This window comes from Pongo abelii, chromosome 8 (genome assembly GCF_028885655.2).
Source record: "Pongo abelii isolate AG06213 chromosome 8, NHGRI_mPonAbe1-v2.0_pri, whole genome shotgun sequence".
NCBI lineage: Eukaryota > Metazoa > Chordata > Mammalia > Primates > Hominidae > Pongo > Pongo abelii.
The window spans coordinates 52,121,705-52,265,883 of record NC_071993.2 but is presented as its reverse complement, the minus strand read 5'-3'; the positions used below and the strand labels follow the sequence as shown (position 1 = coordinate 52,265,883).

The 144,179-nt window shown below is 43.6% G+C and overlaps 2 protein-coding genes, 1 long non-coding RNA gene and 3 pseudogenes across 22 annotated transcripts; 2 read left to right on the top strand and 4 right to left on the bottom strand.

Annotated features, from left to right (window-relative positions):
• Window positions 1-8,778: 8,778 nt before the first annotated feature.
• LOC103891629 (sodium/hydrogen exchanger 3-like) lies at window positions 8,779-13,764 on the bottom strand (annotated as a pseudogene).
• Window positions 13,765-36,796: 23,032 nt separating this feature from the next.
• LOC100462019 (WASH complex subunit 2A-like) lies at window positions 36,797-51,838 on the bottom strand (annotated as a pseudogene).
• Window positions 51,839-55,073: 3,235 nt separating this feature from the next.
• On the bottom strand, window positions 55,074-55,538 carry LOC103891630 (RNA guanine-N7 methyltransferase-activating subunit-like protein). Its single transcript, XM_054522206.1, is given in 1 exon segment — window positions 55,074-55,538. A coding segment is annotated over 1 exon segment (345 nt). The 5' UTR covers window positions 55,434-55,538; the 3' UTR covers window positions 55,074-55,088.
• A 1,019-nt stretch (window positions 55,539-56,557) lies between these two features.
• WASHC2 (WASH complex subunit 2C) lies at window positions 56,558-120,501 on the top strand. Of its 20 annotated transcripts, none has more exons than XM_054521437.2 (31): window positions 56,558-56,685; window positions 56,782-56,904; window positions 58,241-58,405; window positions 66,225-66,287; window positions 68,301-68,474; window positions 71,636-71,729; window positions 73,088-73,149; window positions 74,413-74,460; window positions 77,868-77,978; window positions 78,517-78,604; window positions 79,232-79,303; window positions 80,338-80,456; window positions 80,930-80,987; window positions 82,219-82,278; window positions 82,670-82,849; window positions 84,712-84,839; window positions 87,024-87,110; window positions 91,083-91,184; window positions 93,377-93,508; window positions 97,171-97,313; window positions 100,908-101,010; window positions 104,908-105,060; window positions 106,592-106,774; window positions 112,127-112,255; window positions 112,383-112,463; window positions 113,068-113,190; window positions 114,171-114,233; window positions 114,594-114,806; window positions 116,434-117,054; window positions 117,921-118,098; window positions 119,801-120,501. In XM_054521437.2, the coding sequence occupies exons 2-31, from the start codon at window positions 56,782-56,784 to the stop codon at window positions 119,938-119,940; spliced, it is 3,996 nt and encodes a 1,331-aa protein (XP_054377412.2). In that variant the 5' UTR covers window positions 56,558-56,685; the 3' UTR covers window positions 119,941-120,501.
• LOC129048223 (uncharacterized) lies at window positions 107,304-118,917 on the bottom strand. The gene is made up of 3 exons (XR_008510395.2): window positions 118,139-118,917; window positions 111,540-111,696; window positions 107,304-107,619 (listed from the first exon to the last, which is right to left on the bottom strand). It is a non-coding gene; the product is annotated as an uncharacterized LOC129048223 (long non-coding RNA).
• A 4,902-nt stretch (window positions 120,502-125,403) lies between the features above and the next one.
• LOC100462384 (sodium/hydrogen exchanger 3-like) lies at window positions 125,404-139,716 on the top strand (annotated as a pseudogene).
• The last annotated feature ends 4,463 nt before the right edge of the window (window positions 139,717-144,179 follow it).

Genomic DNA, 144,179 nt, shown 5'->3' with positions numbered 1-144,179 from the left:
GCAGAAATGAGAAGAAAAGGTGTTTTGCTTAAAAAATACGTGAGTTGCTCACCCTTTTTCTGGATATCATCTAGAATTGGCCTCACAGTTTGTGAATAGCCCAGGAATAGCCAATGTCTTAGCTTTGGAACGTTTGCCACTTTCCAGCTACAGCTGAACCTTATATCCTGATTTGGTTCCTGATGACTTTCAAATTCTGATCCAAACGCAAGCTCAGAAATACGAGCACATTGTTGGTGGCAGTACAGACTGAAACGCCCTCTTTGGATGGCAGTTCCCCTCACAGGACTTTATTCTCCAGGTATGCACAGGCACACACAGGTGCCCAAAGGATAAACACACACATCTATCGTAGCATATTTGTATTACTGAGAGATTAGAAACATCCTAAAATGTTAACCAAATCACTTGGATGAAAAGTTTTGCTTTGCTTATTAGGTTTGGCATACAATATGGAGCTGACATCTATTACTTCCAGTGTATTATAGGTACTTTAGCTCGAAAAATGAGCCCTGTACCTAGATGGGCACCAAAAGGGAATGGTTAACAAATATTGCTTATACAGGGGTGTGTGGCGGCTCCAGGGCCGGGATGATGGCGGCCGCAGTTGCGGCGGCTCCAGGACGAGTGGGTGGATCCCGAGAAGCGCTGTGAAATGGACTGGCTCCCGAGCCAGCCGGGAGGACGCTTACTACAGCTGCTCAGAAGCACCACTGGAAGCTCAGATGTGGGCACCCCAGCCAGAAGCAGTGAGGGGTACAGGGAAGCTACCGAGAAGCCCCGCCTGATGCCCCAGGGAGCAAGCCGACTACTTCCAGGCTCCAGGAACACCACAAAGCAATATGAAACCTGTTGATGAGAGGAGTCAGGAATGCCTTCCACCAAAAAAACGAGACCTCCCCACGACCAGCTGCTCCACTAACCATACACCCTCCAGTGATGCCTCTGAATGGTCCCTAGGGGTTGTGGTGGCCGGGCAGAGCCAGGCAGGAGCCAGAGTCAGCCTGGGGGGTGATGGAGCTGTGGCCATCACCGGTCTGACAGTGGACCAGTATGGCATGCTGTATAAGGTGGCTATGCCGCCTGCCACCTTCTCACCAACTGGCCTCCCATCTGTGTGAATATGAGCCCCTTGCCCCTGGAAAACAAATGCATATACAGTTGATTAAATGGAATGCTCCATGGCTATTAGGAATGATGAAAATGGGCCGGGCGCAGTGGCTCATGCCTGTAATCCCAGCACTTTGTTAGGCCGAGATGGGCAGATCAGCTGAGGTTGGGAGTGTGAGACCAGCCTGACCAACATGGAGAAACCCCGTGTCCTCTAAAAATACAAAACTAGCTGGGTGTGGTGGCTCATGCCTGTAAACCCAGCTACTCAGGAGGCTGAGGCAGGAGAGTCACTTGAACCTGGGAGGCGGATATTGCAGTGAGCCGGGATCATGACATTGCACTTCAGCCTCAGCAACAAGAGCAAAACTCCATCTCAAAAAAAAAAGAATGATGAAAATGTCTGGGCATGGTGGCTCACACCTGTAATCCCAGCACTTTGAGAACCGAGATGGGAGGATTGCTTGAGTCCAGGAGTTCAAAACCAGCCTGGGCAACATAGTGAGACCTGTCTCTCCAAAAAAAATGAAAGAAAAAAATTATTTATTTATTTATTTATTTTTGAGACAGGGTCTTGCTCTGTCACCCAGGCTGGAGTGCAGTGGTGTGATCTTGACTCAATGCACCCTCCACCTCCTGGGCTCAAGCGATTCTCCTGCCTCAGCCTCTCAAGTAACTGGGATTACAGGCACCTGCCACCACACCTAGCTAATTTTTGGATTTTTAGTAGAGACGGGGTTTCACCATGTTGGCCAGGGTGGTCTCGAACTCCTGACCCCAAGTGATCTGCCCGCCTCGGCCTTCCAAAGTGCTGAGATTACAGGCGTGAGCCGCCGCACCTGGCCTGGTAACACATTTTTCTTTATGGCTGCTGCCTGCCTTTTTCCTGGCTCACTTCTTCATGCCCCACCCAGTGTTCCCTGTGCCTCCAAATAAAGGAACTGTCGCCAAATCCTTGTCTCAGGGCAACTCCTAGGGGAACCCAAACTAGGACATTTTATGCCATTTTTATAAAGCACAAAAATAGGTGAAATTATTCTATGCTATTAGAAGTCTGGGTGATGATTGTCCTCGGGTGAGAGGAAGGTAGAGACTGGATGGGGACAGATGGGGGTTTCAGGCGTGCTGGTAATGTTCTTGTTCCTGATCTCAGTACTGGTTAAAGGACTGTGTTTTTTATTTGTGAAAATTCAGTGAGACATACAGTTATAATAGGTACAATTTTTGGTTGGATTATTATAACTCAATAAAATACTTTTAAAATTATTCAGTTAGTTTTGGCAGAATGCAGGAGTTTTTTGTTTGGTGTTTTGTTGTTTGTTTTTCGAGTAAGGATCTTGCTCTGTCACCCAGGCTGGAGTGCAGTGGTGCAATCATAGCTCACTGCAACCTCAACCCCTCCTGGGCTTAAGCAATCCTCCCGCTTTGGCTTCCGAAATAGCTGGGATTGCAGGCAGCAGCTATCACACCTGGCCTCAGTTTTATTTATTTATTATTTTTATTTTATTTTTTATTTTTGAGACAGAGTGTCACTCTGTCACCCAGGCTGGAGTGCAGTGGCACAATCTCTGCTTACTGCAAGCTCCGCCTCCTAGGTTCACGCCATTCTCCTGCCTCAGCCTCTTGAGTAGCTGGGACAACAGGCACCCGCCACCATGCCCCGCTAATTTTTTTTTTTTTTTTTGTATTTTTAGTAGAGACAGGGCTTCACTGTGTTAGCCAGGATGGTCTCAATCTCCTGAACTCATGATCCGCCCACCTCGGCCACCCCAAGTGCTGGGATTACAGGCATAAGCCACCGCGTCCAGCCCTCAGTTTTATTTTTTACAGTGAAGGAATGGTAAAAATTCTTACCCATTGGCTTTTGCAATGAAAACAGAAATCATTCATTTGTAATAAGTAAAACAACAAATCATTTTTATAATTATTTTTCTGATCCACATATGGCCAGAAAATAGGAAGAGACAAAGGCCAGAGGGATGAAAAGTTGGTTCCAGGTAACAAAGGAGAGGACAAAAAAGAGAAGAGATAGGCCGGGTGCGGTGGCTCACGTCTGTAATCCCAGCACTTTGGGAGGCTGAGGCAGGCCGATCACGAGGTCAAGAGATCAAGACCATCCTGGCCAACCTGGCGAAACCCTGTCTTTACTAAAAATACAGAAATTAGCCAGGTGTAGTGGTGCATGCCTGTAGTCCCAGCTACTTCGGAGGCTGAGGCAGGAGAATTGCTTGAACCCGGGAGGCGGAGGTTGCAGTGAGCCGAGACCATGTCATAGCACTCCAGCCTGGTGACAGAGTGAGACTCCGTCTCAAAAAAAAAAAAAAAAAAAAAAAGAAAGAGAAGACATAGAGAGGATATGGTACACACAGACCAAGAAGGGAGAAAAGAAAGCAAGTGACAACAAAACATGAATATAGAAAGACAGACTTTTTTTTTTTTTATATTCTTAAATATGGTTTAATACTCTTCTCCATTTCTGTACATCACAACACCAAGATTTTGCTGCTTAGGATCTCTCTGCAGAGGCTATAGAGACTTTTTATCTCCATGCTGTCAGAATGGATGTAAGGATTCCTCTCCAAAGCTGAAATGCATAGGCATTCATGTAATGCCCTCTTTATTCTACATTCAACAAAGAAAAATTTCTAAAACCTTGTTTTACATTGAATAGACAATTTCTTTTGAGAGAGCAGCAGGGTCAATCCCCGTTTACAAAGGGTAGTGCATCTCTTTTCACGGCATCACGTTTCCATCTGGTGGCCTTTTAGGATATCATGGACAAGGACTCAAGATTTACAGCTAAGGCAGGGCGGATATTTCCTGCAGCATATGTCTTGTTTGAGCATTAAATCCAGGCCTCAGATTTGGGGGGGGGGGGGGGTTCTGCACTCCTATGGCAGATTGTAAAGAGAGGCGTGGAAGAAGACATCGAAACCAACCCTGTGAATTTCATTTTAGGGTGGACTGAGGAACAACATTCACGTCAAAAACAAGCATATTATCATGAGATTTATTAACCTTTGTCAGCCACTCCTACTAGGTCTTCCTATAGATATTAATGATTTAAAAAAAAAAAAAACACTAACACCCAAAGTAAATTTTTCTGGGAGATTCCAGATTGGCCTATTATGAAGTTGAATTGTTCACTGCACCGACACTGAAACATTTATTGCAATACATTACAGAACAGGTTTAAACTGCATAGGCTCCCATACACACATACACCTGCCTACTCCAAACTCATGTCTGAGTACTCTATTCTTCCTAAATAAAAAACAAAAGCTTTGGTGGTATTTTTTTAAGTGTAATTTAGGGATTTAAGATGGGGCAAGAAAAATAACTGAAAAGCCCTCCCCTCCATGCTGTGTCCTTATAAACGGTAGAACAGATAGAGAAATTAAATTACTGGCTATACAATTGGGCTTGAAGTCATAAAGGGGAGTGCTTGGGATCACAGAAACAAACAAGGAAGTTCTTAAGAAGCCATGGGAGAAGCCAAGGCCCAGGTAACCTGAGTCTGCACCCACCTGGGAATGCTGCAGAATCCTGAGACTCAGGTGAAGAATTGGAAACCAGAAAACTAGTGTGCATTGAAGAAGTGCCAGATGTCTGAGGAAGTGCACTGCTGTGAAAGAGAAATAACAAATAGAGCAAATGAAAAATCTTCTCTACAACCAAAGGTCAATTAAAGCAAGTACATTTAATACCTTCAGCAAAACAGGGGAAAATAAAACCAAGCAATTATGAAAAAGAACCAATTAGAGATCTCAAAAATTAAAGCCCAAGTTATTGAAAGAAAAATCTCAAAAGATAGGCTGAGTAACAGCAGAGACACACTGAAGTGTCCATTAGCAAGATGGAGCAGTCAGTTGAGGGAGTCTTGCAGGTTAAAGCACAAAGAAAAAATGGTGAAAAGGTTAAGGGCCAGAAAGTCTGGGTGACCGCATTCAAGCTTTCGTCTAGTAGGAATTCCAAAGGCAGAGAGAGAATGGGAGAAAGTAGTATTTAATTAATAGCTAAAAATTCCCCAGAAGTGAAGAAAGCTATGAAAATAGAGAAAAGAATGTTAAAAGCTACCAAAGCAAAAAAAAAAAAAAAAAAAAGTTTAAATTCAAAGAAATAAGGATCAGATTTTCCTCATTAATTTCATTAGCAACACTGGATACAGGCCAATGAAGCAATGTCTTCAATGAGCTTTGGAAAACAACAATCACTTAAGGGCATAGTGAAACAAAGCCATTTTTTTTCTTTTTTGAGACAGGGTATTGCTCTGTTGCCCAGGCTGGAGTGCAGTGGCATGATCAAGGCTCACTGCAGCCTTGACCTCCCTGGCTCAAGCGATCCTTCCATCTCAGTCCCCCAAGTAGCTGGGACTACAAGAACCTACCACCACGCCTGGCTAATGTATTTTGTTTTTGCGTAGAGACGGGGTTTTCCCATGTTGCCCAGGCTGGTCTTAAACTTCTGGGCTCAAGTGATCTGACAACCTTGGCCTACCAAAGTGCTGGAATTATAGGCGTGAGCCACCGCACCTGGCCCAAAGGCATTTTTGAACATTCAAGATTTAAGAAAGTTTACCACCAACAGATTCTGTTGAAAACAATTACTTAAGAAGTCCTCCTGCAAGAAATGACATGAATCCAGAGGAAGAAGCAGTGTGAAAAAAGTAACACTTCCCTAAGTAATCAGCCAATGCTATTATTTAAGACTAAAGTATTGATTGCCATGGATGCTTAAAATAACAATTTAGAATTAGAATTCTGGATTATATCAACAGTAGACTTGGGAAAAAGGAAAACAGTGGGAGGAAGTGAACATTCCTTATCTTGTTTGGGAAGAGTCTATATGTACTGTTTACCTTTAGATTTTGTTAGGCAACATTCTATATGGATATAAAAAATTAAGAGTAACCATTAGAAACATAGCAATGAAATGTATAAATTTAAGACCAGTAGTGGAAATAAGATGGAACAAAGAAATTTCAATCAACCCAACAGAAAACAAGAATGGGGACAAAAAGAGAAACAGAGCATAATCAGTAAAAAACACAAAGATAGGCCAGGTGTGGTGGCTCATGCCTGTAATCCCAGCACTTTGGGAGGCCGAGGAGGGTGGATCACTTGAGGTCAGGAGTTCAAGACCAGCCTGGCCAACATGGTGAAACAATGTCTCTATTAAAAGTATAAAAATTAGCCGGGCTTCATGGTGGGCACCTGTAATCCCAGCTACTTTGGAGGCTGAGGCAGGAGAATCACTTGAACTCGGGAGTCGGAGGTTGCAGTGAGCCAAGATCATGCCATTGTACTCTAGCGTGGGTGACAGGGCGAGGCTCTGTCTCAAAAAAAAAAAAAAAAGACACAAAGATAATAAAGTCCAAACAAATGAGTGTTCATAATAAATGAGCAACAAGAAAAAAAATCAAATGAATAGCAAATAGGCAATTCATATGAAAATACTATTCAAGGAAATTAAAATTGCTAAGAAAGAAAAAATGCTCGATCTCACCATTTATCAAGGAAATACAAATAAAAGGGCATTGAGATGCTATTTTTACTGATTAGATTGGCAAGTATTTTTAACTTTGATAACAAACGTTAGCCAGAGTTGGGCAAACGGGTACCCTCATGTCCCACCAGAGGGAGTGCATATTAGTGCAGTCAATTTGGAGGGCATCTGACATATCTATTAAAACCAAAACATTTGCATGTTTGTGCAAGAAAGTATAGTCAAGATTATCTTAACAGCATTGCTGGTAGCCATGAGATATTGGCAATTATCTAAAGGTCCATCATTGGGAGAATAACTACATGAACTATAGTATGTTCCTACCACAGAATACTCTGCAGCAGTTAAAAACAGTAACTTAGAATCATTTCTTTCTTTCTTCATTTTCTTCTTTCTTTCTTTCTTTTTTTTCTCTCTCTCTCTCTCTCTTTCTTTCTTTGAGACAGACTCTTGCTCTGTCTCCCAGGCTGGAGTGCAGTGGTACAATCTCGGTTCATGGCAATCTCTGCCTGGCAGGTTCAAGCAATTCTCCTGCCTCTGCTTTCCAAGTAGCTGGGATTTCAGGTGCCCACCACCATGCCTGGCTACTTGTTGTATTTTTAGTAGAGACGGGATTTTACCATGTTGGCCAGGCCGGTCTCGAACTTCTGACCTCAGGTGATCCACCTGCCTTGGCCTCCCAAAGTGCTGGGATTACAAGTGTGAGCCCTTGTGCCCTGCCAGATTCATTTCTTATAGTACTAGTAGACTTACTGTGACTATTTAAAAATTTTCAGAAGGAAAGGAACAGAAATATATTTTATATGTGTAAAACCACATAAGACAATACTACCGTCTTTTCACAAAGCCCTTTCCCCTTCCTGCTTGCCCTCTTCTTTCCTCTATTCTGCTTGCCACCCTCTTTTTGCCCTCCATCTACCCCAAAACTATTTTCACCATCGTCTTTTTCCCAGTCCTCTTTCCTTCCTCCCTCTTGCCACCCTCTTTTCTCCTCCCACTTGCCACCTTCTTTTCCCCCCCTTCATCCACCCAAAAGCTTTTTACCCACTGTTTTTCTTTCTGCACCGTCTTTCTTTTCTGCCCTCTGTCTTTTCGCAAAACCTTTTCTCCCTCCCGCTCGCCACCCTCTTTTTCATTCTCCCACTTGTCACCCTCTTTTCCCCCTCCAACTACCCAAAAACATTTTCCCCCACGGTCTTTTCGGAAAACCTTGTCTCCCTTACTCACCACTCTCTTTTGACCCCTGCTGCTCACTACCCTCTTTTCCCTCTCCATCTACCCAAAAACATTTTTTCCTCACTGTCTTTCCCCCCCACCATCTTTTCACAAAGCCTTCTCCCTGCTCCTGCTCACCATCCTCTTTTTCCCCACTCCCACGCCTCTCCCACATGCCACCTTTTTTTCACCCTCCATCTACCCCAAAACTATTTTTCCATCGTTGTTTTCCTAACCCTCCTTCCCACCTCCTGCTTATCACCTTTTCTCCCTCCATCTACCCAAATCCTTTTCCCCCACTCTTTTCCCCACCGTCTTTTATGCCTCCTGCTCGCCACCCTCTTTTCCCGCTCCATCTACCCAAAAACTTTTCTCCCCACTGTCTTTTCACAAAACCTTCTCTCCCTCTTGCTCGCCCCCTGTTTTCTCCCCCCTTTACCACTCTCTCTTTACTCCTCCCACTTGCCACCCTCCAGGGTCAGGCCCTGAGTCCTGGAACTCTGGACTCACCCCACCGTCAGCAGGGAGAGGCGCAGGGCTGGGAGGGGCCTGGAGTCTTGCCTAGGGCTCACTTTTGTAAATTTATTTTGTGCGGGCCTCGGTTTCCCTGGCAGCGATTCCAATGGAAGCCAGCTTCAAGCCTTGGAACACCAGCATTTCCCGGCCTAGTGTCACAGCAGCGTCTCTCCCGCCCCCAGGACGTGCGCAGTGCTTGGCACAAGGGCGGCAGCAATGCCAGCTTCAGCAGCGCAGTATGGCCACTCAGGCCCAGGCCCTGGCCCGGGTTCGCGGGTTCGCGTTAGTGCAGCTCTGCTGGAGTAGGCGCAGAACTTTGGGAGTTCTGAACCCCTAGGCGCGGGTCGGGTGGGGGCGCCCAGGAGCTTCTCGGAGGCCGCAGTGGGCGGCCCATGGGGACAAGCGTCCGGTCAGGAGCATGTCAGAGCCGGTGTCACATGGCGTGCACTAGGGGAAGGCAGCCTGGGGTCGCTCCTTGGGGCCATCTGCCTGCAGGAATAGGTCCACCGACTTGTAGCTGAGCTGCAAGGGCGTCAGGCAGCGGAAAGTGCCAGGAGAGTGGGGGATCTGCACGCAGGCCCTCTGTGAGGGCACCACCATCTCCCCAGGAGACAGCCAGGGTGGCACTCTGGCGATGAGGCTGGGGTCCCAGTACTCGCCCGGACACCACCCCCTCCCTTGTCTCCTCAGCATCATAGTTGGGGGCCTCCTCCGTGTCTGAAATTTGCAAGTCTTTCTCCTGAATGGTGAAATTGTGCACGGGGCTCTACCTGGGCAGCTTCCTATTGGGGATGCTGCTGTTTTACCGCTTCTGGGCGCTCTTTGGCTTGTACAGCTTGGCTGCCTTCTTGTTCTGGTTGATCCCGAGCTTGCTCAACGTGAAGGACTCCAGGTGCTTCCTCATGGACCTGTGGAAGATTTCCCGGTCCTGCTTCTTGTCCTCAGTTGGTGTGGCTGTAGCGATGCCTGTACTCCTTCTCGGGCTTGCACAGGTACTGCTGCAGCATGTGATGCGTGACGGGGTCCTCCCTGTACGGAATGCTCTGCCACGCTGCTCCAGGAACTGAACGTCCAGACAGACGGCACTGGTGTTCTCCCTCAGAAGGTAAGAGACAGAGGCCACTGTGGTGGACGATCATGGCGTGAAGTCCATGTTGACGACGTCATCAGTACTTGGGGAGCTGATGAAGGCCACGGACCTTAGGCACTCTCCCTTGGTGGCTTAACTGATGGCATCCTTCAGGTTCAGCTCATGGAAGACATTGAGGATCCCATATGGAGACTTCTGGGCCAGCATTCTCATGAGGACTCCACTGAGGAACTTCCTGTCAAAGTGGGACCACGTCTCTCTGAGATAGTTGTTCCTGATATGCCTGGATATGTCCTTGATGGCCAAGAGGATGTGGTTGAAAACATGGTGGTGCAGCTTCTCATGGAGCTTGGGCTCCTGGTGCTCACTCCTCTTCACCTTCAGCCACTGCACCAGGGGCTTGATGGTCAGGCCCCGGAAAATGACCGTGAAGAAGATGATGAAGAAGACTGTGAAGAAGAGCCTGTATAGGTGGTGCCGACAAACAGGTTCTTCTCCTTGACCTTGTTTCTGTCCAGAAGCATGACCAGGATGAAGGCCATGGCCCCATGCAGGCCTCTATAGGACATGACCACCTGGTCTATGATCTCCAGCTGCATCAACTCGTAGCAATACAGGAGCCAGGACTGGATGACACCATGGCTCAGTACATGAAGGTGAAGGCCAGTGCAGGAGGATGAAGGCCATAGTCCACGTCCAGATGAGCAGGTTCATGGCCAAGATGCTCAGGGATATGAAGATGGTATAGGTGCCACTGGCCAGCATCTTCACGGTGTAGTGCATGGTGGTGGCCGACTGCTCTGAGATGTTGGCCTTCATGTACTTATGACAGCAGATGCCACAGAAGATGATGGCCAGGATGGCCGACAGCAACAGCTTCTCAGACGTCCTACGGACTGGTAGGAGATGACTAATGCAAAACCAGACTGGATGATGTGCACATGCTTGGTGAAGTGGGTCACCAGTGACAGCAGGAAGGCAAAGACCACCCCACAGTCATGCCCCCCAGGCTCACCACAAAGGACACTACACCTTTGGCATGGTCCACGCTGGTCACGTTGTCATCACCCAGTGTCATAAAAGATTGAAACACATTGTACAGAGTCATTCAGTAGCAACTCCCTGAAGATGATGATGAACAGGACCTCATTGACATGAACCTCCTCAAACCCAACCAGGATGGCTGCTGGGTCCACAGTGGTGATCAGGCTGCCGAACAGGAGGAAGTCCAGCAGCCCTATCTGCAGGTTGCCCATGAGCCGGCTAAGGAAGATGCCATAGAGGGACAGGATGGTGGTGGCTGCATTGCACATGGTGCTGATGACCTGGTACAGCAGGATGGTGCCCAGGTTGCCAAAGAAGAGCTGGTTGGGCATGAAGTAGCCGGCATCTAGCTTGATGGGGGACGTCAGCATGAAGTCGCTATGTGGTCGGCCACCCATATGATGCTGCCCAGCACCAGGCCCAGGATGATGAGCAAGGGTGCTCTCAGGGACCACGGTGGTGCCTTGTGGGACAGGTAGAACCAAACTTGGCCAGGCTGACCACAAGGATGCAGATTGCAATCATGTACTGGTCCTGGACATTGGCCCATTCAAAGGCGGCCACGTGGGAGCCCTGGCTCACATCATGTACACTACTGTGCTCCTCCTCGACACTCCCTCACCCGTAGCAGCCACCCAGCACCAGCGCCACTGCCATCAGCAGCCCCTGGCAGCAACATCAGTGCTGCGTCTCCATGCCAGCCTGGGACACACATGTTGTGAGGAGTCCCAGCTGTGCTCAACTGATGCACCGTGCTGGGGCTGCTGAATACACAACCCAGCAAGGAGCCCAGCGGCCTTTGGGGCCGTTGCTGATGGCACTCCCCTTGTTTTGTTTTTTAATCATACATCACTTTTTTTAAGTACACATGCATAAAATATCATTGAAATAAGATATTCTTAGAACTTTTTTTAGTTCAAAGTTCATTTTCTGTAACACTTTTGACTTAAAATCATCAGTGCCCTCATTTTTCCACACATTGTTTTCTGTTCCATCAAAAGAAAGGGACAACAAACTATCACCCATGAGCCAAATGTGGTCCTTCCCTTGCTTTTGCAAATAAAGTTTTGTTGGAACACAGTTACAATCCTATGACTGCTTTCAGGCCCTGATGACAGAGTTAAGTGGTTGCAGCTGAGCCTGTATAGCTTACAAACCAAAAATATTCCCTACCTGGCCCTTTGCACAAAACATTTGGTGGCCCCTGATTGAGGAGCACAGGAAGTGAAGCATTTCTTGCAAGCGTGTCCACTCATCCTGGGGATGTTTTGTTTTGTTTTTTTGAGATGGGGTCTCATTGTTGCTCAAGCTGGAATGCAATGGCACAATCCTAGCTTTCTTCAGCCTGGAACCCCTAGACTCAAACGATCCTCCCACCTCAGCGTCCTGGGTAGCTGGGACTACAGACACAGGTAACCATGTCCAGGTAATTTTCAAGTTTTTTTTTTTTTTTTTTGTAGAGATGGTGGTCTCACCATGTTGTCCAGGCTGGTATCGAACTCCTGGGCTTCAGTAATCCTCCTGCCTTGGCCTCCAAAAGCTGTGGGATTACAGTTGTGAGCCACTGGGTCCAGCCTGGGATGGTTTTTAAGTCCCGTTTTTAAGTCCTGTTTTAAGTTTTTAAGTACTTGGTTGTTGCTTTGCAAGAAAACCTGGATTGTGGACCTCCCTGCAGGGATGAATATGTGTCTGTCTCGCCAGCATCACACAGGCATTCTGCTGCTTTGTTCCCAGCCTTCTTGCATGCACACTAGCTTTTCAATTCAAAGCTGAATTGAATTGAATCTTTCTGAAGACATTTAAAATAGCACCTATACTGCACATGTGAAATCACCATGCCCAAATCTTAATTGATGTCACAATGCTATGAACCGCTGTGGCTGAGTCTGTATGAGACCAGGCAGGACAGCCATGTCACAGTTGTGATTAGAAGACCCACCTAAATTTCAGGTACATGAAAATGTGAAAAATCAAGATGTGTGTATTTATATTGATGAAATACTGCAATGTTCCTCCCTTAGGTGATAAGCATGTGTGGTTAAATCAAGACAGTGCATGTGAACACTGAGCCATGTTCAGGACACACTTGGCACTCAGTAAATGTTGTTGAGATGAATTTAGTGGAGGGATGGTGACATTACCCTCCTGACAAATCCACTTGAGATAAAGCAGGAGAGAAGTCTTGTAGGCAAATCCCATGGAGAAAAGGCCCGGCTGCTGGAAGGCAGGTGTGTAGGAGTTGTGGGGAGGAGGTTTCTGGGTATTGTCTGTGGGATGGGCCCTAGAGTTCAGCTGTCATCTCTTCATTTTGTTTGTTTGTTTGTTTGTTTGTTTGTTTTTTGATGGAGTTTCACTCTTTGTTGCCTTGGCTAGAGGGCAGTGGTGCGATCTCGGCTCACTGCAACCTCCGCCTCCTAGGTTCAAGGAATTCTCCTGTCTCAGCCTCCCAAGTAGCTGGGATTACAGGTGACTGACACCATGCCCAGCTGATTTTTGTATTTTTAGTGCAGACAGGGTTTCACCGTGTTGGCCAGGCTGGTCTCGAACTCCTGACCTCAGGTGATCTGCCCGTCTCGGCCTCCCACAGTGTTGGGATTACAGGCTTTTTGTCTTTTAAGCTTTGCCAAGATAAATGCCTTCTGTTTGAAAAGGATGATTTTCAAGAGGGCCAGAACCTCCTTCCCGGTTCTAAAGGAAGCTTGGGCCAGGGCCCCTTGAGCTTAGGGGAAGGCATGAGTGTGAAAGTGATGGGAGCAGGTGGTTTTCATAGCTGGATGATGTAGAACGCATCTGGAAGGGTGGCTGCAAGTGGGTTTGCTTAGCATGGCCACCTGGAAGGAGGCTTAGGGTCTTCCAAGTGGCCAGGGCCTTGAGGGGATTAACCCAGCCTCTTGGTTCCAGTTATGTATGTGTTCTTGAGTCAAATGGGCCAGGGTCTATATCCATGGTGACTGCAGCATCATGGCCAAGCCTGAGTCCTCTGTCTGCAGAGGGATGACATAGAGGCCATGCCAGGGATTTCTGTCCCCGCATCACACAGCTGATGTCATGACCTTGAAGTGAACAGTAAGCCCGCTGATGAAGGGGTCTGTGGGGAACCTGGACAATGAAAAGAGGTAGGGCACTGGGTCGGCCACGCATCCCCGGGTCCCTTCATTCCCCTTGGCACAGGGAAGTTCCTCTCCTGGGGAGGAGAGGCTTGCACCCTGCCCCTGCTTCTGCCCGCTACTCTGCCTGGTTGTTATGGCCACTTGGCTCAGCCTCCCTTGCAGCTGTGGCCTCATGGGAAACTCAAAGTCTCAGGAGGATCCAGAAACCAAGACTCTTGGGACATGGAATTTGGCAATGCCCTGGTCAAAACCATCCAGAGGGAGAAATCTTTACAAAGATCTCCTAAGATTGCAAATGGCAAAATGTTTCCCAGTCTCCAGCATCCCTTTCTCAGCACTCAAGGGAAGACGAGAGGTGTTAGTGAGTATCTGATCCAGGGCTGCATCTCCTGTGAAATCTTGTGATTTATAAGATCCAGCAAAGGCTTTAGTCACGCTAGAAAGAAACTCTGGAATACGGGATTCCCTGCTGCAATGCCTGTATTCCAGCACAATTAGGAAAGACTTCAGGAAGAAAAAATGAAGCCATGGTGCAAAGGTGTGGCTGACCCAAATATTTCAGCTTGAGTCCTGGCTGCTGTTGGGAATGAGAAGCAATGGTGTTGGCTGCTCCAACTCCACATGTAATCTATATATATATATATATATATATATATATATATATTTACATTTTTTGCTTTTTTAAAGAAACTTTTTTTTTTTTTTTTTGGAGACATAATCTCACTCTGTCGCCCAGGCTGGAGTGCAGTGGCGTGATTTTGGCTCACTGCAAGCACCACCTCCCAGATTCACACCATTCTCCTGCCTCAGCCTCCCAAGTAGCTAGGAATACAGGCTCCCGCCACCACACCTGGGTAATTTTTTGTATTTTTGGTAGAGACGGGGTTTCACCGTGTTAGCCAGGATGGCCTCGATCTGACCTCGTGATCCACCCGCCTCTGCCTCCCAAAGTGCTCGGATTACAGGCGTGAGTCACCGCGCCTGGCTGAAACAAATTTTAACCTAAAGATACACAGAACTCAGGTACTGTCAGCATGCTCTAATGACCATCAGCCTAACCCTTCTCCCCTGCAATATTATGCTGAAGCAACATGCAGACATTATATGATTTCATCTGTAAATATTTTAATGTGTATCTCTAAAAAAAGGGACTCTTTTCAAGAAACATAACCAGAACACTGTTATTGTGTTCTGTTTAATATGAAGCCTCAGGGTGGTTAACATCAGGCCTTGGAATGATGAATAGTGTTCTCTAAGCTGGTCACTTCCTTTGCAGGGTTTACCCTCTGTGCTCAGTGCTGGTCAGTGGGTGGGATAGTCGGTCCTAGGCTGAGCACAATAATTCAGCTCCAGTCAGATCCTGCTGTTTATCTCAATCTCTCTCTCACTTTTGAGACAGGGTCTTGCTCTATCACCCAGACTGGAGTGCAACGGTGTGATTCCTGCTCACTGCAACCTCTGCCTCCCAGGCTCAAGCGATTCTCCCACCTCAGCCACACCACCACACACAGGTAATTTTTTTATGTTTTGTAGAGACGGGGTTGCACCATGTTACTTAGGCTGGTGTCTGTGTCTCTCTCTCTCCCTAACATTTTATTTTTATTTATTTTTAATTTTTATTTTTTACAGAGATGAGGTCTTGCCTTGTTGCCGAGGCTGGTCTTGAACTCCTGGCTTCCAGTGATCCTCCCACCTTGACCTCCTAGTCTCAAGAGTTTCTAATCAGGAGACACTCATGGAAGAACAGGGTAGGCCTCCTGGGGATGCTCTGGGACTGGAGCCTTGCCTCAGCCTCTTTATTTTAAACCTTGGTCTAAAGTCTTCTGTGACCTCCCGGCTGAGTTCAGATTACACAAGCCTCAAATCCCTTTGTAGCATTTAGAAAACTGTAGTCACAGAATTCTGTGCCTAGCTGTATACCTACCGTCTTGCCCTTGAGAACTAAGTGCCTTGAAGACAAGGGTCCTGTCTTGCTCAAATCTTATCCCCAATACCTGCCATAGCTTGTAGCACATAGTAGGTGCTCAGATCAGCTTTGTAAAATGAAGCAGAGAAGTCAGGGCACCTGGGTTCATTCTCCAGATTTTTTTTTTTTTTTTTTTGAGACTGAGTCTCGCTCTGTCACCCAGGCTGGAGTGCAGTGACGTGATCTCTGCTCACTGCAAGCTCCACCTCCTGGGTTCACGCCATTCTCCTGCCTCAGCCTCCTGAGTAGCTGAGACTACAGGCACCCGCCACCACTCCCAGCTAATTTTTTTTTGTATTTTTAGTAGAGATGGGGTTTCACTGTGTTAGCCAGGGTGGTCTCAATCTCCTTACCTCGTGATCCACCTATCTTGGCCTCCCAAAGTGCTGGGATTAAAGGCATGAGCCACCGCGCCTGGCCCATTCACCAGATATTTACTGAGCACCCACCCTGTGCCAGCCACTGTGCTAGAATCAAGGAAGACAGCAGTGGTAGAAAAGGAGAGGAAAATCCTTATCTTCTCAGAGCTTACATTCTGCTGGAAGACAACGGATGGGCAAGGAGAGGGATGAATATATGCTATGGGACCAAGCCTTTGCTCCACCCTCACCTTGCTGGATGACCTGGGGTATTTCACTCCACCTCAGTGAGCCACAGTTTTCCATTTCTGTCAAATAAGGAAGTAGGGCAAGATGGTCTCCTTAGAATTCAAGACATTCCCAGAGGGTCTGCAGGGATTTCTCAAACATTGAATTGTCTTCAATCCAGTGTCAATGCTTTAAGCATACTGAGGCCCCTGTTTGTTCCTTGGACTTAATTAAGCCCAAGGTTGTGTGGGCAGGAAACTCAATGCTCATGTTTCAGGAAAACCACTGGATCCAATGATTGCCAAGTCCCACCCCAGCTCAGATCAGCTAATCGGGGACCCCATGCTTCTGCATTATCTTTTTTCTATTTGTAAAACAGGCATATCCTAGGTGCTTCAATATTGAGTTCCAGCTGAATCAGCCCTTCCAAGGTCACTGCCCAGGATATGTATGGGGCATCCCTAGCCCTGGGCTGTGAACCCCTGTCTATCCTTGTTACTCTCACCAGAACCTAAGGCTCAATGGAAGATAAATGGCAGGGGTCAGAAATGTGAGGTTTGCATGTGGGGAAGAGAGATGCCCAGGAGCTCCAGCATCACTTGGAGGACAAGAAATTGATGGAGATAAGTGGGGGGTCTTTGGGCTTGTGCAGGAGCACTTCTTGTTTTCACAGACAGCCCTCATTCCTGCACAGCCATGATCCTCATTCCTTAGCTGAGTATCCCAATGTTAGAAAGAAAAGATCACCAACGAGTTGGGTATCAGGGTTCTGGGGTCAGGCTGGACTTGCCTCCAATCTCAGCCCTACTGTGTGGAGCAGTGGAACCCTCATATGCTGCTGGTGGGCAACCAATTTACAGAGACAAGTTTGGCAGTTTCTTGTGTAACTTACCCTTATCATGTGACCCAGCAACTCCACTCCTAGGGATCTACCCAAGAGAAATGAAAACATATTCTCACACAAAAACTTATACACACATTTTCATAACAACATTATTCATAATAGCTCAAGACGAAACAACTCAAATGTGCACCAGCTGAAGAATGGGTATGTAGATGTTTGTGGTCCATCCATGCAACAGAACTTTATTTGTCAATAGACAGGGATGAAGCAACAATGGACATTACAACATGGATGAACCTCAGAAGCATTACATCATGTGAAAGAAGCCAACCATAAAAGGCCACAGAGTATATGATTTCACTTAGAGGGAATGTGCAGAAAAAGGCACATCTGTAGAGTCAGAAAGCAGATTGGTGGTTGCCTAGCACTGGGGGTGGGAATGGAAAATTGACTGCAAACAGGCAAGAAAAATGTTTTCAGGGTGATAGAAATGTTCTAAAACTGGCTTGTGATGATGATTCCCCAAATCTTTAGATTTACTGATCTAACTGTACATTTATTGTGAGTAAATTTTATGGTGTGTAAACTATACCTCAGTAAAGCTGCTGAGATATGCAAAATAAAACCCAAAACTCACCCCTTGATTCTTCCTAGCTGTGCAGGCTGGGACAATCAACTCCAGTTCCCTGAGCCTCAGTTTATTTATGTGTAAGATGGGCGTGTAGTAATGGAACCTCGCGATGAGCATGCCAGGAGGATTCATCTAACGGAAAATACATGGAAAGACTTTTGCTGGGAACCCGGCACCTGCACAGGGCCCTCATTATGTGGGTTGTTGGTGTCATTTCCATGGAACCAAAGAGACTATAGCCACAGATCTCCTCCTTGCTGACATCTGGTGGGGCTGGTGTTGGCTTTGTTCACTGAGCATTTCCAGCGCTCGGCATTCACTGTGCACTTTAAACATTCTCTAAGCATCATGGACAAGTGAACAAAACAGAGCCCCTCTACAGGTGTCCAGCACCCTTTGGGGAATCAGAGAAGAAAACTGGTGTTTGCAACCCTGTGTGATGGGCACATGGGGCTGTAGGAGCCCAGGGAGAAACAAGCTGGCTAAAATGGGCATGTGAGGGGCTCCTCAGAGGCGGCTATGCTTGTGTCCTCGCATGAACCCTGCTGAGCCCGATTCTGGAACAGATCAGGACAGGAAGAGCTTTCAAAGAGTTTCTGTTTCAATATTATTTTCATTGCTAGGAAACTGAGGCTGAGAAAGGGGTAGGAACTGGCTCAGGGTCTGTGGTGGGAGTGGGATTTGAATGCTGTCTGACCTTGAAACCTGTGTTAGTATGAATCCTCCCAGAAGCAGGCACCAAGTTAGGATGAGATCAGCAGAGATTTATTGGGGGATGCACCTATGCAGGTTAAGGGAGGGGCCAGGAGTGATCAGGGAGAACCTTCAGACTGCCATGTGAGAGGAGGAAGGAAGGAAGGTAGGGCAAGAGCAGTCTGAGACACAACACAGCTCTAGGAACGTTTGACCAGATCAGTTGGGAGTCTCTGGTGGACTCTTGACTGTTAGAGGATTCCCTTGTCCTGCAGGAACAGGTGGCACTAGTACCCTGGCATGATCAGTTCTAGCTGGGAGCAGCCTGTAGGAAGTGTGGCCTCGGTGCCCAGGCTGGAGTGCAGTGGTGCAATCATGGCTTACCGCAGCCTTGACCTCCTGGGCTCAATTGATCCTTCCACCTCAGCATCCCATGTAGCTGGGACCACAGGCATGTGTAACCATGCCCAGCTAATTTTTTTATTTCTTATAGAAGGTCTTGTTGTGTTACCAAGGCTGGACTCAAACTCCTGGGCTCAAGCAATCCACCCATCTCAGCATCCGAAAGTTCTGGGATTACAGATGTGAGCCACCAGACCTGACCGGTTGGTTGTATTTCTATTGGATAGTGCTGGTCTAACACAGGTTTTCTCAGCCTCAGCACTGTTGACATTTGGGGCTGAATCATTCTTTGTGTTGAGGGTGGTCTTGTGTATTCTACAGTGTTCAGAAGCCTCCCTGGCCTCCAGCTACTAGATGTCAGTAGCACCTAGTTAATCCTCAAGGCATGGCAACCCTAAGTTTCCCCAGACATCGACAGAATCACCCCACTTGAGAACAGAGCACATGTTGTGTAGCCACAAGAGCCTATGGCTTACCACATGCCAAGCACTGGTATTAAGGACAGGGTGTTAGGGATACAAACAGGGAACGAAAAGTCCTGCCTATGTGGGACTTACTTTAGTGGCAAGTAGAGACAGTGAATAAGTAAATATACATTGTCCCTGGCAACACATGCTGTGGTAAACAGTGAAACAGGAAAGGGGACCAGGAGCACAGGGTGATATGTGCTAGCAGGCCTCCTGTTGTGTGTATTTCATCAGGGAGGCCTCACAGAGAATTGAAGAGGGAGGAAACAAGCTGGATTCTGAGACCAGTGTTCGAAAAAGTGGCAGGGGCCAGTGCAAAGACTCAGTGGTGCACATCACTGAAAACAAGGAAGGAGATCTCTATGTAGTGACATGAAAAGACTATTAATCAGTGAAAAATTTGTAAATGGGGGCCTTGAACTTAAACTAGGACAATGATACACATCTTTCTGGTGAGGTGGGTAAACCTTTTTAAAAATAGCTTTATTGAGGGCCAGGCGAAGTGGCTCACATCTGTAATCCCAGCACTTTGGGAAGCTGAGGTATTTGAATCACCTGAGGTCAGGAGTTAGAGACTAGCCTGGCCAACATGGCAAAACCCTGTCTCTACCAAAAAATATGAAAATTATTTGGGCACGGTGATGCGTGCCTGTAGTCCCAGCTACTTGGAAGGCTGAGGCAGGAGAATCGCTTGAGTCCAGAAGGCAGAGCTTGCAATGAGCTGACATCACGCCACTGCACTCCAACCTGGGTGACAGAGCAAGACTCCATCTCAAAAAAAGAAAGAAAAAAGCTTTATTGAAATAAATTCACGTGCCATAAAAGTCACTCATTTAAAGTCTAAAATTCAATGGTTTTTATTACGTACATGGAGTTGTGCAAGCATTACCACATTTGCTTTAGAAAATTTTCATCACCTCTAAAAGGAACCCCATACCCTGTAACCATCACTCCCAAATTCCCCCAGTCCCCCACTCAACCCTAGGCAACCACTAATCTACTTTCTATCTTCAAATTGGTCTATGAGATTTCACATAAATAGACTCATATATGACTTTTTGTGACTGGCTTCTTTCACTTAGCATAATGTTTTCAAAGTTCATCATGTTCTAGGATATATCAGTACTTCATTCCTTTTTATTGCTGAATAATAGTCCCTTGTAGCAATATACCTCATGTTGTTTATCCATCCATCAGTTGATGAGCATCTGAGTTGTTTCCAATTTTGGGCTGTTATGTATAATGCTAAGAATAACATTCAACTGCAAGTTTTTGTGTAAACATATGTTTTCCTTTCTCTTTGAAGTAGCTTTGCTGGGTTATGTGGTAACTCTTATGTTTAGCAAATTGTGGCACTACCAAACTTTTCTAAATGGTATGGGTCATTTTACAGTCCCATCAACAATGAATGAGGGTGCCAATTTCTCCACACCCTTGCCAATACTTCTTTCTGTCTTTTTGATTAAAACTATCCTAGTGGGTGTGAAGTAGTATCTCACTGTGGTTGTGATTTCCATTTCTTTAAAAACTAATGATATCGTGCATCTTTTTAATGTGATCATTGGCCATTTGCATACATTCTCTGAAGAAATGCCTATTCACATATTTTGTCTATTTTTAATTGGATTTGTTTTGAGTTGTATGAGTTTTTTATTACATATTCTAGATAAAAACACTAACGGATATATAAATGGCAAATATTTTCTCTCAGTTTGTAGGTTGTCTTTTAACTTTCTTGATGGTATCTTTTGAGACACAAAAGTTTTTACTTTTAGTAAAGTCTAATTTGGCCATTTTTCTTTTGTCGTACTTCAAAAGCTTGGCCTAACCCACAGTAGTAAAGGTTGACTTATATATTTTTTCTAAGAATTGTGCACATGTACCCTAAAACTTAAAGTATAATAATAATAAATTAAAAAAATAAAATAAATAAATAAAAGATATAATTATTGCAAAAAAAAAGAATTGTATAGTTTTAGCTCTTATATTTAGGTGTGTTGTCCAATTTCAATTTAGTTTTGTGTATGGTGAGAGGTAGGGTCTAACTTTATTCTTTTGAATGTGGATAAACAGTTGTTCCAGTATCATTTGTCAGAAAAACCATTCTTTCCCAATTGAATTGTCTTGGATCCTTGTTAAAAATCCATTTTTTGTAAATGTGAAGGTTTATTTCCAGACTCTTCATGCTAGTGATCTACCTATGCCAGCACCACACTATCTTAATTACTGCAGCTTTGTAGTAAGTTCTGAAATTAGGAAGTGTGAGTCCTCCAATTTGTTCTTCTCTTTTTAGATTGTTGGCTATTCTGAGCTCCTTGAATTGCCATATGAATTTTAAGTATGCCCATTTTGCAAAAATGTTAGCTGGGATTTTGACAGGGATTGTATTAAGTCCATAGATTTGGAGAGTATTGCAATCTCAATACTAAGACTTCTAATCCATAAATATGTACTATTTTTCATTTTATATCTAATTTATTTCAACAATGTTTTACAGTTTTTAGAGTACAAGTTTTGTTCTCTTTTGTTAAATTTATTCCTAAATATTTTATTCCTTTAAATGCTATTATAAACGGAATCATTGTATTAATTAATTTCATATTGCTCATTACTAGTGTATAGAAACACAACTGATTTTAATATATTGATCTTGTGCACTGCAACTGTGCTGAACTGTTTACTTAGTTCATTTAGTTATTTAGTTCTTCTTAAAGATCTTCTATATGAAAGCATTATATACAAGATCATGTCATTTACAAACAGAGCTTTACTTCTCCCTTTCTAATCTCTATGCTCTTTTATTCCCCCTCCCTTTTTTTTTGAGAGAGAGTCTCGTGCCAGTCTTGCCCAGGCTCGTGTACAATGGAGCAATCTCAGCTCACTGCAACCTCTGCCTACTGGGTTCAAGCGATTCTCCTGCCTCAGCCTCCCAAGTGGCTGGGATTACAGGCACCCACCACCATGCCAGGCAAATTTGTATATTTTTAGTAGAGATGGGGTTTCACCAGGTTGGCCAGGCTGGTCTAGAACTCCTGACCTCAGGTGATCCACCTGCTTTGGCCTCCCAAGTGCTGAGATTACAGGCGTGAGCCACCATGACCTTCTTATTTCCCTTTCTTGCCTAATTGCCCTGCTCTAGAACCTTCAGTACAAGATTGAATAAAAGCGGTGAGACTGGACATCCTTGTCTTATTCCTGACTATAGAAGGAAACCATTAGGTGTAATGTTAACCGTGGGGTTTTTATAGATAACCATTTTCAGGTTGAGGAGCTTCCCTTCTATTCCTACTTTAGGTGGGGTTTCTTTTTAATCATGAAGGGGTGTGAATTTTGTCAAATGCTTTTTTCAGTGTCTATTGAAATAATCATGTGGGTTTCTTTCCTCTTTTATTCATATATTACATTAATTTTTGTGTGTCAAATCAATCTTGCATTACTGGGATAAATCCTATTTGTACATGGTATGTAATCCTTTACATATGTTGATGGATTTGGTCTGGAAGTATTTCCTCAGGATCTCTGTGTCTATAATCATAAGAGATGACCTGTAGTTTTCTTTATGTCTGTTGGATTTGGTGTCAGGGTAATATTGGCCTTACAGGATGAGTTGGGAAGTGTTTCTGACTTGGGTAAATTTTTAAATGTATTTCAGGATAGGTAAAGCCTCAGAGTGGGAGAAGGATATCAGTAAGTAAACCTAGGTGAACAGAAAGTGAACACTATGAAAGTGCAAGAGTCAGAGAAATGTGCCATACATAAATTTTTTACAATTTTTTCTACCAAAGGATATAAGATATCACTGAACTCACTACAATATAAGCATGTTTAAAGAAGCAGTTATTTTTAAAGATTGTGGTTTTGTTAGTAATCTCCACTCCATGAGCATGATATTCCAGAGGCATCTGAAATCCAATGTACTCAAAACTTATAATTTTTCCCACAAATCTCCTGCTTTCCTGTAGTCCCCATCTTGGTAAAGAGATGCCTTTCATGCCATCACTCAAAATGATCTGTCAATCATTTTGGATTTTCCCCCAACCCCATGACACCTAGAAATAACCAATTCTAGACAATATGACTTCTTAATATTGTTTTTTGTTTGTTTGTTTGTTTTTGAAACACAGTCTCGCTTTGTCACCCAGGCTGGAGTGCAGTGGTGTGATCTCGGCTCACTGCAACCTCCACCTCCCGGGTTCAAGAGATTTTCCTGCCTCAGCTTCCTGAGTAGCTGGGACTAAAGGCACGCACCACCACGCCTGGCGAATTTTTGTATTTTTAGTACAGACGAGGTTTCACCATAATGGCCAGGCTGGTCTCGAACTCCTGACCTTGTGATCTACCTGTCTCGGCCTCCCAAAGTGCTGGGATTACAGGTGTGAGCCACTGTGCCCGGCCTCTTAATATTGTTTAAATCTGTCACCCACTCCATCTACAATGATTAGGACTTAATTTAGGGCTTCATTAGCTCTCAACTGAGCAATTTTCATGGCCTAGTTTTGATCCTCGATTCTTGCCTTTCACTCTTTCAACCCATCTATCCATGAAGCCAGTTTTTTTAAATTTCAATTTTGAAAAAATGTTTATGAAAACTAGTTTAGGGTATCATATTTTTACATTATTCCACAATGATGTTTAAGCAAGCGGAGAAGTCACACAAAGTTCTAAAATAATTTTATGTTTGACTTTAGAATGCATTGCAATGAAGCCTCACCAATGAAGGAACTAAATGAGGGAAATGAACTAAGTTAGTCTAAACAGGAAAAATTTCCTTTTTGAATAGATTTCATTTTTTGAGCAGCAGAACTGAGCAGAAATTACAGAGTTCCTATATGCCCTTCATTCCCACAGCCTTCTCCTATCAAAACCTGCACCAGAGTGGTACATTTGTTACAACTGATGAACCCCACAGTGATACATCATTTTCATACATAAATTGAAGTTTGTAATTTACATTAGGGTTCACTCTTTTTTTTATTATTATTATTATACTCCTGTATTGGGTGCATATATATTTAGGATAGTTAGCTCTTCTTGTTGAATCGATCCCTTTACCATTATGTAATGGCCTTCTTTGTCTCTTTTGATCTTTGTTTGTTTAAAGTCTGCTTTATCAGAGACTAGGATTGCAACCCCTGCCTTTTTCTGTTTTCCATTTGCTTGGTAGATCTTCCTCCATCCTTTTACTTTGAGCCTATGTGTGTCTCTGCATGTGAGATGGGTTTCCTGAATACAGCACACTGATGGATCTTGACTCTTTATCCAATTTGCCAGTCTGTGTCTTTTAATTGGAGCATTTAGTCCATTTACATTTAAAGTTAATATTGTTATGTGTGAATTTGATCCTGTCATTATGATGTTAGCTGGTTGTTTTGCTCGTTAGTTGATGCAGTCTCTTCCTAGTCTCGATGGTCTTTACATTTTGGCATGATTTTGCAGCGGCTGGTACTGGTTGTGCCTTTCCATGTCTAGTGCTTCCTTCAGGAGCTCTTTTAGGGCAGGCCTGGTGGTGACAAAATCTCTCAGCATTTGCTTGTCTGTAAAGGATTTTATTTCTCCTTCACTTATGAAGCTTAGTTTGGCTGGATATGAAATTCTGGGTTGAAAATTGTTTTCTTTAAGAATGTTGAATATTGGCCCCCACTCTCTTCTGGCTTGTAGAGTTTCTGCTGAGAGATCCGCTGTTAGTCTGATGGGCTTCCCTTTGTGGGTAACCCGACCTTTCTCTCTGGCTGTCCTTAACATTTTTTCCTTCATTTCAACTTTGGTGAATCTGACAATTATGTGTCTTGGAGTTGCTCTTCTCGAAGAGTATCTTTGTGGCATTCTCTGTATTTCCTGAATCTGAATGTTGGCCTGCCTTGCTAGATTGGGGAAGTTCTCCTGGATAATATCCTGCAGAGTGTTTTCCAACTTGGTTCCATTCTCCCTGTCACTTTCAGGTACACCAATCAGATGCAGATTTGGTCTTTTCACATAGTCCCATATTTCTTGGAGGCTTTCTTCATTTCTTTTTATTTTTTTCTCTAAACTTCCCTTCTCACTTCATTTCATTCATTTCATCTTCCATCACTGATACCCTTTCTTCCAGTTGATCGCATCGGCTCCTGAGGCTTCTGCATTCTTCACGTAGTTCTCCAGCCTTGGCTTTCAGCTCCATCAGCTCCTTTAAGCACTTCTCTGTATTGGTCATTCTAGTTATACATTCATCTAAATTTTTTTCAAAGTTTTCAACTTCTTTGCCTTTGGTTTGAATTTCCTCCTGTAGGTCGGATTAGTTTGATCATCTGAAGCCTTCTTCTCTCAACTCGTCAAAATCATTCTCCATCCAGCTTTGTTCCATTGCTGGTGAGGAACTGCATTCCTTTGGAGGAGGAGAGGCGCTCTGCTTTTTAGAGTTTCCAGTTTTTCTGCTCTGTTTTTTCCCCATCTTTGTGGTTTTATCTACTTTTGGTCTTTGATGATGGTGATGTACAGATGGGTCTTTGGTGTGGATGTCCTTTCTGTGTGTTAGTTTTCCTTCTAACAGACAGGACCCTCAGCTGCAGGTCTGTTGGAGTTTGCTAGAGGTCCACTCCAGACCCTGTTTGCCTGGGTATTAGCAGCGGTGTCTGCAGAACTGCGGATTTTCGTGATCTGCGAATGCTGCTGTCTGATCGTTCCTCTGGAAGTTTTGTCTCAGAGGAGTACCTGGCCATGTGAGGTGTCAGTCTGCCCCTACTGGGGGGGCCTCCCAGTTAGGCTGCTCAGGGGTCAGGGGTCAGGGACCCACTTGAGGAGGCAGTCTGCCCGTTCTCAGATCTCCAGCTTCATGCTGGGAGAACCACTGCTCTCCTCAAAGCTGTCAGACAGGGACATTTAAGTCTGCAGAGGTTACTGCTGTCTTTTTGTTTGTCTGTGCCCTGCCGCCAGAGGTGGAGCCTACAGAGGCAGGCAGGCAGGCCTCCTTGAGCTGTGGTGGGCTCCACCCAGTTCGAGCTTCCCGGCTGCTTTGTTTACCTAAGCCAGCCTGGGCAATGGCGGGCGCCCCTCCCCCAGCCTCGCTGCCGCCTTGCAGTTTGATCTCAGACTGCTGTGCTAGCAATCAGCCAGAGTCCGTGGGCGTAGGACCCTCCGAGCCAGGTGCAGGCTATAATCTCCTGGTGCGCCGTTTCCTAAGCCCGTCGGAGAAGCGGAGTATTCGGGTGGGAGTGGCCCGATTTTCCAGGTGCCCTCTGTCACCCCTTTCGTTGACCAGAAAAGGGAACTCCCTGATCCCTTGTGCTTCCCAAGTGAGGCAATGCCTTGCCCTGCTTCAGCTGGCGCACAGTGTGCTGCACCTACTGAACTATGCCCACTGTCTGGCACTCCCTAGTGAGATGAACCCGGTACCTCAGATGGAAATGCAGAAATCATCCGTCTACTGCGTCGCTCACGCTGGGAGCTGTAGATGGGAGCTGTTCCTATTCGGCCATCTTGGCTCCTCCCTAGGGTTCAGTCTTGATGGATTTTAACTAATGCATAATGATGTGTATTCACCATTACAGTACCACACAGAATACATATACTGTGCTACAAATCCTCTGTGCTTTGCTTATTCATTCCTCTCTCCCCTCAGATCCTGGAAAACACTACACTTTTTACTGTCTCCATAGTTTTGCCTTTTCCAGAACATAATTGAGGATTTTATAGTATACGGCCTTTTCAGATTGGCTTCTTTCACTTAGTAACACACATTTAAGGTTCTTCCTTGTCTTTTCATGGGTTGATATAGCTCATTTCTTTTTGGTGCTGAATAACAGTCCATTGGCTGGGTATAGTAGAGTTTATTTATACATTCATCTACTGAAGGACATCTTGGTTGCTTCCAAGTTTTGGCAATTATGAAAAAAGCTTCCATACACATCTGTATGCAGGTTTTTGTGTGAACATGTTTTCAACTCACTTGGGCAAATTCCAAGGAGCATAATTGCTGGATCATACAGTAAGAATATGTAAGAAGTTGCCAAACAATCTTCCAAAGTACCATTTTGTATTCCCACTGGCAGTGAATGAGAGTTCCTCTTGCTCCCCGTCTTCCCCAGCTTTGGTGTTGTCAGTGTTTTGGATTTCAGCCATTGTTAACAGTCATGTAATAGTATGTCACTGTTGTTTTAATTTGCATTTCCCTAATGACACATAATGTGGAGCACAGTTATCTTTTGAAAACGTAGAGCTGATCATGTTATTTCTTGCCTCAAGGTCCTATAATGACTTCTCCCTGTCTATAGAATAAAATTCAGACTCCTTAGAAATGCTCCCAAGATTATGCATCTCACATTCTGGCCCCATTTTACTCATCTACAACCTCACATCATCTTGCAACATCTCTGGTACTTCTATCCTCTAATCATCTGCATCTGCAGCTTCAGAACACATCAGCTTCTATATTGTTGCTCCTGCTCTGCTCTACTTACTGTCATGTGCACACATGGTTACCTGACAAGCACCTAATCACCTTTCAACATTCAGCTCCAATATCAACTATTCCACAAAGCTTTTATACCTACCCACTTTACACTATTACGTACATCATATATTGCACACATAACAGTTTCTTTATTTTATTTTATTTTATTATTTATTTATTTATTGAGACGGAGTCTCGCTCTGTCGCCCAGGCTGGAATGCAGTGGCACGATCTCGACTCACTGCAAGCTCCGCCTCCCGGGTTCATGCCATTCTCCTGCCTCGGCCTCCCGAGTAGCTGGGACTACAGGCGCCTGCCACTACGCGTGGCTAATTTTTTATATTTTTAGTAGAGACGGGGTTTCACCGTGTTAGCCAGAATAGTATCGCTTTCCTGACCTCGTGATCCGCCCACCTCGGCCTCCCAAAGTGCTGGGATTACAGGTATGAGCCACTGTGCCCGGCCCCTAACAATTTCATTTTTAACTAAACTGAACGGAGCACATCTGATCTCTACCACCTAGCACAGTGTTTTGCACATATTGGTACTCATTAAAGCTTTGTTCAAGGAAAGAACAAATATTTTAGTCTTTCAGTTGATCCTCAGAACAAACCTGTGCTATAGGTAAGGTATTCTCCAAGTTTTAGACATTAATAAATATTTGGTTATCCTCTGTGTTAGCCTGTTCATATTGCTATAAAGGAATACCTGAGACTGGGCAATTTATAAAGAAACAAGGTTTATTTTGGCTCACGGTTCTGTAGACTGCACAAGGAATATAATGCTGGTATCTGCTTCTGGTGAGGGCCTCAGGAAGTTTACAATCATGGCAGGAGGAGAGGAGCCAGCATGTTACATGGTGAGAGAACAAGAGAGAGAGAGGAAAGAGGTGCCAGGTTATTTTGTTTGTTTGTTTGTTTGTTTGTTTGAGACAGAGTCTTGCTCTGTCACCCAGGCTGGAGTGCAGTGATGCGATCTCAGCTCACTGCAACATCCGTCTCCTGAGTTCAAGCGATTCTCCTGCCTCAGCCTCCTGAGTAGCTAGGACTACAGATATGTGCCACCACACCTGGCTAATTTTGGTATTTTTAGTAAAGATGGGGTTTCAAGATGTTGGCCAGGATGGTCTCCATCTCTTGACATTGTGATTTGCCAGCCTCCGCCTCCCAAAGTGCTGAGATTACAGGCGTGAGCCACCATACCTGGCCCCCAGGTTCTTTTAATCCAGATCTCATGTGAACTCAAAGTGAGAACTCATTCATTACCACAAGGACAGCACCAAGACATTCATGAGGATCCACCCCCATGATCCAAACACCTCCCACTAGGCCCACCTCCAACACTGGGGGTCACATTTTAACATGAGATTTGGAGGGGACAAAACATGCAAGCCATATCATGCTCCAAAAGTTTGTTTAGAGGGATGTTGGCTTCTCACGGGAATCCCATTCTGATTCACTCCAAATGAAGTCCACCAATGTTTATCCAACTCATAACATACATGCACATACAGGAATCTGCTATGAGTTTTTATAACACTAATAGGAAAGATAATTAATTTGAGAATCTGAATTGCATTGTACAGACTTCTAGTGATCCTAAAGGGAGGGCATTACAGAAAGGAAAGTTGTTTCTTGTAGCATAGCTCTTTTGAGTGTTGTTGCACCATATTTCAAAATGATGGGTATTAGAGTAATACAAGGTACCAGGCTAATAATACTGCTGGTGATAGTGGTAAAGGGTCATTGCTCTTAAATAAAAGCTAAATTTAAAAGCTGCATTGCTTATATATGACTTTGTATGGAGCTCTCTAACCTTAACCCCCTTTCTTTCACTCATTCAAACAACTGCTTTTATAATTCTGGATAACATGAATTCTCAAAAACATATTTATGCTATATCAAATAAGAGTGTCCTATAGGGTCACCAGTGTGTGTATCCCCAAAGCCAACAGTACTCCTACCTACATAGTTGCAGCTCTAGCAACAGAAGTCAGGTGTCAGGACTGTAAAATGAACATGACAGAAATAAAGACATGAGTGACTATGCCTGCCCAAGGAATTCGGAGTGTTTCCTTCACCACAGTGTTCTTCCATAGTGAGACCCTGAAAATAATAGGCTAGGGGAGGGTAGAAGATAACAAACAGATTTGCGAGTCCACCTATAATGAGAATGGATAATTCAACTATATGCCAGAAGAAAAAGCACAACCCCATTCAGCATTAATTGTGCTGGAACTTCCACCTTAAGTCTGGGTCCAGTCATTGGGGTAATTTCCAATATCCCAAAAGAACCAAGGTTGATAACCAAAAGTGAAAATGTTTCCCTCTAGAAGACAGTTATGCTTCTCCTCAGGAGTAGAAATCACTGTAGCAGAGGACAAAATGAGGCCATGAAATCTGGTTAAGCCAGACTGGATGCCTAGAGGATAGCTGAGGAGCAAATGGAAGCTGCAGCAGGACAAAGACCCAGCCAGTACTAAAAGCTGGGTCCATGAACAGCTTCTTGAAATGGTGTGTGGTCATGCTTAGCTGAGCATACTGTGGGACTCATGATGTTGGAAAATGAGGGGGCAATGAAGACTTAAAGATGGGATGGAAAAACAGCTAAAAAAACAAAACAGAAGGGGAACAAGAAACAAAACAGAAAAAAAGCTGGCCACGGTGGCTCATGCCTGTAATCCCAGCAATTCAGGAGGCCAAGGTGGGAGAATCACTTGAAGTAAGAAGGTTGAGACCAGCCTGGGCAACATAGCAAGATCCTTGTCTCTACAAAATTAAAAAAAAAAAATAGCTGGGAATGATGGCACACACCTGTAGTCCCAGCCATTCAGGAGGCTAAGGTGGGAGGATCACCGGAGCCCTGGAGTTCAAAGGCGCAGCAAGCTATGATTATGCCACCGCACCCCAGCCTGGGCAACACAACCAGACCTTGTCTTAAAAAAAAAAAAAATGGGGGCAGGTAGAGAAAAAAGTATTTCCAGAATTTTTTACAATTAAAAAATGTATCTAGCTATTAAAAGTAATGACACCAAAAAGATTTCCAAATCAATTCCCAAAGCATTTCTCTCATCTCTTCTGAAAATGTTCTGAAAAGACAACTATAAAGATGAAATAGAAGTTAAAGCTAAACAAGGTAATAGTGCTGAATATGTAATTTCAGTAACTCAGAATTTGCTCCATCCTCTGCTCTAAAAAAGCTTAGCTACAGAAGAGCAGTTACCTTTGAAACTTTTTCCCCAACATAAAGATATCCAGAATGTGAAGCTGCCATTAAAAATGTTGCCATAGGCTGGGCGCAGTATCTCACGCCTGTAAACCCAGCACTTTGGGAGGCCGAGGCATGTGGATCACAAGGTCAGGAGATCGAGACCATCCTGGCTAATACGGTGAAACCCCATCTCTACTAAAAATACAAAAAAATTAGCCAGGCGTGGTGGCAGGCACCTGTAGTGCTAGCTATTTGGGAAGCTGAGGCAGGAGAATGGAGTGAACCCAGCAGGTGGAGCGTGCAGTGAACGGAGATCACGCCACTGCACTCCAGCCTAGGGGACAGAGCGAGACTCTGTCTCAAAAAAAAAAAAAAAAAAGGCCAATGGCAATTTAGATTATAAAACATGGGGAGTAAAATAAAACTTATATTTGTTAAACTAAACTAAGTTGTATTTAAACTAAGTATTAAACTTAGTGCATCAGTCTTGAAGAAAGTTCATGCCTAAGACTTTTCTTTGAACTAAAATCTAGACAGCTGGGTTCTCTGACCTCACAGAGCTTCTCAGGATTTCCTCCTCCAACACCTGCCACGATTTCTCTTCCCACTGTGGTTCTACACTGTGTTACGACAAGCGACTTGTTTATTTTAAGGGATCAACATTAATTACAGAGGCTATAAGAAGGAAGCCAAATGTAAAAATACTGAGAACTCAAAAACTTCCAACTCCAGAGAATAATGATATTTTAATTCTAAAAATCCTAAAGCAGATTGAAAAAAAGTGTAAAAACTCATGCAACACACACGTGAACAAGAAACAATGAAAAACTGCTAGTAATCCTTTTACCACAAGTCTGAATGTGGCCTTTAGAAAGCATTTAAGGAAATTCTACTCGACTATGCTCACACCCCTTCAAATCAAAGAACTCCCAAGCACTTGCATAAGTGCTCTATCTCTGGAGTCTAGAGTCTTGCAAATCAAAGTGGAGTCCACAAGCCAGCAGCAGATTATGCAGAATTTCAGGCCCCGCCCCTACTTTCTGAATCACAACCTGCATTTCACAGGGTTCCCAGGTGATTTCCTAAACATTAAGGTTTGAGAAGTGCTCCTCAATGTTTAGCAGTGACTAAACGCTGAAATCCACTAGACAGCATCACAAAACTCCAATGACGAGGCTGTACCCCAACCCAATTAATTCAGAATCTCTGGAGCTGGGATCTGCTGTCAGCACTCGCTAGGTCTTTTCTCTCTCTTTTTTTTTTATTCCTCTTTTGAGACAGAGTCTCACTCTGTGGCCTGGGCTGGAGTGCAGTGGCGCGGTCTCGGCTCACTGCAACCTCTGCCTCCCAGGTTGCAGTGGTTCTCCTGCTTCAGCCTCCTGAGTAGCTGGGATTACAGGCACGCACCATCACGCCCAGATAATTTCTGTATTTTTTAGTAGAGACGGAATTTCGCCATGTTGGCCAGGCTGTTCTCAAACTCCTAATCTCAGGTGATCCGCCCACCTCGGCCTCCCAGAGTGCTGGGATTACAGGCGTGAGCCACTGTGCCCGGCCTGTCAGCACTCTTTTAAGTTCCCCATGGATCCCAGTGAGCGGCCGAAGTTGACAGTCTTTGTTCTAGGACGAGCTTGTCCAACCCGTGGCCCATGGGCCACACACAGCCCAGTATGGCTTTGAATGTGACCCACCACAAATCTGTAAACTTTCTTAAAACATTATGGGATTTTTGCATGAATCTTTTTTTTTTTTTTTTTTTTTTCAGTTCGTCAGCTATTGTTAGTGTTAGTGCATTTTATGTGTGACCCAAGACAATTCTTCTTCTTCCAGTGTGGGCCAGGGAAGCCAAAAGACTGGATGCCCCTGTTCTAGAACCTTGGCTATCTTTCTTCTTCGTGTCTTTTTGCTCCAAGCTTTAGCTAATGTTTTTATTTTCCCTGAACCACTATAATAATACTCTAGTAGGAGCAACTACACTGATGTCTGGCTGTTGCTACAGGGGGAACAACCACTGACAATGTTTAAAAGAAAAAAACTGGATAATCCATCATAAATTCATACATTTGAGTAGAAAATACAAATTATATATGCTTGGGAGTTCCTTGATGTGGAAACGTGAGCACAGCTGGGTGGGAATTCCTTAAATGCTTTCTAAAGGCCAGACTCAGACTTTTGTAGTAAAAGGATTACTAGCAGTTTTTCATTGTGTCTTGTTCACATGTGTGGTGCATAAGCTTTTCTTTTTTTTTTTTTGAGACGGAGTTTCACTCGTTGCCCAGGCTGGAGTGCAATGGCGCGATCTCGACTCACAACAACCTCCATCTCCTGGGTTCAGTGATTCTCCTGCCTCAGCCTCCTGAGTAGTTGGGATTATAGGCATGCGCCACCACAACCGGCTAATTTTTTGTATTTTTAATAGAGACGGGGTTTCTCCACGTAAGGCTGGTTTCGAACTCCCAACCTCAAGTGATCTGCCCGCCTCAGACTCTCAAAGTGCTGGGATTACAGACGTGAGCCACCATGCCTGGCTGCATAAGCTTTTAATACATTTTTTTTGCAATCTGCTTTGGAATTTTTAAATTGCTTTCAATAAGAACATGAACATATCTATGACTTATATCCACTTCACCCCCTCCTAACTTGCCTATAATGTTAAAAAAAAGAGGAATTATTATAACACAGGAAGATGTTTAATACTCAGGATTTTTTATATCATCATATTTAAAGTCTTTTTCTGCACAGCTAAATCTGATTCCTTGCTACTAAATCTGATTGAGTTAGCAACTAAACTAACTGATTTGGTAATATCTATCCAGATCACAAACAGAAATATTGCTAAGACTCCCTCAAAAAGGAGTTTAACCTCAATAGGTAACTCCTCCTAACTATAGTTCTAAATTAATGAAACACAGTAGTCATTTAACAAGATACTAGTTTATATGGCCATTGGGGAATACGGGAAATGCTACCTCAAAATATGACACCTTGGCATTTGAGAAAACAGAAGCAGAAAGGTCTCTCTGACCTTTCCCTGGCCCTTCTCCTCTGAAGCAGGACATAGAAGAATCCTCTAACCCTCTCTGGAGTAGGTCATAAGACCTTCATTCCAGTCCTCCCTATTCCCAGAGGAAAGGAGCCTCCTTATTTGTAAAGATGCAGAGAATGATCTGACCACGCAGGCCTTGCTGAGCTCCCCCAGCTTATTCCCATCAGGTCACACCCCTTTCATCTAATCGTGCTTCTCCAAAACTGTCTGCTTCTTCATCAGACAGCATAAAATCGACACAGGATTTCCTGTTTCTCTGAGTCTTCCTTTCTGAAGGCTCCTGTGTCTGGTAAAACTTATCTTAAGTAAACTTGCACACTTTTCTCTGGTTAATCTGTCATTTGTTCTAGGGGACTTGACCATGAACCTAGCGATGGGTGAGAAATCATTTCTCCCCTAGCCGGCCTAACTCATTTGAAGGAGCATACACTATCGTGTGGGAGTCATACTTATTCCTAACCATTTTGAAGAGATTCATATTTAAATTAATGTATTACATTAAATGTCTTCCTTCAGAAAAGACAATCTTGTGAACATCGCCTTTGGTGACTGAATGTCACGAGATATAAAACAGGTAGAAAAAGAAAATACTTGGGATGGCTTTAACTCTTAAATCCCATGAAATAATCCCCTCTTCTTTAGGAGAAACCTCAGCTCACCTCCTCATCACTGCTGAACAACAGGGCAGATGCTTTCTTTTTGGAGAGCTCGGAGGCTTTTGCTTTCTCTTGTCTCTGAGCTTGCAGAGATAATGTCTGCTTCTTAGCAGCTGTACCCCCAAAAAGATTATCCTAGAAAAGCAAATGGCAGAAAGGTAAGACAACTTTATAATCAGAAAACATAGGATGTCCTCCTGTAGGAGGTAAGTCTCCAGTCAGGTATGCAAATAACAACTCTGGCAGGGAAAAACCGCAAAATGCTAGTAAATCTCAAACTACAGCCTTTTCTCACTGCACCCACAGAAGGGAAAGAGATTACCATAGAACTCGAAGGCAGAACAGCTGGGAAGAAGCAGGAAAACAATATGCGAATGAGATCACGAAGTACAAGGAGAAACTGAGCCCCATCCAGTTGCCCTGTGGGCAAGTGCCTCTCTGCTCACTTCAGGGGGTTACAGCCTGCAACAGGCATGGGAGCCCCCGCGGCAGCCAGAAACTCACACTGTCCTCTCCACGAATGAGAAACCAGAACAATGGCTCAAAGGAGAGAACTGGGGGTCTGTCTCCACTCCTTTACAAGTCAGAAAGACATACACCTGGGATGGAGGGAAGGCATGACTTGTGTTTCTCATTAGTTTCAAAGAGATTCTACAAAGTGGAGAAATATTTACTAAATAAAATTCCTGATGTACTAAGTTTAATGGGATTTGTAAATTCTTCTGTGGTCAAGCACTCCCCAAGAGTTTTATTTATTAAGGTGCTTTTATTCAGATAAGGGGAACAAAAGCATCAGAGGGCCTGAGTCTGAGTTAGGATGGACAAACTCTTAACAGCAGGTGAACAGCCCTGGAATGTGAAGATGGATGAAGGGAGTGTCTTCCTGGATGAAGTCTCCTTTAAGGAGAGTGCGGTAGTGTAGGACAGGCCAGGAGAATAATGAGCTGATGTCCATCGGGGATGCTAATGGCAGAGCTCACATTCACTATGCACTTACTATGTGCCGGCACTCTGCAAGAGCTTCACACTAGTAGTTACAGCTGCCACAATGACCCTACTCACTGTTAAGCCACATGAGCTTAAGGAAGGTTAAGTTACTTGCCCCAGGTCCCTGGTTTGCAAGTGGTGGAGCTGGGATATGAACCCAGGGGTCTGATGGCAAAGCCTATGAGCTCACCACTGCCCAGTACTGCATAAGAGTTAAGGTTTGGGTTGTCTTCTCTCTTATTTCTCTTCCCCACTGTGCTCTCTCCAGCCAGGATGGGACAGAAAGGCAATGGACAGGACATGGCTGCCTTCTCCTTTGTATCTCCACTTGATCCAAAACATTCTTGTAGGTCATTGGGTATAACATTGATCCATCCTCTAGACTAAAGTACAGCTGACCCTGAATGACACAGATTTGAACTGCACAGGTCCACTTCTACACAAATGTTTTCTCAGTAATATGTTGAAAATTTTTTTGGACATTTGCAACAATTTGAAAAATCTTGCAGACAAACCACATAGCCTAGAAATATTAAAAAAAAAATAAGGAAATGCTAGATATGTCAGGAACACAAAAATACAGAAATAGATACTATACTATTTATATGTTGATCAACTGTTTATGTTATCCATGAGGCTTCTGGTTAACAGTAAGGTATCAGTAGATAAGTTTTTGGAAAGTAAGATGTTATATATGGATTTTTCACTGCAATGTGGAAGTCAAAATAACCTCCACACCGTTAAAGGGTCAATTGTATTTCTCAAAGGCAGATTTCTAAAAATAAAACCTGTAGGTTTCACTCCATAAGAACTGTGTCAAAAGGCCGGGCACGGTGGTTCATACCTGTAATCCTAGCACTTAGGGACGCCGAGGCAGGCAGATCACCTGAGATCAGGAGTTCAAGACTAGCCTGGCCAACATGGTGAAACCCTGTCTCTACTAACAATACAAAAATTAGCCAGGAGTGGTGGTACGCACCTGTAGTCCCAGCTACTTGGGAGGTTGAGGTAGAAGAATCGCTTGAACTCGGTTGCAGTGGGCCGAGATTGCACCACTGCACTCCAGACTGAGTGACAGAGAAAGACTCCAACTCAAAAAAAAAAAAAAAAAAGAACTGCGTCAAGAATCTAATGTCTTCTCCATTGCACAGCTAGGAAAATATAAGGAAGAAGTCACTGAAATAAAAACAGAAATATTTTTGTGATATAAACTTCAGGTAGCCTGACTGCTTCCCTACCACCTTTTGCTAGCATACGAGCCTCTGGGTAGAAAGTTACATCAACAACCGTTTTCTCCTAATCTAAATTATCTAGTGTTGCAATAACAATGTTTACCTCTTCATCTTCATCATCAAACAGGGAAACCAACGTGGGGAGCTTGCCAGGCAGCAGAGATACACCTTTTAACTTACTCGCACTTTGAGAAGAAAACAAATCCTGTTGGATTGAAATTAAAGTTGCTGGTTAACAGGAATATCAGTTTTTAAAATATCAGGTCAGTATAAAACACAAGTGACTCAGACATGACAGCTGCCATGTGTCTAGGCTTCTTTCCTTAGAGGGAAGGTGGCTCAGACAGAGTCCTTAAAGGGATAGACCTCAGGGTCTGCGTAGGGTGTGTGCAGTGGTGCTAAGGAGGAGGAGAGCTACAGGATCTGGTGGCCTCGCAGAGCCCAGGGGCTTCTGTATTCCCACCTTAATGTCAGAAGGCAGGAAAAAGTTTTTGAATCAATTTCCTATACCATGCTAAAAAAATAAATATATAAGCATGGCTTCCCATTACTGTTTAAAGAATCAGAGATTAGGGTCAATAAAGAAACGGGCTAGATTCCCAAATTAACGGAGCTACAACTATTTTATTTAGTAATACCCTTCTCTCCTAAGATTATGACTTACTTCTTTTTCTTTTTTTTTCTTTTTTGAGATGGAATCTTGCTCTGTCGCCCAGGCTGGAGTGCAATGGCGCCATGTTGGCTCACTGCAAGCTCCGCCTCCTGCGTTCACGCCATTCTCCTGCCTCAGCCTCCCAAGTAGCTGGGACTACAGGCACCCGCCACCACGCCCAGCTAATTTTTTTGTATTTTTAGTAGAGACAGGGTTTCCCCGTGTTAGCCAGGATGGTCTCGATCTCCTGACCTCGTGATCCACCCGCCTCTGCCTCCCAAAGTGCTGGGATTACAGGCATGAGCCACCACGCTCGTCCCACTTATTTCTTTTAAATAAATACAAATTAAATTTTTATTTTTAAATGTTTGGTAGTCTACTTAGTTTAACTACAAGTATATGACATTGCAAACCAGGATAAGACCTGCTAGATTCTGAATAAACTTTCAGCCTGGCACCGTGGCTCATACCTATAATCCCAGCATTTTGGGAGGCTGGGGCAGGTGGATCACCTGAGGTCAGGAGTTCGAGACCAGCCTGGGCAACATGACAAAACCCTGTCTCTACTAAAAATACAAAATTAGCCAGGCGTGGCAGTGGGTGCCTGTAATCCCAGCTACTCAGGAGGCTGAGGCAGGAGAATTGCTTGAACCTGGAAGGCGGAGGTTGCAGTGAGCCGAGATCCCACCATTGCACTCCAGCCTGAGCAAAAAGAGTAAAATTTTGTCTCAAAAAAGTAAAAAATATAAAAGTAAAGAAATTTTCAAAATGTTATAAAACATCAGCTTATCCTGCAAAGAAAGGCCTGCAAATTGAGCAACATCAAGTAGAAACATAAAATGGGACATCTAATCCCTTGGGAAGAGAAACATTAATACACAAGAGCCGAACAATTAAATAGGACAAGAACATATTTTCTAAGACCTCTTCTGACAGTTTTTTTTTTTTTTAATCATGGGGTTGATGTCTACTCCTAAATATAGACCTAATGAGTTCACTAAGTGAGTTCTCCTCCACACAGTGGTTTTCCCCTGTGCTCCCCGGAGTCCCATGGGTTTATTTAGATAGAAGAGGCCACGTGGGGGATTCCAGGCATCCCGTGACCCTCCTGCATGTTACACAATGGCAAGAGAAAGGGTTTTGCTGTTCTAAGAAAATGAAAGTAAACCAAAGCAAAGAATAAAAACAAATGTCAACATCACAGTTTTGGACCCTTAACTAATACTTTTATTGGTACTGCAAAAAAAGACACTTCCATTACCTCAAATATGTTCCCCCAAAATGACTTCACAGGGCAAGCTTCAGCCTCACACTTGAAATATAGAGAAAGGAGTCAGGACGCATTCCTTCGGGTCCAAAGCTTTAACTGTTAGACTGCCTTAGTTTTACTTCTCCTTGCCTCAGAATCCCAACAATATCCAATAAAAACATTCACTCTATGATGACACACATGGGGCAAAGCCTTTGGTAGGGTTTTCACACAAGTCCGAGAGTTCATTTACACTCCCACCATCAAGAAGGGGAGCCTACAGCCCCTCCCCATGAACCTGGATGGGCCATTGTGACCATCTTGAGTAACAGATGAAGCAAAAGGAACACCGTTGACTTCCAAGGCTGGAACACAGAAGGCGACATGGCCTCCATCGGGCTCTCTCTGAGGACTCTCCCCTACAGCCCTGAGCCAGCATGTAAGAGGCCCGGCTTCCCTGACTACATGCTGGGAGCCACACAGGGCTAGTGAGAGGTGTCCCAGGGGCCCCAGTGCCCAGGCACCAGACATATGAATAAGGTGATCCTCAGCCCAGCCACCTTCAGACACAAGAGACCCTCAGTGACAACGGCCTAGCTAAGCCCAGTGAACCTCTCGAACTGTAAGACAACAAAACTATGGGTGTTATAAACCACTAGGTTTTGGAGTTACTCGTTTCATAGCAACAAATAACCAGAACACCTCGTAAGTCACTGAAATTGCTCACATTTGGTTTTTTTGTCTAGTCAACAATTACTGGATGGGTTACCACATGCCAAGCACTGGTATGAAGGAGAGGGTGTTAGGGATACAAACAGGGAATAAAAAGTCCTGCCCTCATGGCACTTACTTTAGTGGGAAGTAGAGACAATGAATAAGTAAATATACATTGTTCCTGGCAACACGTGCTGTGGTAAACAGTGAAATAGGAAAGAGGACCAGGAGCACAGGGTGGTATGTGCTAGCAGGTTTCCTCCTGTGTGTATTTGGTCAGGGAGGCCTCACAGAGAAGTCAAAGAGTGAGGAAGCAAGCTGGATTCTGGGAACAGCATTCCTCAGAGTGGCAGGGGCTGGTGCAAAGACCCCGAGGTGCAGGTATGGGTGACACATGGGATCCATGAGCATAAGATGGTGGAGGCCCCATCATGCTGTTTCTCAGGGGTCAGGGTTGTGACTTGACTGGACTTTGGTTAATTCTCATGTTTTGTACACTCGCCTTCAATGAAATAATAGCCACAAAGGTATACTTTACTTCCAAAGGGTTCCATGTTCATCCTTGCTGTGAGTGCAAAGCCCAACCATGAGAGCCTAACCTAGAGCCCACAGCTTCTTGAAATACATGTAAGTTTCTGCCATGTCCACATATTTTTCTGTAAAAGGGGCTTATTATTTCCCATTACATTTCTCATACAGGTCTCTGATCTCCTAAAAGGCCAACTTAAAATTAGATCTAAGACGACCTAGGCCTGAGAGACTCAGGAAAAGCAGTGAAATTTTGAGGGGTGGTTCTAAGGTGCCTGGAGGGACCAAAGCAACCTGTGAACCAGGGTCCCACAGGCTGTTATTGGTCTCAGTCTCAACAAGACAGATGGCTATGCCAGAACCCATCTGCTAACTGTCTAGTTAGTGCTCACGGTCTAGTTAGTGAGAATGTGAATAAAGGAAGTAGCATGGTGACCTCCACTCTGGTGCAAGCTCCTCATCACATCATGAGCCTATGAACAGTTTAAAATCTGAGCATCCTAAAAAGAGAATATTTTCATCCCAGGAAATGTAAATACAGTCCAACCCAAAAGTGAAAAGTATTGTAAACATATTGCTTTCTAAAGACCCTATGCTCTCAAGAGATTATTTTTTATTCATTTATTTATTCTGAGATGAAGTCTCACTCTGTCGCCCAGGCTGGAGTGCAATGGTGTGATCTCGGTTCATTGCAACTTCTGCCTCCCGGGTTCAAGTGAATCTCCTATCTCAGCCTCCTGAGTAACTGGGATTACAGGCTCGCACCACCATGCCCAACTAATTTTTGTCTTTTTAATAGAGACAGGGTTTCATCATGTTGGCCAGCCTGGTCTCGAACTCCTGACCTCAGGTGTCCACCTGCCTTGGCCTCCCAAAGTGCTGGGATTACAGGCGTGAACCACCGCTCCTGGCCTCTAGAGATAATTTTTAAAGAACTGGAGTACTTAACAAAAAGTCTTATAACTCTGCTGAGAAAAACCTGATTCAGAAATAGTTTCTATGTCATATCCATAGACTAATACCCACAACTAAAGAAAAGAATACCATACCTCAGAGTCCTCCTGATCCTAAAATAAGCCTTTTTGAGTGTTTGTTTCTGACAAGGGCTTGAGATTTTTGCTGGAAGGTAAGGTAACCTTTGTTGGGGGGAAAAAAAAGAAAAAGAAAAATTAAGCATTAACAAATAAGATACCCAGAAAAGAGAGTTTACTCAATCAACCATTTAGAAAATGCACAGAGTCTCTGCTGTGATAGGCAGCAAGCCGAGGGGGCTGCTAAGAGAACAGCAAGACAAACAGAGGACACATCTGGTGTATCAGGGAGCAGGACACACTGCCTGGGTCAATGGGTGCAAAGATGGGACATATGCAAGGAGAGACAGCCTGGAAAGGCAGGCTGCCTGACAGGCCTACCAGGTTCTGAATGCTGGGCCTTAGGTGGTCGGCAGGAGAAAGTCAGGGTTTCACAGCCAGGACATGACATGATGAGACAAACTGTAGAAAGAGGAGGGACCAGCTGTGCAGGACAGCAGTGAAAGGCCAAGCAGTCAGAATGGCTTAAAAACTGCTGGGGACACACGCACTGGCCAAATGCAGGTCAATATCAGCATCAAAAACAATGGTGGTCTGGCCAATATGGTCAAACCCAGTCTCTACAAAAAAATACAAAAATTAGGCAGGCATGGTGGCGTGCACATATAGTCCCAGCTACTTGGTAGGCTGAGGCTGGAGAATCGCTTGAACCCAGGAGGTTGAGGCTGCAGTGAGCTGTGATTGCACCACTACACTCCAGCCTGGGCAATAGAGCAAGACCCTGTCTCAGAAAAAAAGGAAGAAGAGGAATGATGGTAATGGATTACCATCTACACTGAAGAAGGAATTCATGATCCCAAAGCAACACTAAAAACTAGGGAAGCAGAGGAAGAGGAAACTCTTTATTCAGAAGATGCCAACTAATAAGAAATATAGAATTAAAAAAGCAGTGGTTTATGACCACTAACAGGTTAACTGATTCAGGAAAAGATCATCAGTGGATTTACACTGAGTAAAAGGCTGGGAGAGAACAGATATTTACAGTGTGTTCAACTATCACTTTAGAGATCAACTTAGCAATGGCAAAAGAGAACAGGGTACCTTTCCAATGAAGCAGTGTGGTGGGCACCCTAACAACTAAGTGACAAACATGTCTGAATGAGGCAGACGGTGGACGTGATGTGTCTTGGGAGGTGATCCGATGGGAAGTGCACAACCCTGCTTGCTTGTATTCTTCCCAAAAATGCTGACCCTGAATCTATTCATAGGAAAATAATCAAGCAAATTCACGAGACACATTCTACAAGACAAGTGGCTGGACATTAAAAAGAAAAAAAAAAAAGATGTGTGAGGTGTTGCACTAGATTAAGGAGACCAAAGAGACAGGACAACCAAATGCAAGGCAGACACACTGCCTGAATCCTGGGTTTCTTAAAACAAAACAAAAAAAATCAAAATACACAAAGATACTATAAAGCAGGGGTCCCCAACCCTGGGCTGCAGACCAGTCCATGGCCTGTTAGGAGCTGGGCCGCACAGCAGGAGGTGAGGTGAGCAGCAAGCATTAACTGCCTGAGCTCTTCCTCCTGTCAGATCAGCGGCAGCATCAGATTCTCATAGGAGGGCAAACAAACCCTATAGTGAACTGTACATGCGAGGGATCTAGGTTGCAAGTTGCACTCTCCTTACGTCCCTAATGCCAAAAAGGTTGGGCATCACTGCTGTAAATGGCATTTTGGGGACAAGAGAGGAAATTACAATATAAACTATATGCGAGATAATTTTAAATCTGTATTCTATTTGTTGGGGTGATTTTACAAAGACATTCTGGGGCAACTGGAGCAATTCTAACACAGACTAGATATTAGATTCTACTATAGAATTACTGTTGGTCTCACAGCTGTTGATAATGGCATTGTGCTTATACGGAAGTCTTTTCAAGAGAGGCTTAATGAAATATTTAGGGGTAGAATGTCACAATGACTACATGGAAACAGTTCCATGCAGCAAACAGTTCAAACAACTTACATGCAAATAGTTCAGGAAAAAAATAGGTATGTAACAAGGTTTACATCCATAAAGTGTTTGCCAAAACCCTAAGAACTGATCAATCTGGGTGGTAGTTATTTGGGTGTTCACTGCAATGTTCTTTCCACTTTCTGTTTGAAGTTCTTCAATATGAACGTGAAAGGGAACAATACTTCCCTCTGTGTTCCGGATGAATTATTAAAATGCTGCAGATAAATGCTCCTGTGTTAAGTCTTTCCTCCTGCTCACCTTTTTTTCTGCTCTTGCTTTATTTTCATCTATATGACTCACAGTGGCTTCTGGCAATGCTACGGCTTTTTCTTTGAACAGATCTCCTTCTTCGTCACCAAAGATATCGGCAGTGGATTGGACTTTGCCTTTAAATACCAAGGCATAACGCCGCATATCTACAACTATCTGATCTTTGACAAACCTGAGAAAAACAAGCAATGGGGAAAAGATTCCCTATTTAGTAAATGGTGCTGGGAAAACTGGCTAGCCATATGTAGAAAGCTGAAACTGAATCCCTTCCTTACACTTTATACAAAAATTAATTCAAGATGGATTAAAGACTTAAACGTTAGACCTAAAACTATAAAAACCCTAGAAGAAAACCTAGGCATTACCATTCAGGACGTAGGCATGGGCAAGGACTTCATGTTTAAAACACCAAAAGCAATGGCAACAAAAGCCAAAATTGACAAATGGGATCTAATTAAACTAAAGAGCTTCTGCACAGCAAAAGAAACTACCATCAGAGTGAACAGGCAACCTACAAAATGGGAGAAAATTTTCGCAACCTACTCATCTGACAAAGGGCTAATATCCAGAATCTACAAAGAACTCAAACAAATTTACAAGAAAAAAACAAAAAACCCATCAAAAAGTGGGCAAAGGACATGAACAGACACTTCTCAAAAGAAGACATTTATGCAGCCAAAAGACACATGAAAAAATGCTCACCATCACTGGCCATCAGAGAAATGCAAATCAAAACCACAACGAGATACCATCTCACACCAGTTAGAATGGCAATCATTAAAAAGTCAGGAAACAACAGGTGCTGGAGAGGATGTGGAGAAATAGGAACACTTTTACACTGTTGGTGGGACTGTAAACTAGTTCAACCATTGTGGAAGTCAGTGTGGCGATTCCTCAGGGATCTAGAACTAGAAATACCATTTGACCCAGCCATCCCATTACTGGGTACATACCCAAAGGACTATAAATCATGCTGCTATAAAGACACATGCATACATATGTTTATTGCGGCACTATTCATAATAGCAAAGACTTGGAACCAACCCAAATGTCCAACAATGATAGACTGGATTAAGAAAATGTGGCACATATACACCATGGAATACTATGCAGCCATAAAAAATGATGAGTTCATGTCCTTTGTAGGGACATGGATGAAATTGGAAATCATCATTCTCAGTAAACTATCACAAGGACAAAAAACCAAACACTGCATGTTCTCACTCATAGGTGGGAATTGAACAATGAGAACACATGGACACAGGAAGGGGAACATCACACTCTGGGGACTGTTGTGGGGTGGGGGGAGGGGGAAGGGATAGCATTAGGAGATATACCTAATGCTAAATGACGAGTTGGTGGTTGCAGCACACCAGCATGGCACATGTATACATATGTAACTAACCTGCACATTGTGCACATGTACCCTAAAACTTAAAGTATAATAATAATAAAATAAAATAAAAAAAAGAAAGAAAAAAAAAAAACCAAGGCATAAAATTACAATAAGGCCAGAAATCCTACCACAAAAAATCCTACCACAAAATTCATAGATTAAAAAATTCTTCCCTCCCGAAGATTAATATGAAAGTTATGTTGTTTCTTGGTTACTTATAAAGAAATAGTAAGTGGAACTATACTCTTCCCTTGGAATTTTTCAAAGAGTGTATCGACAGCTCAGTTGAAAGACAGAACAAATAGTTTAACCATGCAGCTGACATGCTTATCCAAGCAGCAGTCTCCTGCTGTGGTTAGAGAAGCTTGGACTAACTTAAAAGGTGAAGAGAGATCGAGAGGAAGAAAGATCACTTAAGAGGAACACCAAGTCAATCATCTAAGGAATCTGAGAAATGAAGGCTCGGCTCCTGCTTTAAAAAAAATCAAACTGGGCCGGGCACAGTGGCTCACGCCTGTAATCCCAGCACTTTGGGAGGCCAAGGCGGGTGGATCACCTGAGGTCAGGAGTATGAGACCACACTAGCCAACGTGGTGAAACCCCATCTCTACTAAAAATGCAAAAATTAGCTGGGCGTGGTGGCGGGTGCCTGTAATCCCAGCTACTCGGGAGGCTGAGGCAGGAGAATTGGTTGAACCCAGGAGATGGAGGTTGCAGTGAGCCAAGATCCGCCACTGCACTCCACCCTGGGTGACAGAGCAAGACTCCATCTCAAAAAAAAAAAAAAAAAAAAAAAAAAAAAAAATCAAACTGTACAAAAGCAGATAAAAGCAAATAATGAAATTCCCTCATAATTCCACCTGCCTACTCGAACAACATGGACATTGGAAACAGTTCAGCATACATGCTTCCAATTCCCCCAAAGGATGTACTAATGAATTAACACCAGTTATTTACAAATAAGGCTATAAATAAGAAGGTAATTTGAACAATGTGTCTTACCATTTGTGTTTTCCACTTAATGTACCTATAAAACCTTCCCAAGTCAACAAGCGTAGACCCCATTGGTTTTAATAGTCGCACAATATTCCACTGAATAGAAGGGCCATAGCTTACTCTACTGATGAATATTTTTACCACAGTAAGCACTGCTGTACCGAATGGGGCATGTGTTGCTGAAATGAGGTCACTGACTCAAGAATGTCCGAAGAGACTAGGAGTTGTCAAAGAAAGCAGCATCAATTTACTAGTGATTCTAAATCAGTTCTCAAAGATATCCACTAAGTGAGAGCCCTGTGGAGCTACAAAAAGCACTACTACCTTCATTCACTGTCATCTTCACCCAGACCTGCGTGCATTCTGCATCCATTTGCACTCTTTCTAGATTAACTAGGCTACCGTTTTCCCTCGCACTTCGGCTTCCATCCTTACTTTCTACACCTAACACTGGAAAAGGACAGTAAGTCCAGAGAGCCTGCTTCTAAATGCATTCTGATTCCATCTATTCCTATATCTTCCTTTTTTATTTTTTCAAGTTGCTGAAAATCATGTGCAACTTAGGGATCTAGGGATCTACCTTTCTTTTCTAGAAGAGCAGTCAATGGATCTAAGTCTTGCTATTCCAAGTGTGAACTACAGACCATGAAGCTTGCTGGAAATGTAAATTCTCAGGCCCCACCCTGAACCTACTGAATCGGAATCTTCATTTTGACAAAAGCCTCTGGGAGATTCATCTGCGCATTTAGAAACAAATGATTTACAGGAATGACTTCAGGAACACAGAACTTACATTTAAGAGGAAAAGAAAGGAGAACGCCAAAAAGAAAGGGGTGGCCAAGCGGATGAAAACCCCAACATGTGAAGAAAGACCAAGGCCACCTGAGCTTTTTGGCAGAGAGAAGAGAAGCTGGGAAATAAACGGCCAGCACACAAAATGCTGCTCATGTAATTGACTAAGGTCAGCTGGAAGAAAGTATGATTAAAACTTTATAATTCCAAAGGTCAGAACTACAAATTAAGCAAAAATTATAGGGAAAAAGACTTCAGCTCTCTATAAGGAAAATAATCATAGTAATTAGCTTACAGAGCAGAAAGGATTGGGTCATAAAACAGACCTCCCAGGCACCACACCTATGTAAGTACAGACAAAACAGCTCAATGACAGGAATGCTGGAGAAGGGATTCTGGTACTATAAGAGATACAGAACTAGGTGAGCTTATCTTCTTTTCAGGCAACATTCTTTTTCTGGCTGAAGTCCTAGAAACAGAGGCAGGAACACATACCTGTTTTGGAAGGTTTGCTGTGGGGTGTTGAGAAAAAGTCATCATCATCATCACCATCATCATCACCAAAGAGGCCAGTGGGAGGGGGAAAGTAGGGGCTTTTCCTTGGAGTGGGCTGCTCAGGCTTCTGTGGCTCCTTCAGTGATGGAACGGAGGCAGCACCAAACACATCCGTGTCTCCTGTGGGTGGAGGGACAAGACAGCCACAGCTGTGAGCCAGTGTGGGCCTGTTGAATTTACAGAAAAAAATTATCACCCACCAAAAACTTTTCATTTCAGTTAATCCACAAAATGCATTAACAGAGCCCAATAGCCTCCATCCATTACTGCTACAGAACATCTCACAATGGAGAATCACCAGGTCGCTCAAACACAAAAAAGTCCAAGGCCACTGAGCTCTAGGAGAATAAGAGCTAATATCAGTAAATGAACTCTTTCTATAAGCTGCTCAAAGCCGTTTGAAGCTCGCAGGTACTTCCTCGTCTCCAGCCAGGCTTTAGAAGATGATAATTTTGAAATGGAAAAAGCAGTATTTGTGTAGTTTTTAGAAAACAAACCTAAGTTATGTTACCTAAAAATACAGAAACAGCTCCTGCTGGGATTTTCTTGCCAGGTTTGGATGATGAAGACTCTAGAATGAGAAAGCAAGGGGTAACCATTTTACAAGGGAAATAACTTTCCTTGCTATTTTCTTCCTGAAATATGTGCAATGTAACACGTAGCTAGTACCAGACCTTTTGAAACCACTTTTTCCTGAACAAGCCATTTTAAAATTCTTTAGTATTTTCTTCTCTACCGATGTCAGGACTTTTTTTTGGGATTGACACAATCTGAGCTGTGACTCCAATGGAAGAGCATGCTGACTGTCATCAAGCCACAGCAGTGGGTCAGCTGGGGGACACCAAGGGTGGTGGTGAGCACAGCTGGCAGAGGCAGGGACAGCATGACCAGGGCTCCCCCAAACAGTTCCAGCTCTACCCATTCCAGTTGGATGAGAATGAACAAGTGAAAAAGAACCGCAAAAACGTGAGTCATCAGTAAAAAAATAAAGACATAAGAGCAAAGGGGGAAACCAAGCAAGTCACTGATGCCAAAACATGGACAGCAGAAAGCAGAGGAGGGCCAGGCTAACAGCCCGCACAGCACGCACAAGGAGCGGCTTCCAAGGCCCAGCTCTGATGCATGTGCCCGGGAGACTCGGCGCTTAGAATCACTAATTCCCAAGTCCCGAGAACTACCACAAACCTATTGAGTAACATTTGTAGGTTAAAAAATATATTTATATTTGTGCTTTTAAAAAACTGCACCAATGGGACAGGTGCAGTGGCTCATGCCTGTATTCCCAGCATTTTGCGAGGCCAAGGTGGATGATCACTTGAAGATAGGAGTTTAAGACCAGCCTGGCCAACTGTCCAACACGGTGAAACCCTGTCTCTACTAAAAATACACACACAAAAAAAAACTGCATAGATGATTTTAATGCACATTGGGTTGGGGAATTACTGGTCTCCAACTTATATACAGAATGTTAAAAATGTTTCTTTAAATTAAACTTCATTCAATGGAAACCACCCTCAACATTGCTCTAGGGTACTTTTCTTGTCTGACTTTTTATGAGTTCTCTCCTAACAAAGAGGCAAGACTGTGGTATGGGTTTACAGATGGTATTGTTTTTTCCAAGACATGAATTAGTGAAGATGAATTACTTTCAACTGGACCACAGTAAAAACAACAGCTTCCTGCTTAACACAGAAACAAGGCTTGGGAACAACCTCAGGGTTCCATCTCCTAGTGAGAAAGACAGTTTTGGAACTCTGCATACGGAGACGCAGCTGACCAGCCCCAGCTTACCCTCCTTAACAGAGGCTCCAGCTTGCTGATCCTGTGGGGCTTCCGTGAAGAGGTCATTCTGGTTGTAAAAAGGTATATGACAAAGAATTCAAAAAACCAGGAGAAAGCATAGCTGCATTTGAGGATTTCTAAGGAAAAATAACCTACAAGATTTAAAGCTACATATTTACTACTCTGCCAGAAAATCAGTTGCAAAGTGATAACTATGGCAAAATCAGACCCTAAAATAATTTAGGCCTGTCCAGGAATTAAAAACAAACATGGAAGACAACAGATAAGGCAAGAAACAATCACCTAGTAAATTATTCACATTAACACGTGCACATCTTCTCCTCACCTAACAAAGGATAGAAGGATACGGCATTTCTCACTCTGTGATTCTTAGTTCAAAACGTCCCAAAATATGAAAATAGAAGCAACTTCCAACTGAGAAGCTGTTTTTCCCCCACTAAACAAGCAAAGCCTATTTCTTCCCTGTGGACCCCTGACACAGCTAGCTGCAGGGAGTGTTGCTGGGTGCCATGGACTCACCTCCTCGTCCTCATCATCAAAGAGCCCCTTGCCCCCACTGAACAGGCCACCTCCAGAGCCAAATGGTGAGAAGTCCTCGTCGGTCAGCTTGGGGGGTGTGAATAAGTTATCCTCTTCATCTAGCAAACAGAAAGCAATGTTTTGCAGGGAGTATTAAAGATGGGTCCGGAACTCAAATTCCCGGGTTGGCATCTGCTGCATCTCCAAACTGGCATGGAGTTTATCTGACACTATTTATCAAAGTATGAGGCAGTCTGATGAATTTCACACTAAACCCCTGGCACAGTCCACTGACGCCCTCAGAAGGCTCTCTGGACCTCCACTCTCAAGTCTGTCAATGTCTGCGGCAGACAGCATTCATTCTCTAGGCCAGCACCCTGGATCTGGATTTACTCTGAAGCAAGCATTCGGATCAGATGCCACATTCAAGACCCATTCCCCAACCAATCTGGGGGAAGGAAGGGCAGAATAAACAAAGGGATCTGCAGACTGACACAGGGACAAGTGGAATGTAATGGACATGGCTGTTTAATAGGAAAAGGCCTGGTTTATCCTTTATTGAAAACAAATGCTAGAGATCCCTAAGTTTCTGTATTTCTAAAGAATTCTAGAAAGACAAGAAATGATTGCTGTAAAATCTAATAAATCAAATCTCTATAGGAATTTTTACTCCACACCCACATCTCCTCCCAGCACCCCAAAACATGCCTTCCGAGGCTTTTGTTTGTTTGTTTTTGAGTCGGAGTCTGGCACCGTCACCCAAGCTGGAATGCAGTGGCGTGATCAAGGCTCACTGCAACCTCTGCCTCCCGGGTTCAAGTGATTCTCCTGCCTCAGCCTCCCAAGTAGCTGGGACTACAGACACCCGCCACCATGCCAAGCTAATTTTTTGTATTTTTAGTAGAAATGGGGTTTCACTATGTTGGCCAGGCTGGTCTTAAACTCCTGACCTTATGGTCCACCCACCTCGGCCTCCCAAAGCGCTGGGATTACAGGTGTGAGCCACCGTGCCCAGCCCAGAGGCTTTAGAAAAGTAAATAGAGACAGACCCTTTTGTCAGAGGGAAAACAGCATGTAAAGCAGTACTTCATGAATTATGTAAGCAACATTCCCTAGTCAAAGGCTCCTAAAATAACAGAATTGAGGGAAAAGGCCCACCGTCTAAAGGACTTTTCCTTTCCTTCTTCTCTTTGAGTGTCTTCTGAGGTTTTGCTTCTCCTGAGGATAAGGCTTGAACAACAGTTCACAGTTTTAATAGTACTAAGTCCTCCCTCAGTATACACATCCTGGTTCTTTCCACGTCTGTCATCCTCATAACTCACAGCTAAGAGCAAGACATCTGCCTTTCATCTCAGCTGCACCAGAGCACTGGACCCCCGACCCTGCCCACAGTAAGCACTCAAGAGTCTCTTTGTAAGGCAGAAGGCTTCTGCTTTTGTACCAGGCTCATGTGCATAACAGGATTGTATTTGTTGAAAGAATTATTATGTTGTCTTTCTACCCTGTTATAACTAGAATACGCTATACAGCACATTCTTATGTGTTCAAAATATAGGAGTAAATATTCAGCCAGGAATTCTTAAGCTGTTGCCCATGGTTCTCTGGAGTTTCCATTAATCCCCTGAAATTGCATGTAAAGTGTTATCTACACGTGTACATGTATGTTTTTCTTGTGGGTCCACAGTGTTCAGTTATCTAAAGGAGCCCGTTAACCAAAAAAGGAATAAGCACTACAATTAAGCCTCTTCTGCTGTAGTAATTACTAATGAAAAGGGAAATCCACCTTTGGTGAAGCCAGCAGAGGGCCCCGCACTATCCCTCCCCTACTCCCCGTCAGTGAGGCTGGGGCTCACTTGTCGGCTCCTTGTCCACTCGGCCCACGGCATCCCCCTTGATGCGGGCAGCCAGCTCACCTGCAAACGAAGTAGGTCTGCTTTTCTAAAGCAAGAGAAATCAAAAGAATCTCTTTTTTGTATCAAACTAGTACACTTCACTTTGGACACCTAACAACATTATGTATACAAGAGCAAAGAAATTGAACTGAGGAGAAAACAGAGTTTAATTAAATGAACTTAAACATATGTACCCTATACAGCTCACCCGCGGAATAGTACTCATAAAATGTTCCTTCAAAGGGAGATGCTCTTTATTTCCTTATTTTTTTTTAATACTTGACTTTAATACTTAAAAATCTAAATAAGAAAATAAGAAAAAGTGCATGGGTGGAGAGACAGGAGCAGTACGGCCTTCAAACTCTGGAACCAGACATATTCTGAATGATCTGACTCATAAAATCATAACATCTGGACAAGAAAGTGGTACTTGTGAGGCAATTTGAGATGCTTGCCATTATTTTCCAAAGTGTAAATGAAATGACAAATATGCAAAAATGAGAGATGTACAAAGTAAGTCACAATAAAAAAAAAAACAAATCATTGGTTCTAAAACCCTGCCAAGTGATAGCAACTACAGCCTTCCTTACAGGTCTAATATTTTCTTCAATGTCCTCCATATCTTTCTCCTTCTCAGAGTCAGCAAAAAGGTCACAGCCATCATCATCCTCTTCCTCATCACTCATTTGTGTGGTGTGCTAAGAGTATAAAATAGCAAATTAGAACTACTAGTTATTAAGCTAAAGAAGAGATACTGCCACTTAGCCATTACGCTCCTCCTTCAAAAAGGTTAACAGCTGTTTAAAATAATAATCATAATCATGATGCAGTAAGTTATAAAGCAAAAGATGTGCTGGAACAAATAATACACAAGATTTACTTCGAATCTAAACAAAAATGCATTCTTTAATAAGAATGTAACCACAAGAATATAAAAAGCAAAATATTAAAATATCAAAATTGTCTGTTACTAGAGAAATATTTTTATTTATTTATTTACTTTTTTTATTTTTGAGGAGTTTCGTTCTTGTTGCCCAGGCTGCAGCACAATGGGGTGATCTTGCCTCACTGTAACCTCCGCCTTCTGGGTTCTAGCAATTCTCCTGCCTCAGCCTCCTGAGTAGCTGGGATTACAGGCACCCGCCATCATGCCTGGCTAATTTTTATATTTGGTAGAGATTGGATTTCACCATGTTGGCCAGGCTGGTCTCAAACTCTTTACCTCAGGTGATCAACCTGCCTTGGCTTCCCAAAGTGCTGGGATTATAGGCATGAGCCACCGCGCCTGGCCTATTACTATAGAAATATAAACAAAATCAGTATAGTCTTACCTTAGTAAGAATATTGAGTAATAGTTAAAAGGTAAAAACTGTAACAATTAGAGAGCCATCCAAGGTAGGTCAAGCAAAAAAGTGCCAATAACAAATCCAGCACGATACCGCACCCCCTCTACATACAAGCATTTCTATGGAAACAGATGTGTTTATAAAAGCAAAGAAAAAGACTTGGAAAGACATGCTCCCAGAGCATGATCCCAGTTACCTCTGAAGAGTATGCAGAGAAGGAAAGTACTGGAAGGCTCAAACTTAGCCTTATCTGTTAAGTTCTAATTTTTCCAAAGGTACACAGTAGTATGTATAACTAAAAAAAAAATTTTGTTCAATGTTTGAATCAACGAACTGTGCCAGGCATGTTACTAAAAGCACTTTATTATCTAATTTAATCCTTACAACTTTGAGGTTAGCTGCAGCACAAAAACCAACCTGTTGCATAAGCTAGTGCTTTTACTCACTATACTGTACTGTTTTGTAAAACAGTTTGTGGCCAGGCATTGTGGCTCACACCTGTAATCGGAGAACTTTGGGAGGCTGAGGCAGGTGGATCACCTGAAGTCCGGAGTTTAAGACCAGCCTGGCCAATATGGCAAAACCTTGTCTCCACTAAAAATACAAAAACTAGCTGGGCATGGTGGCACACGCCTGTAATCCTAGCTACTTGGGAGGCTGAGGCACGAGAGTCACTTGAACTCAGGAGGTGGAGGTTGCAGTGAGCCAAGATCGTGCCTGGGCGTCACAGTAAGACTCTGTCTCAAAACAAACAAGTAAATAAATAAATAGGCTACTCTATTCAGGAGAAGTTCAGATTTTGAAGTCACAATGTTTCAGTGATAAATTCCAGGGTGTGGGACATAGATTAAGGGTGTTAAGTACGTGGCTACTGAAGTTACCCATGAGGGTGTTAGATAAAATGCAAGTTTGGTAATTGGCTTGCCTCAATTTTACCAACCAAGTTCCAAGTTCTGAAGTGTGTATGTGTGTGTGTGTGTGAGCGCGCGCGCGTGTGTGTGTGTTTTAATGAATGTGGGGGAAGTGGAAGAGGTTGGTAGATGGTGACTTAAAAATGAAGTCCCCTTAAGACACTAAGACTGTTTTTGCAGACAGCAGTCTTAGTCTTCTTCTAGGCTGGAGTGCAGTGGTGCAATCTCGGCTGACTGCAACCTTGGTCTCAGGGGCTCAAGCGATCATTCCACCTCATTCTCCTGAGTAGCTCGAACTACAGATCTATGCCACCATGTCCAGCTAATTTTTTTTTTTTTTTGTAGATATGGGGTTTCACCATGTTTCCCAGGCTGGTCTCGAACCACCTTGGCCTCCCACAGTGCTGGGATTACAGGTGTGAGCCACTATGCCAGCCCAGCCTTACTTAGTGTTAACACTGTTATAGGTTACTGTAACATTGGCTCACAGTGTGTGTTCTCGGGTCTGCCTCTTTCCTGGTTACCTAATCACAAGTAAGTTACTTCTCCTTTCTGTACCTCAGTTTCCTCAACTATAATTTGGAAATAATATTCCCTCCCTCATAGTCATTGTGTGAATTAAATGAACAATGTATAAAGTGGTAAATACTGAACACTTTATAAATGTTAGCTATTATTAAAGGAGAGACTGATATTTAAATGATTACAATACAATGTAATACCTTAGGATAAATACATCAAAAACAACTTTTTTTCCTTCCTTATTTTACAGCTTTATTACTGATTTCCCTCTAAAAAGAGACCCAAATAAATATGGAGCGACTCATTATCTATAGAGTAAGGAATCACAAAGTACCATAGTCACGTAACAAAAGCGAAAAAAAAAGCAACTGTTTTACCTTTCAACTGCTGATGTTATGTACAATCTATCACAAGAAGCATAGCTGGGCATTCATGAGCTGATTGTATTAACCTCTAGAATTTTAGAAACGAGCACATCTAAGCACATGGATACTCTCTTACCTTACAAAGTAAAAGCAAGCATTTTCTATTTTAAAATTTTTATATCTGTGTAAAACGAAGAATTCCTAGAGGTCAAATAAGAAAAATATACCAAACTCAAAGCACTATTAAGTCATGAAACAAAGAAGACTCTGAGGTAGAAGTCAAGCAATATAATCCACAATTTCAGGTATTCCCAGCAACCATCGCATCTCGCAAGTAAGATCTATTTTTTTTTTTTAAAGTCTCAACTTACAAAAAATCAATAATCCATTCTGTAAAATCAGATGTAAAACTATGACCAAGCCGGACGCAGTGGCTCACGCCTGTAATCCCAGAACTTTGGGAAGCTGAGGCGGGCGGATCACGAGGTCAGGAGATCGAGACCATCCTGGCTAACACGGTGAAACCCCGTCTCTATTAAAAATACAAAAAATTAGCCGGGCGTGGTGGCGGGCTCCTGTAGTCCCAGCTACTCGGGAGGCTGAGGCAGGAGAATGGGGTGAACCCGGGAGGCGGAGCTTGCAGTGAGCCGAGATCGCGCCACTGCACTCCAGCCTGTGCGACAGAGAGAGACTCCGTCTCAAAAACAAACAAGCAAACAACAACCAAAAAAAAAACTATGACCGACAGAAGACACCCAAACTTTTGTCGTGATAACAGAGTAAATGTTTTTACTAAAAGCTGCCAACATTTCTATCGTAAGGGGGTGGCTGGTTGTAACCGTAATGTCCATATTGGTCGGGATAGTAAGGTTCTTGTCTGTGTTGTCCACGCCACTAATTGGATCGATTGTCACTTGGCCACCCCCATCTGCCGTCCCTGCCTCTGAACTGTCTGCTATCTTGCAACCGATTGCCTCTATTTCTTTGGTTCCCACCAGCTCTGCTATTCCATTCCTCAACAATTGGAGAGGACTCAGGAGGGCGTTTCAAGTATTCCTGATACTCCTTGTCATCTTCTGTGAATCTACTAGCAAACATCTCTTCAAAATTTGGAACAGCTTTGGCAGTGTCAGTCATTCTGAAATTCCCAAAGATTTGAGGCAGCTGTATTGTTTAATGTTTAGGTTGTTTAAATCCGCCAAGGGCTGTGTCTATCTAGCTCGGGCCGAACCCCGCCGGCGAGACACTAAGAGGCCGCAGGAGAGGTGGCCTCTGGCCCACCACATCATGGAACTCCAGACCACCCCAGCTCTCCAATGTAGCGGAGACCCTTCCGCTAGCCATCGAAAATAACTTAAGTCACTTAAGCTGTACTTGGGATAATCAGGTTATTTAATGAGGTGATAACTGAGGTGACTACAAAAGAAAAGTCCGGGATTGGATGTGTGAGCAAGGTGCATGGGGACAGTGGTATGTTCTAGGTTGAAGGCTCACCCTAGGCCAAGGTGATGATTACAATATCATCACTTTAATATCAAATCCTTGCAAGATATGTAGCTTCGTTTTACTGAGGATAGCTCAGAAAAGTTAAATGACTCGCCCTTGGGCACACATGACTGGAAAGAAATTGGGATTTTTATTTTAGTAAGTAAGTTGGTCTGGCACAAGGGCGACTCAGCAGAGGGAACTTCAAGGAAGTGTGAGACAACAGCTGGAGCCCTGAGCTGGGAGAGTGGAGTTTTATGCCTGCCATAATGAGAAGCTTGTCCTTGAACTTGAGGGCAATGCTGAGAGAGCAAAGGAGTTTAAGCAGGCCCTACACAGTGGCAGCCAAGCAGGTCATAAAGAGCAAGATGACGCCCCGGCAGATCAGGGATTCTCTATCTACAGAGCCCCCGCCTAGCAGCGCCTTCACAGCAGCGGATTTTGCTGCAAAAGAAGAGGCAGCAGGCCAGGCCTTTTCCTTCGCCCTCCTACGTCGAAGGCTCCCAGGCTGGTTGCTCCACTGGCTGCTTGAGGTCCCCTCTCTCCAGACCCGCCGAACTGGCGGCCGGTGCTGTGGCCGATCCCGCGCCGCTGCCTCGGGCCTTGGGCCGCAGCGCCACCCGGCCAACCCTCCTCTGCAGCGTTCCCTGGCGTCAGCCCCTCTCCTCCAGCTTCCTCCGCCCCAACCTAGCGTAGAACCCCAAACTCCAGTCCGAGTCCACTTCCGCAGCTTCCTCCCCTCAGCATCGCAGGTGGGATCACGTGCGGGCCCCGTCACGTGACATCAGGTCACGTGAGGCCGGTCACGCCCCGGGCACCTTGGCTGGGGCTAGGCTTCCGGGGCTCTGCCGTCCTCGGCGTGTGCTGGCAGCCTCGGAGCCCACCAAGCCGGGCGGCTGGGACGGTGAGGGCGGCGGGCCGGAGAGGGGCCAGCCTGGGCTGGGGCCGCCGTCCTTGCTGCCCTCAGGCTCAGCCTCTCTTCTCTTTTTTTTCGCTGCAGATGAACCGGACGACCCCCGACCAGGAGCTGGCGCCGGCGTCGGAGCCCGTGTGGGAGCGGCCGTGGTCGGTGGAGGAGATCCGCAGGAGCAGCCAGAGCTGGTCGCTGGCGGCCGACGCGGGCGTGAGAGGCGGGCCCCGGGGACGCGAGAGCGGCAGGGGTGACGCTTGGCCTGCGCGCGGGAGGACCGGGCCGCGACTGGCCCTGCACCTGGCACGTCCCGTTGCCTGCCCACTTAGGAACACACGCCCCGTTTAGCCCCCGAGAATGCCACCCTGGCAGTCCCCGGCCACCAGGGAGAGGGGCAGACCCTGACCGTGGCCCAGACGCGACGTTCCCTTCATGGGGTTTCTGGCAGTGCGCTCAGCTCCATCCGGAGGGGAGATCCGTTTCCGCCGCACTGAGGGATTGCTTGGGCACTAGGGAGGCGATTCCTTTTGGGACCTGGACTAAATGGGGTGGGAGACAAGCCAGTATGTGGATATCCTTTAATGGGATTCTTCAAATCGGGGGCCCAAAAAGCTCAGAACTGTTCGCGTCCCAAATGAATAGGATTTTTTGAATAAGAGTGGTGGTTGATTAGCTCACCCTTGGTCTGTGATCTCTGTAGATTGACAACCAAAGAGGACTTTTAAAAGGAGACAGGGTTTTGCCCTGCCGCCCAGGCTGGAGTGCAAGTGGCTCGATCTTGGCTCACAGAATCCTCTGGGGTTCAGATGATCCTCTCACCTCAGCCTCCTGAGTAGCTGGGACTATAGGCGTCCACCACACCTGTCTGATTTGTTTATTTATTTAATTTTAGTAGAGATGGGGGTCTTGCTATGTTGCCCAGACTGGTCTGCAACTCCTGGACTCTAGCGATAACCCCGCCTCAGCCTCACAAAGTGCTGGGATTACAAGCGTGAGCCACCACACCCAGTGCCAAAAAGGGATTTTAAATTTTTCCAGAAACGAGATAGGTGTCCATTAGCTCACTGCCACTCTTTTGATGAGCTTTCTTAGTGTTTTCCAATGTCACTTGGTTTTAGCACTTGTCAAAACCAGCATTCCGGCCGGGCACGGTGGCTCACACCTGTAATCCTAGCACTTTGGGAGGCCGAGGTGGGCGAATCACGAGGTCAGGAGTTTGAGACCAGCCTGGCCAATATGGTGAAATCCTGTCTCTACTAAAAATACACAAAGTTAGTTGGGCGTTGTGGCGGGCGCCTGTAATTCCAGTTACTCTGGAGGCTGAGGCAGGAGAATCGCTTGAACGCGAGAGGTGCAGTGAGCCGAGATGGCGCTACTGTACTCCGGCCCAGGCAACAGAGTGAAACTCCGTCTCGAAAAAAAAAAAAAAAAAGCATTTCTTTCACATTCTAACACTCAAAGGTGAAAGGAAATGGGTTCTTTTTTGATGTGACATGCAGAATAGATACATGTAACATTGATACTACTGTATGTTTATTTTTTAAAATAGCTACTACAGTTTCTACAGGAATTCTCACAGCAAACTATCTCTAGGACCCATGAAATCAAGAAACAAGTGGACGGACTAATTCGGGAAACCAAAGCCACAGATTGTCGCCTGCATAATGTCTTCAATGACTTCCTTATGCTCTCTAATACCCAGTTCATTGAGAATGTGAGTTATTTAGTTATATTATAATTCCTTTTTTGGGAGTAGGAGATATTGTAATTTTAAATAACTTACTGTTAGGTTCCCTCCTAAATTTTGGTGGAAGTGTGGTTCTTGGTAATTGTAGCTTTTTTCTCTGGGATTAACGTCTCTTTTTTATTTGTAAAGTTTTAAGTCCTTTTTTCCAAACCTCTAAAAAAGTCTAATGATAAAATTTTCTTATACTTCGGTGCTTCCATCTTTTGTCAGTTTTGAGAGTAGTCAGCAATTGTGCTGAATTGTGTGGCACTCACACTACCTTTGTTGTGGCGTGATCTGTAAGGACAGCTGTTTACCTGGTTAGACCCTCTGGACACCAGCATATGGTTTCAGTTGTTGATTGGGGTCATTATGTTCTGATAAATTATATTCAGGGGATATATATGTCTGCTTGCAATATTCTCAACTAAAGTTTATGATGGCTGAACTTACAATATGGAATCAACTGTAAACAGATTACTGAGCTTAAACCTATGTGTGATTTTTGTCTATTTACTGTTCCTTCTAGATGGTAGGAATACATAGGTAAATTAGATAGAGCCTCTCCCTTGGCAAATAGTATAATTCCAGCATACAAAGGAGGTAAGTGTGGCTGGAGCAGAGTGGAGACTTAAGAGATGAGGATGGAGAGGAAGTTTAGGTAACAGACCTGTGTTTCTCATAGGGTGTCCCAACTTTCTGAATATCAGCATTCATTTGTGGAAAAAGGATTATTAAAGTAAGCTGTCTCCTGAGATTGTTAGATATAAAGTAATAAAATTTTCAGAATCACAAAATTATAAAAAAAGCCCAAGATTTAGGATAGTTAAGAGAATGCCACGTAGTCAACTTGTGCAGCATGTTTGTGCATTTTTTAGTAGCTCGAGTTAAATGCCACTTCCTGTGTTTTTTTGGAGAGCTATGTGTAAAATAAAGATATTAATAAAGGTGTTAGAGATCTCTTTGCCAGTTATTTCCTTTAACAGCAAAGGAGTACTTATGAGTTTGAAAAATAACAAGTATTCGGCCGGGCGTGGTGGCTCACGCCTGTAATCCCAGCACTTTGGAAGGCCGAGGCGGGTGGATCACCTGAGGTTGGAAGTTGGAGACCAGCCTGACCAACATGGAGAAACCCTGTCTCTACTAAAAAAATACAAAATTAGCCGGGCATGGTGGCGCATGCCTGTAATTCCAGCTACTTGGGAAGGCTGAGGCAGGAGAATCGCATGAACCTGGGAGGCGGAGGTTGCGGTGAGCCGAGATCCTGCCGTTGTACTCCAGCCTGGGCAACAAGAGCGAAACTCCGTCTCAAAAAAAAAAAAAAAAAAGCATTCAAGTAAAATCAGTAGTTTTCTGATTGTTTACACAGAATGTCCATGCTTGGTCCTGACTATCTCACTGGAAAAGTCAGGGACTCTAGACTCAACTTCTCTGGTGTGCACAGCCCCATAATGTTTTCATCAAGATTAATTTGGTGTCCTTTTAAGCACTCCTGTTCTTTTCATTCTGTACTTTTCTTGCTGGATCAGGTAGTCAGCACTTCTTTGCAGTCAGTGCTGCAGCACCAGAGTCCCAAAGGATTTGGGAAGTTTCTTTTTTTTTTTGAGATGGAGTCTCGCTCTGTCACCTAGGCTGGAGTGCAGTGGCGCGATCTCCGCTCACTGCAAGCTCCGCCTCCCGCGTTCACACCATTCTCCTGCCTCAGCCTTCCAAGTAACTGGGACTACAGGCGCGTGCCACCACGCCTGGCTAATTTTTTGTATTTTTAGAAGAGATGGGGTTTCACCGAGTTAGCCAGGATGATCTCGATCTCCTGACCTCGTGATCCACCCGCCTTGGCCTCCCAAAGTGCTGGGATTACAGGTGTGAGCCACCATACCCGGCGATCTGGCTTTTTAATGTTTTATTTTCAAACCCTGACATCAGTACTTAGGTATTACAATTCCAGCTTGAATTATGGTGCCATTTGGTTTCATGGTAATTTATCAGAAACATTCAAAGTCAGATAGGTTTCTGGGTTTTATTAATCAGCCTCAGAGGCAGCCACAAAGTTGCAAACTATATTATAAAGTTAGTGAAACAATCCGGACTTTCTAGGGCGAGAACAGTCAGGACTTTCTAGGGCAAGAGAAATTAGTACCATTAGTAAAGGCTCAAGAGGGGACTCGGAGGGAGAAGAAATACTAATTAACATTGGCCAGTGTTCTAGTGTCTAATTAGAAGGCAACACAATTCTAAAGGCTTAATTATCTGTTAATTTAGGAATTGGATCCTGAAATACCAAGTGCCATAGTTAATGACTTTAGTTTGTTAAATGAACTGGTGAGGGAGGATTTTTTCTTTTTAAAGTCAATTGTTTCAAAATCTTAGCTTTGTAAAATTAAAAAAAAAATTCCACAATGAAACAAATTAACCTGTTTATGCCCAAGGTTAGAATTTTTTTTTGTGAAAAGCCAGACCTTGGCAATGACCTTGAGCAGTAGGCTATACATAACTCCCACAAATTTAGTGTTCCAATAATGGGACAGTAGGCATAAATGGGTTAATTTTCCAGATCATCTTCCTGTTGATTTATAAAAGCTGAATTTCGGTCATTTTTCCCTCCTTTTCTACTTTTCTATTGAAGAAACAGATGGAGTTGCTGAAACTGTCAAGTACTCAGCAATTAGAGAGAGGGAGGTAAAGCCCAAAAGCCTTATTGACATATGATTTCCTGCACAGGTTTTTCCCTCACCCCCAGACCTGCTTTATTTTACATAATGCCCCTTGCTTTTGATACTCCAGCCTTCTCATTCCTTGGAGATGCCATATGCTCTGCTGCTACGGGGCCTTTGCTTACATTGCTTCCTATGCCTCTACCCTGTGATTGACATCTGTCTGTCTTCTAGGTCTCTGCTCAATTATATTACTTCCTCTTGGACCCTCTGCACTAGGCAGACCCCCTGGATAAAAGCACTTGAAGCATCACATTCTTTAGTAGACTTCTTATAATTGTAATTTTACAATTATTAATGGGATTCGATGAGTTGGACCCTCCCGCTAAATCAAGCCCCATATTTTTAACAACAAATATATTTGAGGGGTCCAGCACAAGCCTGATATTTAGGGACCCAGTGAATATTTGAATGAATGAGAGTACGCATAAATGAAAGGGGACCAGGGCTGTGTATAATCTGTTACTCTGCAGCCCTGGTCCCTTTTTCCCCAGTTCCCCACTTTCCCCTTTTACCCTGTCTCCCCAGATGAGGAGCAATACCAAAGATATTTAACAGTCCTGGGTATAGCTATCTGACTGTAAATTGATCACAAAACACATGAAGCTGTGAGTTTAGCAGGTGAGGATGAAAGAAGTTAGCATTGGTTATCTGCTGGATATGAAGTACTTGAGGATGCATAGTCCTGCTCACCCTGAAAAGATCCCATGGGCTTTAGGTCCCATGGGTTTAGGTTTCTTAGATGTCATGTTTGGCTTTCTAGCTGCAGGCTGCTGATAGGTAACCATGGTAGCTGCCAGGTCTTAAAGTCTCACTTTTGAGATTTACTTAACCTTTTTGGGGTCCTGACTTTGAAAATTACCAGAGTAATCCCTCATCTTTATAGAGCAATTAGGAAAAGTAAGAAAAAGAAAAATTGTGTGAAATTTCCTCAGCTTGAGGGGAGCCTCTCAACGTTTAGCACATATATTCTAAGTCCATTTCCCATGTAGACGTCAGGCTTAAAAGAATTGAACCTACAGTAGGCCGGGTGTGGTGGCTCACGCCTGTAGCACTTTGGGAGGCCGAGGTGGGCGGATCATGAGGTCAGGAGATTGAGACCATCCTGGCTAACACGGTGAAGCTCTGTCTTTACTAAAAAATACAAAAAAATTAGGCAGGCATGGTGGCAGGTGCCTGTAATCCCAGCTACTTGGGAGGCTGAGGCAGGAGAAGGGCGTGAACCCGGGAGGTGGAGCTTGCAGTGAGCTGAGATTCCGCCACTGCACTTCAGCCAGGGTGACAGAGAGAGACTCTGTCTCAAAAAAAAAAAAAAAAAAAAAAAAAAAAAATAAATAAATAAATAAATAATTGAACCTACAAAAAATCAGCTACCCCAAATTAACCAACCATTGAACTTTTCAGTGTATTTTTTTCTTCTTGTTTTTTAACTTTAACCTTTTCTAGATGACTCTGTGTGTGTGTGTGTGTGTGTGTGTGTGTGTGTGTGTGTGTGTATTTACATTTGCAGCCTACTTTTTTTCTTAATGTGAACTTATTTAACCCATCTTTGAGACTTTTGTGAATTTAATTTTTTTGTTCTTAAACCGTATCATAATTTATTTAATAATCTTCCAATATTAAATGTTATTTATGAAATGTTTCATAAATTTCATAAATGTTTCATAAATAAATAGAAAAGTTCAGAGAGAAACCACAAGTGTTAAGAAAATGTAGCACCTAGCATCAGTGGTTTCATATTTTGCCACATTTGCTTCAAAGGTGCCTACCTCCCATATTTGTCCTTAACTCTAATCATTTTGGGTGGGGATTCCTTGGTATCTCTGCCTTTTTATTCTTTTTTTGTTTTTGAGACAGGATCTCCCTCTGTTGCCCAGGCTGGAGTTCAGTGGTGCAAACAGCTCACTGCAGCCTCAGACTCCTGGGCTCAAGCCATCCTCCCACCTCAGCCTCCCGAATAGCTGGCTGGGACCACAGGTGTTTGCCACCATGCCTGGTCAACTTTTTATTCTTTTTACCTAGAGAGGGATTTCATTTTTATCCCTTATAGATAAGCTTTATTGTGTAGTTGTTCTTTTCTTCATTGACTATTATATATGAATGTTTGTGTGTGTTTATGTGAAAATAAAATCAGGACTCCATGGAATTGTGGGTCTGTTTCTGCCCTCTGCTGTTTGTTTTGTTTCTCTGCTGTCTGCCAGTATCATAATCTTAAATACTGCAGATTTCTAATGTCTTATTAGGGCAAGTCCCCATAATCTCTTTTTATTCAGAATTGTCATGGTTATCAATCTTTGGCTTTTTACTTTTCTGTGTCAATTTGAGGATTATCTTTACTTATTTATTTATTTTTTTTGAGATAGAGTTTCAGTCTTGTTGCCCAGGCTGGAGTGCAATTGTGCAATCTCGGCTCACTGCAACCTCTGCCTCCCAAGTTTAAGCGATTCTCCTGCCTCAGCCTCCTGAGTAGCTGGGATTACAGGCACCGGCCACCACATCAAGCTAATTTTTATATTTCTAGTAAAGATGGGGTTTTGCCATGTGGGCCAGGCTGGTCTCAAACTCCTGACCGCAGGTGATCCCAAAGTGCTGGGGTTACAGGCATGAGCCTCCCAAAGTGCTGGGATTATCAGGCATGAGCCTCCTAAAGTGCTGGGATTACAGGCGTGAGCCACTGCCCCCAGCAGGATTATCTTACTGTATTGTGCCACAGAATATTTTATTAGCGTTTGATTGGAATTGCATAGAATTATAAATTTGGTATTTGTGACTTTCTGCTGGAAATCATGATACCGTGAATATTCTGATGTTTGCATTTATGATAATTTTCATTGGAGCTAAATTTCAAGAAGTAGAATTTTGGGTCAGAGGATATGATCGTTTAAAAACAACATTGTTTGATCAGATTGGCAGATACTTAAAGATGGGTGGACAGGAGCCATTGCTGGCAGAGGTTTGGGTAAGGGGCACTTGAGTACGCTGCTAGTGACAGGGAATTTACACATTTGTGCATAGAATCTGGGAATGACTAAGATTTATTTATTGCCTCTTTAGGTAAAATCCCTCTCTAGTTATATAAATAAATAAAAATAATAAATAAATAATCGGTTTCAGCTGGGCACAATGGCTCACACCTGTAATCCCAGCACTTTGGGAGGCCAAGGCCGACGGATCACTTGAGGTCAAGGAGTTTGAGACCAGCCTGGCCAACATGGTGAAACCCCATCTCTACTAAAAAAAAATGCAGGCCTGGCACAGTGGCTCACATCTGTAATCCCAGCACTTTGGGAGGCCGAGGTGGGTGGAGCACGAGGTCAGATCGAGACCATCCTGGTTAATATGGTGAAACCCCATCTCTACTAAAAATACAAAAATAATTAGCCGGGCATGGTGGCAGGCACCTGTAGTCCCAGCTACTTGGGAGGCTGAGGCAGGAGAATGGCATGAACCCAGGAGGCAGAGCTTGCAGTGAGCTGAGATCGCACCACTGCACTCCAGCCTTGGCAACAGAGTGAGACTCCATCTCAAAAAAAAAAAAAAAAAAAGGGCAAAAACAAATTAGCTGGGCGTGGTGGTGCACGCCTGTAATCCCAACTACTCGGGAGGCTGAGGCAAGAGAATCATTTGAGCCTGGGAGGTGGAGGTTGCAGTGAGCCAAGATCCTGCCACTGCACTCCAGCCTGGGTGACAGAGCTAGACTCTGTCTCTAAATAAATAAATAAATAAGCAGGAAGGATAGGAGAGCTCTAAATATATGCACGTGTTTGCTTATATTTGTGTTCAGAGCCTCAGGAAACGAGCATACACACCAGGCTTAAATTGGGTATTCCAAGGATCAGGTTAGGGATAGGGAGGGAACTATTTTAAAATACATCTCTTTTACATGTGCCTTTATATTGACTTAAAATTTTAAAAATTGAGATAGAATTCACATACCATAAAATTCACTCCTTTAAAAAGTATAGAGTTTGGTGGTTTTTAGCGTACTCAAAGTTTTATAATCACGGCCACTGTCTAATGCCAGAAGATTTTCATCAGTTCATTTATATTGACTTCTTATTTCTTTCTTTTTAAACAATTTTAATTTCATTTCATTTTATTTTTGAGATAGGGTCTCACTTTGTCACCCAAGCTGGAGTGCAGTGGTGTGATCAGGGCTCACTGCAGCCTTTACCTCCCAAGCTCAAGAGTTCCTCCTGACTCAGCCCCACAAGTAGCTGGAATTACAGGTGCACACCACCATACCTGGCTAATTTTTGTATTTTTTGTAGAGATGAGGTCTCACTATGATACCCAGGCTGGTCTTGAACTCCTGAGCTCAAGTGATCCCCTTGCCTCGGTCTCAGAGAGTGCTGGGCTGACAGGCGTGAGCCACTGCACCTGGCCTTTATTGACTTTTTATAACAAGCATGTTGTACTTTGGTCGTTTTTAAAACATAAAAATGATTTTAAAAACCAAGAATCACAGTGATTTGGCAGAGCAGTGGGTCTTTTCTGGAAAAGAGAGTCTTGCCTACCCATGCTGTCAGGGTCAGTCAAGTGCCCAGCCTTTCTGGCAAGTCAGTGGTAGATTTTTCTCTCTGCTTTCATACAAATGGGATAACATAAATTTATCAGCCATTTTAAGCAACTGAATGAAAATAAGTTTTGCCTTTACCATTTTCCTTTTTCAAAATCCTGAAGTTCTAGTTTCCTAGTTAATAAATTACACCAGTTGACACTCTCCATAACCTGGGGTGAGAATACTGTATCATTGCCCATCAACCTTATTAGGGTAAATGAAAAGGTGTGAAAACTGATATCTTACTGTTTTTGCAACTCTTGGTTTACAACAAGGTTAAAGTTTCATCATGTTTCCTAGTCATTTGTATTTAAAATTTTTTTTTTTTTTTTTTTTTGTGAATGGACTATTCTTTGCTATTTGTCCATGACCCACTGTCACGGACACCCACTGGTAGTGGTCTCAGCCCTTTGCTGAATAACCATTTCCTTCCCCATCTTTGTCCTTAGTTACTGTGTGTTTAATTCTTATATTGTGATTTATTTCCAATGACGTGTTGACCTTTTAACACTGAGTTTGCTTCCATATTTAGCGTGTATACGATGAAGAAGTGGAGGAGCCAGTACTTAAGGCTGAGGCAGAAAAAACAGAGCAGGTACTTGTATGAAATCACTCTTCAGCTGAGTTTCTGACTTTGAGAAGTGTGATGGAGATCGATGTGTTATGTGGGAGCTGGGGGGTGGTGGGCGGGGGTGGGAAAGGGAGGGACTGCTCCTGACAGCAGCCCAAGAGGGTATTCTTTCCTTTGTTTCTGAAATGTAGTGTATTAACTAATACAGAGATCAAATCCTTGAATTCTGGTATAAGAATAGAGTAGAAGTCAGCAAACTTCTTTTGTAAAGGGCCAGATAGTACATATTACAGATTTGGAGGGTCCCAGAGGCCATTTTTTTCCTGTGGCTTCCTGAGTTACAGATGGACCAGCCTTCTTCCTGAGATCTCACACCAGAGCCCAAAACATAGCTAAGAGGTTCTGGGTCACACTGACTTCTTAGCACTCCAGCAGAGATTTCTTTTTCTTCCACTCGGGAAGGCACATGGACTGTGAATAAGTTTATTATTGGAGTAGCTTTGAATTTGTTCTCATTTATTCAGAAAATATGGATCACCTGTAAAGGTTGGCGCTTTGTCAGCAATTATTACTTGTAACAGATGAAGCTGTTAGACTAGGAAAAGGGTATTTGAAACCAGCTATAGTTCTGCCTGTTGCCAGCATTTAAAAAAAGAAGTTATTTTATTTTTTACTTAAAAAAATTTTTTTATTTTGAGACAGAGTCTCACTCTGTCGCCCAGGCTGGAGTGCAGTGGCACGATATCGGCTCACTGCAACCTCTGCCTCCTGGGTGCAAGTGATTCTCCTGGCTCAGCTTCCCGAGTAGCTGGGACTACAGGCATGTGCCACCATGCCTGGCTAATTTTTTTGTATTTATTGTAGAGACGGGGTTTCGCCATGTTGGCCAGGCTCGTCTCAAACTCCTGACCTCAAGTGATCCGCCAGCCTTGGCCTCCCAAAGTGCTAGGATTACAGGTGTGAGCTACTGTGCCCAGCAAGTTATTTTATTTTTAATAGAACGCAAGGATTTGCTAGCCATTTAAGTGCAGTAGTATCTGGTTATACCAATTCAGGGTTTAATTTGAAGGTGATAGATATTTAGTGTACTATTTTAAAAAACCGCTATATATTTCATACACATTTTCACAAACTCAGTACAATATTAGCTATTTAACTCAGAATCAAGCATATCCAAATAGAAAAATACACAACCAAGACAAAAAAGTTCAGTTAGAAAGACTTCAGTACTTGAGATAAAAGACTAAAATATTCATATGGTTTTTTTTGCCTTTGGCCCTCAGAACAACACTGTGTGGTTTGGTTCCTTCTAGAATATTTGTGAGAGAGGGAAATGACACTAAATATTTTTTGGTATGTCTCACAATGGCCCACTTGTGTCTGCGGGGACTGCCATTGAGAGCTGCTGTCGCAGGAAGAAGACACCTGAGGGAGATTCTCAGCCTGTTGGTGATACGAACAAACCTTTTTTCTTGAGTGCGGCATTGTTGTAGGGTATACACAGAATAGACCAAGATGAAAATGACCCCTTTTGATGTAGAACAGATTTATAAAATAATTGTAATTGTCCAGTATTTTTTTTTTTGTCTCTTTAAACTGTAATTGAAAAATGAGACCTCTGTGACCTTCCGTGTAAGTCTTAACACCTAAAATTACCCAAGGGATAACCAGGGCTCGTGGGATAGTCATAGTGAGTCTGAGAGTCTAGGCCCTCCAGCAGTGGGGAAACGGCGTGCATTCATTGTTGGGATACTTCTCCACACAGTAGTTGTACCTCTGCTTTTGTAGACGATGACCCTTGAGCTCTGGAACCTTAGGTAGTTTGATGCATGTCCAGAAAGGGGCAAACTTGGGATTTAAAACTTGCAGTCTTACTCCAAAGTCTGTGTCAAGGCATTCAGCAGAATTTGACTTTGTTAACATTTTTAAATAAATTTTTTTGGAGCTTGAGGCTAGGCTTTAGAGAACATTCACAGTATTCTCTTGGGGCAGTATCGATATATTGGAGACCCATACTGCGTGGTATTTATTTTGTAGGAGAAGACTCGAGAGCAGAAAGAAGTAGATCTCATTCCTAAAGTCCAGGAGGCTGTGAACTATGGCTTACAAGTATTGGACAGTGCCTTTGAGCAACTTGATATCAAAGCAGGAAACTCAGACTCTGAGGAAGATGATGCTAATGGGCGGGTGGAACTGATCCTTGAACCAAAGGTGAAGACATTCAACTTAAATATTTATTGCACAACTATTATGTTTGGGCTACTTTAATTGGGCACACGATTAGTAAGTCATGGACTTAACCTCTGGGAAGTGAGTATGTCACTTAGTAGTCTAACATTGACTCCACCAGAAAGACTCGCTTTACCTGAGCACTGATGGAGTACTTGTGAGGTGCAAGGCAACATGTCAAGTTGGGGGTGCAAAGATGCAGAGCATGGCCTCTACTCTCGAGGTGTGTGTTGCAGTCTGGTGGAAGAGAGGAGACATTCATACGAGTAACCATTGTAAATGCCCTGAGAGAGAATTGACTTCCAGCTGGAACTTTGGGGCAAAGATGATATTTGAATTGGGGTTTGAAGGGTGGGGAGGCTCAAAAGAAACAGAGAGTGTTGGGAACCTGAAATTATGTAGCTTGGGCTAAGGAAGACTGCAGAAGAACTGAAAGGCATTTGGATTGTTTCCGGTTTGGGCAATTATTAAATACAAATGAAGCTGCTGTGAGCATTCATGTCCAGGCTTCCTCATAGCCTAGTGAGTGTTGGTTGCTTGACAGTTTTCTCCCACATTGTTCAAAGAGACAACTGGGGTGACACAGAGTCTCTCGGTAGTGAACACAGAAAGTTACCACAGTGATTTATAGAAAGAGGCCTTGTGACACACAAGGCCTTCCGAATTAAAACATGCCACAGAACCAAACTCTTTTTTTTTGTTTTTTTGAGACGGAGTTTCACTCTGTCCTCCAGGCTGGAGTGCGTGGCGTGATCTTGGCTCACTGCAACCTCTGCCTCCCGGGTTCAAGTGATTCTCCTGCCCCAGCCTCCTGAGTAGCTGGGATTACAGGCGCCCACCACCACACCCAGCTAATTTTTGTGTTTTTAGTATAGACAGGGTGTCACCATGTTGGCCAGGCTGGTCTCGAACTCCCGACCTCAGGAGATCCGCCTGCCTTGGCCTCCCAAAGTGCTTGGATTACAGACATGAGCCACCGCACCCAGCCTGAACCAAACTCTTCTAGTCATTCTGTAGCTGCAGATTTCTCTTCCAGTTTGAGCTTTGCTGAGTCACACCAAATTGAGGCAGATCATTTGGCACTGACTGGTATACTTGCTGCTTGGATTTTCACTGTATGCCTTTAAAAGTCAGCAGTGGCCTCTGGGAAATGTATTGCCTGGACCACACTTGATACTTCCAAGACACACAGCACTTTCTTTTTTTTTCCCCTTGCAGAGAAAGTTGTGGAGGTACACTTTTCTTTTGTAGGAGGATTTGGGGATGTCTTCTGAGTCAGTGAGAATTAGTCCAAATTCACCTGTCTTTGCCTTATGCTCCATTGGTTGCTGTGATCTCGTTGAACCTTTACATTAACCTTCCCAATCTTTCTGTTGTTGTGTGAAACATCACAATTATTCTCCCCTGCCCCAGAGTCCTTTGACAAGGAAGAGATATCATTGCCAAAGGGCAATGCCTCACAGGGGACAGGGCAGCATTTCCTTCAGCAGTGGAAGTAGGAGGCTGTGCGAGGGTGGAGCACTTTCTTGACCCTATTTTTTTTTTTTTTTTGAGACAGAGTTTCACTCTTGTTGCCCAGGCTGGAGTGGCGCAATCTCGGCTCACTGCAGCTTCTGTCTCCTGGGTTCAAGCGATTCTCCTGCCTCAGCCTTCCAAGTAGCTGGGATTACAGGCATGTAACATGACACCCGGCTAATTTTTGTGTTTTTTAGTAGGGACGGGGTTTCACCATGGGGAGTAGGCTGGTCTTGAACTCCTGACCTCAAGAGATCCACCCGCCTCGGCCTCCCAAAAGTGCTGGGATTACAGGTGGGAGCCAATGCAACCAACCGACCCTAAATTTTTAATGTGTGTGTGTGGTGTGGGACTGACAGGAGTAGACGGCTGACATGGGCAGATCTCCAGCATGTGCTGTTGGGGCCACAGTCTCCTGCACCTCACTCTGTTTTCTCATCTGGTCTTATTTTACCAACTTCACTTTTCGAAATTCGACAGTGTGGAACCACTAGGGGGTATTGTTCTTCTGTTTATTGAGTTATAATCTTTTTTTTAAAATTTATTTATTTATCTTTTTTGAGACGGAGTTTCGCTCTTGTTGCCCAGGCTGGAGTGCAGTGATGTGATGTTGGGCTCACTGCAACCTCCGCCTCCTGGGTTCAAGAGATTCTCCTGTCTTAGTCTCCTGAGTAAATGGGATTACAGGTATGCGCCACCACACCCGGCTAATTTTTTGTATTTTCGGTAGATACTGGGTTTCACCACGTTGGCCAGGCTGGTCTCAAACTCCTGACCTCAAGTAATCCACCTGCCTCAGCCTCCCAAAGTGTTGGGATTACAGGCATGAGCCACTGTGCCCGGCCTAATCTATTTTTATATTAAAAAATATATATATATTATGTCTCATTAGTACTGCTTTTTAGAGGACAGCTCACCAGAATGTTCAGTTTCTTTCCTTGGTCCTCTTCTTCTTGGACCTTATACTAGGAGGTTGTACCCTTTTCCCTGTTTGCTTGCTGCTGATAAACTTTTGGTAGGCTTTTGCCATTTTTGTTAAATTTTGTTAATTAGGCCCTTGGGGAGGGAGATTCTGTGTGATACAGCTTTACTTTGGCACCTTTTTTTTTTTTTTTTTTTTTTTTTTTTTGAGATGGAGTTTCGCTCTTATTGCCCAGGCTGGAGTGCAGTAGTGCAATCTCAGCTCACTGCAACCCTGTTTCCTGGGTTCAAGTGATTCTCCTGCCTCAGCCTCCCGAGTAGCTAGGATGACAGTTGCCCGCCACCATGTCCCGCTAATTTTTTTGTACTTTTAGTAGAGACGGGGTTTCACCATGTTGGTCAGGCTGGTCTCAAACTCCTGACCTCAAGTGATCCACCCGCCTTGGCTTCCCAAAGTGCTAGGATTACAGGCATGACCCATAGTGCTCGGCCTTACCTTGACATCTTTACCTAGGATTTGACTTTTAAAAAAATCAGTGAAAAAAAGAATTTTTTTTTTTTAACTTTTAGTCCTGCTGTGTTTCTTATTCTCCACCTTCGTTATGTAGCTTGTTTGGGATAGTCAGATGGAACAGGCCATCAGGTGGCCCATGTAAGTTTGTTTTCAACTGAAATGTTTGACAGCTTATTCCTTTCGTGATGTACAGGATCTATACATTGATCGTCCTTTACCATATCTCATTGGGTCAAAGCTGTTCATGGAACAAGAAGATGTAGGTCTTGGAGAGCTGTCCAGTGAAGGTACTTTTCTTCACCAAATAATTTTGTTCCTTAACATTTCTTTTTTATTTTAAAATAATTTCAAATTTTACATTAAAGTTTCAAGAATAGTTCAAAGAACTCTCATATACCCTTCTCCTGGGTTTACCAGTTAACATTTCACCACATTTGTTTTATTGTTCTCTACATATACATAATATTTTGTCTTGAACCTATTTGGGAGACATCATGCTCATGCCCTGTTACTTCTAAATGTTTCTCTGTGTGTTTTCTTTTTTTCTTTTCTTTTTCTTTTTCTTTTTTTGAGACAGAGTCTCGCTCTGTTGCCCAGGCTGGAGTGCAGTGGTGCGATCTTAGCTCACTGCAAGCTCCGCCTCCTGGATTTAAGCGATTTTTCTGCCTCAGCCTCCTGAGTAGCTGGGACCACAGGCGTGCACCACCACGCCTGGCCAATTTTTGTATTTTTAGTAGAGACAGGCTTTCACCATATTGTCCAGGCTGGTCTCGAATTCCTGACCTCATGATCCGCCCGCCTCGGCCTCCCAAAGTGCTGGGATTACAAGCATGAGCCACTGTGCCCGGCTCTTTTTCTTTCTTTCTTTTTTTTTTATTTTTTTGAGCCAGAGTTTCTCTCTGGTCACCCAGGCTGGAATGCAATGACGCGATCTCGGCTCACTGCAACCTCCGCCTCCTGGGTTCATGCAACCTCCGCCTCCTGGGTTCAAGCAATTCTCCTACCTCAGCCTCTTGAGTAGCTGGGATTACAGGTGCCCACCGCCACGCCTGGCTAATTTTTGTATTTTTAGTAGAGATGGTGTTTTACCATGTGGGGCAGGTTGGTCTCGAACGCCTGACCTCAGGTGTGTGTGTTTTCTAAGAACAAGGATATCTCTTGTATAATCACAGTAGAATTACAAAGCCAGGATATTTTCCTGGACATAAGGGTGTTATCCAATCTGCTGCTATGTTCACATTTTGCCGTTTGTCCCAGTGACACCCTTTACAGTCTCTCTCTTTTGTTCTCTGGTCCAGGACTCAATCCAGGACCAGCCACCACATTTGGTTGTCAAATCTTCAGTTATCTTTTAATCTGATGCCATTTCTCAGCCTTTCTTTGCTTTTTATGACCTTGACATCTTTAAAGAGTACAAGCAAGTTTTTTTTTTTATTTGTAATGAATAATTTTTGGCGGGAGAGATACTTCAAGACTATATAAATATGTAATTCCTCACCATAATGACACTTTCAATTCCAGTAAGTGGGTATAGATGGTTTTATCAAGATCTCTGTGATGCTGTTGTATGGTGGTTTGTGATTTTGAGCTAAGGACATTTTCTTGTGAATATTGGTGTGGTGACCCTTATCTCTCTTCTCAACAGAAGGCTCTGTAGGCAGTGATCGTGGCAGTATTGTGGACACTGAGGAAGAGAAAGAAGAGGAGGTAAGGGCTGTTTGGTATGACCAGGTCACGGTGGGCAGCAAGCTTAAGATGGGCCTAGCAGGCTAAGTAAATAGCATAACTGTGAATTCGTAATCTGCTTCCATAAAGCTTTTGACAGTGATAGAAGCCACATTCTGAGTTTTTTTTTTTCCCAAGGGTTAGATTTCCTTTTTGCCTTATGTACAATGATAGGGAAAGCTGTTTTAATCTCTTTCACTATTATCCTCTCTCCCATCTTGCCACCAAATGTCTCTTTCACCCAATATATTTTTGAGAAGGGCAGCTTAGATGTTTTGGTGGAATCTCTGCCTGGGATATAGTCTTTGGGTATATTCTGTCTTTGAATAATTCTAAGGAAAAAAATCTACATTTAGAACTTTTGTAAACTATAAAACCTAGAGCAGGATATACTGAAAGCCACCACTTAACATTCTATTTTGCTGCTGCCGCTAGCGCCTTCATATCCACAGAGCATAATTTCATTCCCTTGTCTAGAGTTTGAGTCTGTGGGCCTTGACTACAGTTGAATCTGTAGTTGTTCTTTAGATGGGATATTCGTTATTGCAAAGGACACAGCCATGTTGCAGGAGAGTCCTCGAGTATGAGATTTCCGAAAGGAGACAGTGTTGTGTGTGTGCTTTTCTCTTCTGGTTGGTCCCCCTTTCTGCACTCTCCCTCCCCTGCCTTTCTTCCAGTCCTCCAAAGAAAAACCTGACAGCAGGAAATGAGCTTTTCTTAAGTAACTTTCCTATAACAAAAGCGGTGCTCATTAGCGGAATCCCTTGCTTTTAGCCACCGATGTGGCACTTCATCAATAGTTGCTCATAGCAACTATTGATGTTCCCTTCTTGGGCCTAATGAAGTAGTTATCCTAATGAGAGGAAATAGAGACAGTATAGTCCAAAATGTAAAATAACACAAACTGACTTTCAGTGATTTAGTTAGTTAAATGTGCAACTCTTACTTTAAATCCAAAGGCAAGAGTTGAAAGTGCGGGTGATGTGAACAAATTGTAAGAGGCATTTAAGTGAACCACAGAAATTACATGTTAACTGGAGCAACCCTTCACAATACTGCCAGCTACCCAGCTTATCTGCACCTTGATACTTAAGGTGACCAGTAGTCAGTACAAAGAGACTGAGTGTCAGAGCTTTTTCTCCACTTGACATAGATTCAGCCTGCCCCAGAGACTTAGACGTGCAATCATTTCTGTGCTTCTCAGTAAAGCCCATTTAACAACAAAGCCTTTTCTTCCCCATAAAGGAGTCAGACGAAGATTTTGCCCATCACAGTGACAATGATCAAAACCGGGTAAGGCTCATGTATTGAAATGACTTTGTTTTTACCTTTTAATTGAAGCGTAGTATATATACTAAAATTACTTTGGAATGATTTATGACAAAGTGAGGATTTTTTCATGTATACAATTTATTTTCCTTTAAGCATTTCATGTATTTAGGCTAACTACCTCCTTCGTATATATTTTTTCCAATTTTGATTTACAGTTTATTTTTCTTAGAAAGCAAAGAAGTTTCAAAGAAGTGAAAAACAGTTGGAAAATAGAACCTCTAAAAGAAGACTCAGTTATCTAAACTGAACTACTTTGCATGAGTCCCTCTTCTGTTTTAAAATTGGAGACAATCTAGCAGTAACATTAATGAGTATTCACAAGATGAAAACTTCTTACCCTACTGTCTTAGCACAGTTATCTTAATTTTTGAATATCTAAAGGCATATTCTTTTCATAGTGTGCATCGTTCATTTTCTGCCATTTTATGTTAACATTTTATAAATGTGTCCTTATTTATTATTATTATTTTTTTGAGATGGAGTTTTGCTCTTGTTGTCCAGGCTGGAGTGCAGTGGCATGATCTCAGCTCACTGCAACCTCCGCCTCCTGGGTTCAAAGAATTCTTCTGCCTCAGCCTCCCGAGTAGCTAGCATTACAGGTGCCCACCACCATGCTCAGGTAATTTTTTTGTATTTTTAGTAGAGGTGGGGTTTCACCATGTTGGCCAGGCTGGTCTCGAACTCCTGACCTCAGGTAATCCACCCACCTTGGCCTCCCAAAGTGCTGGGATTACAGGCGTGAGCCACCATGCCTGGCCTCCTTATTTTAAATAGCCTTTGCAGTTTGCATTGTAAACTTCTATACTTTTAAACATACTGAGTATGATACTGTCATAGTCTCTAAATGTATAAGGGAAAGAGTTTATTTCTAGAGTTGTATTTTTGATGTAATAATGTATTCAATATTTTCTGTTCTTTTTTTTGAGACAGAGTCTCGCTCTGTTGCCTAGGCTGGAGTGCAGTGGTTTGATCTCAGTTCAATGTAATCTCCGCCTACGGGGTTCAAACGATTTTCATGCCTCAGCCTCCCTGAGTAGCTGGGACTATGGGTGTGTGGCACCATGCCCGGCTAATTTTTTGTATTTTTAGTGGAGTCAGGGTCTTCCCATGTTTCCCAGGCTGGTCTTGAGCTCAGGCAATCCGCCCACCTCGCCCTCCCAGAGTACTGGGATTACAGGTATGAGCCACCACGCCCAGCCAATATTTTCATATATAGAAATCCTTTGCTTCTGTGAACTGTTTCTTCAGAATGAGGTGGTATAGAGTTATGTTAATAACTCTTAATGTCTGGTGGACATTCTAAATTAAGTATTATGCATGTAGATTTTCCTACAATCTCATCACTGGGGTGATTATTTTAAATTTCTTTTAGTTAAAAATTTGCATTTAAATTTCTTAACTGGGAAATATTTTTTTCACAAAAATGTTTAACTGTCAAATGAAGGATTTTACACTTTCTGGTTGGTGCTGTATTTTCCTGGTTGTATTCATAAATGTGGTTGATCTTTATAATTTTAATGATCAGTCTTTCTTCATAGGATATTTGTTTCTATGGAATTTCCTATTAAGATCTGTAAATGCAAACAGGTTTTCTTTCCTTTTTTTTTTTTGAAAACGGAGTCTCTCTCTGTTACCCAGGCTAGAGTGCAGTGGCACGATCTTGGTTCACTACAATCTCCACCTCCTGGGTTCAAGTGATTCTCATGCCTCAGCCTCCCAAGTAGCTGGGATTACAGGCATGCACCACCATGCCCAGCTAGTTTTTGTATTTTTAGTGGAGATGGGGTATTGCCATGTTGGCCAGGCTGGTCTTGAACTCCTGACCTCAGGTGATCCGCCTGCCTCAGCTTCCCAAAGTGTTGAGATTACAGGCGTGAGCCACCACGCCCGGCCACAAACAGTTTTTCAAAAACAGTACAGTATAGTGAGTAAAAGCACTAGCTTATGCAACAGGTTGGTTTTGTGTGTTGCAGCTAAACTCAAAGTTGTAAGGATTAAATTAGATAATAAAGTGCTTTTAGTAACATGCCTGGCACAGTTCGTTGATTCAAACATTGAAAAACAATTTTTTTTAATTATACATAGTAGTGTGTACCTTTGGAAAAATTAGAACTTAACAGTTAAGCCTAAGTTTGAGCCTTCCAGTCCTTTCCTTCTCTGCATACTCTTCAGAGTTAACTGGGATCATGCTCTGGGAGCATGTCATTCCAAGTCTGTTTCTTTGCTTTTATAAACCCATCTGTTTCCATAGAAATGCTGTAGTGTTTGCAGAGGGGGCGTGGTATCATCCTGGATTTGTTATTCTGCGCTTTTTTGCTTGACCTACCTGGGATGGCTCTCTAGCTGTTACAGCTTTTACCTTTTAACTATTACTCAGTATTTTTACTAAGGTAGTACTATGCTGATGATGTTTATATTTCTCTAGTAAAAGGCTGGGCACGGTGGCTTACGCCTGTAATCCCAGTGCTTTGGGAATGTAATCCCAGCGCTTTGGGAAGCCGAGGTGGTTGGATCACCTGAGGTCAGGAGTTCGAGACCAGCCTGGCCAACATGGTGAAACTCCGTCTCTACCAAAAATATAAAAATTATCCGGGCGTGGTGGCGGGTGCCTGTAATCCCAGCTACTCACAGGGCTGAGGCAGGAGAATGGCTTGAACCTAGGAGGCAGAGGTTGCAGCGAGCCGAGATCACCCCATTGCACTTCAGCCTGGGCAAAAAGAGCGAAACTTCTTCTCAAAAATAAATAAATAAATAAAAATATTTCTCTAGTAATAGTCATTTTTGGTATTTTAATATTCTGCTTTTTATATTCTTGTTGTTACATTCTTATAAAGGATACATTTTTAGGCCGGGCTTGGTGGCTCACGCCTGTAATCCTAGCAGTTTGGGAGGCTGAGGTGGGTGGATCACCTGAGGTCAGGAGTTCAAGACCAGCCTGGACAACATGGTGAACCCCATGTCTACTAAAAATACAAAAAATTAGCCGGGTGTGGTGGTGCATGTGTGTAATCCCAGCTACTCGGGAGGCTGAGGTGGGAGAATAGCATGAACTGGGCAAGCAGAGGTTGCAGTGAGCCGAGATCGTGCTGATGCACTCCAGCCTGGGCCACAGAGCAAGACTCCATCTCAAAAAAAAAAAAAAACCAAACATATATATATATATATATATATATATATTTTAAGATTCGAAGTAAATTTTGTGTATTATTTGTTCCAGCACATCTTTTGCTTCATAACTTACTGCATCATGATTATGATTATTATTTTAAAAAGCTGTTAACCTTTTTGAAGGAGGAGCCTAAAGGCTGACAGTATCTCTTCTTTAGCTTAATAACTAGTAGTTCTAATTTGCTATTTTATACTCTTAGAACACCACACAAATGAGTGATGAGGAAGAAGATGATGATGGCTGTGACCTTTTCGCTGACTCTGAGAAGGAGGAGGAAGATATTGAGGACATTGAAGAAATTACTAGACCTGTAAGGAAGGCTGTAGTTGCTATCACTTGGCAGAGTTTTAGAACCAATGACTTGTTTTTTTTTTATTGTGACTTACTTTGTACCTCACTCATTTTTGCATATTTGTCATTTCATTTACACTTTGGAAAATAATGGCAAGCATCTCAAATTGCCTCACAAGTACCACTTTCTTGTCCAGATGTTATGATTTTATGAGTCAGATCATTCAGAATATGTCTGGTTCCAGAGTTTGAAGACCATAGTGCTCCTGTCTCTCCACCCATGCACCTTTTTCTTATTTTCTTATTTAGATTTTTAAGTATTAAAGTCAAATATTAAAAAATATAAGGAAATGGCATCTCCCTTTGAAGGAACATTTTATGAGTCCTGTTCCTGGGTGAGCTGTGTAGGGTACATATGTTTAAATTCATTTAATTAAACTCTGTTTTCTCCTCAGTTCAATTTCTTTGCTTTTGTGTACATAATGTCATTAGGTGTCCAAAGTGAAGTGTACTAGTTTGTTACAAAAAAGAGATTCTTTTGATTTCTCCTGCTGTAGAAAAGAAACAGACCTACATCGTTTGCAGATGAGCTGGCTGCCCGCATCAAGGGGGATGCCGTGGGCCGAGTGGACGAGGAGCCGACAAGTGAGCCCCAGCCACATTGACGGGGAGTAGGGGAGGGATAGTGCGGGGCCCTCTGCTGGCTTCACCAAAGGTGGATTTCCCTTTTTTATTAGTAATTACTACAGCAGAAGAGGCTTAATTGTAGTGCTTATTCCTTTTTTGGTTAACGGGCTCCTTTAGATAACTGAAGACTGTGGACCCACAAGAAAAACGTACATGTACACGTGTAGATAACACTTTACATATAATTTCAGGGGATTAATGGAAACTCCAGAGAACCATGGGCAACAGCTTAAGAATTCCTGGCTGAATATTTACTCCTATATTTTGAACACATAAGAATGTGCTGTATAGCGTATTCTAGTTATAACAGGGTAGAAAGACAACATAATAATTCTTTCAACAAATACAATCCTGTTATGCACATGAGCCTGGTACAAAAGCAGAAGCCTTCTGCCTTACAAAAAGACTCTTGAGTGCCCACTGTGGGCAGGGCTGGGGGTTCAGTGCTCTGGTGCAGCTGAGATGATGAAAGGCAGATGTCTTGCTCTTAGCTGTGAGTTATGAGGATGACAGACGTGGAAAGAACCAGGATGTGTATACTGAGGGAGGACTTAGTACTATTAAAACTGTGAACTGTTGTTCAAGCCTTATCCTCAGGAGAAGCAAAACCTCGGAAGACACTCAAAGAGAAGAAGGAAAGGAGAACTCCTTCAGACGGTGGGCCTTTTCCCTCAATTCTGTTATTTTAGGAGCCTGTTGACTCAGGAATGTTGCTTACATAATTCATGAAGTACTGCTTTACATGCTGTTTTCCCTCTGACAAATGGGTCTGTCTCCATTTACTTTTCTAAAGCCTCTGGGCTGGGTGTGGGGGTTCACACCTGTAATCCCAACGCTTTGGGAGCCCGAGGCGGGCGGATCACAAGGTCAGGAGTTTAAGACTAGCCTGGCCAACGTAGTGAAACCCCATTTCTACTAAAAATACAAAAAATTAGATTGGCGTGGTGGAGGGTGCCTGTAGTCCCAGCTACTTGGGAGGCTGAGGCAGGAGAATCACTTGAACCCGGGAGGCAGAGGTTGCAGTGAGCCTTGATCACGCCACTGCATTCCAGCCCGGGTGATGGTGCGAGACTCCGTCTCAAAAACAAACAAAAGCCTCAGAAGGCATGTTTTGGGGTGCTGGGAGGAGATGTGGGTGTGGAGTAAAAATTCCTATAGAGATTTGATTTATTAGATTTTACAGCAATCATTTCTTGTCTTTCTAGAATTCTTAGACGTATAGAAACTTAGGAATCTCTAGCATTTGTTTTCAATAAAGGATACACCAGGCCTTTTCCTGTAAACAGCCACGACCACTACATTAGACTTGTCCCTGTGTCAGTTTGCAGGTCCCTTTGTTTATTCTGCCCTTCCTTCCCCCAGATTGGTTGGGGAATGGGTCTTGAATGTGGTGTCTGACCAGAATGCTTGCTTCAGAGTAAATCCAGATCCAGGGTGCTGGCCTAGAGAATGAATGCTGTCTACCGCAGACATTGACAGACTTAAGAGTGGAGGTCCAGAGAGCCTTTTGAGGGCGTCAGTGGACTGTGCCAGGGGTTTAGTGTGAAATTCATCAGACTGCCTCACACTTTGTTAAATAGTGTCAGATAAACTCCATGCCAGTTTGGAGATGCAGCAGATGCTAACCCGGGAATTTGAGTTCCGGACCCATCTTTAATACTCCCTGCAAAACATTGCTTTCTGTTTGCTAGATGAAGAGGATAACTTATTTGCACCCCCCAAGCTGACCGACGAGGACTTCTCACCATTTGGCTCTGGAGGTGGCCTGTTCAGTGGGGGCAAGGGGCTCTTTGATGATGAGGACGAGGAGGTGAGTCCATGGCACCCAGCAACACTCCCTGCAGCTAGCTGTGTCAGGGATCCACAGGGAAGAAATAGGCTTTGCTTGTTTAGTGGGGGAAAAACAGCTTCTCAGTTGGAAGTTGCTTCTATTTTCATATTTTGGGACGTTTTGAACTAAGAATCACAGAGTGAGAAATGCCGTATCCTTCTATCCTTTGTTAGGTGAGGAGAAGATGTGCACGTGTTAATGTGAATAATTTACTAGGTGATTGTTTCTTGCCTTATCTGTTGTCTTCCATGTTTGTTTTTAATTCCTGGACAGGCCTAAATTATTTTAGGGTCTGATTTTGCCATAGTTATCACTTTGCAACTGATTTTCTGGCAGAGTAGTAAATATGTAGCTTTAAATCTTGTAGGTTATTTTTCCTTAGAAATCCTCAAATGCAGCTATGCTTTCTCCTGGTTTTTTGAATTCTTTGTCATATACCTTATTACAACCAGAGTGACCTCTTCACGGAAGCTCCCCAGGATCGGCAAGCTGGAGCCTCTGTTAAGGAGGGTAAGCTGGGGCTGGTCAGCTGTGTCTCCGTATGCAGAGTTCCAAAACTGTCTTTCTCACTAGGAGATGGAACCCTGAGGTTGTTCCCAAGCCTTGTTTCTGTGTTAAGTAGGAAGCTGTTGTTTTTACTGTGGTCCAGTTGAAAGTAATTCATCTTCACTAATTCATGTCTTGGAAAAAACAATACCATCTGTAAACCCATACCACAATCTTGCCTCTTTGTTAGGAGAGAACTCATAAAAAGTCAGACAAGAAAAGTACCCTAGAGCAATGTTGAGGATGGTTTCCATTGAATGAAGTTTAATTTAAAGAAATATTTTTAACATTCTGTATATAAGTTGGAGACCAGTAATTCCCCAACCCAGTGTGCATTAAAATCATCTATGCATTTTTTTTTTTTTTTTTTTTTTTTTGTATTTTTAGTAGAGACAGGGTTTCACCGTGTTGGACAGTTGGCCAGGCTGGTCTTAAACTCCTATCTTCAAGTGATCATCCACCTTGGCCTCGCAAAATGCTGGGAATACAGGCATGAGCCACTGCACCTGTCCCATTGGTGCAGTTTTTTAAAAGCACAAATATAAATATGTTTTTTAACCTACAAATGTTACTCAATAGGTTTGTGGTAGTTCTCGGGACTTGGGAATTAGTGATTCTGAGCGCCGAGTCTCCCGGGCACGTGCATCAGAGCTGGGCCTTGGAGGCCGCTCCTTGTGCGTGCTGTGCGGGCTGTTAGCCTGGCTCTCCTCTACTTTCTGTTGTCCACGTTTTAGCATCAGTGACTTGCTTGGTTTCCCCCTTTGCTCTTATGTCTTTATTTTTTTATTGATGACTCACGTGTTTTTGCGGTTCTTTTTTTCTTGTTCATTCTCATCCAACTGGAATGGGTAGAGCTGGAACTGTTTGGGGGAGCCCTGGTCATGCTGTCCCTGCCTCTGCCAGCTGTGCTCACCACCTCCCTTGGTGTCCCCCAGCTGACCCACTGCTGTGGCTTGATGACAGTCAGCATGCTCTTCCATTGGAGTCACAGCTCAGATTGTGTCAATCCCAAAAAAAAGTCTTGACATCGGTAGAGAAGAAAATACTAAAGAATTTTAAAATGGCTTGTTCAGGAAAAAGTGGTTTCAAATGGTCTGGTACTAGCTGTGTTATACAGTGCAAGTATTTCAGGAAGAAAATAGCAAGGAAAGTTATTTCCCTTGTAAAATGGTTACCCCTTGCTTTCTCATTCTAGAGTCTTCATCATCCAAACCTGGCAAGAAAATCCCAGCAGGAGCTGTTTCTGTATTTTTAGGTAACATAACTTAGGTTTGTTTTCTAAAAACTACACAAATACTGTTTTTTCCATTTCAAAATTATCATCTTCTAAAGCCTGGCTGGAGACGAGGAAATACCTGCGAGCTTCAAAGGGCTTTGAGCAGCTTATAGAAAGAGTTCATTTACTGATATTAGCTCTTATTCTCCTAGAGCTCAGTGGCCTTGGACTTTTTTGTGTTTGAGCAACCTGGTGATTCTCCATTGTGAGATGTTCTGTAGCAGTAATGGATGGAGGCTATTGGGCCCTGTTAATGCATTTTGTTGATTAACTGAAATGAAGAGTTTTTGGTGGGTGATAATTTTTTTCTGTAAATTCAACAGGCCCACACTGGCTCACAGCTGTGGCTGTCTTGTCCTTCCACCTACAGGAGACACGGATGTGTTTGGTGCTGCCTCCGTTCCATCACTGAAGGAGCCACAGAAGCCTGAGCAGCCCACTCCAAGGAAAAGCCCCTACTTTCCCCCTCCCACTGGCCTCTTTGATGATGATGATGGTGATGATGATGATGACTTTTTCTCGACACCCCACAGCAAACCTTCCAAAACAGGTATGTATTCCTGCCTCCGTTTCTAGGACTTCAGCCAGAAAAAGAATGTTACCTAAAAAGAACATAAGCTCACCTAGTTCTGTATGTCTTACAGTACCAGAATCCCTTCTCCAGCATTCCTGTCATTGAGTTGTTGTGTCTGTACGTACATAGGTGTGGTGCCTGGGAGGTCTGTTTTATGACCCAATCTTTTCTGCTCTGTAAGCTAATTACTATGATTATTTTCCTTATAGAGAGCTGAAATCCTTTTCCCTATAATTTTTGCTTGCAATTTCCAGTTCTGACCTTTGGTATTGTAAAGTTTTAATCATCCTTTCTTCCAGCCGACCTTAGTCAATTACATGAGCAGCATGTTATGTGCTGGCCGTTTATTTCCCAGCTTCTCGTTTCTCTGCCAAAAAGCTCAGGTGGCCTTGGTCTTTCCTCAGGTGATGGAGTTTTCATACCCTTGGCCACTTTGGCATTCTCCTCTCTTTTCCTCTTAGATGTAAGTCCTATGTCCTGAAGTCATTCCTGTAAATCATTTGTTTTTAAATGTGCAGATGAATCTCCCAGGGGCTTTTGTCAAAATGAAGATTCCGATTCAGTAGGTCCAGGGTGGAGCCTGAGAATTTACATTTCCAGCAAGCTTCATGGTCTGTAGATCACACTTGGAATAGCAAGACTTAGATCCATTGACTGCTCTTCCAGAAAAGAAAGGTAGATCCCTAAGGTGCACATGATTTTCAGCAACTTGAAAAAATAAAAAAAGATGGCATAGGAATGGGTGAAACCAGAATGCATTTAGAAGCCGGCTGTCTGGACTCACTCTCCTTTTCCAGTGTTAGGTGTAGGAAGTAAGGATGGAAGCCGAAGTGTGAGGGAAAACGATAGCCTAGTTAATCTAGAAAGAGTGCAAACGGATGTAGAATGCACGCAGGTCTCGGTGAAGATGACAGTGAATGAAGGTAGTAGTGCTTTTTGTAGCTCCACAGGGCTCTCACTTAGTGGATATCTTTGAGAACTGATTTAGAATCACTAGTAAATTGATGCTGCTTTCTTTGACAACTCCTAGTCTCTTCGGACATTCATGAGTCAGTGACCTCATTTCAGCAACACATGCCCCATTCGGTACAGCAGTGCTTATCGTGATGAAAGGTTGGAAACCACCCAAATACTTATCAGTAGAGTAAGCTATGGCCCTTCTATTCAGTGGAATATTCTGTGACTGTTAAAAAGAAAGGGGTCTACGCTTATTGACTTGGGAAGATTTTATAGGTACATTGAGTGGAAAACACAAATGGTAAGACGTATTGTTCAAATTATCTTCTTATTTATAGCCTTATTTGTAAATAACTAGTGTTAATTCATTAGTACATCCTTTGGGGGAATTAGAAGCATGTATGCTGAACTGTTCCCAGTGTTCATCTTGTTTGAGTAGACTGGTGGAATTATGAGGGGATTTCATTATTTGCTTTTATCTGCTTTTGTACAGTTTGATTTTTTTTAAAGCAGGAGCCAAGCCTTCATTTCTCAGATTCCTTAGATGATTGACTTGGTGGCCCTCTTAAATGATCTTTCTTCCTCTAGATCTCTCTTCACCTTGTAAGCCAGTCCAAGCTACTCTAAGCACAGGAGTTGGCTGCTTGGATAAGCATGTCAGCCACGTGGATAAACTATCTGTTCTGTCTTTCAACTGAACTGCTACTATGCTCTTTGAAAAATTGCAAGGGAAGAGTATAGTTCCACTTATTATTTCTTTAATCAAGAAACAACATAACTTTTTATGTTTATTCTTCGGGAGGGAAGAATTTTTTAATCTGTGAATTTTGTGATAGGATGTTTGACGTTAGTGTCATTTTATGCCTTGGTATTTTTTAAAGGCAAAGTCCAATCCACTGCCGATATCTTTGGTGACGATGAAGGAGATCTGTTCAAAGAAAAAGCTGTAACATTGCCAGAAGCCACTGTGAGTCAGACAGATGAAAATAAAGCAAGAGCAGAAAAAAAGGTGAGCAGGAGGGAAGACAACGCAGGAGCATTGATCTGCAGCATTTTAATAATTCATCCGGAACCCAGAGGGAAGTATTGATCCCTTTCACGTTCATATTGAAGAACTTCAAACAGAAAGTGGAAAGAACATTGCAGTGAACACCCAAATAACTACCACCCAGATTGATCAGTTCTTAGGGTTTTGGCAAACACTTTATGGATGTAAACCTTGTTACATACCTATTTTTTTCCTGAACTATTTGCATGTAAGTTGTTTGAACTGTTTGCTGCATGGAACTGTTTCCATGTAGTCATTGTGACATTCTACCCCTAAATATTTCATTAAGCCTCTCTTGAAAAGACTTCCGTATAAGCACAATGCCATTATCAACAGCTGTGAGACCAACAGTAATTCTATAGTAGAATCTAATATCTAGTCTGTGTTAGAATTGCTCCAGTTGCCCCAGAATGTCTTTGTAAAATCACCCCAACAAATAGAATACAGATTTAAAATTATCTCGCATATAGTTTATATTGTAATTTCCTCTCTTGTCCCCAAAATGCCATTTACAGCAGTGATGCCCAACCTTTTTGGCATTAGGGACGTAAGGAGAGTGCAACTTGCAACCTAGATCCCTCGCATGTACAGTTCACAATAGGGTTTGTTTGCCCTCCTATGAGAATCTGATGCTGCCGCTGATCTGACAGGAGGAGGGGCTCAGGCAGTAATGCTTGCTGCTCACCTCACCTCCTGCTGTGCGGCCCGGCTCCTAACAGGCCATGGACTGGTCTGCAGCCCAGGGTTGGGGACCCCTGCTTTATAGTATCTTTGTGTATTTTGATTTTTTTTTGTTCTAAGAAATCCAGGATTCGGGCAGTGTGTCTGCATTGCATTTGGTTGTCCTGTCTCTTTGGTCTCCTTAATCTAGAGCAACACCTCACACATCTTTTTTTTTTTTTTTTTTTTAATGTCCAGCCACTTGTCTTATAGAATGTGTCTCGTGCATTTGCTTGATTATTTTCCTATGAATAGATTCAGAGTCAGCACTTTTGGCAAGAATAGAAGCAGGCAGGGTTGTGCACTTCTCATCGGATCACCTCCCAAGACACATCACGTCCACCGTCTGCCTCATTCAGACACGTTTGTCACTTGGTTGTTAGGGTGCCCACCACACTGCTTCATTGGAAAGGTACCCTGTTCTCTTTTGCCATTGCTAAGTTGATCTCTAAAGTGATAGTTGAACACAGTGTGAATACCTGTTCTCTCCCAGCCTTTTACTTGGTGTTTTGAAAATCCACTGATGATCTTTTCTTGACTCAGTTAATCTGTTAATGGGCATAAACCACTATTTTTTTAATTCTGTATTTCTTATTATTTGGCATTCTTCTGAATGAAGTTCTTTCTCTCCCTCTCCTTCCCCGATTTTTAGTATTGCTTTGGGATCATGGATTCATTCTTCAGTGTAGATGATAATCCATTACCATCATTCTTCTGCCTTTTTTTTTTTTTTTTTTTGTGAGACAGGGTCTTGCTCTATTGCCCAGGCTGGAGTGTAGTGGTGCAATCACAGCTCACTGCAGCCTCAACCTCCTGGGTTCAAGTGATTCTCCAGCCTCAGCCTACCAAGTAGCTGGGACTATATGCGTGCGCCACCATGCCCTGCTAATTTTTGTATTTTTTGTGGAGACGGGGTTTCCCCATGTTGGCCAGACCATCATTCTTTTTGATGCTCAGATTGACCTGCATTTGGCCAGTGCGTGTGTCCCCCGCAGTCTTTAAGCCCTTCTGACTGCTTGACCTTTCACTGCTGTCCTGCACAGCTGGTCCCTCCTCTTTCTACAGTTTGTCTCATCATGTCATGTCCTGGCTGTGAAACCCTGACTTTCTCCTGCCGACCACCTAAGGCCCAGCATTCAGAACCTGTCAGGCCCGTCAGGCAGCCTGTCTTTCCATGCTGTCTCTCCTTGCATATGTCCCATCTGTGCACCCATTGACCCAGGCAGTGTGTCCTGCTCCCTGATACACCAGAAGTGTCCTCTGTTTGTCTTGCTGTTCTCTTAACAGCCCCCTTAGTTTGTTGCCTATCACAGCAGAGACTCCGTGCGTTTTCTAAATGGTTGATTGAGTAAAACCCTCTTTTCTGGGTATCTTATGTGTTAATGCTTAATTTTTCTTTTTCTTTTTTTCTGCCCTCCCACAAAGGTTAGCTTACCTTCCAGCAAAAATCTCAAGCCCTCGTCAGAAACAAAGACTCAAAAAGGCTTATTTTCAGATGAGGAGGACTCTGAGGTATGGAATTCTTTTGCTTAGTTGTGGGTATTGGTCTATGGATATGACATAGAAACTATTTCTGAATCAGGTTTTTCTCAATAGAGTTATAAGACTTTTTGTTAAGTACTCCAGTTCTTTAAAAATTGTCTCTAGAGGCCAGGAGCGGTGGTTCATGCCTGTAATCCCAGCACTTTGGTAGGCCAAGGCAGGCGGATACCTGAGGTCAGGAGTTCGAGACCAGGCTGGCCAACATGATGAAACCCTGTCTCTATTAAAAATACAAAAATTAGCTGGGCATGGTGGTGCGAGCCTGTAATCCCAGTTACTCAGGAGGCTGAGATAGGAGATTCACTTGAACCCGGGAGGCAGAAGTTGCAATGAACCGAGATCACACCATTGCACTCCAGCCTGGGTGACAGAGTGAGACTTCGTCTCAGAATAAATAAATGAATAAAAAATAATCTCTTGAGAGCACAGGGTCTTTAGAAAGCAATATGTTTACAATACTTTTCACTTTTGGGTTGGACTGTATTTACATTTCCTGGGATGAAAATACTCTCTCTTTAGGATGCTCAGATTTTAAACTCTTAATGGGCTCATGATGTGATGAGGAGCTTGCACCAGAGTGGAGGTCACCATGCTACTTCCTTTATTCACATTCTCACTAACTAGACCGTGGCTTAATACTGTAGCAGATGGGTTCTGGCATAGCCATCTGTCTTGTCAAGACTGAGACCACTAACAGCCTGTGGGACCCTGGTTCATAGGTTGCTTTGGTCCCTCCAGACACCTTAGAACCACCCCTCAGAATTTCACTGCTTTTCCTGAGTCTCTCAGGCCTAGGTTGTCTTAGATCCAATTTTAAGTTGGCCTTTTAGGAGATCACAGAACTGTGTGAGAATGTAATGGGAAATAATAAGCCCCTTTTACAGAAAAATATGTGGACATGGCAGAAACTTACATGTATTTCAAGAAGCTGTGGGCTCTAGGTCAGGCTCTCATGGTTGGGCTTTGCACTCACAGCAAGGATGAACATGGAACCCTTTGGAAGTAAGAGTTGATTGCCCTTGACGTAAAGAATACCTTTGAGGCTATTATTTCACTGAAGGCGAGTGTACAAAACATGGGAATTAACCACAGTCCAGTCAAGTCACAACCCTGACCCCTGAGAAACAGCATGATGGGGTCTCTACCATCTTATCCTCATGTCATGGATCCCGTGTGTCACCCACAGCTGCACTTTGGGGTCTTTGCACCGGACCCTGCCACTTTGAGAAATGCTGTTCCCAGAATCCAGCTTGCTTCCTCACTCTTCAATTTCTCTGTGAGGCCTCCCTGATGAAATACACACAACAGGAAGCCTGCTAGCACATACCACCCTGTGCTCCTGGTTCTCTTTCCTATTTCACTGTTTACCACAGCACGTGTTGCCAGGGACAATGTATTTATTCATTGTCTCTACTTCCCACTAAAGTACATGCCACGAGGACAGGACTTTTTATTCCCTGTTTGTATCCCTAACACCCTGTCCTTAATACCAGTGCTTGGCATGTTGTAAGCCATCCAGTAATTGTTGACTAGAAAGAAAACCAAATGTAAGCAATTTCAGTGACTTACGAGGTGTTCTGGTTATTTGTTGCTATGAAACAAGTAACTCCAAAACCTAGTGGTTTATAACACCCATAGTTTTGTTGTCTTACAGTTCGAGAGGTTCACTGGGCTTAGCTAGGCCGTTGTCACTGAGGGTCTCTTGTGTCTGAAGGTGGCTGGGCTGAGGATCACCTTATTCATATGTCTGGTGCCTGGGCACTGGGGCCCCTGGGACACCTCTCACTAGCCCTGTGTGGCTCCCAGCATGTAGTCAGGGAAGCCGGGCCTCTTACATGCTGGCTCAGGGCTGTAGGGGAGAGTCCTCAGAGAGAGCCCGATGGAGGCCATGTCGCCTTCTGTGTTCCAGCCTTGGAAGTCAACGGTGTTCCTTTTGCTTCATCTGTTACTCAAGATGGTCACAATGGCCCATCCAGGTTCATGGGGAGGGGCTGTAGGCTCCCCTTCTTGATGGTGGGAGTGTAAATGAACTCTCGGACTTGTGTGAAAACCCTACCAAAGGCTTTGCCCCATGTGTGTCATCATAGAGTGAATGTTTTTATTGGATATTGTTGGGATTCTGAGGCAAGGAGAAGTAAAACTAAGGCAGTCTAACAGTTAAAGCTTTGGACCCGAAGGAATGCGTCCTGACTCCTTTCTCTATATTTCAAGTGTGAGGCTGAAGCTTGCCCTGTGAAGTCATTTTGGGGGAACATATTTGAGGTAATGGAGTGTATTTTCTTGCACTAATAAGAAAGGTATTAGTTAAGGGTCCAAAACTATGATGTTGACATTTGTTTTTGTTCTTTTCTTTGGTTTACTTTCATTTTCTTAGAACAGCAGAACCCTTTCTCTTGCCATTGTGTAACATGCAGGAGGGTCACGGGATGCCTGGAATACCCCACGTGGCCTCTTCTGTCTAAATAAACCCATGGGACTCCGGGGAGCACAGGGGAAAACCACTGTGTGGAGGAGATCTCGCTTAGTGAACTCATTAGGTCTATATTTAGGAGTAGAAGCGACCCCATAATTTAAAAAAAAAACTGTCCAAAGAGGTCTTAGAAAATATGTTCTTGTCCTGTTTAATTGTTCGGTTCTTGTGTAGTGAAGTTTATCTTCCCAAGGGAATAGATGTCTCATTTTATGTTTCTACTTCATGTAGCTCAACTTGCAGGTCTTTCTTTGCAGGATAAGCTGAAGTTTTATAACATTTTGAAAGTTTCTTGATTTTTATATTTTTTAGCTTTTTTGAGATGAAATTTTACTCTTTTTGCCCAGGCTGGAGTGCAGTGGTGGGATCTCGGCTCACTGCAACGTCCGCCTTCCGGGTTCAAGCAATTCTCCTGCCTCAGCCTCCTGAGTAGCTGAGATTACAGGCACCCACCACCACGCCTGGCTAATTTTGTATTTTTACAAAATTAATACAGGCTGGTCTTGAACTCCTGACCTCAGGTGATCTGCCTGCCCAAGCCTCCCAAAATGTTGGGATTATAGACATGAGCCACAGCGCCGGGCTGAAAGTTTCTTTAGAATCTACTGGGTCTTATCCTCGTTGGCAACATCGTATACCTATAGTTAAGCTAAGTAGACTAGCAGACATTTAAAAATACAAGTTTAATTTGTATTTATTTAAAACAAATAAGTCGACTGGGTGTGGTGGCTCAAGCCTGTAATCCCAGCACTTGGCGAAGCCGAGGCGGGCAGATCACAAGGTCAAGAGATCGAGACCATCCTGGCTAATATGGTGAAACCCTGTCTCTACTAAAAATACAAAAAAATTAGCCAGGCTGGGTGGCAGGTGCCTGTAGTCTCAGCTACTCAGGAGGCTGAGGCAGGAGAATGGCGTGAATCCGGGAGGCGGAGCTTTCAGTGAGCCGAGATTGCACCACTGCACTGCAGCCTGGGCAACAGAGCAAGACTCCGTCTCAAAAGAAAGAAAAAGAAGTAAGTCATAATCTCAGGAGAGAAGGGTGTTACTAAATAAAATAGTTGTAGCTCCATTAATTTGGGAATCTAGCCCGTTTCTTTATTGACCCTAATCTCTGATTCTTCAAACAGTAATGGGAAGCCATGCTTATATATTTATTTTTTTAGCATGGTATAGGAAATTGATTCAAAAACTTCTTCCTGCCTTCTGACATTAAGGTGGGAATACAGAAGCCCCTGGGCTCTGCGAGGCCACCAGATCCTGTAGCTCTCCTCCTCCTTAGTGCCACTGCACACACCCTACGCAGACCCTGAGGCCTATCCCATTAAGGACTCTGTCTGAGCCACCTTCCCTCTAAGGAAAGAAGCCTAGACACATGGCAGCTGTCATGTCTGAGTCACTTGTGTTTTATACTGACCTGATATTTTAAAAACTGATATTCCTGTTAACCAGCAACTTTAATTTCAATCCAACAGGATTTGTTTTCTTCTCAAAGTACGAGTAAGTTAAAAGGTGTGCCTCTGCTGCCTGGCAAGCTCCCCACGTCGGTTTCCCTGTTTGAAGATGAAGATGAAGAGGTAAACATTGTTATTGTAACACTAGATAATTTAGATTAGGAGAAAACGGTTGTTGATGTAACTTTCTACCCAGAGGCTCATATACTAGCAAAAGGTGGTAGAGAAGCAGTCAGGCTACCTGAAGTTTATATCACAAAAATATTTCTGTTTTTATTTCAGTGACTTCTTCCTTATATTTTCCTAGCTGTGCAATGGAGAAGATGTTAGATTCTTGACGCAGGATTTTTTTTTTTGAGTTGGAGACTTTCTCTGTCACCCAGGCTGGAGTGCAGTGGTACGATCTTGGCTCACTGCAACCAGGTTCAGGTGATTCTCCTGCCTCGACCTCCCAAGTAGCTGGGACTACAGGTACACACCACCATGCCCGGTGAATTTTTGTATTGTTAGTAGAGACAGGGTTTCACCATGTTGGCCAGGCTAGTCTCGAACTCCTGATCTCAGGTGATCTGCTTGCCTCGGCCTCCCTAAGTGCTAGGATTACAGGTATGAGCCGCCGTGCCCGGCCTCTAGACACAGTTCTTATGGAGTGAAACCTACAGGTTTTATTTTTAGAAATCTGCCTTTGAGAAATACAATTGACCCTTTAACAGTGTGGAGGTTATTTTGACTTCCACATTGCAGTGAAAAATCCATATATAATTTCTTAACTTCCCAAAAACTTACCTACTAACAGCTTACTGTTAACCAGAAGCCTCATGGATAACATAAACAGGTGATTAACATATAAATAGTATAGTGTCTATTTATGTATTTTTGTATTCCTGACATATCTAGCATTTCCTTATTTTTTTTATGATATTTCTAGGCTACATGGTTTGTCTGCAAGATTTTTCAAATTGTTGCAAATGTCCAAAAAAATTTTCAACATATTACTGAGAAAACATTTGTGTAGAAGTGGACCTGTGCAGCTCAAACCTGTGTCATTCAGGGTCAGCTGTACTTTAGTCTAGAGGATGGATCAACGTATACCCAATGACCTACAAGAATGTTTTGGATCAAGTGGAGATACAAAGGAGAAGACAGCCATGTCCTGTCCATTGCCTTTCTTTCCCATTCTGGCTGGAGAGAGCACAGTGGGGAAGAGAAATAAGAGAGAAGACAACCCAAACCTTAACTCTTATGCAGTACTGGGCAGTGGGGAGCTCATAGGCTTCGCCATCAGACCCCTGGGTTCATATCCCAGCTCTACCACTTGGAAACCAGGGACCTGGGGCAAGCAACTTAACCTTCCTTAAGCTCATGTGGCTTAACAGTGAGTAGGGTCATTGTGGCAGCTGTAACTACTAGTGTGAAGCTCTTGCAGAGTGCCGGCACATAGTAAGTGCATAGTGAATGTGAGCTCTGTCATTAGCATCCCCAATGGACACCAGCTCATTATTCTCCTGGCCTGTCCTACACTACCGCACTCTCCTTAAAGGAGACTTCATCCAGGAAGACACTCCCTTCATCCATCTTCACATTCCAGGGCTGTTCACCTGCTGTTAAGAGTTTGTCCATCCTAACTCAGACTCAGGCCCTCTGATGCTTTTGTTCCCCTTATCTGAATAAAAGCACCTTAATAAATAAAACTCTTGGGGAGTGCTTGACCACAGAAGAATTTACAAATGCCATTAAATTTAGTACACCAGCAATTTTATTTAGTAAACTATTTCTTCACTTTGTAGAATCTCTTTGAAACTAATGAGAAACACAAGTCATGCCTTCCCTCCATCCCAGGTGTATGTCTTTCTGACCTGTAAAGGAGTGGAGACAGACCCCCAGTTCTCTCCTTTGAGCCATTGTTCTGGTTTCTCATTCGTGGACAGGACAGTGTGAGTTTCTGGCTGCCGCGGGGGCTCCCATGCCTGTTGCAGGCTGTAACCCCCTGAAATGAGCAGAGAGGCACTTGCCCACAGGGCAACTGGATGGGGCTCGGTTTCTCCTTGTACTTCGTGATCTCATTCACATGTTGTTCTCCTGCTTCTTCCCAGCTGTTCTGCCTTCGAGTTCTATGGTAATCTCTTTCCCTTCTGTGGGTGCAGTGAGAAAAGGCTGTAGTTTGGAATTTACTAGCATTTTGTGGTTTTTCTCCGCCAGAGGTGTTACTTGTATACCTGACTGGAGACTTAACTTCCTAACAGTTTGATATAGGAGGACATCCTATGTTTTCTGATTATAAAGTTGTCTTGCCTTTCTGCCATTTGCTTTTCTAGGATAATCTTTTTGGGGGTACAGCTGGTAAGAAGCAGACATTATCTCTGCAAGCTCAGAGACAAGAGAAAGCAAAAGCCTCCGAGCTCTCCAAAAAGAAAGCATCTGCCCTGTTGTTCAGCAGTGATGAGGAGGTGAGCTGAGGTTTCTCCTAAAGAAGAGGGGATTATTTCATGGGATTTAAGAGTTAAAGCCATCCCAAGTCTTTTTCTACCTGTTTTATGTCTCGTGATGTTCAGTCACCAAAGGCGATGTTCACAAGATTGTCTTTTCTGAAGGAAGACATTTAATGTAATATATTAATTTAAAGATGAATCTCTTCAAAATGGTTAGGAATAAGTATGAGTCCCACACGATAATGTATGCTCCTTCAAATGAGTTAGGCTGGCTAGGGGAGAAATGATTTCTCACCCATCGCTAGGTTCATGGTCAAGTCCCCTAGAACAAATGACAGATTAACCAGAGAAAAGTGTGCAAGTTTACTTAAGATAAGTTTTACCAGACACAGGAGCCTTCAGAAAGGAAGACTCAGAGAAACAGGAAATCCTGTGTCGATTTTATGCTGTCTGATGAAGAAGCAGACAGTTTTGGAGAAGCACGATTAGATGAAAGGGGTGTGACCTGATGGGAATAAGCTGGGGGAGCTCAGCAAGGCCTGCGTGGTCAGATCATTCTCTGCATCTTTACAAATAAGGAGGCTCCTTTCCTCTGGGAATAGGGAGGACTGGAATGAAGGTCTTATGACCTACTCCAGAGAGGGTTAGAGGATTCTTCTATGTCCTGCTTCAGAGGAGAAGGGCCAGGGAAAGGTCAGAGAGACCTTTCTGCTTCTGTTTTCTCAAATGCCAAGGTGTCATATTTTGAGGTAGCATTTCCCGTATACCCCAATGGCCATATATACTAGTATCTTGTTAAATGACTACTGTGTTTCATTAATTTAGAACTATAGTTAGGAGGAGTTACCTATTGAGGTTAAACTCCTTTTTGAGGGAGTCTTAGCAATATTTCTGTTTGTGATCTGGATAGATATTACCAAATCAGTTAGTTTAGTTGCTAACTCAATCAGATTTAGTAGCAGGGAATCAGATTTAGCTGTGCAGAAAAAGACTTTAAATATGATGATATAAAAAATCCTGAGTATTAAACATCTTCCTGTGTTATAATAATTCCTCTTTTTTTTTAACATTGTAGGCAAGTTAGGAGGGGGTGAAGTGGATATAAGTCATAGATATGTTCATGTTCTTATTGAAAGCAATTTAAAAATTCCAAAGCAGATTGCAAAAAAAATGTATTAAAAGCTTATGCAGCCAGGCATGGTGGCTCACGTCTGTAATCCCAGCACTTTGAGAGTCTGAGGCGGGCAGATCACTTGAGGTTGGGAGTTCGAGACCAGCCTAACCAACATGGAGAAACCTTGTTTCTATTAAAAATACAAAAAAATTAGCCGGTTGTGGTGGTGCATGCCTGTAATCCCAATTACTCAGGAGGCTGAAGCAGGAGAATCACTTGAACCCAGGAGATGGAGGTTGTTGTGAACCAAGATCACGCCATTGCACTCCAGCCTGGGCAACGAGTGAAACTCCGTCTCAAAAAAAAAGCTTATGCAACACACATGTGAACAAGACACAATGAAAAACTGCTAGTAATCCTTTTACTACAAAAGTCTGAGTCTGACCTTTAGAAAGTGTTTAAGGAATTCCCACCCAGCTGTGCTCATGCCTTCACATCAAGGAACTCCCAAGCATATATAATTTGTGTTTTCTACTCAAATGTATGAATTTATGATGGATTATCCAGTTTTTTTCTTTTAAACATTGTCAGTGGTTGTTCCCCCTGTAGCAACAGCCAGACATCAGTGTAGTTGCTCCTACTAGAGTATTATAGTGGTTCAGGGAAAATAAAAACATTAGCTAAAGCTTGGAGCAAAAAGACACGAAGAGGAAAGATAGCCAAGGTTCTAGAACAGGGGCATCCAGTCTTTTGGCTTCCCTGGCCCACACTGGAAGAAGAAGAATTGTCTTGGGTCACACATAAAATGCACTAACACTAACACTAACACTAACAATAGCTGACGAACTAAAAAAAAAAAAGGTTCATGCATAAATCCCATAATGTTTTAAGAAAGTTTACAGATTTGTGGTGGGCCGCATTCAAAGCCACACTGGGCTGTGTGTGGCCTGTGGGCCACAGGTTGGACAAGCTTGTCCTAGAACAAAGACTGTCAACTTCGGCCGCTCACTGGGATCCATGGGGAACTTAAAAGAGTGCTGACAGGCCGGGCACGGTGGCTCACGCCTGTAATCCCAGTACTCTGGGAGGCCGAGGTGGGCGGATCACCTGAGATTAGGAGTTTGAGACCAGCCTGGCCAACATGGGAAAACTCCATCTCTACTAAAAAATACAGAAATTATCTGGGCATGGTGGTGCGTGGCTGTAATCCCAGCTACTCAGGAGGCTGAGGCAAGAGAATCACTTGAACCCGGGAGGCAGAGGTTGCAGTGAGCTGAGACCGTGCCACTGCACTCCAGCCTGGGCCACAGAGCAAGACTCTGTCTCAAAAAAGGAAAAAAAAAAAAGAGAAAAGACCAAAGGAGTGCTGTTAGTGGATCCCAGCTCCAGAGATTCTGAATTAATCGGGTTGGGGTACAGCCTCGTCATTGGAGTTTTGTGATGCTCTCTAGTGGATTTCAGCGTTTAGTCACTGCTAAACATTGAGGAGCACTTCTCAAACCTTAATGTTTAAGAAATCACCTGGGCACCCTGTGAAATGCAGGCTCTGATTCAGAAAGTAGGGGCAGGGACTGAAATTCTGCATAATCTGCTGTTGGCTTGTGGACTCCACTTTGATTTGCAAGACTCTAGACTCCAGAGATAGAGCACTTATGCAAGTGCTTGGGAGTTCTTTGATTTGAAGGGGTGTGAGCATAGTCGAGTAGAATTTCCTTAAATGCTTTCTAAAGGCCACATTCAGACTTGTGGTAAAAGGATTACTAGCAGTTTTTCATTGTGTCTTGTTCACATGTGTTGCGTGAGTTTTTACACTTTTTTTTTTTCAATCTGCTTTAGGATTTTTAAAATTAAAATATTCTTCTCTGGAGTTGGAAGTTCTTGAGTTCTTGGTATTTTTACATTTGGCTTCCTTCTTATAGCCTCTGTAATTAATGTTGATTCCCTGAAATAGACAAGTCGCTTGTCGTAACACAGTGTAGAACCACAGTGGGAAGAGAAATCGTGGCAGGTGTTGGAGGAGGAAATCATGAGAAGCTCTGTGAGGTCAGAGAACCCAGCTGTCTAGATTTTAGTTCAAAGAAAAGTCTTAGGCATGAGCTTTCTTCAAGACTGATGCACTAAGTTTAATACTTAGTTTAAATATAACTTAGTTTAACAAATATAAGTTTTATTTTACTCCCCATGTTTTATAATCTAAATTGCCATTGGACTTTTTTTTCTTTTTTTGAGACAGAGTCTCGCTCTGTCCCCCAGGCTGGAGTGCAGCGGCGCGATCTCCGTTCACAGCAAGCTCTGCCTCCTGGGTTCACTCCATTCTCCTGCCTCAGCCTCCCAAATAGCTGGGATTACAGACTCCCGCCACCACGCCCAGCTAATTTTCTTGTATGTTTAGTAGAGATGGGGTTTCACCATGTTAGCAAGGATGGTCTCGATCTCCTGATCTCGTGATTCGCCTGCCTCGGCCTCCCAAAGTGCTGGGATTATAGGTATGAGCCACTGCGCCCGGCCTGGAGTTTTAATATATATTTTATGTTTTAAGGACCAATGGAATATTCCTGCTTCACAGACCCACTCGGCATCTGACAGCAGGTCTAAAGGAGAATCCAGGGATTCTGGGACCCTCCAGAGCCAGGAGGCCAAGGCTGTGAAAAAGGCCAGTCTCTTTGAGGAAGACGAAGAAGATGATCTTTTTGCCATTGCCAAGGACAGGTGAGATAGTCATTGGAAGGAGTCCCTCACTCCGTGTCCTTGGTAACAAGAAAAGGAATCTGATGCACAAGCTAGTTCCTTGGGTGATTGCTAATCATGGATCACATAGTGATTGTGCCAGTGAGAATGTCTTTGCTTTTCAATGGCACCGTCTTTTCCCTCAGTACCCGGAAATGTTTGTCTTCGTGGATCCTTATCTAATTTCTTCCCCAATCATTATTTTTTAACCTTATTCTTTTTCTTTGTTTGTCAGGGATTTGAGTATAGTTTGGTATCTTTTGTTTGTGATTTTTCTCTGGGCTACTCTAAAGTATGTCAGGTTTGGTCAGGATTACTTAAAAGTTATTTTAGGCCAGGCGCGGTGGCTCACGCCTATAATCCCAGCACTTTGGGAGGCCGAGGCGGGCGGATCACGATGTCAGGAGTTCAAAACCAGCCTGGCCAATATGGTGAAACCCTGTCTCTACTAAAAAAATATAAAAATTAGCCGGGTGTGGTGGCACACGCCTGTAGTCCCAGCTACTGAGGAGGCTGAGGCAGAAGAATGGCTTGAACTCGGGAGGTGGAGGTTGCAGTGAGCCGAGATGGCACCACTGCACTCCAGCCTGGGCGACGGAGCAAGACTCCATCTCAAAAAGAAAAAAAAATTTTGTTATTTGAATAGAAATCTGCTCAGCATTTAACACATCCTGTTAGGTAGAAGTTCACTGTAGAGCTGTGCAGTATCCTGCCAGGGGCTGATAACCCATAGCTGACCTAGGTGCCTCTCCCCATTAATGCTGGAACTGAAGCTGGTAGGATATTCAGAGTGAGCATGGGCTGTGGTTGGTATAACATGCTGCCAGATTAGCTTATGGGTTCAGAATTACTTCCTTGCAAATACTTTTTTTCCTTTTGAAAGCCTGACATGATTACTTTGAAATTCACCTGAATGTTATTAGCAGAAAGAAGTAACTGATTGGACATGTAAATCCTATGCTTTGGTGTGGTTAAGCGTCATTTGATAGATTCAGAAGTACCTCAGGTTTCTGTCTCCAAATACTCGGATCTTGTCAAGCATCACCATTTCTGCATTAGGCCTCTGTAACTTGACACTCGGATGATCTTTGGTCTCTGATTTAGAATATAGGCTCTGGAAACTTGATATTAAATTCTTATTCTGCCAGTTCCTGTCTGAATAACCTTGGGCAAGTTACCTAACTTCCCTATGCCTCAATTTCCTCATTTGTTAAACAAAAATAAAAACAGCATTTCTCTCATCGGTTTGTTGGGACGATGAGATGGACTCTAAATGTGAAATGCTGAGCACAACAGCTGTCACATTCTGAGCCCTCAGGTATTACCAGTTAGCATCGTGAGTGCAGGGAAATAGTACATTCCTTTATTTTTGTTGCTCTCTCCTGGGACATTCTTCTTCCTATGCTGCCTGGCCACCTTCTTTCAAAACTCAGTGTAAGTCTTGTTTCTTAAGAAGCCTTCCCGGCTGGGCGCAGTGGCTCATGCCTGTAATCCCAGCACTTGGGGAGGCCGAGGCAGGCGGATCACGAGGTTAGGAGTTGAAGAACAGCCTGACCAACATGGTGAAACCCCGTCTCTACTAAAAATACAAAAATGAGCTGGGTGTGGTGGCACGCACCTGTAATCCCAGCTACTCGGGAGGCTGAGGCAGGAGAATCGCTTGAACCCGGGAGGCAGAGGTTACAGTGAGCCAAGATCTCGCCACTGCACTCCAGCCTGGGCAACAGAGGGAGACTCCATCTCAAAAAAAAAAAAGGCCTTTCCTAACTTTAAACAGATGAGAAAGAGAAGAAATAGGGAGTCGAGGGTGGACATGGCTCCACCTTCATACCCCAACACCCTCAGCTGAACATTTTCTGCACTGTATCCAGGTTAGCTTGTTCCCATGAGTGTCCACTACCCCCACCCCACACAAGGTCATAAATCTGGCAGTCTGAACCTCATCTTGTTTGTGGGTCCTGGTTCCAGCCACACACCATACCTGGCTTTCAGGAATGCTTTCTCTGCTCCAGATACATCCTACCTCCTATTGTTCCCGAAGTTGTCTGTCACGTTTTGTGTATGGAAAATAATTCATACCTTCATCAGATCTCAAAAGAAGCTTTATACACACAAGAAGAAGTTGAGGTGAGGATGTGGAGGAATTGGTACCCTCATACACTGCTGGTGGGAACGTAAAATGGTGTAGTCACTTTGGAAAGTAGTGTGGCATTTCCTCAAAATGTGAAACATAGAGTCACCATATGACATAATAGTTTCATTCCTATGTATATACATAAGAGAAATGAAATTAGTTGTTCATATAAAAACTTGTACATGAGTGTTTATTGCAGCCTTAGTCATAACAGCCAAAAGTGTAAACAACCCAAATGTCCATCAGCTGATGACTGGATAAACAAAATGTATAACCATACAATGGAGTATTCTTCAGCAATAAAAAAGAATAAAGTAGTGATGCATCTAGAACATGAATGAACCTAGAAAATTTTGTTTTACTTGAAAGAAGCTGGTCACAGAAAACCACATATTGTATTGTTCCATTTATATGAAACGTATAGCTAAACCATACAGACAGAAAGTAGATTAGTGGTTGCCAGGGCCTGTGGGGCAGGGGGAGTGGAGAGTGATGGCTCATAGGCATGGCGTTTCTTTTTGGGGTCATGATAATGTTGTGCATTTAGGTTGTAGTGATATTGCACAACTCAATGAGTATATTAAAAAAACCATTGAAGTATGCACTTTAAAAGAGTGAATCTGGCCATGTGCAACGGCTCATGCCTGTAATCCTAACTGATTGGGAGGCCAAGTGGAAGGATCTCTTGAGGCCAGGTGTTTGAGACCAGCCTGAGCAACATAGAGTGACCTCGCCTCTCCAAAAAAGTAAAAAAATTAGCCAGGCATGGTGACGTGTGCTTGTAGTCGTAGCTACTTGAGAGGCTAAGGCAGGAGGATCACTTGAGTTCAGGAATTTGAGGCTGCAGTGGGATATGATTGTGCCATTGCTCTCTAGCCTGGGCAGTAGAGTGAGACCCTGTCTTAAAAAGTAAAATAAATATTAAAAATAAAGTAAATACAAGGTGAATTTTATGGTATGTAAATTATGTCTCATTAACGCTACTAAGAAAAAGAAATAGAAGCCAGGCCCAGGGTCATTTCCCAGTGCTGATCCTGGCCCTGTGATCTCTCTCGGCAACCGTCTTCCTGACAGTTCTGGAAATAGGCATGTCTGCTTTGGTTCTTTTTGTGCTATAGGAAGTGAGAGAGAATGTTCTGCTTGGGAAGGCTCAGGCATCGTGTGCCTTGCAGAGGTAACAGCTGATGCACCTGCACTGGGTAGTAACAGGAAAGGGGCAATCTGAGGCAGGAGGGACAGAGGCTGGTGATTTGTTGGAGACAGATTTCATCTATTTCAAAGGTCTTTCCTGTTTGCTTTCAACTGCGTAAGGTCAACTAATGGCTTGGGTGTTTGGGTGGTAGGTGGGTTCCTGTAGGTGCAGTCTAGAAGAAATATTGTTGTTATGGTTTTTGTTTTTTTATCACACTTTTCCTTAATTTGACCTTTTTTTTTTTGTGTAGCCAAAAGAAGACCCAGAGAGTGTCACTCCTCTTTGAAGACGATGTTGATAGCGGAGGCTCTCTGTTTGGCTCTCCTCCCACATCTGTTCCTCCTGCAACAACGGTATTCTTCATCTCTTAGTCCCAGGAAATGTCCTTGAGTTTATGCTGCATCAGTAGTGGTACTTCCCCGAATCAGCTCTTCATACCTAACCTTGGAGGCTGAGTCTTATGGAAGGCCTTATTTGCCTGGTTTCAGAAAGAGATCTTCTAATTAATAGTATTCTACAGAAGAAGCACACGTGCAAAGCCATCATTCAGTGTCAGGTGTAGGAACAAGGAACTGGGTCTCAGAAGAGGCTTGGGCCCCATTGGCATGGAATTCTGCTAACATTAGACTAGGCCAGTTAAGGCAAAATCATTCCTTTTATGAGTGTGTGTCAAGTACTAACACTGGTCCTGGTTTATATTAGCCAATCAGTAAAAAGGAAGGAAATTCTCACATGTGCTACAAAATGCATGAACCTTGAGGCCGTTATACTCCGTCAGTGGAGAAATGGTCACGCAGGTCCTAGTACAATTAGACTGTGGAATACTATACAATGGTGAAAAAACCCAGGGTGGAGCTTATTGGGATGAAAAACATACTGCAGGCCAAAAAAAAAAAAAAATGCATAAACACGTAAACATGGTGTAATTTAAACTTTACAAAACAAGAAATACACATGAATGCCTGGAAATCGGCCTGAAAGCATCGACAGCACATTGTTACCAGTGATTATGTCCAGGGAAAGGTATGGAATGGGAGACTTCATACTCTGAATGCCTTTTTAAAGCCTTTTTAAAGAAGGCATTTGTGCATTACTGTGGAATTAGAAATAAACTCCAAACAAAAAATATCTAGGAGATATGGAAGAAGACTCTTCCTGTTAAATGGAGTTGCGCAGCTTATACCAGAAGCTCTCAGCCCTGGGCCAGCATGCTGCCCACCCTGGGCCCCAGGCTCCCTGCTGCTGCTTCTGTGGGGCTCCTGAGCCTTTCCTTGGGTGCTCTGTACTTACATCTCCCACTTTGAGGACATCCAGTGGCTGTACAGTTAAAGGAGTCAGGAGATCTGATTGATTTTTCTTTGTAAATTATAAATAACCTACTCTGGAGGATAACTGAGCAATTAAATTAATGAATTTTGCAGCCTCTGGAGCTGTAAAACTTCTTTCAACCTGTGGTAATTATGATTGTTAAATAAAACAAAAGGTCAAGACACACAACTTAAGTAGCTGAATAGCCTACATGTTTTTGATTATTTGTGAAATATAATCATCTTTAGACAATAGTAAATAAAAGATATTTCTTGTTTACAGATATTTCAGTGTAAGTTAATTGTGACTTGGTTGTAAGCCTATGTTGACCAAAAGGTTAAACCACAGGCAGGAGAACTTAAAGAAATGTGATGTGAGTTTTGTTTTGAGCCAAGCTTGAGAACTACTAGCCCAGTAAAGAGACTCTGCACAAACTGCGAATGCGTCCCAGAGTGGGCCACACGAGACACAGCATTTATACATTTCTGTTATATAGAAAATGGGAGAAGGGGGCAGTGAAGCAAAGGTGACTTTCTTAATTCAGATTGGTGCTCAGTGACATTGTATATAAGATAAAGTAAATATGTGGTTAACATATTTTCCTCATTAGCCTTTTACCCTAATGAGTACATAGGGGTTGCAGGGTCAGGAGAGGGATGGTTGATTTTGTGCTGCCTTTGTGCTTCATCCAATAGGCAGGTTGTAATCGGTACCTGTCAGTGTGATATTTGACAGACTCTGGCCTTGCAGGTGAGGTTCAGCTTTCGTTCATAGGCCCGGTTTCTATTACCCATGTGGCCAAGATGCAGCCATTTTAGACAATTTTTTTTTCTTCAGACTTTCCTTATTTTCTGACACCTATCAAGAAAGTAAATTTGACCAGGCGCGGTGGCTCACGCCTGTAATCCCAACACTTTGGGAGGCTGAGGTGGGTGGATCACCTGAGGTCAGGAGTTTGGGACCAGCCTGGCCAACATGGGGGAACCCCATCTCTATTAAAAATACAAAAATTAGCCAGGCATGGTGGTGCATGCCTGTGATCCCAGCTACTAGGGAGGCTGGGGCAGGAGAATCGCTTGAACCTGAGAGATGGATTTTGCAGTGAGCTGAGGTTGTGCCAGTGCACTCCAGCCTGGGCAACAGAGTGAGACTCCATCTCAAAAAAAAAAAACAAAAAAAAAACAGGAAGTAAACTTCATGACAAGGATGAGCTTGTCTTCAAGAAGATTAAAACTGGTACTTTGGGTAGCATTTTCTGTGGTTTAAGGACCTTAGTTATATATGAAGGAAGAATATGATTTGCCATACTTAAGTCTCTTTTTGTCTCCCCTATCAACTATTTGCATTGAAATTTTTTTTTTTTTTTTTTTGAGACGGAGTCTTGCTCTGTCATCCAGGCTGGAGCGCAGTGGTGCATCTCGGCTCACTGCAAGCTCTGCCTCCCGGGTTCATGCCATTCTGCCTCAGCCTCCCTAGTAGCTGGGACTACAGGCGCCCACCACCACGCCCGACTAATTTTTTGTATTTCTTTAGTAGAGACGGGGTTTCGCTGTGTTAGCCAGGATGGTCTCGATCTCCTGATCTTGTGATCCGCCCACCTTGGCCTCCCAAAGTGCTTGGATTACAGGTGTGAGCCACCGCGCCTGGCCTGCATTGAATTTTTATGTAGTTTTCAGTGAGTCCAGGATGTTCTGCAAAAGCCTTTTCCTTTAATCACTTCAGGGTTGCCTTATCTTTTCTGAAATTCTTTATGCCTTCCAGTATTCTTTTATGTCAAGTTCAATGGTTTTGCACTTTACTTATCTCTTCCTAACTAAAAATCCCCTTGCTCTCTTCTTTCTTCATTCATCACATTTTAAAATCATGATTAGCAATGTCCTTCCTTAGTTTCCCAAATCTGCCTTCCTAACTTGATTTAGGCATTGCCTCAAAGCACACTTCCTCGTGTCATATGGTATGATTTGTATCTATACTATACTATAATAGAGCTTTAGTTTTTTCTCAAGAACTTGTTGATAAGTCACTTGCTGCAAAGATGCCATGAATTCCAGGAAAGTCACAAACCTCAGTTTCCTAGTCCCCAAATCCCTGCCTCCCTGATAAGGAAGAGACGAGAAATGGGCTGAAGTGCTTGCAGACTTGTATTGAACACTGAGTTGGTATAAAACGCTGGGACTGGCCATGAAAATATACTGTATAGTCCTTTCAGATGAACAGACAAACAGATGTGTGCTAGCTGTTATATAAGTTAGGAAGAAAGTCAAGGAAGGGTCAAGTAGAGAGATAAATATTATGCTTATTCAACAAAGCAACTGACACTTAACTGAAGAGGACAGAGACCATGGGTGACATCTGAGTGGGGGCCTTGCTTGAAGGATGAGGAGGATTTGCATCTACAGACATCGAGGGCAGCGTGGCATGGAAGTTTGAAAGTTTGCAGTGACCTTAAGGAACAGCAAAGAAAGGAGGAGATGCATATGAGTAGAGGGATAGAATGGGGTGTCTGCTGAGTGTCATTTGCTTCATGCAAGGAGTGCAGGTTTGGGTTGGGAGAAGACCTGATCCAGCAGGTGTTTTGTTTTAGCAAGACAACTCTGGATGATGTCTTCTAGTTGAAATATAGGAAGAGTGAGGCAGAGAGAGAGACTCATAATCGTCTGGTGGCAGAGGTAAGGATCTGAGTGAGGGAGGCATGGGGGTTGACAGACACAAGTAGACAGATAGAGGTGATGTGGTGGCGTGAAGTGTCCTGTCCACAAGTCCCAGGTGGTGGTGTTTGTTGCTTCTCCCTTTTGGTGCTACCTTCACTATCCTGTCCTCTCTTCCTTGATCACATTTAGCTAAAGCCCTAAGAGGATGGTTTGGGCTTGTTCTGTATATGGCCATGCTGGTCAGACACACTTTTTTATTGTTGTGGATGTCATGTACTCTTCTTTTGGTAGAAAAAAGAGACTGTCTCTGAGGCACCACCTTTGCTGTTCAGCGATGAAGAAGAGAAGGAGGCACAACTTGGAGTGAAGCCTGTGGATAAGAAGGTTGAGAGTGCCAAGGAGTCGTTAAAATTTGGGAGAACTGATGTGGCTGAGTCAGAAAAGGTGGACTTTTTTCTCTTGTATACTTGAATGCATTTGTCTCTCGTATGTTGTTTTAAACACACACAACCCCTTAAGTTTTTTGACCACAGAAAATAAATGGCCCATTTGTAGACAGATTCGAAAACATAGACAAGCAGTCTGTGTCCCCACAGTGCAGGAAGCCTCTGCAGGGCCTTTCCTCCCGGCCCTTCTCCAAGACGTGTGTGCACTGTGGTGTGCCTGCTCCTGTCTGTGTGGTTACTGTCACGTCATGGCATCTTTGCTTTCTAACTTGTTCTCTTCTGTGCAGTGTTCCTGTTACCCTTGGTCCTCCTTTGGTCCCCAACTGCACTTGAATTTAAATGTCAGTTTTAAGGAGATTTTAGTTTAGCATCCTTTTACTTTTAGATGATATTGGCAAGGATTACAGAGTAGAGTGAAATTTCTGCTCTTTCTAAAACACTAGCTTTCATGTCCTGGACGGTCTGCCATCTCTTGTAGGAGGTCTGTGGGTAGTGCTTCTGGCCACACCTGGGCATCCAGCCTTGTGGTTGCCTTCAGTCTCTATATGCCTCTTTTCTTTCTCTAACTTTTCTTATACGCTGTGTGTCCAGCTGCTTAGGTCTAAGATCTCCCAGGGCCTGTGTGAAGAGTGTTGCATTTGCATTTGCTGCTGAGGCTCCTTGGAGCTACAGTGATACAAGCATTTCATTTGTACCTGTGTTCCTGTGTGAAATTCTCTTCCTAGTGGCTGTGTGTGGACCCCAGTCCTATCCCAGTCCCGGTCCACACTTGACTCTGACTGGTTGCTGTACTGCCCTCTCCCTGAGTGTAAGCCCCTTGCGGACTAGGCCCAGTTTGTTTTGCTCACCATCATATCTGTAGTACTTGGCATATTACCTTGCACACAGTAGGCACTATGTTATAAATTATGTATTTCTTTAAAGAAGCATTTTTTTAATAGTTTGAGTACTCTGAAATCGGGATGTACCTCATAATCAATGGTATCTTACCTGAAATGTGCCACTTGTTGAATGAATAAATACTGCATTTTAGAATTATTTCAGAGATTCTTCTTCAATTGCCTATACAGTGTAAGCCTTTTACAATTTGAGAGTCTGATTTTCCTGATTAGATTTACCCCTTGGGGCTTATGTATTAGTTAAATGCTACGAATTCATGGTCCACTCCCAATGATTGGCACTTGTGTTAGTTATCTTTGTCACTTAGAAGTTCTTCCTAGTTCATGAGCAACCAGTGTGCATCAGGATTATAGCCGTCCTATCACTTGATAGGAGAGAGGGACCCATGGTCTTAAACTGCAGGAAAAGTTATCTTTGGCTACGGATGATTGTACAAGACTGTCTCTTGGAGCAGCCAATCAAGAATTGACCTCAGTGTTTTGTTACTTGGGCACAGATGTGATTCACTGTGCCCTGAGTCATGCAAATGTGGCAGTTACTGAATTAATGAGGAGCTTGGCAGGCTCCATGATAGGATTTGTATTTCCAGGTGTTACTTATTTTTTTCCCCCTATTATTTTCATTTTCAGGAAGGACTTTTGACTAGATCTGCTCAGGAAGCAGTCAAGCATTCTGATTTATTTTCTTCATCCTCCCCATTGGACAAAGGAACCAAGCCTAGAACCAAAACTGTTCTTAGCTTGTTTGATGAGGAAGAGGATAAAATGGAAGATCAAAACACTATCCAGGCTCCACAGAAAGAAGTAGGAAAGGTAAGCGAAAAGCAATAGTGGTTCAAGTCTCTAGATGAGATAAAAGACTCTCATCTCATGGTTGTCATTCTGTCATGTGAGTTTCTGAAGGAATCTTAACCTTCAATGTAGCGTGTTAATGATTCTCTGCAGTCATTTAGATATTTGGGAATCTTAATCAGGAACTCTTACCTCAAGTAGCAGTGTTACGATAGGGGATTAGAATTTCACTCCCCTCTTCTGGGATTTACAGACCTTGTTGTTCCTTCTAGCAAAGCTTTGCCCCTTGGCCAGTTGTGGGATGTAAACAACAGGAAAGGGAAGTTAGGCTGGAGCTGTACAGTTAAGTATTTCTAACATTCAGTTTAAGAAAAAGTGTTGTAGATGAACCTTTCATACTGATCAGGTGTCAGCAAACTATTTCTATAAAGGGCCATATAATATCTATTTTAGCTTTTGCAGCCTATTTGGGCTCTGTCATAACTGCCTAGCTCTGCCATTGGCAGCATGAAAACAGCCCTAAGAAACATGAAGATGGATGGGCATGACTGTGTTCCAGTAAGTTTTATTAATAAAAATAGGTGATGGTCAGCTGGGTGTGGTGGCTCACACCTGTAATCCCAGCACTTTAGGAGGCCAAGGTGGGTGAATCACAAGGTTAAGAGATCGAGACCATCCTGGCCAACATAATGAAACCCTGTTTCTACTAAAAATACAAAAAATAGCTTGGCGTGATGACGTGTGCCTGTAATCCCAGCTACTCGGGAGGCTGAGGCAGGAGAATTGCTTGAACCAGGAAGTCGGAGGTTGTAGTGAGCCGAGATCGCACCACTGCACTCCAGCGTCGCAACAGAATGAGACTCCATCTCCAAAAAAAAAAAAAAAAAGAAAAAAGATGATGGTCATTCGGTGAGGTTAGTATGACCCTGATATTAAAACTGGACAGTGACCTCACCAGAAAGCTACAGATATCCTTTATGAATGTAGAGGCCAAAATCCTCAACAAAAATACTACCAAACCCAATTCAGCAAAATATAAAAAGGATTGCACATTATGAGAAGTGAGATTTACCCCTGGAATGCAAGGTTGGTTCAACATCTAAAATTAGTTGATATAATGCACTGTATCAATAAAATACAGAATTAAAAGGCACATGATCATCTCAACAGATGCAGAAAAAGCATTCAATAAAATCCAAACCTTTTCATGGTAAAGCACTCAATTAATTAGGCATAGGAGGAAGCTTAATGAACTTGATAAAGGACATCTATGAAATCCCTCAGCTGACATCATACTTAATGGTGAAAGACTGCATTCTTTTCAACCCTAACATCATGAACAACACAACAATGTCCACTCTTGGTAATTCTAATCAACCTTGTACTGGGGATTCTAAGCAGGGCATGTAGGTGAGAAAATGAAATAAAAGGCATTCAGATTGGAAAGGAAAAAGTGAAGTGAAGCAATCTGTATTTGCAGATGGCATGATCTTTTATATAGAAAGTCTTAAGGAATCTGCAAAAAACATCCATTGGAAATAACTAAAGTCATTAAGAGTGAAGGATGTAAGATCAATATGTGAAAACCAATTGTAGTTCTGTAAGCTAGTAATGAACATTTACTAACTTTTGAAAGTTACTACTAGTAACTTTCTTTTTTTTGTTTGCAATGGAGTTTCACTCTTGTCCCCCAGGCTGGATTGCAATGGCACAATCTCGGCTCACTGCAACCTTTGCCTCCTGGGTTCAAGTGATTCTCCTGCCTCAGCCTCCCGAGTAGGTGGGATTATAGGCACCCACCACCATGCCCAGCTAATTTTTGTATTTTTAGTAGAGACAGGGTTTCACCATGTTGGCCACGCTGACCTCGAACTCTTGACCTCAGGTGATCCACCTGCCTCAGCCTCCCGAAGTGCTGGGATTACAGGCATGAGCCACTGCACCCAACCTACTAGTAGTAACTTTCATAAGCAATTACTAGCTTATGAGTGAAATTAAGATATCAGTTTCTTTTATAGTAATACCAAGAAGGGTAAAATACTTAGGAGTAAATTTAGCAAAAGAAGTACAAGACTTGTAAACTAAAATCTACAAAACATTGAAACAAATTAAAGACCTAAAATCGATGGAAAGACGTCTCTGTTTATGGACCAGAAACCTTAATATTGGTAAGGTGGCAATACTTCCTTCCCAAATTGATTTGTTGTAATCTCTATCAAAATTCCAGCTTGCTTTTTGCAGAAATAGACAAGCTGATCCTAAAATTTTTATGGAAGTGTAAGAGACCAAGAATAGCCAACAGTCTTGAAAAGGAAGAACAAAGTTAGAAGACTCACACTTTCTGATTTCAAAACTTACTTTAAGACAGGGTGGTATTGGCATAAGGTTAAAATATATAGATCAGTGAAGTAGAATTGAGAGTCTAGAAATAAACCCTCACATTTACAGTCAGTTGCTTAAGGTGCCAAGATATTTCAGTGGGGACAGAATAGTCTTCAGCAGATGTGCCAGGATGCTGATTATCTGCATGCAAAGGAATGAAGTTGGACCCATTAATAAATAAACTCAGATCCAGTGTAAGATCCAAATGTAAGAACTAAAACTGTACAACTCCTAGAATCTAGAGAGTATGTGAGTAAATTATCATGACCTTGGATTAGGCAAAGCCTTCTTAGATAAGACACCAAAAGCACAAGTGACAAAAATAGCTAAATTGGACTTTATTTAAATGAAAAACATTATGCTTCAAAGGGCACCATCTGGAAAGTCAAACGACCACCCACAAAATGGGAGAAAAGATTTACAAATCATGTATTTGATAAAGGACTTAGATCCAGAATATGTAAAAGACTTATAAGTCAATAATAAAAAGATAAATAGCCCAGATGAAAGAAGGGATAGGCCAGAAGGGATAGGCCAGGCGTCGTGGCTCATGCCTGTAATCCCAGCACTTTGGGAGACCAGGATGGGAGTATTGCTTTAGGCCGGGAGTTCAAGACCAGCCTGGGCAACATAGCAAGATCCTGTCTCTACAAAAAATTTAAAAAATTAGCCAGGCCTGGTTGCATGCTCCTATAGTTCTATCTCCTTGGGAAGTTGAGGCAGAAGAGTCCTTTGAGCCCAGGAGTTCAAGGCTGCAGTGGGCTGTGATCACACCACTGCACTCAGGCTGAGTGACAGAATGAGACCCTGTCTGAAAAAAAATAGATAAGACAGACATCTGAATAGAGATTTTACTGAAGAAGATAGACAAATGGCCAAACAGGATATAGAAAGATGCTCAGTGTCAGGGAAGCCAAAACCACAATGACATACCACTTCATACCTAGGAAGAGGACCATAATAAAAAAAAAAAAAGGAAGTAACGAGTATTGGTAAGGATGTGGATAAATGGAAATTCTCATTCCTTGCTGCTGCAAATGTGCAACAGTACAATCACTTTGGAAAACAGTTTGCTGTTCTTCAAATTCTTATAACATAAAGCTACCACACAATCCAGGAATTTTGTTCCTGGGTACATATCCAAGAGAAATAAAAACATGTTCACACAAAACTTGAATATGATTGCTCCCAGCAGCATTATTCATAATAGCCAAAAGATGGAAACAATGGCTAAACATAATATAGTATATCCATACAATGGAATATTATTTGGTAATAAAAAAGGCAAAGTACTGATACATGCTGCCACATGGATGAACCTTGAAAACATTCTAAATAAAATAAGCCAGTCATGAAAGACCACATATTATGTGACTCCATTTATATGAAATGTCCAGAATAGGCATATCGATGGAGACAGAAAGTAGATTAGTAGTTACTGGGGGCTGGGAGTGGCAGTGAGCAGGAATGGATAATTACTGCTAATGGTTTGGGGTTTCTTTTGGGGGTGATGAGAATGTTCTAAACTTAGATTGTAGCAAAAAATCATTACATTTTATACTGTAAATGGGTAGATTTTATGGTATATGAATTTGATCTCAATGGTGATGTTATGCAAACCAGGTTGGCAGGTCATAGATTGCCAATCCTTTTTATAGATCTAACCAAAGAAATAGTCTATGTTTATTTCTACAAAAAATGTTTTATGAATTTTTTTGTTATACCAATACTATAAGCTTATTTATAAATGAGAGCTGCACACAGTGAATATGATTAATTTGATATATTTTCTCCCAGTCTATTACTGTGTATGGTTTTGTAATATTTTTCCATGGTTGTGAAATACTTAACCTTACTTGCTGTGTTAAACTCATTTTTATATGTAACAATAATAATTATTGTTAATGTGATTTATTTTGTTAGAAGTAAGTTTTTCATTAGTTTTTTTGTTTTTTTGTTTTGTTTTGTTTTGTTTTGTTTTGAGATGGAGTCCTACTGTGTTGCCCAGGCTGGAGTGCAGCGTGATCTCGGCCCACTGCAGCCTCCGCCTCCCAGGTTCAGGGATTCTTCCACCTCAGCCTCCCAAGTAGCTGGAACCACAGGCACACGCCACCACACCCGGCTAATCTTTGTATTTTTAGTAGAGATGGGGTTTCACCACATTGGCCAGGCTGGTCTCGAACTCCTGGCCTCTGGTAATCTGCCCACCTTGGCCTCCCAAAGTGCTGGGATTACAGGCATGAGCCACCACGCCTGGCCTTTTTGTTAAGTTTTAATCTGTGGCTGTGATAAAGAAATAGGGATGAATTTTAGAATGTCAGGTCTGGAGCATTATATTATCAAACCAGTAATGTTGATGGTAACTTTTAAATGTTAGATATCTAGTAAACAAAAAGGGACTCACTCAGAGTCTGAAAGTAGGGCAGAAGTGATGGACACGCATGGGAAGGCTTGTGGTCGCACCTCTGCCAGGTCTTTGGTCTGCAGTGCTTACAGGTGAGGGATACATACTTGACCACTCTGTGTAGTTTGTGCTTGAGTCAGCTGCTGTCTCTTCTTCCCTTTGGAAATGAGATGTAGAGAATTCATTCAGTTGTTTTTTATCTTCAAAATGTTTCTCATTATGGAACTAATGGATTGCTTTTCTAATAAAAAAATTTAGATACTATACAAAGTTTATATAATATATATAACCTGGAAAGATTATCTCTAAAGCTTGTGCGCATATATATATATATATATATATATATATATATATATGTAAACTTTGTATTTATAAATATATTTTCTGGTATTTTTGGAAGCGCCATAGCATTCCATTTTGTCAATGTTTCATTCCCCTACTGAGTGGGTTTTAGGCTGTGGCCAGCCTTTTGCTAATATAATACAGCTGCAGGGGACATCTTTGTTGTGTCCATCTTTACATGTGTAACTTCCTTGAGATAAATTCTTACAGCTCTAATCACACATGACCTTCCCTCGTGTTCCCAGGGCCGCGATCCTGATGCCCGCCCCAAGAGCACAGGTGTCTTCCAGGATGAAGAGCTGCTTTTCAGCCACAAGCTCCAAAAGGACAATGACCCAGATGTTGACCTTTTTGCTGGCACCAAAAAAACCAAGGTCAGTTCCAAATGGTTCCCCACATTATGACTTGTTATTGTATTGGGTACCATCTCAACAGCTCACCTAGTTCTCTTTGTAAATTGTTTTGCTTTTGGATATTGAACTTGGGTCTTGTTTATTCTAGCTGTTAGAGCCAAGTGTTGGGAGCCTGTTTGGGGATGATGAAGATGATGATCTTTTCAGCTCTGCCAAGTCCCAGCCTTTGGTACCAGCCTTTTGTTCTCAATACTGGGTTGTGTGGGAAAGATTCTGGGAAAGGAAACTTAATCATCTAACGTCCAGTTAGATGATTAAGGAAAATCCTAGGAGAGTCGTGCTGCTTCCTACTAAATGAATGGCAAATAACATGCCGAGGGGAGCGTGTATGGAGGATGCAATGCTTAGTTTCTGTTGTTCCTCATCTTATGTTCCCTATACTAACATTAAAACATTAATAATCCAGGCTCTCTGACTGTACTACACATCTGTGTGATGTTTAAACGGATGATTGAAAGACCATTGCCTACACTGGGGTGACTAAATATTCGTGCCTTTCAGGTGCAAAGCTTTGAGTCTGAGTTTTAGCCTTTCTATGTCATTTTCAGTAGGTTTTTGTAAGTGCTCTGTTTTCTTTTTATCATAGAGAGGACTCCTGTGACAGCCACAGTCTTCAGAATGCTATTTCTGAAATGCTACCTTTGAGTTGGTTCAGCCCTCATTTGAGAAAGTATTTTTAAGACTCAGAAGCCAGGATTGTTTTTTGCATTATGATTTTTCCTTAAAATTTCTAAGATATTTGATGGCTTTTTGGTATTTTTTTTCTTTTGAAGGTACAAGAGAAAAAGCGAGTAGTGAAAAAAGACTACTCTGTTGACTCTGTCAAAAACCAGAAACATCCTGAAACCATTCAAGGTATTAAAGAAAAAGGCATATGGAAGCCGGAAACACCTCAGGTTAGAAATCCTCTTTAAGGATTTTCAGCTCTTGTTTGCATCCCAGTACAGAGAAATTCCATTATGCAGACCCACAGTTTATTCAGACTTGTCTGCATTAAGGAGGAAACAGCAACCAGGGCTACCACTTTGTCTTCACTGCACTCCCCCTGAGTCATCTCCCCTCTCCTCTCTCCACACTCCAGAGTTTCGTGAATCTATACTTTAATAGTTAGTGTTTTTTGATGCCATGCCAGATTTGACTCTGAAGTGGAGTTAAGGTAGGATGAAGAATCTTCTTCCCACTAAAGAATTTATTTCTCCCTCTGGATTTCCTTGGAATAGAATTAAAATAGAAATAAATATAAATTACATCTGATTTCTTGCCTGCTCTCAGTGTTGCCTCTCCCGAGGTCATTGCTGTTGGGCCGTACTCTGCAGCAGTCTTCTCAGAACGCTGTGGAGCTCCTCCTGGGAACAGCCCAGGACTGGAGAGCGAGTGCCAGTTCCATGTGCAGGTGTCCCAGGGTGTCTCACTGAAGCCTTAGTGTCCTGAGCTGTAAACCTGAGGCACTTGGACCAGCACATCACCACTGACCCTTCCTGGGGCTCAGATCTTGTGCTTTTAGAGCCAGTGCATGGGGCTATGGTTGAATTTTTGTGTGCTCCTTGAAATTTCTATTTGATAACCAACATGGTAATTTTGCCTGCTGGTCAGTTTTAGGTGCTCCGATAAACTGTGACTCTTGGGAATCTTACTCATCTTGTATTCCTTGACTCCATATCTGATCTGACAACTTTCCACTTACGTGACAGAGGAGGAGGCATACGTGAAGTAGTGCTAGTGAAACGTCAGGCCCCAGGAGAGATTTGAATGCCTTTCCCATTAAAGAGCTACAGAAAGTGGCAGTTTTGCTCCATCACAGATTTATTTACAGGCATAAGAAACACTTGTCTTTCTGTTTCCCCATGGATTTTTAACTGGATGTAATTTTACACAGGACTCATCAGGTCTCGCTCCATTTAAAACCAAAGAACCATCCACTCGGATCGGGAAGATACAAGTAATTAAAACACTGGAATCTTCATTGCCTGCCCTGTGGCATCTATAAACTTTTTTGGGTTTCCTACTTTTGTCAGCTGCTGCCAAGCATCTTCTCATATCTTCCCCCACCTCCCCTCCCCTGCACCTAGTTGTTGTCTCTTGTGTGCTGCGTCTTTAACATCTATTCTTTGAGCCCAGTGGTGGGCATAGGTGTCAGACGCTCTGTTTTAATTCTGAGACTAGATCAGGCGATTTTCCTACGTTACTCTTCTCCTCTCGTATTATACATTATGTGCACCAAATCTTGTCATGTGTCACAGTAAAGATAATAGACTGCTGTGTTGAAGAACAAATACAGAGTTTCATTTTTCTTCTTTAGGCAAATTTAGCGATCAACCCAGCGGCCTTGCTGCCCACAGCAGCTTCCCAGATCTCTGAAGTAAAGCCTGTTTTGCCAGAATTGGCTTTTCCTTCATCTGAACACAGAAGGAGCCACGGTCTGGAAAGTGTGCCTGTCCTTCCCGGGAGTGGGGAGGCCGGTGTGAGTTTTGATCTTCCAGCTCAGGCAGACACCTTACACAGTGCAAACAAGGTGATGAAACCATCTTTGCTTCCTTGCTGTCTTCTTTTAACCAGAACATGCATATGCTTCTTTCTAGCTTATCAATTGCATACACAGCAGTCTTTGACTCTCCTTTTGAAGGGGTGCCTCATCCTTCCTTCAGCCGCTCCCCCCTCCATTCTCCCCGCACCCCCCTCATCCTGCACCTGCTTTTCCATGGCCTGCATTTGGTACATTTGCATTCTGCTCAGTAGCCACAGTAACGTCTCACCACTTTGGCTGGTGTCTGACACCTGCAGGTTTCCAGCACTGCCACCTGGGGGTCTTCTAACCACAGAGCAGATCATGCCCCTCCTGCTGGCACTTCCTCGCTGCTCCAGGGAGAGCATTCGGGCTCCTGGGTTTGGTATGAAACCCCTTTACAATTGGTGCCAGCCCATGTGTGCAGCTTCCTCACCAGTTACTGCACACTTTCCAGCCTGACTCCAGGCACACCAGGTGCCACTCCCTGAACACACATGGTCTGTTCTGCTGCTGCCCAAGGCTCCTGCTGCCTCCTCACGAGGAATTCTCCTCTCTGTCCACAGCTGTGCTTCCACATCCCCACTTAGGTCACTGTGCCCTGCACTCCCCGCACCAAGTTCCCACAGCAGCGACACTTTCATGGGATCTCCTCAATGGACTGTGAACCCTTTGAAGTTTTCCTTTCATTTTAGTTGGGTTTCTTGTTTCTATCCAGTCTCCCTTCTCTAGAAAGCTTTAGCTGATCTCCAAGTAAGCGACAGGACACAGAATGACCTACCCTGGCAAATAGATTCATTTCAAATGTTTCCAAACCTGTTTCCTTGTGCAAAACTAAACAGCCTGCCTTTAACGACAATTTTCATTGGCTTTTTTTTAAATTAAGTTTAAATTGGCAACTAAAATTGTGACATTCCCCTGAAGTTGACAACACAATCATACTTTGCCCAAAGTAGATTGTAGCTTCTCAAAATTCTACTTGATTGTATATTTTGGAAAATATCATAAATACTGCATCATTGCTACTAAGTGATTCATGTTTTGAGATTATATGAAAAGTTCTGATTTCTAAGCCATATTTCTTATGTGGAATATTTAACATTTGAATTCAATGTTTATTGACTTGAAGAAAACAGCACCTTAGATTATTACCTCTCTTTATTGTGTCATGTTTCTCCCCACTCCTGGAGCCTGAATTTAGACTAGCCCCCTAACAAAGGTTAATACCAGAATTCCCTGATTCTTTCTTGTTTTGAAAGATACCCACGTTTCTATTGAGGGTAGAGTAGGGGCCAAGGGAGGGGTTGTGAGACACAGAGAGCCAACATGCCTACTTTCCAGGTTTCCAGCAACAGATGAAGCTTTTTATGTGAAACTGAACTGAAACTGCCCTGAAAAGATTAAAAAATGGAGAACTCTAAAGGATTAAGAATGACTTAGTCTTGGAGTACTAGGAGCTATTAAACTCCTTCCTTGGAAATCATTAAGAAATAACCTCTTCTATGTTCTTAGATAATATCTTCATTGAAGTAGACCAGATAACCTTACAATACTTTGAGTCACTGATTATTTGCCATGGTAGCTTTGAACACTTTATTTTATCATCAGATCAATGTGTGTTTTTTTGCCGTTGCAGAGCCGTGTCAAGATGAGAGGGAAGCGTAGACCGCAGACCCGTGCAGCTAGGCGGCTGGCTGCACAGGAGTCCAGCGAGGCTGAGGACATGAGTGTCCCCAGAGGACCCATTGCACAGTGGGCTGATGGCACCATTTCCCCAAATGGCCATCGGCCACAGCTTAGAGCAGCCAGTGGAGAAGACAGCACTGAGGAGGCCCTGGCAGCTGCCGCTGCACCTTGGGAAGGTGGTCCTGTGCCTGGAGTGGACAGAAGCCCCTTTGCAAAGTCTCTGGGTCATTCCAGAGGGGAGGCTGACCTTTTTGATTCTGGGGACATCTTTTCCACGGGCACTGGATCTCAGTCCGTGGAGAGAACAAAACCCAAGGCAAAGATAGCAGAGAATCTTGCCAACCCACCAGTGGGTGGTAAAGCAAAGAGCCCCATGTTTCCTGCTCTAGGCGAGGCCAGCAGTGATGATGATCTCTTTCAGTCTGCTAAACCAAAACCAGCAAAGAAAACAAATCCCTTTCCTCTCCTGGAAGATGAGGATGACCTCTTTACAGATCAGAAAGTCAAGAAGAATGAGACAAAATCCAATAGTCAGCAGGATGTCATATCAACAACACAAGATATTTTTGAGGTAATAGGACTTAACACGTTTTTGTGTCTGTTCTCAAAGTTAAGGAAGGTATCTGATTGGCTTATTTGAGCCATAGATTATGTTTAGCTTGTTGCATGCATACCCCATAGCCACTTGCTTAGTAATTATAATTAGGTTCTTTTATTAATAAGTCTAACGTTGATTCAGAAGTGGTTTTTTGTTTTGTTGCATGTAGAATGTATTTCTTGGCTGGCCATGATCATTGATAAAGGTCTTGGTTTCTCTAGTTTTTACAGTTTTTTAATTTTTATAGAATATTGTTGTAATCAGCTTCCCGGGCATGCCACTCGGTGACATGGCATACAGCTCCACTGGTCCAGCTTGGGAGTTTAACCTCTGGTTCTGGGGACATTGGCCCTAGCTGGAGCTGACAATGTAGTGCATGCAGGCAATAAGACTTTCAGTGGCATTTGCTCAGCAGATGTTTATTGAGCACCTGGGGACTGCAGGCACGAGGTGAACTCAGAGAAGTGCTAGGCTCCTCAGAGCTCTCTGGGAAGATAATCAAATACAAACAGGGCAATGGATAATTAAGATGTTTTCAAATAGTACTAAGTGTCATGAAGAAAATAACCTGGGGCAGAGTGGTGGGTAGGGGTGGGAGGTGCTCCTTTAGGCAGGACTGGTAGAGAAGGTGTCACTGCAGTGCCGGCATTTGAGCCGGGGTGAGATGGGCGGGCCAAGCTGTGCAGAGATCTAGGGTAGTGCATCCCAGGCAGAGGGGGCAGTCTCGAGGCTGTTCCACACACCCTGGCCAATTGCATTTCCATAGCTTGTTGACGTGTTTGAGTTTAAAAAGAAAAATTGATTTAACATTGTTTTGTATGTATTTTTGGCTTAACAAGGATGATATATTTGCTACAGAAGCAATTAAACCCTCTCAGAAAACCAGAGAGAAGGAGAAAACATTGGAATCTAATTTATTTGATGATAACATTGATATCTTTGCTGACTTAACTGTAAAACCAAAAGAAAAGTCCAAAAAGAAAGTGGAAGCCAAGTCTATATTTGATGATGATATGGGTAAGTTTGGTTTTCTACATCTGACCTAGAGAATTCTTACCTTTCCGTCACTTGGTATTTTTCCCGCTACCTTTGCTTGGCCCTTTTCTGGAATATGCACCCCAGCGGGTCCACTTCAGTGTAATCCTGAGTTAGGCTGAAGATAGGTAAGAGATGGACTAATTATTTTAGTGAAGTAACTCTTTCCTATGATAGTCGTCAAAGAATTTGAAGGCACCCAGAGTTTGACGTTTAAGTATAATTTAACTTTGATCTCAGTGCATCTCACCAATCATCTGTGACACATCCTGATGTTATGAAAGGAGGTTTGATCAGAAATGACCGGGGACTGCCTTGGGTATGATATGGTTGGTTGAGTCAGAGCTCCAGATGGACAGGGAGTGTCCATGGTTCTGAGCGAGAAGAGAGCAAGTCTAGACCTGGGTGTAGGCTCTACCTCAGGCGTTGCATCTCACTGAGGTCTTTGGTGTTTGGGAAAAAGCTTGTCTTCCTTATATGGCACAACTTCTGTTTTATTAGTAGACAAGGCAAATGCCCGAGAACCCTAAATATTGGACTTTTGATAAATCCTGTGGGCTGAGGCCACATACACATTTCCTACTCCACCGTCAATCTAGACCTTGATACTAACTGGGAGACAGCTGGTGCTGCAGAGTCACACAGTGGCTCTGTGCCTCCAGCAAGCCGTGTGCTCTGTCTCCCCTGCTTCCCGCCACATGGAGCGCAGAAGGGAACTCATTCATTATTTTAAATACAAAAAAAGTAATACATGCTTATTGTAATAGATTCATGCAATTCAGAAAATGTAAAAAGTGAATAACCCCTAGAGGTAATAGTAACAGTTTGGTGTGTATCCTTTCAGACACAGTGATATTAATATATGTTTGTGTACACATCAATATATACCCACCTTTTTAAAAAGTAAGAATATATTTACCTATTCTGCTCTTTTAGTTACTTAATGTCTTTTCATGTCAGTACATAGAGATCTCCTTCCTTGTTTTCAGTGGTGTGCACAATTTCTTTGTATTTAGCCATTAGCCTGTTGACGGCAATCTCGATTGTTTCTGTTTTCTTTATTACAAATAATGCTGTGGTCTTTACCATTTGTGTACACCTAACTTTATGTATACATGCTAAAATCATGGTTGGATAAAACCCTAGCAGTAACATTACTGGGTAAGTACCATAATTAGATAAGACAAGCTTTTGAGTCAGTGAAACACTAAATGAATGCAGTGACGGAGGCTTACAGTCTTACATCGAGATGCCTCAAATCAGTGCATTTATTCTGAAAGAAAACAGGTGGGTCCTATGTTGGATTTCCCTTTGCATATTTTTATTGCTCTTTTAAAGCCCAGAATGAAAAGAATATCTAAATAAGTCCATTGTCCCTGATGGTAGGGGCGTGGGCTGGTTTGGAGATCAAGTTACCCTTCCCATTTTTCTGTCCTGCACACGCACATACATACACTTTTGTAGCTGAAGAAATTGTGCTCCAAGAGAAACCTGTGTGTGATCATAAAACTTAATAAGTAACAAACACAGAACCAGAATCTAAGAGGCTTGAGTTCTAGGTTAGTGTTTTAGGGTACTCCATGCTGTTACCAGAGCTGGGTCTTTGGTGGTTTGCTTGCATGTGTCTTAAAAGTACCTTTCCCCACCCCTCTTCAGCAATTGTTTTTCTTTTTTCTTTCTAAAGATGACATCTTCTCCTCTGGTATCCAGGCTAAGACAGCCAAACCAAAAAGCCGATCTGCACAGGCCGCACCTGAACCAAGATTTGAACACAAGGTGTCCAACATCTTTGATGATCCCCTGAATGCCTTTGGAGGCCAGTAGAGCACACAGGGTATCCACATGTTACCCTGCAGCTACATTGTTGAGTTAGTGATGATGTTGTATATGCTCATGGTCTAAACTGGATTACAAAAAGCAAATACTAGAACAGCTAGCTCATCTTTTACCCAATGTACTTAGTATTTTTCTGCACTGGTTTAATCATGCTTAATACTACAAAACAAAAATAAATATTTCACAGTGGTTGGTTTGTTTTGTTTTTAAACCACAGTTTGATTTAGTTAGCCTTGCTGGGGCCATAATATGCTTCAGGGTGTGTAAAAGAAGAAATCTCTGTGGCTTTTATGGGTAGGCAGGGAATCTCAGAGATAGCAAATGCCACCTATCCAGAAGTCTTTGTTATATGGATGGGAACCCTAAATTAGGGCCTGGGCAGGGGAAAGAGAAAGAAGATGAGAGATTATACTTCGTGAGTCTTAGCAATATGGGAGCAGGTTTTCACTGAATTCTGAGGGTGCCTCTGCACGTCCTCCAAGGCAAAGTTTGGCAAACTATGGCCCCCCCACTGTCATATTTTGTTAATAAAATTTTATTGGAACACAACCACATTCATTTATTTACTTACTGTCTATTGCTGCTCTCACCCTACCTCCAATGTAAGAGTTGAGTGATTATGACAGAGGCTGGATGGCTCACAGAGCCTCAGATGTTTTCTATCTGCCCCTTTATATAAACAGTTTGCTGACCATTGCTCTAAGGCATCCTTTTCCATCCTTGTCTTGTGGAAACAGCAGAATGAACCTAGGTAATAGCCGGGGGAAGTGCTGAGGATGGAAATGTCAGCCTCTAGAGCAGCACTGCCCCATAGAACTCCGCAGGAATGAAAATGTTCTTTATCTGTATCGACAAAGGCAGTAGCCACTAGCTACCTGGATGGCTGACCCCATTCTAATCTGTGTTTTTTGGTGCTCTGTCGTCTTGCTGCTGACTATGCAGCCTGTCACCACAGCACAGTCCTGTAGGCCGCCCAGGTTGGTCTCAGCGATCCTGGAGCTACTTACTTCTTCTTTGGGCACTATAAGATCGGAAGGGGAATTACTCATACCCAGAGTCAAACATTTTGTACGGCTTCCACAGGTCAACCATTTGCCCAGGTCTGCTATGAGAGTGACGTGATGACAGATAAGGGCACTTGCTAGTTGGCCACTCCTTTCCCCTATTCATTTTATGCATCTTCCTTCTGTCCTTAGGTTGAGATCTCCGAGTCACTGTTGTCAGGCAGACTGCTGTCCTTCAGATTCAGGCCTGTGGGTCTGGGGAGCCCTGGTTGGTCTTGGAGGAGCAAGGGCTGCGCAGGTGACTTGGTGGCCTCAAGTGTATAGGTACCTGGATGGTGCAAGGAGATGCTGGCTCTGAAATATTTCCTAATCCCGCTTGCAGATCAACTGCCAACTAGCGTTTAGGCTACAGACATATTAGACTGTTGATGTGATTCTGTAGCTCGTATTTAGAACTTTAGGGATGTTTTCACATATCAGTGAATGAAGATCTATGTCAACAATTTTTTTTTTTTTTTTTTTTGAAACGGAGTCTGGCTCTGTCACCCAGGCTGGAGTGCAGTGGTGTGATCCCGGCTCACTGCAACCTCCGCCTCCCGGGTTCATGCCATTCTCCTGCCTCAGCCTCCCGAGTAGCTGGGACTACAGGCACCCACCAGCACGCCCGGCTAATTTTTTGTATTTTTAGTAGACAAGTTTTCACCATGTTAGCCAGGATGGTCTCGATCTCCTGACCTCGTCATCTGCCCACCTTGGCCTCCCAAGTTGCTGGGATTAACAGGCGTGAGCCACTGCGCCCAGCCTATGTCAACATTTTTAATGGTAGCTTCACATTCTGGATATCTTTATGTTGGGGAAAAAGTTTCAAAGGTAACTGCCCTTCTGTGGCAAAGCTTTTTTAGAGCAGAGGATGGAGCAAATTCTGAGTTACTGAAATTACGTATTCAGCGCTATTGCCTTGTGTACCTTCCATTTTATCTTTGGAGTTGTGTTGTTAGAACTTTTTCAGAAGAGATGAGATAAATGCTTTGGGAATTGATTTAGAAATCTTTTTGGTGTCATTACTCTTAAGAGCTAGATATATTTTTTAATTGTAAAGAATTATGGAAATACTTTTTTCTCTACCTGCTCCCATTTTTTTTTTTTTTTTTTAAGACAGGGTCTGGTTGTGTTGCCCAGGCTGGGGTGCGGTGGCATAATCATAGCTTGCTGTGCCTTTGAACTCCAGGGCTCCAGTGATCCTCCCACCTTAGCCTCCTGAATGGCTGGGACTACAGGTGTGTGCCATCATGCCCAGCTAATTTTTTAAAAAAATTTTTTGTAGACACAAGGGTCTGTTGCCCAGGCTGGTCTCAACCTTACCTCAAGTGATTCTCCCACCTAGGCCTCCTGAATTGCTGGAATTACAGGCATGAGCCACAATGGCCAGCTTCTTTCTGTTTTCTTTGTTTCCTCTTCCCTTTCTATTTTCTTCCTTTTTTTTTTTTTTTTTTTTTTTAGCTGTTCTTGCATCATTTTCCATCCCATCTTTAAGTCTTCATTGCCCCCTCATTTTCCAAGATCATGAGTCCCACAGTATGCTCAGCTAAGCATGACCACACACCATTTCAAGAAGCTGTTCATGGACCCAGCTTTTAGTACTGGCTGGGTCTTTGTCCTGCTGCAGCTTCCATTTGCTCCTCAGCTACCCTCTAGGCATCCAGTCTGGCTTAACCAGATTTCATGGCCTCATTTTGTCCTCTGCTACAGTGATTTCTACTCCTGAGGAGAAGCATAACTGTCTTCTAGAGGGAAACATTTTCACCTTTGGTTATCAACCTTGGTTCTTTTGGGATATTGGAAATTACCCCATTGACTGGACCCAGACTTACAGTGGAAGTTCCAGCACAATTAATGCTGAATGGGGTTGTGCTTTTTCTTCTGGCATATAGTTGAATTATCCATTCTCATTATAGGTGAAGGACTTGCAAATCTGTTTGTTATCTTCTACCCTCCTCCAGCCTTTATTTTCAGGGTCTCACTATGGAAGAACACTGTGGTGAAGGAAACACTCCAGATTCCTTGGGCAGTCATAGTCACTCATGTCTTTATTTCTGTCATGTTCATTTTGCAATCCTGACACCTGACTTCTGTTGCTAGAGCTGCACCTGTGTAGGTAGGAGTACTGTTGGCTTCAGGGATACACATGCTGGCAACTCTATAGGACAGTCTTATTTGATGTAGCATAAGTATGTTTTTAAGAATTCATGTTATCCAAGATTATGAAAGCAGTTGTTTGAGTGAAAGAAAGGGGGTTAAGGTTAGAGAGCTCCATACAAAGTCATATATAAGCAATGCAGCTTTTAAATTTAGCTTTTATTTAAGAGCAATGACCCTTTACCACTATCACCAGCAGTATTATTAGCCTGGTACCTTGTTTTACTGTAATACCCCTCATTTTGAAATATGGTGCAACAACACTCAAACAAGCTGTGCTACAAGAAACAGCTTTCCTTTCTGTAATGCCCTCCCTTTAGGATCACTAGAAGTCTGTACAATGCAATTCAGATTCCCGAATTAATGATCTTTCCTATTAGTGTAATAAAAACTCATGTTATAGCAGATTCCTGTATATGCATGTATGTTATGAGTTGGATAAACGTTGGTAGACTTCATTTGGAGTGAATCAGAATGGGATTCTTGTGAGAAGCCAACATCCCTCTAAACAAACTTTTAGAGCATGATATGGCTTGGATATTTTGTCCCCTCCAAATCTCATGTTAAAATGTGACCCTCAGTGTTGGAGGTGGGCCTAGTGGGAGGTGTTTGGATCATGGGGGTGGATCCTCATGAATGTCTTGATGTTGTCCTTGTGGTAATGAATGAGTTCTTACTCTGAGTTCACATGAGATCTGGTTTAAAAGAACCTGGGCGCCGGGCACCGTGGCTCACGCCTGTAATCTCAGCACTTTGGGAGGCGGAGGCTGGTGGATCACGAGGTCAGGAGATGGGGACCATCCTGGCCAACATCTAGAAACCCCATCTCTACTAAAAATACAAAAATTAGCCAGGTGTGGTGGCACGCATCTGTAGTCCCAGCTACTCGGGAGGCTGAGGCAAGAGAATTGCTTGAACCCAGGAGGCAGAGGTTGCAGTGAGCTGAGATCGTGCCACTGCATTCCAGCCTGGGCGACAGAGCAAGACTCTGTCTAAAAAAAAAAAAACAAACAAAAAGAAAACAAAAAACAGCCTTGCACCTCCTTCCTCTCTCTCTCTCTTGTTCTCTCACCATGTAACATGCTGGCTCCTCTCCTCCTGCCATGATTGTAAACTTCCTGAGGCCCTCACCAGAAGCAGATAACAGCATTATACCCCTTGTACAGTCTACAGAACCATGAGCCAAAATAAACCTCTTTTGTTTATAAATTGCCCAGTGTCAGGTATTCCTTTATAGCAACACAAACAGCTAACACAGAGGATAACCAAATATTTATTAATGTCTAAAACTTGGATAATACCTTACCTATAGCACAGGTTTGTTCTGAGGATCAACTGAAAGACTAAAATATCTGTTCTTTCCTTGAACAAAGCTTTAATGAGTACCAATATGTGCAAAACACTGTGCTAGGTGATAGAGATCAGATGTGCTCCCTTCAGTTTAGTAAAAAAATGAAATTGTAAGGGACCAGGTGCGGTGGCTCATGCCTGTAATCCCAGCACTTTGGGAGGCCGAGGCAGGTGGATCACGAGGTCAGGAGATCGAGACCATCCTGGCTAACACAGTGAAGCCCTGTCTCTATTAAAAATATAAAAAATTAGCCAGGCGTGGTGGCAGGTTCCTGTAGTCCCAGCTATTCGGGAGGTCGAGGCAGGAGAATGGCATGAGCCCGGAAGGCGGAGCTTGCAGTGAGTCGAGATTGTGCCACTGCACTCCAGCCTGGGCGACAGAGTGAGACTCTGTCTCAAAAAAATAATAAAAATAAAATAAAGAAATTGTTATGGGTGCAATATATGATGTAGGTAGTAGTGTAAAGGGGGTAGGTATAAAAACTTTGTGGAATAGTTGATATTGGAGCTGAATGTTGAAAGGTGATTAGGTGCTTGTCAGGTAACCATGTGTGCACATGACAGTAAGTAGAGCAGAGCAGGAGCAACAATATAGAAGCTGATGTGTTCTGAAGCTGCAGATGCAGATGATTAGAGGTTAGAAGTACCAGAGATGTTGCAAGATGAGGTGAGGTTGTAGATGAGTAAAATGGGGCCAGAATGTGAGATGCATAATCTTGGGAGCATTTCTAAGGAGTCTGAATTTTATTCTATAGACAGAGAGAAGTCATTATAGAACCTTGAGGCAAGAAATAACATGATCAGCTCTATGTTTTCAAAAGATAACTGTGCTCCACATTATGTGTCATTAGGGAAATGCAAATTAAAACAACAGTGACGTACTATTACATGACTGTTAACAATGGCTGAAATCCAAAACACTGACAACACCAAAGCTGGGGAAGACAGGGAGCAAGAGGAACTCTCATTCACTGCCAGTGGGAATACAAAATGGTACTTTGGAAGATTGTTTGGCAACTTCTTACATATTCTTACTGTATGATCCAGCAATTATGCGCCTTGGAATTTGCCCAAGTGAGTTGAAAACATGTTCACACAAAAACCTGCATACAGATGTGTATGGAAGCTTTTTTCATAATTGCCAAAACTTGGAAGCAACCAAGATGTCCTTCAGTAGATGAATGTATAAATAAACTCTACTATACCCAGCCAATGGACTGTTATTCAGCACCAAAAAAGAAATGAGCTATATCAACCCATGAAAAGACACGGAAGAACCTTAAATGTGTGTTATTAAGTGGAAGAAGCCAATCTGAAAAGGCAATATACTATAAAATCCCGAATTACTTTCTGGAAAAGGTAAAACTATGGAGATGGTAAAAAGTGTAGTGTTTGCCAGGATCTGAGGGGAGAGAGGAATGAATGGGCAAAGCACAGAGGATTTGTAGCACAGTGTATGTATTCTGTGTGGTACTGTAATGGTGAATACACATCATTATGCATTAGTTCAGATCCATCAAGAGTGAACCCTAATGTAAATTACAAACTTCAGTTTATGTGTGAAAATGATGTGTCACTGTGGGGTTCATCAGTTGTAACAAATGTACCACTCTGGTGCAGGTTGTGATAGGAGAAGGCTGTGGGAGTGAGGGGCATATAGGAACATTGTAATTTCTGCTGAGTTCTGCTGATCAAAAAAGAAATCTATTCAAAAAGGAAATTTTTCAGTTTAGACTAACTTAGTTCATTTCTCTCATTTAGTTCCTTCATTGGTGAGGTTTCATTGCAATGCATTCTAAAGTCGAACATAAAATTATTTTAGAACTTTGTGTGACTTCTCCCCTTGCTTAAACATCATTGCGGAATAATGTAAAAATATGATACCCTAATCTAGTTTTCTTAAACTTTTTTCAAAGTTGAAAAAAACTAGCATCATGGATAGATGGGTTGAAAGAGTGAAAGGCAAGAATCGAGGATCAAAACTAGGCCATGAAAATTGCTCAGTTGAGAGCTAATGAAGCCCTAAATTAAGTCCTAATCAGTGTAGATGGAGTGGGTGATAGATTTAAACAATATTAAGAGGCTGGGCACAGTGGCTCATGCCTGTAATCCCAGCACTTTGGGAGGCCAAGGTGGGCAGATCACAAGGTCAGGAGTTCAAGACCAGCCTGGCCAATATGGTGAAATCCCCATCTGGACTAAAAATACAAAAAGTAGCCAGGCATGGTAGTGCATGCCTGTAGTCCCAGCTACTCAGGAGGCTAAGGCAGGAGAATCGCTTGAACCCGGGAGGTGGAGGTTGCAGTGAGCCGAGATTGCGCCACTGCACTCCAGCCTGGGTGACAAAGCGAGACTCCGTTTCAAAAACAAACAAACAAAAACCAATATTAAGAAGTCATATTGTCTAGAATTGGTCATTTCTAGGTGTCATGGGGTTGGGGGAAAATCCAAAATGATTGACAGATCATTTTGAGTGATGGCATGAAAGGCATCTCTTTACCAAGATGGGGACTACAGGAAAGCAGGAGATTTGTGGGAAAAATTATAATTTTTGAGTACATTGGATTTCAGATGCCTCTGGAATAGCATGCTTATGGAGTGGAGATTACTAACAAAACCACAATCTTTAAAAATAACTGCTTCTTTCAACATGCTTATATTGTAGTGAGTTCAGTGATATCTCATATCCTTTGGTAGAAAAAAATGTAAAAAACTTATGGTACATTTCTCTGACTCTTGCACTTTCATAGTGTTCACTTTCTGTTCACCTAGATTTACTCACTGATATCCTTCTCCCACTCTGAGGCTTTACCTATCCTGAAATACATTTAAAAATTTACCCAAGTCAGAAACACTTCCCAACTCATCCTGTAAGGCCAATATTACCCTGATACCAAATCCAGACAGACATAAAGAAAACTACAGGTCATCTCTTATGATTATAGACACAGAGATCCTGAGGAAATACTTCCAGACCAAATCCATCAACATATGTAAAGGTTACATACCATGTCCAAATGGGATTTACCCCAGTAATGCAAGGTTGATTAGACACACAAAAATTAATGTAATATGTGAATAAAAGAGGAAAGAAAACCACATGATGATTTCAATAGACACTGAAAAAAGCATTTGACAAAATTCACACCCCTTCATGATTAAAAAGAAACCCCACTAAAATAGGAATAGAAGGGAAGCTCCTCAACCTGATAATGGTTATCTATAAAAACCCCATGGTTAACATTATACCTAATGGTTTCCTTCTACAATCAGGAATAAGACAAGGATGCCCAGTCTCACCACATTTATTCAATCTTCTACTGAAGGTTCTAGAGCAGGGCAATTAGGCAAGAAAGGGAAATAAGGGCATGGTGGCTCACGCGTGTAATCCCAGCACTTGGGAGGCCGAGGCGGGTGGATCACCTGAGGTCAGGAGTTCGAGACCAGCCTGGCCAACTTGGTGAAACCCCGTCTCTACTAAAAATACAAAAATTTGCCTGGCGTGGTGGTGGATGCCTGTAATCCCAGCCACTTGGGAGGCTGAGGCAGGAGAATCGCTTGAACCCAGCAGGTGGAGGTTACAGTGAGCCGAGATTGCACCATTGTACTCCAGCCTGGGCAATGGCGCGACACTCTCTCAAAAAAAAAAGTGGGGGAGGGAATAAAAGGGCATATAGATTATTAGAAAGGGAGAAGTAAAACTCTACTTGTAAATGACATGATCTTGTATATAAAGCTTTTATATAGAAGATGTTTAGGAAGATCTAAATAACTAAATGAACTAAATAGTTCAGCACAGTGGCAGTGTACAAGATCAATATATTAAAATCAGTTGTGTTTCTATACACTAGCAATGAGCAATCTGAAATTAAGACAGTGATTCCATTTATAATAGCATTTAAAGGAATAAAATACTTAGGAATAAATTTAACAAAAGAGAACAAAACTTGTACTCTAAAAATTGTAAAACATTGTTGAGGTAAATTAGATATAAACTGAAAAATAGTACATATTTATGAATTAGAAGTCTTAGTATTAAGATTGCAATACTCTCCAAATCTACAGACTTAATACAATCCCTGTCAAAATCCCAGCTAACATTTTTGCAAAATGGGCATACTTAAAATTCATATGGCAATTCAAGGAGTTCAGAATAGCCAACAATCTGAAAAGAGAAGAACAAATTGGAGGACTCACACTTCCTAATTTCAGAACTAACTACAAAGCTGCAGTAATTAAGATAGGGTGGTACTGGCATAGGTAGATCACTAGCATAAAGAGTCTGGAAATAAACCTTCACATTTACAAAAAATGGATTTTTAACAAGGATCCAAGACAATTCAATTGGGAAAGAATGGTTTTTCTGACAAATGATACTGGAACAACTGTTTATCCACATTCAGAAGAATAAAGTTAGACCCTACCTCACACCATACACAAAACTAAATTGAAATTGGACAGTACAGCTAAATATAAGAGCTAAAACTATACAATTCTTAGAAAAATATATAAGTCAAACTTTACTACTTGGGATAGGCCAAGCTTTTGAAGTACGACAAAAGAAAAATAGCCAGATTAGACTTTACCAAAATTAAAAACTTTTGTGTCTCAAAAGATGCCATCAAGAAAGTTAGAAGACAACCCACAAACTGAGAGAAAATATTTGCCATTTATATATGCGTTAGTGTTTTTATCTAGAATATGTAATAAAAAAACTCATACAACTCAATAAAAAATCCAATTAAAAATAGACAAAATATGTGAATAGGCATTTCTCCAAAGAATGTATGCAAATGGCCAATAATCACATTAAAATGATGCTCAATATCATTAGTTTTTAAAGAAATGGAAATCACCACCACAATGAGATACTACTTCACACCCACTAGGATAGTTTTAATCAAAAAGACAGAAAGAAGCATTGGCAAGGGTGTGGAGAAATTGGCACCCTCATTCATTGTTGATGGGACTGTAAAATGATCCACACCATTTAGAAAATAGTTTGGTAGTTCCACAAATTGCTAAACATAAGAGTTACCACATAACCCAGCAAAGCTACTTCAAAGAGAAAGGAAAATATATGTTTACACAAAAACTTGCAGTTGAATGTTCATCTTAGCATTATATGTAACAGCCCAAAATTGGAAACAACTCAAATGCTCATCAACTGATGGATGGATAAACAACATGAGGTATATTGCTACAAGGGACTATTATTCAGCAATAAAAAGGAGTGAAGTCCTGATATATCCTAGAACATGATGAACTTTGAAAACATGATGCTAAGTGAAAGAAGCCAGTCACAAAAAATCATATATGATTCTATTTATGTGAAATGTCCAGAATAGACCAATTTGGAGATAGAAAGTAGATTAGTGGTTGCCTAGGGTTGAGTGGGGGACTGGGGGAATTTGGGAGTAATGGTTACAGGGTATGGGGTTCCTTTTAGAGGTAATGAAAATTTTCTAAAGCAAATGTGATGGTTGCACAACTCTGTGTACATAAGAAAAACCAGTGAATTTTAGGCTTTAAATGAGTTGACTTTTATGGCATGTGAATTATATTTCAACAAAGCATTTTTTTTTCTTTTTTTGAGATGGAGTCTTGCTCTGTCACCCAGGTTGGAGTGTAGTGGCGTGATGTTGGCTTACTGCAACCTCTGCCTTCTGGACTCAAGCGATTCTCCTGCCTCAGCCTCCCGAGTAGCTGGGACTACAGGCACGCATCACCATGCCCAAATAATTTTTGTATTTTTTGGTAGAGACAGGGTTTTGCCATGTTGGCCAGGCTAGTCTCTAACTCCTGACCTCAGGTGATTCAAATACCTCAGCTTCCCAAAGTGCTAGGATTACAGATATGAGCCACTTCACCTGGCCTTCAATAAAGCTATTTTTAAAAAGGTTTACCCACCTCACCAGAAAGATGTGTATCATTTGTCCTAGTTTAAGTTCAAGGCCCCCATTTACAAATTTTTCACTGATTAATCGTCTTTTCGTGTCACTGCATAGAGATCTCCCCCTTGTTTTCAGTGATGTGCACCTCTGGGTCTTTGCACTGGCCCCTGCCACTTTTTCGAACACTGTTCTCAGAATCCAGCTTGTTTCCTCCCTCTTCAATTTCTCTGTGAGGCCTCCCTGATGAAATACACACAACAGGAGGCCTGCTAGCACATACCACCCTGTGCTCCTTGTCCCCTTTCCTGTTTCACTGTTTACCACAGCACGTGTTGCCAGGGACAATGTATATTTACTTATTCATTGTCTCTACTTCCCACTAAAGTAAGTGCCACATAGGCAGGACTTTTCATTCCCTGTTTGTATCCCTAACACCCTGTCCTTAATACCAGTGCTTGGCATGTGGTAAGCCATAGGCTCTTGTGGCTACACAACATGTGCTCTGTTCTCAAGTGGGGTGACTCTGTCGATGTCTGGAGAAACTTTGGGTTGCCATGCCTTGAGGATTAACTAGGTGCTACTGACATCTAGTAGCTGGAGGCCAGGGAGGCTTCTGAACACTGTAGAATACACAAGACCACCCTCAACACAAAGAATGATTCAGCCCCAAATGTCAACAGTGCTGAGGCTGAGAAAACCTGTGTTAGACCAGCACTATCCAATAGAAATACAACCGACTGGTTGGGCCCAGTGGCTCACATCTGTAATCCCAGAACTTTGGGATGCCGAGGTGGGTGGATTGCTTGAGCCCAGGAGTTTGAGTCCAGCCTTGGTAACACAACAAGACCTTCAACAAGAAATCAAAAGATTAGCTGGGCATGGTTACACATGCCTGTGGTCCCAGCTACCCGGGATGCTGAGGTGGAAGAACCATTTCAGCCCAAGAGGTCAAGGCTGCGGTAAGCCATGATTGCACCACTGCACTCCAGCCTGGGCACCGGAGGCCACACTTCCTACAGGTTGCTCCCAGCCAGAACCGAGCATGCCAGGGTACTAATGCCACCTGTTCCTGCAGGACAAGGGAATCCTCTAACAGTCAACAGTCCACCAGAGACTCCCAACTGATATGGCCAAATGTTCCTAGAGCTGTGCTGTGTCGTGGACTCCTCCTGCCCTACCTTCCTTCCTTCCCCCTCTCACCTCTCACATGGCAGTCTGAAGGTTCTCCCTGATCACTCCTGGCCCCTCTCTTAACCTGCATAGGTGCATCCCCCAATAAATCTCTGCTGATCTCATCCTAACTTGGTGCCTGCTTCTGGGAGGATTCATACTAACACAGGTTTCAAGGTCAGACAGCATTCAAATCCCACTTCCATCACAGACCCTGAGCCAGTTCCTACCCCTTTCTCAGCCTCAGTTTCCTCAGCAGTGAAAAGAATATTGAAACAGAAACTCTTTGAAAGCTCTTCCTGTCCTGATCTGTTCCAGAATCAGGCTCAGCAGGGTTCACGCAAGGACACAAGTGTAGCCGCCTCTGAGGAGCCCCTCACATGCCCATTTTAGCCAGTTTGTTTCTCCCTGGGATCCTACAGCACATGTGCCCATCACACAGGGTTGCAAACACCAGTTTTCTTCTCTGATTCCCCCAAAGGGTGCTGGACACCTGTAGAGGGGCTCTGTTTTGTTCACTTGTCCATGATGCTTAGAGAATGTTTAAAGTGCACAGTGAATGCCGAGCGCTGGAAATGCTCAGTGAACAAAGCCAACACCAGCCCCACCAGATGTCAGCAAGGAGGAGATCTGTGGCTATAGTCTCTTTGGTTCCATTGAAATGACACCAACAACCCACATAATTGAGGGCCCTGTGCAGGTGCCAGGTTCCCAGCAAAAGTCTTTCCATGTATTTTCTGTTAGATGAATCCTCCTGGCATGCTCATCGCGAGGTTCCATTACTACACGCCCATCTTACACATAGATAAACTGAGGCTCAGGGAACTGGTGTTGATTGTCCCAGCCTGCACAGCTAGGAAGAATCAAGGGGTGAGTTTTGGGTTTTATTTTGCATATTTCAGCAGCTTTACTGAGGTATAATTTACACACCATAAAATTTGCTCACAATAAATGTACAGTTAGATCAGTGAATCTATAGATTTGGGCAACCATCATCACAAGCCAGTTTTAGAACATTTCTATCACCCTGAAAACATTTCTCTTGCCTGTTTGCAGTCAATCTTCCATTCCCACCCCCAGTGCTAGGCAACCACCAATCTGCTTTCTGACTGTACAGATGTGCCTTTTTCTGCACATTCCCTCTAAGTGAAATCATATACTCTGTGGCCTTTTATGGTTGGCTTCTTTCACATGATGTAATGCTTCTGAGGTTCATCCATGTTGTAATGTCCATTGTTGCTTCATCCCTGTCTATTGACAAATAAAGTTCTGTTGCATGGATGGACCACAAACGTCTACATACCCATTCTTCAGCTGGTGCACATTTGAGTTGTTTCCAGTCTTGAGCTATTATGAATAATGTTGTTATGAAAATGTGTGTATTAGTTTTTGTGTGAGAATATGTTTTCATTTCTCTTGGGTAGATCCCTAGGAGTGGAGTTGCTGGGTCACATGATAAGGGTAAGTTACACAAGAAACTGCCAAACTTGTCTCTGTAAATTGGTTGCCCACCAGCAGCATATGAGGGTTCCACTGCTCCACACAGTAGGGCTGAGATTGGAGGCAAGTCCAGCCTGACCCCAGAACCCCATTACCCAGCTCTTTGGTGATCTTTTCTAACATTGGGATACCCAGCTAAGCAATGAGGATCATAGCTGTGCAGGAATGAGGGCTGTCTGTGAAAACAAGAAGTGCTCCTGCACCAGCCCAGACAAAGACCCCCACTTATCTCCATTTATTTCTTGTCCTCCAAGTGATGCTGGAGCCCTTGGGTTTCCCCACATGCAAACCCTCAAATTTCTGACCCCTGCTATTTATCTTCCATTGAGCCTTAGGTTCTGGTGAGAGTAACAAGGATAGACAAGGGTTCACAGCCCAGAGCTAGGGATGCTCCATACCCTGGGCAGTGACTTTGGAAGGGCTGATTCAGCTGGAACTCAATATTGAAGCACCTAGGATGTGCCTGTTTTACAAACAGAAAAAAGATAATGCAGAAGCATGGGGTCCCTGATTAGCTGATCTGAGCTGGGGTGGGGCTTGGCAATCATTGGATCCAGTGGTTTTCCTGAAACATGAGCATTGAATTTCCTGCCCACACAACCCTGTCCAAGCAACAAACAGGGTCCTCAGTATGCTTAAAACATTGACATTGGATGGAAGACAATTCAATGTTTGAGAAATCCCTGCAGACCCTCTGGGAACGTCTTGAATTCTAAGGAGACCATCTTGCCCTTCTTCCTTATTTGACAGAAATGGAAAACTGTGGCTCACTGAGGTGGAGTGAGATACCCCAGGTTATCCAGCAAGGTGAGGGTGGAGCAAAGGCTTGGTCCCATAGCACATATTCATCCATCTCCTTGCCCATCCGTTGTCTTCCAGCAGAATGTAAGCTCTGAGAAGATAAGGATTTTCCTCTCCTTTTCTACCACTGCTGTCTTCCTTGATTCTAGTACAGTGGCTGGCACAGGGTGGGTGCTCAGTAAATATCTGGTGAATGGGCCAGGCGCGGTGGCTTATGTCTGTAATCCAGCACTTTGGGAGGCCAAGACAGGTGGATCACGAAGTCAAGAGATGGAGACCATCCTGGCTAATATGGTGAAAACCTGTCTCTACTAAAAATACAAAAAAAAAAAAAAAAATTAGCCAGGCACGGTGGCGGGTGCCTGTAGTCCCAGCTACTCAGGAGGCTGAGGCAGGAGAATGGCGTGAACCCAGGAGGTGGAGCTTGCAGTGAGCAGAGATCACGTCACTGCATTCCAGCCTGGGCAACAGAGCAAGACTCAGTCTCAAAACAAAACAAAAAAATCTAGTGAATGAACCCAAGTGCCCTGACTTCTCTGCTTCATTTCAGAAAGCTGATCTGAGCACCTACTATGTGCTACAAGCTGTGGCAGGTATTGGGGATAAGATTTGAGCAAGACAGGACCCTTGTCTTCAAGGCACTTAGTTCTCAAGGGCAAGACGGTAGGTATACAGCTAGGCACAGAATTCTGTGACTACAGTTTTCTAAATGCTACAAAGGGATTTGAGGCTTGTGTAATCTGAACTCAGCCGGGAGGTCACAGAAGACTTTAGACCAAGGTTTAAAATAAAGAGGCTGAGGCAAGGCTCCAGTCCCAGAGCATCCCCAGGAGGCCTACCCTGTTCTTCCATGAGTGTCTCCTGATTAGAAACTCTTGAGTCTAGGAGGTCAAGGTGGGAGGATCACTGGAAGCCAGGAGTTCAAGACCAGCCTCGGCAACAAAGCAAGACCTTGTCTCTATAAAAAATAAAAGTTAAATGAAAATAAAATGTTAGAGAGAGAGACACAGACACCAGCCTAGGTAACATGGTGAAACCCTGTCTTTACAAAACATACAAAAATTAGCTGGGTGTGGTGGCGTGCACTTGTGGTCCCAGCTACTTGGGAGGCTGAGGTGGGAGAATCGCTTAAGCCTGGGAGGCAGAGGTTGCAGTGAGCAGGAATCACACCGTTGCACTCCAGTCTGGGTGACAGAGCAAGACCCTGTCTCAAAAGTGAGAGAGAGATTGAGATAAACAGCAGGGTCTGACTGGAGCTGAATTAATGTGCTCAGCCTCGACCAACTGTCCTACCCACTGACCAGCACTGAGCACAGAGGGTAAACCCTGCAAAGGAAGTGACCAGCTTAGAGAACACTATTCATCACTCCAAGGCCTGAGGCTTCATATTAAACAGAACACGATAACAATGTTCTGGTTATGTTTCTTGAAAAGAGTCCCTTTTTTTTTTAGAGATACGTATTAAAATATTTACAGATGAAATCATATAATGTCTGCATGTTGCTTCAGCATAATATTACAGGGGAGAAGGGATAGGCTGATGGCCATTAGAGCATGCTGACGGTACCTGAGTTCTGTGTATCTTTAGGTTAAAATTTGTTTCAGCCAGGTGCGGTGGCTCACGCCTGTAATCGGAGCACCTTGGGAGGCAGAGGCGGGTAGATCACAAAGTCAGGAGATCGAGACCATCCTGGCTAACATGGTGAAACCCCGTCTCTACTAAAAATACAAAAAATTAGCCGGGTGTGGTGGGGGCGCCTGTAGTCCCAGCTACTTGGGAGGCTGAGGCAGAAGAAGGGTGTGAACCTAGCAGGCGGAGCTTGCAGTGAGCCAAGGTCACGCCACTGCACTCCAGCCTGGGTGACAGAGCGAGATTCTGTCTCAAAAAAAAAAAAAAAAATTATCCTAAAAGGTTCTTTAAAAAAGCAAAAAATGTACATATATATGTAGATTGGCTGCTTGGAGCAGCCAACACCATTGCTTCTCGTTCCCACCAGCAGCCAAGACTCCTCAAGCTGAAATGTTTGGGTCAGCCACACCTTTGCACCATGGCTTCCTTTGTTCTTCCTGAAGTCTTTCCTAATTGTGCTGGAATACAGGCATTGCAGCAGGGAATCCCCTGTTTCAGAATTTCTTCCTAGCCTGACTAAAGCCTTTGCTGGATCTTATAAATCACAAGATTTCACAGGAGATGCAGCGCTGGATCAGATACTCACTAACACCTCTCGTCTTCCCTTGAGTGCTGAGAAAGGGATGCTGGAGACTGGGAAACATTTTGCCATTTGCAGTCTTAGGAGATCTTTGTAAAGATTTCTCCCTCTGGATGGTTTTGACCAGGGCATTGCCAAATTCCATGTCCCAAGAGTCTTGGTTTCTGGATCCTCCTGAGACTTTGAGTTTCCCATGAGGCCACAGCTGCAAGGGAGGCTGAGCCAAGTGGCCATAACAACCAGGCAGAGTAGCGGGCAGAAGCAGGGGCAGGGTGCAAGCCTCTCCTCCCCAGGAGAGGAACTTCCCTGTGCCAAGGGGAATGAAGGGACCCAGGGGATGCGTGGCTGACCCAGTGCCCTACCTCTTTTCATAGTCCAGGTTCCCCACAGAGCCCTTCATCAGCGGGCTTACTGTTCACTTCAAGGTCATGACATCGGCTGTGTGATGCGGGGACAGAAATCCCTGGCATGGCCTCTATGTCATCCCTCTGCAGACAGAGGAGGACTCAGGCTTGGCCATGATGCTGGAATCACCGTGGATATAGACCCTGGCTCATTTGACTCAAGAACACATACATAACTGGAACCAAGAGGCTGGGTTAATCCCCTCAAGGCCCTGGCCACTTGGAAGACCCTAAGCCTCCTTCCAGGTGGCCATGCTAAGCAAAGCCACTTGCAGCCACCCTTCCACGATGCATTCTACATCATCTAGCTATGAAAACCACCTGCTCCCATCACTTTCACACTCATGCCTTCCCCTAAGCTCAAGGGGCCCTGGCCCAAGCTTCCTTTAGAACCGGAAAGGAGGTTCTGGCCCTCTTGAAAATCATCCTTTTCAAACAGAAGGCATTTATCTTGGCAAAGCTTAAAAGACAAAAAGCCTGTAATCCCAACACTTTGGGAGGCCGAGGCGGGCAGATCACCTGAGGTCAGGAGTTCGAGACCAGCCTGGCCAACATGGTGAAACCCTGTCTGCACTAAAAATACAAAAATCAGCTGGGCGTGGTGTCAGTCACCTGTAATCCCAGCTACTTGGGAGGCTGAGACAGGAGAATGCCTTGAACCTAGGAGGCGGAGGTTGCAGTGAGTCGAGATCGCACCACTGCCCTCTAGCCAAGGCAACAAAGAGTGAAACTCCATCAAAAAACAAACAAACAAACAAACAAACAAAATGAAGAGATGACAGCTGAACTCTAGGGCCCATCCCACAGACAATACCCATGATACCCAGACACGGTGCATCAGACGAGCACAGCTGGGACTCCCCACAACATGTGTGTCCCAGGCTGGCACGGAGACGCACCACTGATGTTGCTGCCGGAGGCTGCTGATGGCAGTGGCGCTGGTGCTGGGGTGGCTATGAGTGAGGGGGTGTCGAGGAGGAGCACAGTAGTGTGCATGATGTGAGTTGGGGCTCCCACGTGGCCGCCTTTGAATGTCAAGGACCAGTACATGATTGCGATCTGCATCCTTGTGGTCAGCCTGGCCAAGGTTGGTTCTACCTGTCCCACAAGGTCACCACTGTGGTCCCTGAGAGCACCCTGCTCATCGTCCTGGGCCTGGTGATGGGCAGCATCATCTGGGTGGCCGACCACATAGCGACTTCATGCTGACGTCCCCCCATCAAGCTAGATGCCGGCTACTTCATGCCCAACAGGCTCTTCTTGGGCAACCTGGGCACCATCCTGCTGTACCAGGTCATCAGCACCATGTGCAATGCAGCAACCACCATCCTGTCCCTCTATGGCATCTCCCTTAGCAGGCTCATGGGCAACCTGCAGATAGGGCTGCTGGACTTCCTCCTGTTCGGCAGCCTGATCACCACTGTGGACCCAGCAGCCATCCTGGTTGGGTTTGAGGAGATTCATGTCAATGAGGTCCTGTTCATCATCGTCTTCAGGGAGTTGCTACTGAATGACTCTGTACAATGTGTTTCAATCTTTTATGACACTGGGTGATGACAACGTGACCAGCGTGGACCATGCCAAAGGTGTAGTGTCCTTTGTGGTGAGCCTGGGGGGCATGACTGTGGGGTGGTCTTTGCCTTCCTGCTGTCACTGGTGACCCACTTCACCAAGCATGTGCACATCATCCAGCCTGGTTTCGTGTTCTTCATCTCCTACCTGTCTGTAGGACATCTGAGAAGTTGTTGCTGTCGGCCATCCTGGCCATCATCTTCTGTGGCATCTGCTGTCATAAGTACATGAAGGCCAACATCTTGGAGCAGTCGGCCACCACCATGCACTACACCGTGAAGATGCTGGCCAGTGGCGCCTATACCATCTTCATATCCCTGGGCATCTCGACCATCAACTTGCTCATCTGGACGTGGAACTTGGCTTTCATCCTCCTGCACTGGCCTTCACCTTCAGGTACCGAGCCATGGTGTCATCCAGTCCTGGCTCCTGTATTGCTATGAGTTGATGCAGCTGGAGATCATAGACCAGGTGGTCATGTCCTGTAGAGGCCTGCATGGGGCCATGGCCTTCATCCTGGTCATGCTTCTGGACAGAAACAAGGTCAAGGAGAAGAACCTGTTTGTCAGCACCACTGTCATCGTCTTCTTCACAATCATTTTCCGGGGCCTGACCATCAAGCCCCTGGTGCAGTGGCTGAAGGTGAAGAGGAGTGAGCACCAGGAGCCCAAGCTCCATGAGAAGCTGCACCACCATGTTTTCAACCACATCCTCTTGGCCATCAAGGACATATCCAGGCATATCAGGAACAATTATCTCAGAGAGACGTGGTCCCACTTTGACAGGAAGTTCCTCAGTGGAGTTCTCATGAGAAGGCTAACCCAGAAGTCTTGAGATGAGATCCTCAATGTCTTCCATGAGCTGAACCTGAAGGATGTCATCAGCTAAGCCACCAAGGGAGAGTGCCTAAGGTCCGTGGCCGTCATCAGCTCCCCAAGTACTGATAAGGTCGTCAACATGGACTTCATGCCATGATCGTCCACCACGGCGGCCTCTGTCTCCTACCTTCTGAGGGAGAACACCAGTGCCATCTGTCTGGACGTTCAGTCCCTGGAGCAGCGTGGCAGAGCATTCCGTATGGGGAGGACCCGGTCGCGCACCACACGCTGCAGCAGTACCTGTGCAAGCCCGGGAAGGAGTACAGGCATCGCTACAGCCACACCAACTGAGGACAAGAAGCAGGACCAGGAAATCTTCGACAGGTCCATGAGGAAGCACCTGGAGTCCTTCAAGTTGACCAAGCTCAGGATCAACCAGAACAAGAAGGCAGCCAAGCTGTACAAGCCAAAGAGCGCCCAGAAGCGGTAAAACAGCAGCATCCCCAATAGGAAGCTGCCCAGGTAGAGCCCCGTGCACATTTTCACCATTCAGGAGAAAGACTTGCAAATTTCAGACACGGAGGAGGCCCCCAACTATGATGCTGAGGAGACAAGGGAGGGGGTGGTGTCCGGGCGAGTACTGGGACCCCAGCCTCATCGCCAGAGTGCCACCCTGGCTGTCTCCTGGGGAGATGGTGGTGCCCTCACAGAGGGCCTGCGTGCAGATCCCCCACTCTCCTGGCACTTTCCGCTGCCTGACGCCCTTGCAGCTCAGCTACAAGTCGGTGGACCCATTCCTGCAGGCAGATGGCCCCAAGGAGCGACCCCAGGCTGCCTTCCCCTAGTGCACGCCATGTGACACCGGCTCTGACATGCTCCTGACGGGACGCTTGTCCCCATGGGCCGCCCACTGCGGCCTCCGAGAAGCTCCTGGGCGCCCCCGCCCGACCCGCGCCTAGGGGTTCAGAACTCCCAAAGCTCTGCGCCTACTCCAGCAGAGCCGCACTAAACGCGAACCCGCGAAGCCGCGAACCCAGGCCGGGGCCTGGGCCTGAGTGGCCATACTGCGCTGCTGAAGCTGGCATCGCTGCCGCCGTTGTGCCAAGCACTGCGCACGTCCTGGGGCAGGAGAGACCCCGCTGTGACACCTGCCAGGCCGGAAATGCCGGCTAGAAGGTGGCTTCCATTGGAATCGCTGCCAGGGAAACCAACCGAGGCCCGCGCAAAATGAATTTGCAAAAGTAATGCCCCAGGCAAGACTCCAGGCCCCTCCCAGCGCTGCACCTCTCCCTGCTGAAGGTGGGGTGAGTCCAGAGTGCCAGGACTCAGGGCCTGGCCCTGGAAGGTTGCAAGTGGGAGGAGTAAAGAGAGAGTGGTAAAGGGGGAAAAACGCGGTGAGCAAGAGGGAGATAATGTTTTGTGAAAAGACAGTGGGGAGAAAAGACAGTGGGGAGAAAAGTTTTTGGGTAGATGGAGCAGGAAAAGAGGGTGGCCAGCAGGAGGCATAAAAGACTGTGGGGAAAAGAGTGGGGGAAAAGTTTTTGGGTAGATGGAGGGGGAAAAGGTGATAAGCAGGAGGTGGGAAAGAGGGTTGGGAAAACGATGGAAAAATAGTTTTGGGGTAGATGGAGGGTGAAAAAAGGGTGGCATGTGGGAGAGGGTTGGGAGTGGCGGAAAAAGAGGGTGGTGAGCAGCAGGGGTCAAAAGAGAGTGGTGAGTAAGGGAGACAAGGTTTTCTAAAAAGACCGTGGGGGAAAATGTTTTTGGGTAGCTGGAGGGAGAAAGGAGGGTGACAAGTGGGAGAAGGAAAGAGAGGGTGGCGAGCGGGAGGGAGAGAAGGTTTTGCGAAAAGACGGAGGGCAGAAAAGAAAGACGGTGCAGAAAGAAAAACAGTGGGTAAAAAGCTTTTGGGTGGATGGAGGGAGGAAAAGAAGGTGGCAAGTGGGAGGAGAAAAGAGGGTGGCAAGAGGGAGGAAGGAAAGAGGATTGGGAAAAGGACGATGGTGAAAATAGTTTTCGGGTAGATGGAGGGCAAAAAGAGGGTGGCAAGCAGGATAGAGGAAAGAAGAGGGCAAGCGGGAAGGGGAAAGGGCTTTGTGAAAAGACGGTAGTGTTGTCTTATGTGGTTTTACACATATAAAATGTTTCTGTTCCTTTCCTTCTGAAAATTTTTAAATAGTCACAGTAAGTCTACTCGTACTATAAGAAATGAATCTGGCGGGGTGCAAGGGCTCACACTTGTAATCCCAGCACTTTGGGAGGCCAAAGCGGGTGGATCACCTGAGGTCAGAAGTTCGAGACCAGCCTGGCCAACATGGTAAAATCCCATCTCTACTAAAAATACAGGAAGTAGCCAGGCATGGTGGTGGGCACCTGCAATCCCAGCTACTTGGAAGGCTGAGGCAGGAGAATCACTTGAACTTACCAGGCAGAGGTTGCAGTGAACCGAGATCGTACCACTGCACTCCAGCCTGGGAGACAGAGCAAGACTCTGTCTCAAAGAAAGAGAGAGAGAGAGAGAAAGGAAGGAAGAAGAAAATGAAAAAAGAAAGAAATGATTCTAAGTTACTGTTTTTAACTGCTGCAGAGTATTCTGTGATAGGAACATACAATTGTTCATGTAGTTATTCTCCCATTGATGGACCTTTAGATAATTGCCAATATCTCATTGCTACCAGCAATGCTGCTAAGATAATCTTGACTATACTTTCTTGCACACACATGCAAATGTTTTGGTTTTAATAGATATGTCAGATGCCCTCCAAATTGACTGCACTAATATGCACTCCCTCTGGTGGGACATGAGGGTACCCGTTTGCCCAACTCTGGCTAACATTTGTTATCAAAGTTAAAAATACTTGCCAATCTAATCAGTAAAAATAGCATCTCAATGCCCTTTTATTTGTATTTCCTTGATAAATGGTGAGATCGAGCATTTTTTCTTTCTTAGCAATTTTAATTTCCTTGAATAGTATTTTCATATGAATTGCCTATTTGCTATTCATTTGATTTTTTTCTTATTGCCCTTTTATTATGAACACTCATTTGTTTGGACTTTATTATCTTTGTGGGGTTTTTTAGTTTTGTTTTGTTTTGTTGAGACAGAGCCTTGCCCTGTCACCCAGGCTGGAGTACAATGGCATGATCTTGGCTCACTGCAACCTCTGACTCCCAAGTTCAAGTGATTCTCCTGCCGCAGCCGCCAAAGTAGCTGGGATTACAGGTGCCCACCATGAAGCCCGGCTAATTTTTGTACTTTTAGTAGAGACATTGTTTCACCATGTTGGCCAGGCTGGTCTTGAACTCCTGACCTCAAGTGATCCACCCTCCTCAGCCTCCCAAAGTGCTGGGATTATAGGTGTGAGCCACCACGCTCAGCCTATTTTTGTGTTTTCTATTGATTATGCTGTTTCTCTTTTTGTCCCTGTTCTTGCTTTCTGTTGGGTTGATTGAAATTTCTTTGTTCCATCTTATTTCCTTTACTGGTTTGAAATTTATACATTTCATCGCTATTTTTCTAATACTCTTAATTTTGTATATCCATATATAATGTTGCCTAACAAAATCTAAAGGTAAACAGTACATATAGACTGTTCCCAAACAAGATAAAGAATGTTCACTTCCTCCCGCTGTTTTCCTTTTCCCCAACTCTCCTGTTGATATAATCCAGAATTCTAATTCTAAATTGTTATTTTAAGCATCCATGGCAATCAATACTTTAGTCTATTTAAGACTAAATAGGTAATAATAGCATTGGCTGATTACTTAGGGAAGTGTTACTTTTTTCACACTGCTTCTTCCTCTGGATTCATGTCATTTCTTGCAGGAGGACTTCTTAAGCAGTTGTTTTCAACAGAATCTGTTGGTGGTAAACTTTCTTAAATCTTGAATGTTCAAGGTGAGGGCTTAGAGCAGGCCCGCTGCCCCTGAGTCCAGGATGAGGGCTCAGAGCAGGCCCACTGACCCTGAGTCCAGGGTGAGGGCTTAGGGCAGGCCCGCTGCCCCCCCAGTCCAGGGAGAGGGCTCAGAGCAGGCCTACTGTTCTCCCAACACTCAGCTTTTCTCCCAACAGGAATCGAAAACTCAGAGGCTAGTGAAAGGTTAAAGCAGGTGGTCCACACCAGCTGCAGAGTCAAAAAGAAAATACACATCTGCTGCCATTTAGAATGAGGACACAGACTCAGGCAAGACTGTTTTTCACACAATGATCCATGGGTGGGGCCTGGCTGGGCCTCTCCACACACAGCTGCTGACCTCTGAATACAAAACAATTTTTTTGTTTCGGGTCCGGGTGCAGTGGCTCACGCCTGTCATCCCAGCACTTTGGGAGGCCAAGAGGAACGGATCACTTGAGGTCAGGAGTTTGAGACCAGCCTGGCCAACATGGCGAAAGCCCGTCTCTGCTTAAAATACAAAAATTAGCTGGGCATGGTGGTGGGCACCTGTAATCCCAGCCACTCGGGAGGCTGAGGCACAAGAATCACTTGAACCCAGGAGGCAGAGGTTAGAGTGAGCTGAGATCGCACCAGTACACTCCAGCTTGGGGGACACAGAAAGACTCTGTCTCAAATAAAAATAAAAATAAAAATAAAAATGAAAATAAACATGCTTTAGGGGACTTGGATGAAATTGAAAATGTCCTTTTTGACTTTGAACAGATCAGATTTGGTGATTTCTTAAGAAATCTTTGAAGCTTTAAAGTTATGGTAAAAATAAAAATCCATCTTCCTTTTCCTGCATAGGTTATTCAGAATAGGATGTTTTGATAAGAAAGGCTCCCCAGATTTCCAGAGGGAAGGGTCCAAGCTGCCAGTGTTCACCCAGCACCGGGACTCACGCCCTGTTCCCAGGAGACCTCCCCAGCTCTGCACCCCTCAACTCCGTGCTGACCTAGTGGGGCTGGAAGCCAGGGTTCCAGGGTTCCTGAGGGGCCAAGGCCTCCCCGCAGGTCCTCGCCTGCCTACTAACATCCACCTCCAACGGACCCAGTCTGCCCCAGATCCCTCCAGCCCAGGTAGAAAGGAGCCCCGGGTCCTCACTGGCTCCCTCAGTGGCCTTCTCAGTGCGGTGGGCCAGGCCCTCGGCAGCCAGCTTTCCCAGGCCTCCCAGCACCATGTGGCAGCAGACGGTGGCCAACTAGGATGCTGAGGACTGGCCCAACACGCTTTTATAGCTGCCTCTGGTGCCCGTCTAGGCTCTGGGGCAACAAGTCCTTGCCCCAGCCCAGTAGGAGGCTGGACAGGTGAGTCAGCGAGGGCGGCAGCAGGAAGGGGCTGGGTGGAACCACCCTGGCACTGGGGTGGCAGCA

Excerpts from the sequence above, each read along its gene's own strand:
- WASHC2 (XM_054521437.2), top strand. The coding sequence starts at position 56,782 with ATGAACCGGACGACCCCCGACCAGGAGCTGGCGCCGGCGTCGGAGCCC. Across the intron at positions 80,457-80,929 it reads TTGATGATGAGGACGAGGAG|AGTGACCTCTTCACGGAAGC; the intron begins GTGAGTCCATGG and ends TATTACAACCAG. Across the intron at positions 97,314-100,907 it reads TTTGCCATTGCCAAGGACAG|CCAAAAGAAGACCCAGAGAG; the intron begins GTGAGATAGTCA and ends TTTTTTGTGTAG.